The sequence below is a fragment of the Vigna umbellata genome, chromosome 5 (genome assembly GCF_029865625.1).
Source record: "Vigna umbellata cultivar VRB3 chromosome 5, Vumbellata_1.0, whole genome shotgun sequence".
Lineage (NCBI taxonomy): Eukaryota > Viridiplantae > Streptophyta > Magnoliopsida > Fabales > Fabaceae > Vigna > Vigna umbellata.
Window position 1 is genome coordinate 57,177,254 of NC_142169.1, and position 128,690 is coordinate 57,305,943.

Here is a 128,690-nt window from a genome sequence, read left to right on the forward strand (position 1 = left end):
CAAGTGCATGACCACCCGAGACTTCCATCAACATTATATCCGGATAATAGAGTCTAGAATGATAATTGCATTTTACATGAATTTATGGTGAATGTATTACGTATAGCAATAGTGTAATGTTTTTCTTTGAATGTTGCATGGTAGCTCACCCTTACTTGTTTGTTTGTGCCGGAAAAATCTTATTTTTGCGATGATCGTATAATGTTTTTGTTATACGGGAGCAGATGAGGGAACGACGTCTGAACCAATTCAAGTGAAGGAGGAAGCAGCAGAAAAATGAAGAATATTTTAAAAAAAAAAAAATAAAACATAAAGAAAATTAAGAGTGTTTTATTTATGTGTGAAATTATAATGTATTTCTAGTGTGAACTATGTTACTCCTAAATGGAGGATTGTAATATTGTACGATGTTTTCTTTATTAATGAAATAAATTTGGGTGTGAGATGTTTTATATTTTGGGTGTTACATTTTGTTTAAGTATAAAAAAAATTAGGATATATATATGTATTAACTTTCTTTTATAACTAATAAAAAATAAAAAAAAAATGTATCTCAAAAATTAAATGTTATAACAATTATTAAAATAAAAAATTATTAAAATTTATATGAAAATTATAAAAATTTATATAAAAGTATATATTTTTAGTAAGTGTATAGTGTTGTAAGTGTATATATGAAAATTACGATAATTATTATTTATTGTAGATAGTTTTCTTACAAAAATAAAAAATAATAAAATAAATTATATTTATGGAGATCAAATATCAAACTGTGTACACTGAATAATAATTAAAATGACACCTTTATTACTAATTATAAATATAATGAACTATTAGTAATTGTTACAAAATCTAAATTATACTCAATTGTTAGATAATCAATTAATATAATTGGTTCTTTCTGTTCAAGTAGAAGTAATACAAATTGAAAGATTGTATGGGTTTGGCAAATAAAATATAATAAACTCACCAATTAAATTTGTAGCTAGTCGTACTATTTTAAACTATCTTTCATTTTTTTTATAAATATAAAAATTTACTTTTTTTTATGATTATTTTACTTAGTTAGGAATTGTCAAATTGTTAGTTTCGACGACCAACAATTTTTTTCTTTGAAATCCAACATAATCATTTAACAATTCGTTGTAAAAGATAAAATAATTATAAAAAATGAAATTTTTATATTTATAACCAAAAATAAATAAAAATGGTGCCATATGAGGTAAAAACTTTAAATATTAAAATATTGTTATTCTAAAAAAATGGCGTTACAAATAATTAATTTTCAATTATACGACATTGGAAGAAGCAATTTAAAAAATAATTTATTTAGTTGATCAATTTGAAAATCCTTAAAGTAAAATAAATTGTTTTGATGATGAAATTTTAAAAAATAAAAAATTTAAGGAGTTAATTCAAATAGAATTTCACATTTACTAAAAAAAAAAGAAATCGAAATTTTACCCCTCTTTATACACGTTATTAAATATTAAATGAACATTTATATTTGACAAATTCTTTTGTTAATTTTAACTTAGAATACAAATGTTAAAAATATTTTTTTAAAATTCAATTATTTTATCTAAATAAAAAATTAAAATATAGGCCAGTACTCAAGTTGTTTTTTGTATAGACACGTTCTTAAATTTCTTAATCTTATCAACGATTTTTTTCTTATTAATATCTTTTTCTACAAACAATCTTATTCAAAATGAAATCAGATATTTAACTTATTAAAATAATAATCACACATAAAAAATTAATCTTCTAAATTAGTAAGTCTATCATAGTCCCTCGACACCATACTTAACACTATAACTATCTCTCTAATATGATATTTAGGCCAAACGGCTAACATCCAAAACCGATCGCTTTATCTACTATAACAGTGTTCATCAACAATAGTGCTCGTCATGTAACATCCCAATATCTCACACTGGATAATTCATAATTTATATATTGTAACATTACATTTACGGTAATATCCCGTAATCTCACACTTATAAATTCATAGTTAATATATGTCTACACATGTTTTAAACTCAGATTTCAACTATAAACTCATAAATATAATTCGAATTCTTCTAGCTTATTCTTCTGTCTCTCTCTTCATTGGCATTGGATCAGACGACATTCCTTCATCTGCTCCCGTATAACGAATTATACGATCATCGCACATACCCAAACACAAAACAAACACAAACAAGTAGGGTGAGCTAACATGCAACAAATCATTTATAAATCATGCATAATTACCTTGATATAAACATCATATAATAATTATGTTCGACACTCTCATACCACAATTCCTATTAGACACTCGTCTCACAATACCCAATAGACACCACAATACCCAATAGACACTCATCCGGATGATACGTTGATGAGCGGTCACGGGAGGTTATGCACTTGTAATGACTTCTACTTCTTTTTACAAATACACTTTCAAAATACTTCATACCATTCACAAGGTTAATCCCCTCACTATGTCCAAAACCGGCACATAGACCAGGACCTCCTGCTCCTCTCACCACATAATTCATCCCTCTCTACTTGAGACTAGATGATTATTAGAGTATCAGGATAACCTCCAACTACGGGACCCTCAACATCAACATATACACAAATACCATAATATTACTGAATCTCTCCACGAGACTCATGCCATACTCATATTCCTCAACTCACATTATACCCCTACAAAATCTCACCATAATACTCATAACATCTTCAGATGCATAAATTCAAATGCAATATAATAAAATACAATCATCGCATAAATCACACAAACTCAATATATTGCATAATAATTTAACAGTACTCAATCTGTTCAATAGGATTTAAGTTAAAAACTTGTCGAGTAGACTTCCAGGAAAGAGAGGTGCGTCACAATGGACAACTTAAGTACCAAGTCTTTCCTTAGCCAAAGTGTTCCTCAACTAGTTTTTAACAAATTTCTTATTTACAGATTCAAAACAACATCATATAATATTTATACCGAATTTCAACATAGATAAACATACAGTAAACATTAACAATATTCACACAGAATTTCAATATATGAATAGTAATAAAATAATACTAAATCATAATATAAAAGCATAGAACTATTAAATCATAAAAAAATAAACATAGAAAGGTTAGCTCCCCTACCTCTATTCCAGACTTAATCTCCTGCTCCGAATTTGTTTCCCTGAAACCCTTCAGAACCTCTACTCTTCTTGCAACTAAAAATTTCTCCCTAACTCTTTCTTCTCTATTTCTCAAGCTCTCACTTGATTCCTCTTTTCTTGGTGCAAAATACCCTTCCCTCCCATGGCTATTTATAGTAAAAAAAAATTTACTATTCATTAATATTTTAATATTATTTATTATTTTAATATTATTTAAAAATAATATTTCAATCATTTTCTCACCAAATCTGATCCTAATTTCTACCTACTACTTTCTTCCATGCTAAGGAATCTTAATGCTGAAAATTTATTTTTACTATTTACTTTTTACTATTTACTATTTACTTTTTACTATTCCATTTAAAAAATTTTACTAAATAAGTTACCAAAAATTTGAACCTCTCCTTCTAAAATTACTATAATTTTATATCCAAAATTTACAATTTTCTATCCATTAAAATTATTATTACTAATAAAATACTAAAATTTACTACTATAAATATATATATATATATATATATATATATATATATATTTTTTTTTATGGGTCTTACATTCTCTCCCAACACAAAAAAATTTTCGTCCTCGAAAATTCAAAAATTCGAAATAAAGTTATGATTATTTCACCTTATCTCCTAGTTTCCTTGTAAATTCATTTACTCTACTTATTTTGTGCATCAAATTTCTAGCATGTCAAATTTGAAATGTATTCACGAAAAAATTAAAATCATAAACCTTCAAAACACTTTTACTTGACACTTTTAGCCCCATGAAAACCACCATTAAACATACCTCACTAGTCTCAAAATAATTCATTAATGTTTTAAAAGAACTCATCACTCATAAACTATTAATCACAAGATTTCATAAAACTTTTCATTCCTACTATAACAAGAAAGTAATTCTCCTTATAGATCCCTATTTAAGACTTCCATGACCCCATTAAACTCTAAGAATCATTTTTTTTTTTTCCGTAACAACTTTCCATTATTTAATACAGTTTCTACTCCTAGAAATCGTACGCCTCCAAAAGCCACTTATGTTTACCAAAATTTTATACTAGATTGCTCCACCTTACCCTATACTTCTATTTTCCGTAAAATTTCTAATTACTCTGATGATTACACGGAGTCCAAAACACTATTACTAAACAATTCATCCTTATGTTTTCTTTTCTATACCCATTTAACAAGGACTTGTCCAAAAATAATACTTATATTGAGTATGCTTTATAACATCCATAGAAACTCTTCCACACTTAAGATTATGCATCATTTCCTTCACTCGTCCTTGATGAACTTATCTGATTCTCGATAATATTGCATTCACCCTTAACTACACTTAATGTTCAACAATCAACTCACAATTCTTGAAGACCATAAACTTCTAAAAACATATTGTAACATGACCAAACTATCCTTTCGATCATACCCTAGACTGCAATATCTATCCTTCACTTGCATTGGTCAGACATCCCTAAAATACTCATCCTCATCCTTTACATCACCATTGAGGTTTGAATACTACCACATAACTATACCTGATGAAATTTCTCCAATCACAACCTACAACTTCTTAATTATTCCAAATTCCCTAATCACATTGCAACCCTCCTTTTTATCTATTTCCAAACTCTTCTTCTTCCTTATCTTGTCATGTTCATAATAATATCAATTCAACCTACACTACCTCAACTAACTTTAATATTCCAAAATCAATAAAATTTACAACCATAAATCATGACATTTTAATCCTATCATAAAAATACCAAATATTTGCATAAGCCGAAAGCCAAAATTTTCGTACCTGGATTTTCTCCACTACTCCTCATACCAAATTCACATATTCTCAAATCTTATCTCTAATGCATTTACTGAAAAAATCTAACCATCTCCTTTTAATCATCCATTTAGCTTAGAATCCTTCCAATACTTCATTCTTCTCTAAAGACATCGTGTTCTCTTAACTTATAAATTTCTCCTCCTATTAAACTTTCTCTCAATCCTCTTTATGCCTTATACAACTTCTTATTTACTCTTCTTCGTCTAATATTTGATTTATTCTTAATCTACTTCAGTATTCCTATCCCTTTTTATTTTAAACTTTATCTTCAAATCTTCCACCATTTTCTTTCTTCAGATTCCAATCATCGCTGATACATCAATCCATGTTACCAATCTCACACAATGCCACTCTGTTTCTCATCAATACTTCCTTCTCTTCTGACTTCTAACGTTACTGATATACTAAACCAAACTGATTTCTCAAACCTTGCCACATTCCTGCTTATCCAAAGCTTATCTTAATCTAGCCTTTGAACTCAACTCCTTTTTGTGAAACGTAAGATATCTCATCTATTAATTTTGTTCTAGAAACTTCTAAAAAATTTACTTCTAAACACCAACATCTTCACTCATCCATTGAAACTTAAACTCTAGTATTATATCTCCCTATCAAGGCTTTAACTAATTCTAATATATTTCCTCAAACCCTCAGAATTAAGAAAGGAAAATCATCTATGGTAAAAGTCATGGTAATTAGACACAATACTCTACTATCTAGATTTAGAGGAAATGGTAAATTATACCATTTAGACTCAATTCTTCACAGAGAAGACACGGAAGACCCACAACACAGAGGTCATCCTAAGGACGAACTGCTCTGATACCATTAATGTAACATCCCAATATCTCACACTGGATAATTCATAATTTATATATTGTAACATTACATTTACGGTAATATCCCGTAATCTCACACTTATAAATTCATAGTTAATATATGTCTACACATGTTTTAAACTCAGATTTCAACTATAAACTCATAAATATAATTCGAATTCTTCTAGCTTATTCTTCTGTCTCTCTCTTCATTGGCATTGGATCAGACGACATTCCTTCATCTGCTCCCGTATAACGAATTATACGATCATCGCACATACCCAAACACAAAACAAACACAAACAAGTAGGGTGAGCTAACATGCAACAAATCATTTATAAATCATGCATAATTACCTTGATATAAACATCATATAATAATTATGTTCGACACTCTCATACCACAATTCCTATTAGACACTCGTCTCACAATACCCAATAGACACCACAATACCCAATAGACACTCATCCGGATGATACGTTGATGAGCGGTCACGGGAGGTTATGCACTTGTAATGACTTCTACTTCTTTTTACAAATACACTTTCAAAATACTTCATACCATTCACAAGGTTAATCCCCTCACTATGTCCAAAACCGGCACATAGACCAGGACCTCCTGCTCCTCTCACCACATAATTCATCCCTCTCTACTTGAGACTAGATGATTATTAGAGTATCAGGATAACCTCCAACTACGGGACCCTCAACATCAACATATACACAAATACCATAATATTACTGAATCTCTCCACGAGACTCATGCCATACTCATATTCCTCAACTCACATTATACCCCTACAAAATCTCACCATAATACTCATAACATGTTCAGATGCATAAATTCAAATGCAATATAATAAAATACAATCATCGCATAAATCACACAAACTCAATATATTGCATAATAATTTAACAGTACTCAATCTGTTCAATAGGATTTAAGTTAAAAACTTGTCGAGTAGACTTCCAGGAAAGAGAGGTGCGTCACAATGGACAACTTAAGTACCAAGTCTTTCCTTAGCCAAAGTGTTCCTCAACTAGTTTTTAACAAATTTCTTATTTACAGATTCAAAACAACATCATATAATATTTATACCGAATTTCAACATAGATAAACATACAGTAAACATTAACAATATTCACACAGAATTTCAATATATGAATAGTAATAAAATAATACTAAATCATAATATAAAAGCATAGAACTATTAAATCATAAAAAAATAAACATAGAAAGGTTAGCTCCCCTACCTCTATTCCAGACTTAATCTCCTGCTCCGAATTTGTTTCCCTGAAACCCTTCAGAACCTCTACTCTTCTTGCAACTAAAAATTTCTCCCTAACTCTTTCTTCTCTATTTCTCAAGCTCTCACTTGATTCCTCTTTTCTTGGTGCAAAATACCCTTCCCTCCCATGGCTATTTATAGTAAAAAAAATTTACTATTCATTAATATTTTAATATTATTTATTATTTTAATATTATTTAAAAATAATATTTCAATCATTTTCTCACCAAATCTGATCCTAATTTCTACCTACTACTTTCTTCCATGCTAAGGAATCTTAATGCTGAAAATTTATTTTTACTATTTACTTTTTACTATTTACTATTTACTTTTTACTATTCCATTTAAAAAATTTTACTAAATAAGTTACCAAAAATTTGAACCTCTCCTTCTAAAATTACTATAATTTTATATCCAAAATTTACAATTTTCTATCCATTAAAATTATTATTACTAATAAAATACTAAAATTTACTACTATAAATATATATATATATATATATATATATATATATATATATATATATATATATTTTTATGGGTCTTACACGTCATCTAGGTTAAATCGCGACAGCGTTCGTCAGTTTACCGAACGGTCGTAAACCGTTTGGTCTCCACTATAGTCAATAAGGACAATCGGTCTGGATCACAGTTGGGCAAACATTTATTATTAGGTCATGTGTCCAACGAATGATAAAATAGTCAAAGATATCTAATTAAAGAACAACCGGATTTTAAGGTAACCAACAGAATCTTAAAGTAAATCTATTTATATTTTATTGGGTCTGTATCATATTAGATCCATGAGACAACCTATAAATACAAGATCAAAATTTTCACCTTCCAAAACATTCCATTCAAAATCTACTTCCACTCATCTCATATTCTCAAATATTCATATAGTAATAACCAACTTAGACGTTGGAGTGCTTTTTGCAGATACTTCTCTTTTGACTCGGATTTAAAGAACTTAAAACAGAAGATTCAGAGAACAGAATAATTCAGAGAACAGAATAAGAAAAGTTACATCAGAGGTTAGTGTCTCAATTCCACGATAATATCAACTGAAACACTATCCAAATAAATTCAAAATTAATTTCATAGTTTCATTCCTAATTCCGTTATTGCTTCCTGCGCCTTCTGTATACGAAATATCTGAATTGCTTTTATGGATTTTTAATTTTGCCCTAATTTTTTCTCTTCTCGGCTCAGTCCCTTCTTCTTCACGCAACCTTTGTGGCTGACGTTGCTCCTCCGATTGAGGTTAGTTTTTTTTTTAAACTGATTTTTCCTGTGAAGCACATTTACTATTCGGGATTGATTTGATTATCTTATGCATTTGATTTGATTCTCTTATGCATTAATTAATTTTAAAATTTGGTGAAACTTATTTTGTTTTTATTTCTTCTTAATGGAACAACTTAAGATTATGCAAAAAGTGATTTTGATGTAAACTTTGTGATTTTCGTGAATCATCTTGTGTTCAGAATTTAGATTAGCCTTGCAACTACCGAAAGACTTGTTGCATAGAGCTTTCTTGGTTTCTTTTATTTGTCTTGGCAGTCAGTTTCATAAATCACCATGTGTCAACACTTAGCTTAGCCTTTTTGTGAATATTGAATAGAGGTTCGTTTTGGTTCATAGGTTTCTTTTTTATCTTTTTTTTGTTAAGATTTGGAATAAGTATAGATGCTTGTAAGGTCTCTAGTTGGATGTGCAGTGACTTGTTAATTTAATTTTTGGTTGATTTTCTTTGAAAAACCTTTTCTTCTACCAATTGCCCTAATTCCATGTAGTTTTAACCTGCACAGCTAGATATTTTGCAAGTCATCTTAGGCTCACATTGAGCATCTGTTTTGATATGTTTGAAATGTGAATTTGATTTAAAATTAATTTTGTTGGCGATTTTGTGAAGTTATATTAAAACCACTTTTAGGATTGAATCATGTGAATATTTCACTTGTATTTCTTTTAAAACAAATTTTGGAGAAGAAAATGTTATTTTTTTTTTTTGAGGAATGTTGGTAAGCTAATTTTGAGATTGTGCCATTTGGAAATTTGCATGTCTCACGGGAAAAAAAGAAACTGCCTAATCAATAAAAGCTGTCTTGCAATTTTACAGAGAAAAAGAGATGGATTCTTCCGGAACAATGGTCAGAGGCTGCATTCTTTTGCCAAAAAAGTATTTTACAATTTATTTCAAAATTATTATTTTTTTAATTATTTTAGAATCTCATTGGACTCAAAGTAAAATCTTAAATTTATTATAAATACAATTATTTATCTTTTTAGTTTTTCTATTTATAGATTTTAAAATGAACCTAATATCAGTGAAACTCTAATTACGATTGAATCATAATTCTCTCTAATTACGATTGAATCATAAATCTACCATGTTTACTAATAATTTTGGTTAAAAGTAATGTCTGAGAATGATTATTACCGAAGGTCGTCCTTTCGATCTCCCCACTAGTACAGGTAAACGATACGGCACCGGTTAATTTCACTGATAGACACCGGTTTTTGAACCGAGGCATATTCAGGCGAGGTAAAAAATGATAACCTTTTTACCTCGGTTCTAAACCGGGTTATTTTTTGGTCTCTACGGCCTCGGTTAGAACCTCAACCGAGGTAGTAGGATTTTTTTTTAATTCTTTTCAAACCCAGAACCCAGAATCCCAGGTTGAAAACGTTAAAAACGTTAAAAATGAAAGAAGTTAGATAAGAAAATTCATTCACTCTGTCACGCCAAACTTGATTCATTCGTTCATTCAAAAATCTAAAACAAAACAATCAAGAATTTCATAACAGAATCAAACAAGAAACAATATTACAACATAATGTGAAAATTGTCTCTACAGATGCAGTAGAATTCCATTCTCAGATGCAATATTACAGCAACAGAAAAAACTCAGAAAAACTCAGAAAAAACTCAGAGATGGATGAAACAGAAAGTCAGAGAAGCCAAATTTCTTCCTCTTCGCACATGGTGAAACAGAAAGCCAAGTTTCTCTGCAAACGCCTCTGCCCCGCCACCCCGACGAAGCCTTCACCGGCTTCTGTCCCGCATGCCTCTGCAAACGCCTCGTCCTCCTCGACCCCAACAACAACAGCCTCCATCCACTGCCGCCGTCGCCGCCCTTAAAGCCCTCTTCCGCCCTAGAAACCCTAGAAGAAAAAGGAAACTTATTTTGGACCCATTGATCGGTGTAAATCAAAGTTTAATCGGTGGAAAATGTTTCTAACGGTGAAAACAAGGTTTTAATCGGTGGAATCGAAGGGAAATGGTGAAAAGGAGAAGAAACCCTAATAGAGGGTTTAGATCTATGAATGTTTGAGGGCAGAAGGCTTACCGTGACGATGAACGGCGACTTGCGGCAAGGGATGAACGCGGCTTGCGGCAAGGGTTGAACGACGGCTTGCGGCGTGCCCTGAGGTTGGGGTTTGGTGGAGAAGAGAAACTGGAGGCTAGAGAGCGAGAGGCGAGAGGGGAAAGGGCGAGAGGGCGAGAGGGGAACGGGCGAGAGGGCGAGAGGGCGATGGGCGAGAGGCGAGAGGCGAGAGGGCGAGAGGGGAGAGGGCGAGTGGCGAGAGGGAAGAGGGAAGAGGGGAAGAGGGAAGAGGGAAGAGGGAAGAGGGCGAGAGGGCGAGAGGCAGAGGGCGCGCGAGAGTGCAGAGTGCCAAAGAGAAATTGGTTTTTTAACCTAGGGTATTGCCTCGGTTAAATTTAAACCGGTGCCTAATCTCAGAGTATTACCTCGGTCAAATTTTAACCGGTGCCTAAAGCCTTTCAGTCACAGGAAATTACCTCGGTTCGCCTTTTACTCGAGACAGTAAAGTTTATAGACATCGGTTAATATACAACCGAGGCATATAACTACACAATATTTACAAAAATACCACCGCGTTTTTATATGCTTCGGTTTTAGTAAAACCGGGGTATATATAACGTGTTAAAAAGGGCTTTTTTTACTAGTGCCCATATTTCATGACCATGTGATTAGTGCACTACTTATCTAAATTGCATGGCGCATGTAATACAAATCAACCTATTTACCTAGTCGTCCTTTCTTAATGGCCTATTTGATCGACGCATTGTACGGCGCCATACAGTACACATAATTCTAATCGATAAACGTGAGAATATGGATTTTATATATATATATATATATATATATATATATATATATATATAATATAATATAATATAATAATGTTATAATAATATCTGTTTGATTTATATTTAGGTTGATTTTAACCTAAAAGAAACTGAATGACATCTTTTGATTGAGAAAGAAAAAACACAATTTAACGACCTTTAATTTGTTTTACAGGATATGATTTTTGATTCAATTTTCAAATTGCGTTGATTCTGTTTTGAACACTGAATTACTCACTAGTTTTCATTGAAAGGAAAAATCTCCAATAAGTTATGACATTTCACATAAAAAAAACTCTTTTTAAAGGGATCCAATAATTTGGAAATTTTAAAGAACTAAATTAAACTTTTAAAATTTAGAAAATCAAAATTAATATAAATAAATTAAAAGACTAAAACTATAATTAAACCTTTTGATAATGTTATAATAAAGAATCGTATTACTAATGTATAAACTACTCTTATCATTGTTAGTGATATAAATGTGTTTTATTTATTTAAAAATGAATGAGAGAGAACATGAATGCGGTTGAAATTAAAATTGTTTGAATGAAGACATATTAGAGTAAAGTTATATTACTAAAATTTCTAATTATTACTATTTATTGATATTAATAATAAGACTAAATAGTTATTTTTGTTAAATGATTTTTCCAATTTTATTTTACTATTTATTTTTAAAAAACGAGACAATACCATGTCTTCAAATCTTCCAATAATAATTACAATAATTTGGTTTTGGCATTGTGTAACATCCCAAAAATACAGTAATAACCATATAATAGGATTAATTATATTTCACAGTAAACAGTGCAGTCTAACAATATGGTGCTGTAGGGCTTCTATTACTGATTCCAACAATCTGGTGTTGTCGGATGCGTCACGTTCTGTGGGTTGAGGTTGAGGAGGAGGTCTTGGTGCCATTAGTTCTCTTTGAGAAGTAGAGAAAACAATCGTTAGTTAAGTTCAACGAGTTTAAAATAACTCATCAAACGAATGTTAAGCACACAGCAAAAACATAGTGCACTCATAACATACAGTGTCCTTAAAAGAACAAAACTGCTCTGATACCACTCATGTAACATCCCAAAAATACAGTAATAACCATATAATAGAATTAATTACATTTCACAGTAAACAGTGCATCTTACACTAAAAACAACGTTCAAAAGTCGAACGGCGTTGAGTACAGAGTTAATTATAACTTAACAGAAATAAGAAGAGTCAGGATCGAACGGTTTTACAAAACCAATTACCAAACGATCAAAATGAAACAACTAACATCTAAAATTAAGCGAACGACCTAAGGCTCGGCCTTAACTTCAACGTCCACCAGATTCTCCTCTTCAATTACATCTTCCAACAAGGCGTCTCCTTCTGCTCACATCAACCCGAATGATCATTGCAATTGACAAGACGGACGTACAAGGACGAGACAACACAAGAAAAACACATGATAAGCTTATGTAATTTAATTCACACATCAACATATAAATTAAACATCTCAACCACATAAGCATAGTTCAACATATATATAACGATACGAAAATTATCACTAGACGGACCGTCCGGACTGTATGAATTTGTGTAGCTACGACGTTCGTACACCCGGGTGATGTAGTAACTAGGATACCCTCAACAGCTGCCACCCCAGGTTAGCCCTATCAGTCCAAAGTACCCCTAATGACTAGGACCTCTTGTCGTTCCCACACATGACCTACCCTCCTCTACATGAGGACGAGTTCTCACGGAACATCAGGATGAACTGTCAATGAAGCCTTGTCCACATTCATACTTTACGATATTAATATTCATCCAAGAGTCGTTCCTCCCCGGAACGCTCGTTCCAAGTCTACCACCGTTTATTCATTTCATATACTGTTCATCCTTTATAACCTTTCACTTTAATATCATTTTCGTCTTCAGTTCCAAGGACATAAAATACCGAACGTTCAACCCTCTTCATAACGAGGACGAACGTAAGGAACGAGTTCAAGGAATCTCCCGTTCCAGAATAGAATAAAGTCGACTACAATGACGCACCACAAATGACGAACGTCATTTACCACTTGAATCAGTTGAATGAACTGACTCTCGTGAATTCAGATCAAACTCCAAGAATAATTTAAGTACAGAGGTTCTAGGCCGGATCCAATGGATATAGACACCTCAAGACGATTAAAGAACCATACTTAGAATAACTCAATTACAGAAACCGAATGCCAGTCAATGACCGAACACGGTAAAAGGAATTTTTACTGAATTTGGACGAACGCTATTTCAACAATTTTGATAATTAAAGACGAGTACGAGCGTTCGGTATAAGACCGAGCGCCACTCATTACTAACGTTTTGGGTCAAGACCCACCACTGATTTAAACTCGTGATAGAAATAAATATCATACGAGATGATGAAGATAGGGTTTAAGAATGACTAAGTATCCAGATATATGTTTACAAGATTCTCAATTTCCTCACATAACACTCAGGTCATCTACGCTTGGTCGAACGCTCAAACGTAACACTATTACAAGAGGGCATTCGTCCCCAACTAGAATTCTTCCCAAATGAAAGAATTCAATTTCAAAGAAGTTTACTATCAACACCGAACGGTCAAGGACCGTTCAATGACGAACGTACATTATCATAGAGAGATTTATATTCAGAATTCATTTACATTTAACTCATTTCTCATCATATAGTTTAATATTTTCATACACTCATATCATTATCATATACCAAAAATCAAATATCACAAAATCATGCTTCATACAACTCACAGAACGTCCATACAACACAATACAAACAATACGAATTAAATTGAATAAGCTTCCCTTACCTCTAGTGTGAACGTACATCCTTCAGAATAAACTCACTTCGCGGAAATTAAAATTTCTTCTACTCTCAACGCTCAACCAAACTCTTTTAAACTAAACCAAACAGTAAGAACCCAATATAACTTAGACTACACCCTCGCATGAAACCAAAACGTGGTTTGCATGTAACAAAAGAACTAACGACTAAGGGGAGAAGACTTACCAGCTCAAACTGGAAACTCAATCGGTTCAAAATGAAGCTTGGGACGCCGGGAATGCTTCCACGGTGCCTGAACGGTGATCGGAGTAGAGAACGGTAAGTTACAGTAGAGAGAGAATGGAGGGTTTTCTAGAGAGAAGAAGGAGGAAAATGAAAGATCAGATTTTGGAAAGAGTGTGCATGCAGAGGAGAGTGGGTAGGGTTTTCAGAAAAATCATTTTTGTTTACCCCACGTCCAATGGACGTACACTCTCCTGTCGACACCTGCCATCCACTAACTGATTTTTGGATCCCTTTCGCTTGACACCTGACGTCCTTCATCTGAGTGTCAATTTCCCCTCTTGACACGTGAATTCCCACTAAGCGATACGTGCATGGATTTTACTGGTTTTTGACTTTTGATTTTACTGGTTCTGACATTTCCCCTAACTACAAAAATTTTTGTCCTCGAAAATTAAGACATACTAAAGAATAGATGAGAACACTTGTATCTGCTTGAAATATTCAACTTCCCACGTAATGTCGTGAGTCTTCTCGTCCCAGATTACACTCACCAATCTGATGACTTTCCTCCTGTAGCACTTGGTTTGGCTATCTCCAATACGTAGTGGTTGCATCTCTACCTATCGGTCTCCCCGAATACGAACGTCTTCTTGCTCTAGCACATGAGATGATTTTCCAATATACTTCCAGAGTTGAGATACGTGAAGACGGGTGAAGGTTGGAAAGTTGAGCAAGCAAGGCTATGTCGTACGCAATTGGCCCGATTCTCCTTAAGATTTGGTAAGACCAATGAATTCGGGAAACAGTTTCTTAGGACGAACGGCTCTGCCTACACGCACATCCTTGGCAAATCTTCAATGCTAACCGGTTCCAACCATACCGATCGGTTATATTTGAGTAAGGCTGAATGATTATGGGAAGGGAGTGAACTACAAAAAAACTCTGACGTAAAGAACTGATTGATAACATTTAAGTAAATAGATAATGGCTTAGAGAGGTTAACTGATCGGTAACATAAATACAGAATGGGAAAGTTACTAGTAGAAAGTCACAAGTCTTCCAAAGGAGAAAGATTGAATGGAAAAATTTATCACTGTTCGATTCGAGTGTGAAACAGAGAAACAGAAGATACAAAAAATTAGAGAAGAGAAAACACAGAAAGGAAAAATCTGAATATTACAGGGTTGAATTATTATTGAAAACCAAGGCAACTAATATATGTGTATAATTATATATATATATAAAATCAATCCAAGTAAAGGATGGAAATAACGAACGTCGAAGAAGAGAAAAATAGAACGTTCGTTTATAACCCACGCGCAGAAGGAAGAGAAAGTTTTGCCACGAATGGTTAGACGAAAACCGAACGACTAATCAGCAAGGAAACCAACTAAATAAATTAAAAGTTGGTCTAACTGACAGTTACCGTTTAAGAAGGAGAGCATATAAACTTTTCCAATTGATTGATGGAGAGTATCAAATATCTTAGGTTTAGGCAAAGACTGGATTTCTTGGTAATTGGAGAAAACGAGACTTCATTTTTGACCCATAATTGATTCAAAACCCGCGTAAGTTCTAGAGGCATAATTACGGATCGCCTGTCTACAATCCCTTCTACCCTTACGTTCAACAATCTAGTTTCAGAATTTGAAGCTGTCCGGATCAAATTGTATGTACGTCTAGACCTTCATGTCTTTGAATTGTCCTATCCGTCTGACCGTTCGTCTCTAACTAAAAATCTTTTCGTTGCTCACTTCCTATCGGTTCTACCGAACGGTTCACTCTCTACTCTCAACTGAGGCCCCTAATAACGTTCGTATCCTCACTTATAATACTAAGTTCCGGAAACTCTCAACTAAACCCGACTCTCAGTTTATCATTGCTTACACACGCCCTAGTATTTGTACCTTACTCATCCAGTAATTCACACTTTGAACAATTCTTCACACAACTCTCTTTATCTTTAACACTTCTACCAATGCTCTCACATGTTCCACTCTGATTCATCCTTCTTGTATACCAAGAAAACGAGCGTACTATATAACGAAACGTTCCACTCAATTAAACTGATTCTTGAGTTCCATCCACTCCGCAATTGCTACTTTGCAATAAGTTACTGATGTTAATCTAACACCTGGCATTAGCGCAAAAAAAGACTCAACTTTAGATAGCCTTGTCGCCTCTTCCGGAGAACTCTACCACTCAAACGTTTACTATTACCGTTCGGTTACTCCCTTACTACCGAACGGTCTAACTTAATAGATACCGAACGTCGACACTCCATTTTTATGGAGTATCTCCTAGGTTAGTCAATTCTAGAAAACAACACTCACTAAAATAATAATTAACATCTATCTCACAGGTTAGATATCAAAACTAACTCAATTGCTGATGTTTACACCACCAGATCAAACGACTTCCTTATCACAACAATTAAAACACGCACGGCAAGGCAGTTCATACAATAAGCAAGTGCGGTTGATGAGTGTACCTAAGCTTGCTATTCCAGCGCCCGTCATGGACTAAACCCGACCGATTGACTGTGCTCGGCCACCACCCCTTGGTTGATTTCTTCCAGCATTTGGAGGTCTCATCACTGCTCGACCTCCCATATTACACTCGCGCTCTAGATGTCCGTTCCTCCTACAACGAGTGCATAACTTTACTACCAACAACTGAGGACACAATGATCGGTAGTGTGGTCCTCCACACTTAAAACATTTTACGTTCCTTTGCTGCCCAGATCGACCAACAGTCATCAAAGATTGTGACTGAGACCCACTGGAAGTAGATGATAACAATGGATGAGCGTAAGGCGTCCTCCTTAGATTAATATTGTTCCTTGAAGATATGGGTCCTCTTATTACCGGCTGTTGTTGCTTCTTGTGCTGCTCCACTTCTGTCACGTTCTTCTCTAATACATTAGCCTTCTCCACCTCATCAGGGAGACACTTCTCATTGAACTTAGCTGGATGATGTTGGAGGAAACTCTCCAAACTCCACTTAGTCCGATTATTCCCAGAGGAAGTGGACGCTCCGGTAATATTCCTAGTGATTTCTATGATCTCCATCAGCTGTCTTTTGGTTGCTTCAGAATTGGCACGTGCGGCTTCCAAACTTTGTAAAGCGATCACAATCTACTGTACCAGGGCAGCGTTCTACTGCTGTAGGGCTTCTATTACTGATTCCAACAATCTGGTGTTGTCGGATGCGTCACGTTCGGTGGGTTGAGGTTGAGGAGGAGGTCTTGGTGCCATTAGTTCTCTTTGAGAAGTAGAGAAAACAATCGTTAGTTAAGTTCAACGAGTTTAAAATAACTCATCAAACGAACGTTAAGCACACAGCAAAAACATAGTGCACTCATAACCTACAGTGTCCTTAAAAGAACAAAACTGCTCTGATACCACTAATGTAACATCCCAAAAATACAGTAATAACCATATAATAGATTAATTACATTTCACAGTAAACAGTGCAGTCTTACACTAAAAACAACGTTCAAAAGTCGAACGACGTTAAGTACAGAGTTAATTACAACTTAACAGAAATAAGAAGAGTCAGGATCGAACGGTTTTACAAAACCAATTACCGAACGATCAAAACGAAACAACTAACATCTAATATTAAGCGAACGACCTAAGGCTCAACCTTAACTTCAACGTCCACCAGATTCTCCTCTTCAATTACATCTTCCAACAAGGCGTCTCCTTCTGCTCATATCCACCCGGATGATCATTGCAATTGACAAGACGGACGTACAAGGACGAGACAACACAAGAAAAACACATGATAAGCTTATGTAATTTAATTCACACATCAACATATAAATTAAACATCCCAACCACACAAGCATAGTTCAACATATATATAACGATACGAAAATTATCACTAGACGGACCGTCCGAACGGTATGAATCTGTGTAGTTACGACGTTCGTGCACCCAGGTGATGTAGTAACTAGGATACCCTCAACAGCTGCCACCCGAGGTTAGCCCTATCAGTCCAAAGTACCCCTAAGAACTTGGACCTCCTGTCGTTCCCACACATGATCTACCCTCCTCTACATGAGGACGAGTACTCACGGAACATCAGGATGAACTGTCAATGAAGCCTTGTCCACATTCATACTTTACGATATTAATATTCATCCAAGAGTCATTCCTCCCCGGAACGCTCGTTCTAAGTCTACCACCGTTTATTCATCTCATATATTGTTAATCCTTTATAACCTTTCACTTTAATATCATTTTCGTCTTCAGTTCCAAGGACATAAAATACCGAACGTTCAACCCTCTTCATAACGAGGACGAACGTAAGGAACGAGTTCAAGGAATCTCTCGTTCCAGAATAGAATAAAGTCGACTACAATGACGCGCCACAAATGACGAACGTCATTTACCACTTGAATCAGTTGAATGAACTGACTCTCGTGAATTCAGATCAAACTCCAAGAATAATTTAAGTACGGAGGTTCTAGGCCGGATCCAATGGATATAGACACCTCAAGACGATTAAAGAACCATACTTAGAATAACTCAATTACAGAAACCGAATGCCAGTCAATGACCGAACACGGTAAAAGGAATTTTTACTGAATTTGGACGAACGCTATTTCAACAATTTTGATAATTAAAGACGAGTACGAGCGTTCGGTATAAGACCGAGCGCCACTCATTACTAACGTTTTGGGTCAAGACCCACCACTGATTTAAACTCGTGATAGAAATAAATATCATACGAGATGATGAAGATAGGGTTTAAGAATGACTAAGTATCCAGATATATGTTTACAAGATTCTCAATTTCCTCACATAACACTCAGGGCATCTACGCTTGGCCGAACGCTCAAACGTAACACTATTACAAGAGGGTGTTCGTCCCCAACTAGAATTCTTCTCAAATGAAAGAATTCAATTTCAAAGAAGTTTACTATCAACACCGAACGGTCAAGGACTGTTCAATGACGAACGTACATTATCATAGAGAGATTTATATTCATAATTCATTTACATTTAACTCATTTCTCAGCATATAGTTTCATATTTTCTTATAATTATATCATTATCATATACCAAAAATCAAATATCACAAAATCATGCTTCATACAACTCACAGAACGTCCATACAGCACAATACAAACAATACGAATTAAATTGAATAAGCTTCCCTTACCTCTAGTTTGAACGTACGTCCTTCAGAATAAACTCACTTCGCGGAAATTAAGATTTCTTCTACTCTCAACGCTCAACCAAACTCTTCTAAACTAAACCAAACAGTAAGAACCCAAGATAACTTAGACTACACCCTCGCATGAAACCAAAACGTGGTTTGCATGTAACAAAAGAACTAACGACTAAGGGGAGAAGACTTACCAGCTCAAACTGGAAACTCAATCGGTTCAAGATGAAGCTTGGGATGCCGGGAATGCTTCCTCGGTGCCTGAACGGTGATCAGAGTAGAGAAGGGTAAGTTACAGTAGAGAGAGAAGGGAGGGTTTTCTAGAGAGAAGAAGGAGGAAAATGAAAGATCAGATTTTGGAAAGAGTGTGCATGCAGAGGAGAGTGGACAGGGTTTTCAGAAAAATTGTTTACCCCACGTCCAACGAACGTACACTCTCTTGTCGACACCTGCCATCCATTAACTGATTTTTGGATCCCTTCGCTTAACACCTGACATCTGTCATCTGAGTGTCAATTTCTCTTCTTGACACGTGAATTCCCGCTAACCAATACGTGCATGAATTTTACTAGTTTCTGACTTTTAATTTTACCGGTTGTGACACGTTGAGCGATGGTCACGTTAAGGAAGCCATTACCTTCTCTTCTCAAAATTCAGATCCTTATTTTTGAACCCTCAAACCCTTCCCTCAAATTCACCCTTTCGTTTCCCTCTTTCTTTAATAGCCCTTCTTTGTTTCTGGTCTCAATCTCAATTGATATGTGATTCAGAATCAGAAGAAAATCGAATGGTCCTTTTCTTCCTCTAATCGGTTAAAATGAAGGCAGGGAGTGCTGCCAAGTTGATCGTCGACGCTCTGCTTCAGCGCTTCCTCCCCCTCGCACGGCGTCGTATCGAAACCGCTCAAGCACAGGTATTTGCGTTAACACCTCTTTTCGCTCTGAAACCAAGTTTCCAATTTCGTGGTTTGAATTAACGGCTGTGATGTGGATTCACCGTAGGATGGGCAATACCTGCGACCATCTGACCCGGCCTACGAGCAGGTCCTCGATTCCCTCGCAATGGTCGCGCGCCACACTCCTGTTCCTCTGTTGGAAGCTTTGTTGAAGTGGAGGGAGAGGTTAGGATAATTAACTCTTCCTCTTTTTTTCTTTTTGTTTTTCACTTCATCTTAATTAATTAGCCCTTTTTTATTTTTGTTTTCAGTATGTTTTTTAACATAGCTTGTATAGTTTAGTTTAGGCTGAACTGCATTGTTGCTCACCCTTTGATAACTTAAGTTTAGAAAGTTTCACTTTTGGTTCTAAGGTGTCTGTGACCATATGGGTTTTACACCGACGTCTCCTAGACTATGTTTGGATAAACGATAGGTTCGTCTTAAACTACATTCATGTTAATAGACAAAGAGTATGCTTGAATGAATTTCCGAAGTCCTTGCAGGAGAATAAAATAAGAAAAGAAATTAACTCATGTGTCATTTGTAAACTAATTTCTGGAAGCTCAAGTTTTAACTCATGCTTAGACTAATTTTATGGAGAAACTTGTTTCGCTTTTTCTTTTCTTTCTCCTAGAAGTGTTTACGGAAAAAAATTGCCGAAAATATTTATGGAGAAACTTTTTCTCTTAGTTTGTGTATTGGAGTGTGTGTGTCTCCATTTGATAAGCTTCAGAATGCAATGCAAGAACTTTCAGACTTTACCATATGTCACCAAGTTAGGGTGTGTCATGAAACTCATTTGATTGATATCAATTTTTACACTTTCAAGGCATAAACGGATAAACAATGTATAGTTTAGTTTAAAATAAAGTTTTGGTTCTTCATCTTAAGTTTTTGGTTTCATTTTGATTTCAATTGGTTTAAAAAGTGTTTTTTGGTCTTTTGAAGTTTCTAGCTGAGACTGTACTGGTCATTCTGACAGTCTATTTTACACTGATGCTATCAATTTTACTTGACATGGCAAACGTGCCTGTGTGTAACATCTATCACATTCACTTTGGCAAGTGTCACCAAGTAAGTGTTTGTGTGTGTGGACTGATGGAGCGGATCTTGGTCTGACCTAGGCGCTTTAAAAGACCAAATTGATAATCTTTAAACTTAAGGGACCAGACTAAAACAAAAAAATTGTACAAGTGACCAAAAGTGTATTCTAGTCTTTGGTCTATGATGTGAAACTTTGCTTATACTTGTACGTTTTCAACCCTGTTATAGTTAAATGACTCACTGGAATAATTAGTTTTTTTTTCAACTTGTTGTAGTGAATCTCCCAAGGGTGCCAATGATGCATCGACATTCCAAAGAATGGTTTGTGTGCAAGAATTTTGATAGGCTAATTAATGCTTGTATAATTTAGAGTTTTGGCATATTTGCTTTGGTTTTGTTTTCAGAACAGTGGTCAGTGGGTTTGGAGGTTTATGATAGCATATTTTTTGTTGATTTCAGCTTGCAGTGGAGTGCATTTTTTGCTCAGCATGCATACGCTTTGTGGAGTGTTGTCCACAAGAAGGACTTACTGGTTTGTATTATGTATATGTGATTGTGTTTCTTTTGTTTTGAACATATGATGGACATTAATTATTCGTTTGTTGTTACAGAGAAACTGTGGTCTGGGCTCGAAAATTTTGTTTTTGACTGGTTAATTAATGCTGACAGGTATTTCTGTTGTCGATGATAATAGGAACACTGTAGTATGTTCATAGTTGGTGAAAATATATTTTTAATAAAGCAAATGATTGATGTCTGAATTATAAGATATAGGGTTCTCCTAAGAATTACTTTTCCACTTTTTTCAGTTCATAATGTGGATGTCAATTTTAGGTTCTTAATTGCTTAAGACTTTCAGTATTCAAGATTATTTCAATCTAAATCCTCAACAGGTTTAAACTTTTGCTGCATTGAAGCTCACATTTATGTAGAATGCTTCAGTAGTGTCAAAAGAAAGAAAAGTCAGATACATAAGCTTTTGTTTCTCTCCAATGATTGTTAACCATTGATTCTGGGAAGTTATCTGAGCATTTAGATAGCTGGAGTCATTCTAAAACACTGTAGCCTAAGATCAATGGCACATTCACTCAAGGATCAATCAAACTTATGTAAAAATGCATTTTTGATGTCAAGCTGAAACAAAGTTCAGTGGTGAATAGTTGCAATGGAAAAGAGAAGTTGAATAGATGTCTTAGAGAGAGAGAGTCAATTTAAGGTCACAGATTTGTGTGTTACCATTAGGTCCTCTTTTAAGAGTATACAACTATCAACACCCAACAATTGATTTGACAATTAGGAGAGGAACCAGCTCCCAAGTACCACTACTTTGAAGGACATACATCTCATCTCTAGGTGAGATAAAGCTTCACATGGAGACTTAGGAATAGGAATAGAAGATAACGAGGACAAACAAGTATATTATATGGGGGAAAGTCTATGATAACTAAAGTTTGATGAAAGATACCATTGGATTGCAGGAATAGCTGAGACAAATATTCACAAGCATTGTCACGACATAAAGCATGTATGGAACTAAATTGTGTTTTGATTTCATTTAAAAATGTCTGAAATACAGAAAACACTCCTGATTGATTCTTTATTAACCAAATCCAAGTATATCTAAAAATAATCATCAATAATGGTAACAAAATATTTAAAACCAATGGTAGTGCTACTCTTGCAAGCTTGTGTTTGTGAACCATTGACAACAATTATAAAAGACAAATTAGCTACTATTACTAGATATTTTGTCAATTGCACCCTAGTCAATAACCTAGGGATCAAGAGATGGAGATTGATACAGACAAGCAGATGAATTACAGTGTGTCACTGAAATTGTGTTACTAGAGGATTGACATGTCAGACACCATTGGATGAATTCTTCAAATGTTGCTAGATCAGCCGATCATGTAGGAGCAGCAAGTGATTCAATAGCAAGAATATAACTAGAAAAGATGGGACAATCTATTTTGGAGGTTGATGTAGTGTTGGTATTTTGGAGGTTGATGTAGTGTTGGAAGACATTTCTTTAATAATAAACAGAAATATTTATAATGATATCATTGATCCGCTATTCCTATACTTGTTTATCCATTCATGTAGTTGGAGGGTCAATGTGCAAGTCCCACGTTTTGCATTGCATCCTTACATCCAACTACAACCCTTAGCCGAGCACCCATGCGAACTCGCATGTAAAGGAAAGTGGAAGCTAGAGTTGAAAGGGCTTCATCTCCCCAAAGTTCTAGGTAAAACGATGGATACACTTTTCAAAGTTGTACCTTGACAAGTTGCACAATGCTTTTGGTAGTCATTATTGCAAGAACAAAAGGAGATTCTCTAGAACAACTTTGCACGAACCCACTATCAGAGGACAAGGGGTTTTGCTTGTTGGCCTGTCAAGTTCATTAGACCTCTATTGATGAATGATATGAATAATTCAAAGCAAAGGAAGTGGTCGCTCTCTGGTATAGGGGATGCTATAAGAAGACATGCCCCTTGGACTAGTACTTAGTATCTCACAAGCAAGTAGGTGACGACCCTAAATCACATTAATCCTTGTATCAGCCAAAAACCAATAGGTCTTCTTTCCTACAAGGGCAAGGTTTGCATTCGAATGCTTACAAAATGGAAAACTGTTCTGGTAGGGCATTGAACATTGCAATGTTGGTATCACCATGTGTTTGCAGATGGGGCAAAAATGGGTTTCGTTCGAGCGCCCGAAAATAATATTCCAAAGCTTTAGTATGTTCTCCGTTACTTGTGTGAATAAGGCCTATGTTATAAAATATATAACTTCGATCATAGGGATCAATTTCCAATCGCATAGCCTCATAATAATTCTGTAAAGCTTCTGCATAATTTCCTTCAGATTGAGCTGACATCCGTTACGGTCGTCATTTGGTTCAAAGAATCTCCGCTCCAGAACTGTACGTGAGATTTTCATCTCATACGGCTCCCCCCTTATGTGTGTAATGAGAAAAATCCATAAAATCAAAAAATATTCCAGTATTCTCATTCTCAACTGAACAGAGCTAGTGTTTTTACAAGAAATCTCTAGCCGAGAGAATCACACCACAAAAGCTAGCTATTGTAGTTGGAGAGCCAAAGACCTTATAAACCCTGGACTATAATCATATACTTCCTCTGTGGGACTCAAGTTCCATCCCTTGCAACTGAATCCTAACATAAAGCAAACATAGCTGAAATGTCCATGTGGTGTCTTATGTCTAATAATTTTAAAATCTCAGGCAACTCTTCTTTTCTATTTGATTTCTGGGATGCTTAACATTGGATGTGTTTTAATATGGTTAAGCTGAACTATAGATAGAAGTGTATATGAATTGACCGAGTTGAGCATTTGAAGCTTGAGTTTGGCTGGTGAAAAGAATTGGATATTCAAGCTTAGGTCGTCTATTTAAATGAGCTTAATTGAAAGCTTGAGTTGGACTTGCATAAAAAGTGAGCTATCCGTTTCAACTCATTTATAACTTAATTATTTTTTACTATTTTCTTTAACATTAAGCGATAAATAATAAATGAAAGGTAGTTTTATAAAAATTACTAGTAGAATAATATATGTAAAACTGTTTTCATAAAAATTATATTTTTTATATATTGTGTATATGCATAAAATATATATATATATATATATATATATATATATATATATATATATATATGTATGTATGTATGTATGTATGTATGTATGTATGTATGGACTCTTCAACTTGAGCTTTTAAAGCTTGAACTCCACTCATTTAAATATTCAAGCCAATTATCAAGTTTGGGTTTGTTTATAAACATAACTTGAATGAGTAATTGATGAGTTGAGTCCAAATATTTCATGAATATTTTGAAAGTGTTGTTAAATCAATTATTATTCAGACTAGAATGTGGTTTCTTAGTAGCAAAACATAAAGATTAATTATTAGGTTTCCATAAACTTTTTAATTCTCTTATTCTTCTGTTAACTTTGGTGTGAACTTAGTGAACTCTTGTTGCAGGGTTGTTAGCCAGGTTGAATATCCCTCACTGGTTGATCTGAGGGGGCTACTTCTGGACTTAGTTGCTCAACTCTTAGGTGCTCTGTCCCGTATCAGGTATATCTGATTTATCAGGGTTGTGTATAAATTATCCAGTTTGATTGAAAATTATTTGACAATTATATTGTTGACACATTTAGTAAATACTTCTTCATATCAGTCACATGTATTATTCTTTCCTTAGGAATTTAGGTATCGTCCTGTCTTGTGCCTTTTAAGGGTATGTATTGTTCCCAGTCCTGAAAAATGTAGACTGACGGGGCTATAGGAGAAATTCAATTGTTTTATTATTTAATTCTTGGTTGGTGCCTTATACCTTTATCGTTTTTCTCTGATTTCTTAGTTGGCGCCTTTAGTACTAGTTTTGAATAAAACAAGGCAATGTATAGATTCTATACAAAAAGAAAATCACTAGCACTTAAATTTTCTAGAGATGTGTATCTGCTTCTGGTGTGCTTGGTGCTGGCTTTCCTCGTTCAAATATATTTTCCTTGTGACTTTGTATTGACATAAATAATGTTCTATCTGTTCCTGCTTTCATTTGTTGAGTTAGTTGCAGTACCACAACAAAAAGTGTATGGAGATACTTTTAGAATCTATTTACCAATTTAGAAAAATGAATTTTACACTTCAGTTCTCCATTTCAGGTGAAATTCTGTCTCCCTAACTATTAAAGTTTTGTTAGTTTGAGATGATTAACTTTGGTAGTGTTTGTGTGTTAAATTTTAAAATTTGATGGGTGATTCTGGTTCAGTCAAGTGGGATAGGGATGATATTGTTGGGTGATTCTGCCTCATCCCTTTACACTATTGTTCAGTTAGCCATAATTGTGTTGCCTTTGTATCAACTTTTTTTTATTATTATTTCACGGTATTGCTTTTCTTGTTTTTATAGGTTTAGTTCTGTTACTGAGCGTTTTTTCATGGAACTCAACACCCGTCAAATTGATACAAGTGCTGCTAGAAGTGAGACACTAAGTATCATTAATGGGATGTGCTACCTGAAGCTTGGGGTATGTGTAAAACTTAAATATTTCATGTAAGGTATTATATGGTACTAGTATTATTTAAATATAAGCTTCATCTCAGGTTAAAACAGAAGGTGGATTAAATGCCTCAGCATCCTTTGTTGCAAAAGCAAATCCTTTAAACCGTGCTCCTCATAAACGGAAAAGTGAGCTTCATCATGCTCTATGCAATATGCTCTCAAACATCCTAGCACCTCTTGCAGACGGTGGGAAAAGTCAATGGCCACCTTCTGGTGTAGAGCCCGCACTTACATTATGGTACGAAGGTGTTGGACGTATAAGAGTTCAGCTAATGCATTGGATGGATAAACAAAGCAGACACATTGCGGTAAGCTGTTCTCTTACCAATTTCAGTATTTTTCCTTGTTTATTAATGTTAATTTTGCTAAGTTTTTATTTTGTGTTATCATCTAGGTTGGGTATCCATTGGTAACTCTTCTTTTATGCCTTGGTGATCCTCAAATATTTCACAACAACTTAAGTCCTCACATGGATCAACTCTACAAACTTCTTAAGGTATGTTTACATTCAATTGGCTCATTCTTGGATTCCATTGGAATTGTGAGTAGGCAAACAATATACTATACATGGTAAAATGCTCATGTTTCAGCTAAGTATTACTCATGATTGCTAAACTTTGTGCGATATAATCTTTTTCTTTTTTTAAATTGTTTTGTTTCTGTTCTTTTGTGGTGGAGACCCCACATTTACTAGAGATATGACCAAAGTATAGTATATAAGTAGGTAAAAACCACACTGTATAGACCAATTTTGTAAGGTTTAGTTAAACTTAAAGTCCACTTTCTAAGATGGTATTAAAGTCTATGCTAACAAGTTTTATTAGACCTATTGTATCACCTACTATCTTATCACTATTGAACTACCCACAAATATCTTGTTCCATGTTTGATATTCTAGTTCCCAACATGAGGGGTGTGTTGGAGAATTCACATCGATTAGGGATATGACTAAATTATAATATATAAGTGAATGTAAAACTTACTTTACAAGCTAGTTTTGTGAAAGCTAGTTTTGTGAAAGCTAGTTTTGTGAAAGCTAGTTTTGTGAAAGCTAGTTTTGTGAAAGGTTGAGTTATGTTTAATTTTCCCTTTCCAAGACTTTCCTTAGTGTGTGTGTTTGTGGGGATCCTTTTGTTAAATTTACTTTGCTGAGATTAAGGTTTTATTTTATTCAATGTGGTGTATCAGCATACAAAGTTTCCTTTGATGAATTAATTGCAGCGCATGGCTCATATATTCATATTTTAAGTGAGAGAAAACTCAAATATTTTGAATATTTGTATTATCAATCCATTTTATTATAGCCAAGTGTGAAAAATTTATAATCTAAATAGAAAAGTTTCTGTGAACCTTTTGTATATTATTTCACAGACAACTAGACCAATTTATAAGTTACAAGACTACCTAACTAATGAGTAGCTGACTAGTTAACACTGAGTTGACTGGTAGGACTTGAGCATTATTGGAAGCAAGTTTAAATCTAACTTGTCCTCACATAATCTGCTTGAAATGTTAGGTTTGTCCGCATTTATACACTATAAATTGTCTTATCTCTGGTCGACATGATATTTCCAACTCAGATGTCATATGAAGGAATTGATATCTTGTGTGTAGGATTAGATATTTGTGGGTGGTTCGATAAAAGGGATATGATAGGCTCACACAACCTTACTAGGATAAGTTTTGATACCAACTTGAGATGAATTCAAAAGAATAGAAAATGAATTAGAGAGGTTGATTCCCCTCTCTTAGGTCCTCATATTTATAATGACATTGGTAATTTAGATTCAATGGATGAGAGGAAAGAGAAAAGAATAAAAAAGGTAATATTTAGAGACTAGGTACAATACAAAGCACATAATAGCTTTTAAATAAAGTCTAGTTAAGATGACCTATTCTAACAAGCACCAACTAGGAGTCCAACCCAAAAGTCTAGTCCACCATGTGGGGGAACGACAAGTCTTAAATACTACACCAAATTCCTCATCTTACTCCATTTGAGACACCTTCATTGCCACTCCTTTTAAGGATTGGTGTCCAACAACTTCATTCTATGGACAAAGACCTGGTGGTAGCCCTTTCACTTTGATAGCTATGAGTATTCAGTTTACACCTAAATTCAGCCTATATGTAGCCTTTTATGTGGCTCAATTCTCAATGAAAGTACCACTTGAGATCTAAAAGAGGAGAAAATATTTCTCAAAGGACTTATTTCATTTCTACTCTTAAGCTTACATTTATAGAACTAGAGAGAGTGCTCTCTAGTTGTAACACACTTAACACAACTCACACACAACTCATACACACTCACACACAACTCATACACACTCACACACAGCTCATACACACTCACCCATAAACCAATAATTCTAACACTCCCCCTCAAGCTGGAGCATACAAATTGTATGTGCCAAGCTTGGAACAAATAAACTCAATCCGAGGTCCCCTTAATGACTTAGTCAACATATCTGCAAGTTGGTCATTTGATCCAACAAACTCAGTACATATTTCTTTTAACAATAACTTTTCCCGAACAAAATGACAATCAATTTCTATATGTTTGGTTCTCTCGTGAAACACTGGATTTGATGCAATGTGAAGAGCAGCTTGGTTATCACAATACATCTTCATACTCTGGATGTCACAGAAGTTAAGTTCTTGAAGGAACTGCTTCACCCATATAAGTTCACATGTTAATGAAGCCATTGCCCTATATTCAACTTCAGCTGTTGATCGAGCCACTACATTTTGTTTCTTACTTTTCCATGAGATAATGTTTCCTCCAAGGAAAACACAATATCCAGTAGTAGATCGTCTATCAATAGGAGAACCTGCCCAATCAGCATCACAATATCCTGATACTTGAAGGCTTCCTTTTTCTTCATATAACAGCCCTTGCCCAGGAGCCTTTTTACATACCTTAGAATGCGAATGATAGCATTCCAATGGTCAACACATGGAGCTTGCATGAACTGACTAACCACTCCAACTGCAAAAGATAGATCCGGCCTTGTAATAGTAAGATAGATTAGTTTTCCAGCTAGCCTCCTATATCTCTCTGGGTCGGAGAATAACTCAGCTTCTTCTGTTGTTAATTTTTGATTTGGATCCATAGGGCTATCAACCGGTCTACAATCAATCATGCCTGTTTCTTGCAAAATATCCAGAGCATACTTCCTTTGGGAGATTACAACTCCATCTTTTGACTGAGCTACTTCAATGCCTAGGAAGTATTTGAGGCTCCCAAGATCCTTGGTTTGGAAATGTCTACACAAATACTCCTTCAATTGAGATATTCCAGCAGTATCATTTCTTGTAAGAACTATATCATCAACATATACTATCAAGTAAACACATTTTCCTAGAGACGAATGATAATAAAAGACTGAATGATCTGCTTCACTGCGTTTTAGCCCAAATTTTTGAACAATAGAGCTAAACTTTCCAAACCAAGCATGTGGTGATTGCTTGAGCCCATATAGAGATCGGTTCAATTTACAAACCATACCAGACTCCCCCTGAGCAACAAACCCAGGAGGTTGCTCCATATAAACTTCTTCCTCAAGATCACCATGGAGAAAGGCATTTTTGATATCCAATTGATGAAGTGGCCAATGACGAATGACTGCCATTGCAAAGAACAATCGAATGGTAGTCATCTTTGCCACGGGAGAGAAGGTATCACAATAATCAAGACCATAAACCTGAGTGTACCCTTTTGCAACCACTTTAATTGCATATACCCATCGACAACCAACAGCCTTTTTGCCTGGGGGAAGTGGCACAAGCTCCCAAGTATGACTGTGGTCAAGAGCCTGCATTTCTTCATTCATGGCTTGTCGCCATCCAGGATGATCAAGTGCTTCTTTCACAGTTTTAGGAATAACCACAGCAGATACTGAGGATAAAAGTGAATAAAAGGAGGGAGATACTCTGTGATAACTAAGAAAATTATAAATGGGATGGGGGTTTCGAGTGGAACGATTACCTTTTCTGAGAGCAATGGGCCAACCAGAATCATCTTCATCAGGAGGCGTGACAGGAGATGGTGACGGAGAAGAATCTGAAGAAGGAGATCCACCATTTTCTGGAAGAGGAGTATCCATCGGGGTACTGTGTCGAAGGATATTAGTATGTGGAGAGGAAGGTTCGGGAGGACCTTGGGTATGACTTGGATTGACTGAGGTATTTGAGATATTAGACTCAACCACTGGAAGAGGAAGTACCTGTTGGAGGATATGAACATCTTGAACAGATGGAGAGAAGAAAGGTGTCTGTTCAAAGAAGGTAACATTAGCAGACATGTAGTATTTTTTGGTTTCAGGAGAGTAACATCGATACCCTTTTTGAAGGCGAGAATAGCCCAAAAATACACATTTGATCGCACGAGCAGAGAGCTTGTCGAGCCCCGGAGACATGTCGTGAACAAAACAAACACAACCAAAGACTCGAGGAGAAGTGTGAAAGAGAGGGTTATTGGGAAGGAGAATGGAGAAAGGAACTTTATTATTGAGAGAGGAGGAGGGCATTCTATTAATAAGAAAACATGCAGTTAAGATGGCATCCCCCAGTGATGAACAAGAATATGAGCACCAAGCAAAAGGGTACGAGCAGTTTCAACCAAGTGTCTATATTTTCTTTCTGCTATACCATTTTGCTGGGGTGTATGAGGACAAGTGGACTGATGCAAAATACCATGGGAGCTAAGAAGTGAAGAAAAAGTTGATGAGAAATACTCTTTAGCATTATCACTTCTTAAGACTTTAATTACTTGGCCAAATTGGTTCTTGATTTCATTCAAAAAGGATGTGAAAATGGGTAACAATTCAGAGCGATCTTTCATCAGATAAACCCAAGTACATCTAGAATACTCATCAATAAAGGTAACAAAATACCGAAAACCAAAAGAAGAGACGCGACTAGGTCCCCAAACATCAGAATGAATAATAGAAAAACTAGAAGTACACATTGATTGAGATCTTTTAGGGAAGACAGATCTAACATGTTTTCCTAGTTGACAGGACTCACATTCTAAAGTCTGAAGACCACTAAGTTCAGGACACATTTTTTTTAATTTTGACAAGTTAGGATGGCCAAACCGATCATGTAACACTTTAGGAGGAAGAGCGGCAACACAAGATACCCGTGGACGAAATCCAAAATGGTATAAACCTCCAGCTTCATAACCTTCTCCAATCTGTCTCCCCGAGCCACGCTCCTGTATAACAAAAGATTTTGAATCAAACGTTATTGAACAATTTAATATTTTGGTTAACTGACTTAAGGAAATTAAATTGAATGGACAGTTAGGAACAAAATGAACGGATTTCAGAGTTAGAGAGGGAGACAGGGAAACTTGACCGACTCCCTTTGAACAAATTTTAGAGCCATTTGCAAGGGTAATGAAATGGGGTTTTTCTTGGAGGGAAAGATTTGAGAACAATGAGGTATTACCAGAAATGTGATCAGAAGCACCCGAATCAATTACCCATGAATTTGGACCTGCCATGGATTGAGAAATGCAAGCTGTGGACGTACTTGAGGACTGAGATGATTGTGCCAAGCTGTTAGACTTTAAGCGTAGATACTCTTGATACTCTTTCTCAGTAAACTTGGAGTTGGAAGTGGAAGTTTCAGCCTGAGAGATATTAGCGGTTTTTGAAGGAAAGCCATGCAAGGAGTAGCAGTTTTCTTGGGTGTGACCCATCCTGTTACAGTAAGAGCATTGACGTCCCCGACCTCCACGTCCTCCACGTCCTCCTCCTCTAGTTCCACGTCCTCCTCTTCCTCGCGTGGCAACCATGACAGATGGTTCTATTGTTTCATGAGCTTCCTGAGACTGAGACACAGGAACACGAAGAAGACGTGTGGTCAAGGCTTCCAAGGAAGGGACTTCATGACTTGTCAGAAGTTGATCTCTGATGTGATTCAAATCTGGATGCAAAGTACGGAGGATCATTACCATATAATACTGGTCAAGCTTCTTTTTGATATCTTCTGAAGATTCCAAGAACATTCTCAATTCTTCCACAGCTGCTTAGGCTTCAGTCATGAAGGAGACCATATCATGGTCTGTCATTTTGAGACAGGCGAGCTTGTTTGCGGTATCATAGAGACGTTGAATATCATTAGCATAAATGTTTTGAGCTTTCTTCCAAAAGGTGTGACATGTTTTGAAGGCTCTAAGAGATATCAAAAGTCGGGGTTCCACAGATTGCCACAATAGGGCACACAATTGGAAATCAACTTGTTTCCATTGTTCAGCCATGTCAGATGGTACTTGACTCCCATCCTGCTCAAGGTGATCATAACGTCCTTGACCAAGGAACCACATTTCTACAGCAGCAGACCAAGACATATAATTCTTTCCATTTAGCTTTTCGGAAGTGATTGAGGGACTTCCAGAGAAAGAAAGAGCACTTCCAGATGCCATTCTTTGATAAAAACAGGAGAGGGAATCAGAAAAAAACCGTGAAGGACCAGAAAACCCTAGAGGGTTTCTTAAAGGGAAGCTTCTGGACCCACCAAAGTAGGATTTTGAGGGTCAGAACGGACAGAGGAGATGAGGGCGACAGCTATGGAGGTGGCGCGGAGACTTTCCGGTGAGCAGAGGGCGGCGCGTGGGCAGCACGTGCCTGTTCGCAGCGCGCAAAGAGGCGGCGCGTGACGGAGCGTGGACGAGAATCAGGCGAACCCACCGGTGGGGTTGGCTGTCGAGTGAAGAGGCGAACCAGATCCAGTGGTCGCCGGACGGAATGGTGACGGTGGCCGGTGGCGGACAGTGGTGGACGGCGGCGGACGGCGGTGGACGGCGGCAGACGGTAGTGGACAGATACCAGGATGGCTGACAACCAAGTTGAAGAACTTGAAACTGCAGTTGACAGCTGCAGATAGTGGCGAGACAGCCGCCGACAACTACGAACGACACCGGACAGGTGCGACCAGCAGTGACAGTGCTGGTGGACAACACACGGAAACCAGAGCAGGATGAACCCGCTCTGATACCAACTTGAGATCTAAAAGAGGAGAAAATATTTCTCAAAGGACTTATTTCATTTCTACTCTTAAGCTTACATTTATAGAACTAGAGAGAGTGCTCTCTAGTTGTAACACACTTAACACAACTCACACACAACTCATACACACTCACACACAGCTCATACACACTAACCCATAAACCAATAATTCTAACAGTACCAATTTTTAGGACTTATGAACATGATGCAAAAGACTTGTCCATTTGGTAGGAGAGCCTCAAGGCTTAAGTGCCACATCAAGTAGCTCATCCTACCGGTTAAGAAGTGCACTTTAAGCCTAACTCAACCCCTCAAAACCAGCTTGTAAGGTGAGGTTTGCACCTATTTATATATTATAAATTGGCCTTATCTCTAGTTGGTGTGGGACTTCCAACACCACCCCTCATGCTGAGGTATAGACATCATCTCGAGCGTGAGACTAGACATTAATGGGTGGTCTAATAATGGTCCGATATCGGGTGAAACAATATGTCGAACAAACAACATATATCGCTAGGATAGGATGTAACCATAGCTTTGATACCATGTTTGAAAGTGTGCATTTCCCTCTCTTAGGATTTCATATTTATAATAACTTTGGATGCATAAGATTCAATGTATGAAAGGGAAAAGAAGAGAATTCGAAAAGATACATCTAGGAACTAGGTCCAGCAAAAAACACAACGCCTTACAATAAATCCCATTAAGACTATTTATTCTAACAAAGATAACTAACTATGCTGATGTGGCCGAGAGCCAATCAACTTACATAGCAAAGGAGAACTCTAATACCCTATTACTTCCCTAGAAACTAAGGATTGTGAAGAACTCAAAACCTTGAGTTTGACTTTGAGATGAGTGAACTGAGTTATGGCGAGGAGCTTGGCTAGAATATTAGCAACCTGAGCTTGAGCAAGCACATAGGAGACAACTAGAGACTTGTCGAGAATTTTTTTCATCTTCTAAGAAAATGTCCAGCAGCTCCATGTTTTGTTATGTAGTGCAAAACTGGACTGTGACTTAAAGTAATGGTGCTTTGGTTGTTACAGTAGATGACTGGTGTTGGAATGCTAATTTGAAGCTCATGAGAAAAGAGTCTCTACCCTTGGAACATCAGAAGCAGTCATAGCTAAGCTCCTCTACTCAGTTTCAGCAGTTGGTGTTGCAACTAAGTTTGCTTTTTCTTTGACCATCAAGAAATCAAGTTAGGGCAGAAAAATTAGATATGCCCCTGAAGTGCTCTTTTGTCATCTACATCATATGTCCAATCAACAATTGAAAACACTTGTCAGCTTATTGTGCCACAAATTATAAGCACAAATATCTAGTCTCACATTTGAGATATTCATTTCCCAGCTTGACGAGGAGTGTTGGAGATTCCACTTCAACTAGAGATGAAAAAAAATGGTACAAATCTCACTATACAAGCAGATTCTTGTGAGGTTGAGATAAATTTAAAATCCATTTCTATGAATAAATAATTAATATATATATATATATATATGTATATATATATATATATGTATATATATATATATATATATATATATATATATATATAATATTGCATTTAGACTTCATAACAGAGGTCATCTTGGTATAGTGTTTTAGGGGTTGCCAGTTCCGTTTTGCTATATGTGATTGACTACTTAGCTGCCTGAATCTTGAAATCCTGAGTATAATGTTTGCTTGTATTGAGATAATTAAGTACGATAATTAGGTGACCATATTAATGGTACATGTTTGTATTTATCATATGCCAATAGTTGGTCCTTATTTATAGGAATTAGCTCGAGTTATGAGAAGATATTATTAGATGCCATATTTATCATACCTAAATCATTGATCCTTATTTATTATAAGAATCAGCTCTTTTGAGTTACAGGAAGATTTTTTTAGACAGTGTAGTAATTTGGATTAGGATATTGTAGGGATACGAAGAGTTGTTATTTTATTGTTGTGAGTATTATTTCTAGGATGATGGAGTTCTATATAAAGTAAGCTCTTGTACTCATTTTTTTTTATCAGCGTAAGCTCTTCTACTTGTTTAAAACTACGAAATAATAAATATTAAAATAGACAAGCCATGTGAGATACCAATGGATAACCTCTAAAATCAAGGCTTTTTATTACCAAAATGATATGATCCATATTAATACTTTTATTACTTTACACATGTATTGCAAAACATTCCTAATCTGTCTGACATAATCCTTGTTTTGCGATGCATTTAGTCCAAGGAATAGGCAAGTCAGAGAAGGGTGGGTAAAATGTCCTTTTTTTCCCTAGTGAAAACACAGATAGGTTTTTTGCTACTCTTTAACTCCTAATATCTATAAATGGCTAGCAAGAGCTCGTAGTTACTTCATTATTTATGCTGTTTAGGTTTTTTCAATTATTTTAACTATACAAAGAATCCATTCTATTGTTGGTCATGCAGGATAAGAATCATCGGTTCATGGCTTTAGATTGTCTTCATCGTGTTTTAAGATTTTACTTGAGTGTCCATGCGGCAAACTAGGCCCCAAATCGGATATGGGACAACTTAGACAGTGTAACTTCACAACTTTTAGCAGTTCTAAGAAAAGGATTGCTTACTCAGGATGTTCAACATGATAAACTGGTTGAATTCTGTGTAACTATAGCTGAACATAACCTTGATTTTACCATGAACCATATGATACTAGAATTACTCAAGCAAGACAGTCCCAGTGAAGCAAAGGTTATTGGTCTTCGTGCATTGCTTGCCATTGTCATGTCACCTTCAAGTAAGCATTTTGGTTTGGATATATTTAAAGGTATAATTAATTACATGCCTAGAATAATTGTACATTGTTATGTTTAATTGAAGTACATTTTCAGAGCTTTATTTTCTTCAGTAATGACAATTTTGTTGAATGAGCAGGTCCTGATATTGGCCACTATATTCCAAAAGTGAAAGCTGCAATTGAGTCTATATTAAGGTCATGCCATAAAACTTATAGTCAAGCACTTGTGACATCATCACGTACCACAATAGGTAATTACTTCTATTATATGCTAGCTGGATTGAAGGTGTTTAAGTATAAGAATTACAGTTTAAAAGCTGAATCAAACCTCTATAGTATTTGTTAGATGTTAAGATGTGTGTTTCTGTTATTTGGGCTTAGTCTATTATGTATTAAGGGCATTGGCCCATATCTTACAATATAAATAAATTACCCTATGTGTATGCAACACACACAAGGGATATTCTCTCCCAATCTTCTCTATTTCTCATATGGTATCTAGAGCACAGGAATAGTTCCAGTCAACTCCACGGTCTCCGGCACCCCTCACTGCCGCCGTCGCTGCTGCTGCCGCCGTCGCCGTCGCCGTCGCCGCCGCCGCCGCCGCCGCCGCCGCCGCCGTCGCCGGAGTTCCAGAATCCACCGGCGACCACACCATCGGAATCGTCTCGGCCGGGCGACCACCGTCGTACGAAGATCGCGGCGAACGGACCTCCCACGCGCCTCCACGCGCCGCCGCAAGAGTCGCCGCTGCCGCTGCGCGTGCCGGCGCGTCGCCGGAGCTTTCCGCCGCCGATCAGCACCGCCGTGATCGCCTCCTCGCCCTCTTTCTGGATCTGTGGTCGTTGCGTCAATCGGAGCACTTTGAATTTTTAGGGTTTCTCCTTCCCTATGGCGTCTTCCTCGTCTACAAACACCTCTATTGGTGGCTCATCTTCTGATCCTTCAATATATACCAATTATGTGAATGTACACTTGTCCATTGACAAGTTAGATGGCACAAATTATGCAACATGGGCGTCCGACATCAAACTTTGGTTGAAGAGTCAAGGGTACTTAGATCATCTTACTCAAAATGTGACTACTGCTCCCATAGATGACACTTCCCGCTGGATGAAAATTGATGCTCAGTTGTGCATTGTTATAAAGTCCACCATTCACTCCTCACTGAAACAAATGTTTCGATCCTATGAAACATGTTCAGAAGTATGGGCACAAGCGAAGTTGTTATACACCAATGACACTCAGCGTCTTTATGGTGTTTGTCAGGACCTATTAACTGTTATTGGTCCGCGCAATCCTGGTCCTATGGCAGAATATTTGGGTAAAATTCATGCCCTTCTTCATGACTTTAATGATATATTACCTCCTGCTTCCACTCCTGCTGAAGAATTGGAACAGCGATCAAAGTTCTTCATGTTGTTGGCATTATACGGACTCTCTGATGATGTTTCTCATGTCCGTGATCAGATTTTGGGTTCTCCTGTCATACCCAACTTTACTTCTACTTGTTCTGCTCTTTTGCGTATACCGAGCAAACCCGTCACTGAGACATCCCCTCATACTGATGATTCCTCTGTTATGGCTGCTCAACGTGATGATCGAAGTCGGTCTCGCAAGCCAAGTAAAGGACGTCCAAAATGTGACCATTGTGGCAAGTTAGGCCACAAAATTGATAGATGTTATGCTCTCCATGGACGTCCTCCTCGACCTGTAGCAATGGCAAATTCTGATCCACCTCCCCGATCACCGTCTGCAGACCATCCTACTTCATCTAATATCGTAGACAAACCTGCAATCTTTAACGAATTTCTCAAATGGTATGAGGATCATCAGCACTCTGGTTCCACTACATCTGCATCTGTTGCACGTACAGGTACACCTTTTGTTGGTCTAACTCACTCCCTTGGACCTTGGGTCCTTGACTCAGGCGCCACAGATCATATCACTGGTAACAAGTCCTTGTTTTCTTCCTTGTCATGTCCGAATAATTTACCCTCAGTAACAATGGCTGATGGGTCTAGAGTCTCATCTCATGGTATTGGTACTGTTAATATTTTTCCATCCATATCCATCGATCATGTACTTTATGTGCCTGGGTCTCCCTTCAACTTATTGTCCATTAGTCGTTTAACTCGTACTCTTAATTGTGTTATTTCGTTTACTAAAGATTCTGTTTGGTTGCAGGACCGGAGTTCGAAACACATGATTGGCACAGGATGTGAGTCTCATGGCCTTTATCATCTCCGCCCTTCTCCACATGTTGGCGTTGTCATGGAGTCACCATCCCTTCTTCATGCTCAGTTCGGTCATCCCAGTCTTGCCAAACTACAACAACTTGTCCCAAGGTTGTCCACATTATCAAGTTTGTCGTGTGAGTCTTGTCAGTTAGGGAAGCATACTCGTAGTTCCTTTCCTCGTAGTGTCTCACAACGGGCGTCGTCTCCTTTTTCATTGGTTCATTCTGACATTTGGGGACCTAGTCGTGTTAAGTCCATTTTAGGTTTTCAGTATTTTGTTACCTTTATTGATGACTATTCCAGATGTACTTGGTTATTTTTAATGAAGAATCGTTCTGAGTTGTTTTCTATTTTTCAATCTTTTTTCAATGAAATAAAAACACAGTTTGGGGTTTCTATTCGAAATTTACGTAGTGATAATGGCCGTGAATACCTTTCTCAACCGTTTAAACAGTTTATGGCTTCTCATGGCATTCTTCACCAAACCTCATGTGCTTATACCCCTCAACAAAATGGGGTGGCTGAGCGCAAGAATAGACACCTTATTGAAACAACTCGTACACTTCTTATTCATGGTCAAGTACCCTCCCGTTTTTGGGGTGATGCAGTTCTCACAGCATGTTATCTTATCAACCGCATGCCATCTTCCGTCCTAGATAACAAAATCCCTCATTCTATCTTATTTCCTCAAGACCCTCTGCATCCATTACCTCTTCGAGTTTTTGGGTCTACATGTTTTGTTCATGATTTTAGTCCTGGTCTTGATAAGTTATCTCCTCGGTCTCACAAATGTGTCTTCTTAGGATTTCCACGGTCACAAAAGGGCTATAAGTGTTTTTCCCCTTCCCTCAATCGTCATTTTATCTCTGCTGATGTCACTTTTGATGAGTCTTCTTTTTACTTTTCACATCTATCTTCTAGTTCTGTACCTCTCCCTGTTACTGTTGATATTCCTCTTATATGTGATCCTCCTGGTGATGCTCCACCCATTTTGTCTTCTCCTTCTTTAGACTCTCCTTCACCACAGGATCATCCTTCACCTCCACCCCTTCAGGTTTATAGTCGCCGTAATCGTCTCCCTCCTGACTCACTTCCGGTGCCGCCTCATGTGTCTCCTCCGGCTCCAGCAACTGAGTCTGACTTGCCTATTGCCCTCCGTAAAGGTATACGCTCTACCCGTAACCCTTCCCCCCATTATACTGTTCTTAATTACAACAGATTATCTCCATCTTTTTATACTTGTCTCTCATCCATTTCTTCTGTGTCAATTCCCAAATCTGTGAGTGATGCCTTAACTCATCCTGGTTGGCGTCAAGCTATGATGGATGAATTAAGTGCTTTACAGGAAAGTGGAACTTGGGAGCTGGTCCAATTACCATCTGGAAAGTCTGTTGTTGGTTGCAGGTGGGTGTATGCTATCAAGGTTGGTCCTGATGGCACGATTGATCGTCTGAAAGCTCGACTGGTTGCCAAAGGCTACACACAGATTTTTGGTTTGGATTATGGTGATACTTTTTCTCCAGTGGCAAAAATGACCTCTGTTCGCCTCTTCATTGCCATGGCCGCTCTTCGCCAATGGCCTCTTTACCAACTTGATGTCAAAAATGCTTTCCTCAATGGTGATTTGCATGAAGAAATTTATATGGAGCAACCGCCTGGCTTTGTTGCTCAGGGGGAGTCATCTGGATTGGTATGTCGTCTTCGCAAATCCTTATATGGCCTAAAACAGTCTCCTCGGGCCTGGTTTGGTAAATTCAGTTGTGTTGTTCAACAATTTGGTATGTCTCGCAGTGAAGCAGATCATTCGGTGTTCTATCGCCACTCGAGTGCTGGATGTATCTACTTAATAGTGTATGTCGATGATATTGTTCTCACAGGAAGCGACTATCTTGGCATCTCTCAGATGAAACAACACCTTTGTCATCATTTTCAAACCAAAGATCTTGGCAAACTCCGGTACTTTTTGGGTATTGAAGTAGCACAATCCAATGATGGTATTGTCATATCTCAGAGGAAGTATGCGTTAGACATCTTGGAGGAAACAGGGTTAATGAATTGTAAATCTGTTGAGACACCTATGGACCCTAACATCAAACTCCTACCAAATCAGGGGGAGCCTTTCTCAGATCCTGAACGGTACAGAAGACTAGTTGGTAAATTAAACTATCTTACTGTTACGCGTCCTGACATTTCTTTCGCAGTTAGTGTGGTGAGTCAATTTCTAAACTCCCCATGTGAAGACCATTGGGAGGCAGTTGTTCGCATACTGAAGTATATTAAAAGATCACCTGGAAAAGGTTTGCTATATGGCCCTAACAACGATACAAAAATTGTTTGTTATTCAGATGCTGATTGGGCTGGTTCCCCTTCTGATAGGAGGTCTACTTCTGGATATTGTGTCTCTATTGGTAGCAACCTGATATCTTGGAAAAGTAAGAAGCAAAGTGTTGTGGCAAGGTCTAGTGCAGAAGCAGAATATAGAGCTATGGCATCAGCTACTTGCGAGCTTGTGTGGCTTAAACAATTGCTTAGTGAATTGAAATTTGGAGATGTCACTCACATGATACTTATATGTGATAATCAAGCTGCTCTCCATATTAGCTCTAACCCTGTCTTCCATGAGAGAACCAAACACATTGAAGTTGATTGTCATTTCATTCGAGAAAAAATCATATCCGGAGATATCAAGACTGAGTTTGTTAACTCAAGCAACCAGTTGGCAGACATATTCACTAAGTCCTTACGAGGACCTAGAATTGATTATCTTTGTAACAAGCTTGGAACATATGATTTATATGCTCCAGCTTGAGGGGGAGTGTTAGATGTTAAGATGTGTGTTTCTGTTATTTGGGCTTAGTCTATTATGTATTAAGGGCATTGGCCCATATCTTACAATATAAATAAATTACCCTATGTGTATGCAACACACACAAGGGATATTCTCTCCCAATCTTCTCTATTTCTCATAGTATTGAAACTATAAAAACTATTTATTTGTATAGGATGGGAGTTTCTTTGTATTTGCAGTTTTTAATTTTTTGAAGTTGAAATGTGCATTTTGTTAATTAGTTTAGTATTGAATTTCTGCTTGCCATCATGATGACACCATAAGAATTCTTTTGTAGATGCTGTAACCAAGGAAAAGTCTCAAGGGTATCTATTCCGGTCTGTGCTGAAGTGCATCCCAGATCTAATAGAAGAAGTTGGGCGAACTGATAAAATTACTGAAATAATACCACAACATGGCATAAGTATTGACCCTGGTGTTCGAGAAGAAGCAGTGCAAGTGCTAAACCGAATTGTGAAGTACCTACCCCATCGTCGATTTGCTGTAATGAAGGGAATGGCCAATTTCATATTAAAACATCCTGATGAATTTCCTCTTCTCATTCAAACATCGTTAGGACGCCTATTGGAACTCATGCGCTTTTGGAGATCTTGTCTAATAGATGATAGGATACTACTTGATGCCGATGCAACATCTTTAGGGCATGAAACTGAGAGATTGAGAAAGTCTTCCATTCAACAATCAGGCGAAGCAATTGAGTTTCGTGCATCCGAAATTGATGCAGTTGGCCTCATATTCCTTAGTTCTGTTGATAGTCAAATTAGGCATACAGCATTAGAGTTATTGCGTTGTGTTCGTGCATTGAGGAATGATATTCGGGACCTGAGGATACATGAGCAATCAAATCTTATGTTAAAATATGAAGCTGGACCAATATTTATTATTGATGTTCTGGAAGAACATTGGGTACACTTTTGCCTATATTATTCAATTTTGTTTGAATGATATTTTTTCTTGTTATCTGCTACACTAATATTTTATGCATTTTTCGTTTTGTATTATCTTGTCATATTAAGCCTTGGTCCCCTTAAAGATGTAAATACCTTGGCATTGCAGGATGAGATTGTTCAGAAGGACTCCGGGAGACCATTCGATTTAAAACGAGAACCTGATGCCATTCCTTCGGAAGAGACACTTCAATCTATAATATTTGAGAGCCCTGACAAGAACAGGTGGGCTCGGTGTCTTAGTGAGCTAGTGAAATATGCTGCTGAACTTTGTCCAAGCTCTGTTCAGGAAGCAAAGTAAGTTTCTATATCTTTTACCTTTTTCTGTATTCACTGAAGTCCAAACATTGTGGAGCTAAATATATTTAGTAGAAAGATACAGAAATGATTGATTGTAAACCAATGGATTGTCTTATGAATCCAAATTAGAAATAATGCCAGACCAGTGAGAAGTTTTGGAGAAGAAAGTGTTAATTTTTTTTTGAGGAATGTTGGTTTTAAAACTAATTTTGAGATTGTGCCATTTGGAAATTTGCATGTCTCACGGGCAAAAAAGAATCTGCCTAATCAATAAAAGCTGTCTTGCAATTTTACAGAGAAAAAGAGATGGATTCTTCTCCTTCACAGGACATATACATTCCGGAACAATGGTCAGAGGCTGCATTCTTTTGCCAAAAAAGTATTTTATAATTTATTTCAAAATCATTCATTTTTTTTTAATTATTTTAGATTTGACAGTTCCATGCCTGAAAACACGAGAGGTATGGTGCTATCTCATCTCAATAATTTGGGAGCTGAAACTGTGTTTTTTTAATTTTTGTTATGTTACTTTGAATCTTTGAAACATTTGACAAGGCTGCTGATTTGTGACAGCATTTAACATCTATTCAGTATTGATGTTAATTGGAGTGTGTAAAGTTTTGGCATGTTGTATTTCCCGATCGTCAGTTATGTCAAGATGATTGCTACCGATTTGTATTTCATGCTTCTGGATTAAGTAGAACCGATCTTGACAACAGATCTCTCTGTCATACAAAAATAGAAAAAATATTATACATTGACATTTTTCATATGATTTTGTCTTGTACACGATTGTTCATTTTTCTTAGGAAGCTGTAAAAGTCTAGGGTCCCAGGCATTATTCTGTGTCTCTTTTTAGGGAATGGAGTGGTTGGGATTGGGGTCATTTCTGATTGCTGTGAAATTTTTTGTAAACAGAGTTGGATGACATATTTTGTGCCTTGGATCTGTGTTCAACCCTGTATTTGGGTATTCCATGATTAAACAGGTGATGGACTTGCCGGTATCTGTCATTTTTTTCTGCAACAGGTGTCTTTTCCTTGGTGACGTTTCTTGTAAAAGAGATCCATCAACATACTTAAATTATGTCTTTGCCATTTATGATTATTACCAAAAGGAGTATGGCATCTCTGTGAAAGGAGAAAATCCTTGTAATATCAAGTTGCCTCTTATTGTGAATACTTCTGGCTGGGTGAAAGGTAAGCTCACTTTTTTCAGCTGTTAGTCTGATTCTTGTTAATCCTGCATTTGTACTTGAAACTATTTCTTGCCTAGAATTGTAGTGATATGTACTCTATTATGGTACTTTGTTCCTTGGTTTCTCTGGCATTGCAGGGGTTGGTTATGATGTATTAGTGGACATGTTGAAATATATTTCTCCAACACATGTAGTTAAGATAAGCACATCCAGTGAAAATAAGAATCTACCTGCTGGAGAATTCTGGTTTGATGAAGACCATGATGGAACAATTAACCTAATGGAGATAAATTCAGCTCGTCAGGATTCATTAAATAGATCGTAAGTTCAAATCTGATTGAAAGTTGTTATCAATCGCAGCTGCTAGTTTGGCCTTTTAATTACCACTTTTATGCTTTAAGTAACATATAATATCCTTATTTGTTCCCCAGGGTACTTTTTCAGAAGGATGCTCGTCCCCTACGCGATTTACGAATAATGGCTTATTTCAGACTGTGCTTTTCTAGTGATTCAAATATTTCTACTATGAAGGAACTTGCACATGCCTTGGCCTCTCACTGTCCTTATGAAGTTCCCATTGCAAGCATAAAGATGAGGCATCTTCATTGTGAGGTTGGCTTAAATTTTGCTTGGTACCTGTTCTGATTATGAGTCATACCACACCTCAGTGTGGTCGCTACCTTGTTACTTTATGATTTTGAAGTTAAAGTTGCATATCTAAACCTTCACAGGCACCACAACCGTGGAGTCTTGTGAATGAGTTGCCCTTAATGAGTTTTGGTTTTTGATGCATTCAGTCCATTTTTATTTTATTTTTAATTTTAATGATCTACCAGTATCTTTGTAGGTCCCAAGCTCTGAAATATTCTTCAGTCTGAATGCTACTATTGTTGTCTTAGCTGTTGATTTTGAAGGACCTGAAAATTTACTGTTTTGGCCTTGGTAGGTCATTTGACTAACTTCCTGAATTTGATGTGTTTCATTATGTTCTGTTCTGAAACGGCGGATAATTTTTTACTGAAATACTTCTGCAGCATTGAAATTTTGGATTAAGAAGCTAATAAGGTTGCAATAGTAAAGCAAACTACCTGAAAATGCCCATTCAATGTTTTACAAGTCTTGAAAACATCAAATGCCTTGTAAACAAAATGGTAATGCTATTTGAAAGAAATGGTATTATTGAACTTAACCAATTTCAAATTTTGTAAGACAAAAGTATTGTGAACTAAATGTGCATTTGTGAGTTAGCTTGTCTTGTATATCTGTCTATTGGTTGTGAGAAGTTTACCACTGTCTCAGCTTTGCAATGACATATGAACTGTAGTATATCTGGAGAGATCTCTACCTATCTAGGATATCATGCTTCCAAAGATGTTGAAGAGAAAAAATAAAATAAGAATATGACGGTCACAAATCAAAAAGGCTATTGTTCTAGTTGAGTAGTTATGCATTTTGATAATTCTAAGCAATTCATTTTTTAACATATCTTGATTTCTTATGTTTCAGGGATCGTGAGGGGCATTGACACAGTAAAAGGTGTGCTCTATGTGTCACATAGTTCCTTGGAAAAGGTCAACCTCTTGCTACAGGGTTATATTCAAATTCCCTCTTGTTTGTTGCAGGCAAGATATTGTTTTACATGCTTTTTCTTTCTTCTTAACATAATATTATAGAAATGAAAGATAATATGTTGAAGTTCATTCAATCTGCTTTCTTTCTGTTGTCTCAGCCTTTTCTACTAGTTGCTAGAATGTGTTCAGTTATTTATATTAGTAGGTTTATTCTTTATTGCTGATGGCAGCTAATAGACGAGCAGATATTTAACACGATAATTATTATTATTGCTGACTGGAATTCATGATTAAGAAATGTATGTTTCTTCTTATACAAAAAATGACTTATTTTCAGGTTCAGGGATGCATCTCACCATACATGTCAGCAAATACTTCGGCTATAAACTAGTTATCATGTGTTAGCAAAGAGAATCATTTCAGTAGCACATTAGCAGGGGAATAGCCATTATAGTTTACTTGTATTATCATTTTTCCTTATTTGCTAAAATACAATTTTGTTTAGTTATTTATATTTATACACAGTAGATGTATATCTGTGATTGCTTGCAGTATGATTATTTCTCTTGGAGTTTGAGATTTTAATATCCTTTTTTTTCATGGTCGATTAATTGTGATGGTTAACTCTGGCAACTGTTCTCTGCGTGCAATTCTAAATTTGAGAAACTAAAATAACACTTTTAAAATTTCCTAGTTTTTAAACAGAAAATTTTGATAGATTAAAATCATACTTCTATAAACTTTTGAGAAAGTTTTTTCCTTTAGGGTCAGAATTAGACACAAAGATGATGATGACTAATAATATAGATTAACCAAAAATAAAATACCATTCTTTCCAAGGTTCTAATGTCTCACAGTCAACTCACGGTAGCCCCATATCAGTTAATATATTTTTAAATTAATTTTAAGAAATTTGCTAGATATTGTATAAGTCTGTTAGTGGACTACAAAATAAATAAACAAAATTATTGGGTCAAATTTATATCCATATTATCCAACAAAATATAAATTAAATTGAATTAAACTCCTAAACATCCTTTCCTCCTTGTTTTATAAAGTAAATTTTTTTACCATAATGAAGATGTAGCCGTATTGTCACAAAGTTATATTCATTTATGTTTACAGTAGAACTTGATGTTGGCATAGAGTGAGAACTTTCACTAGAATTGTGATTGAGTGTTGTTGTTATTAAGTGAAATCTAAAAGGAAGTGTTGATGCATCGAGAAGCATTCAACCTTTTAGGAGAAATGAGTTTCATCACGTGGTAACAAGAAATATGTTTTCTAAACCCTTAAACTTATCTTTCTATGTGATTGTAAAGGTTTATTAGTTGTGTGATAACGAAAAGTTAATCTCCATTTAGGATTAACAATTGGACATAAGATCCTTGTGATCTAAATCAAAATAAAATTATTTGTGCAATTTTCTCTCCTACTTACTCTTTATTATTGTTTTAATTATTCGCTAAGAAAATTAAAATTAAGAGAAAATTATTAAAGACATATATTTACAATAACAACTTAATTCACCCCTCAATTCACGCTAATAATTCCAATGCATCACTCTAACATATTTTATTTTAAATTAACGGTTTACATTAATTACATGCATTTGATTTTTTATTATCAAATTATTAATGATTTTATGCAAATTAAGTTCTTTTCTTTTCCATTAATGAATAATTAATAATTATTAAATAATCATGATGTCTCTTGATCAATTGTAAAAATCTAAAAAATGACATTTTAGGAGTTGTAGGGAATTAAAAATAGTAAAACTCGACTATTTTAATATTAAATGATTTTAATATAAATAGTTTTGTATAATCGAGTTTCACTATTTTAATCTCTAATACATATTTGGTAATTTAATTTAAATTTATACCATTATCATATATTTGGTAATTTAATTTAAATTTATACCATTATCATTACTTTCTAAATATTGAATATTTAATAATATCATCTATACATTTTCAATGATTGTTTTTTTTATAAAAATTAACTAAATAAAATTGAAATAGTAAAAATAATATCAAACTGTCAAGGTTTAATGGACTATAGATCTGGACAGAAATAAATAATCCATAAATTATTCAAATTCACAAATTAATCACTAATATTAAATATAATAATTATGAATTATTTGACTTTTAAAATTTAATTATGATTAAAATAAATAAATAATAATTTTTATTGCAATGTATAATTCAAAATATATTTTTGAATTTGCCAAATAATTTAAATATTTATTAATTATATCCATAAATGTGAAACAATCATATGGTGGAAGAAGAAAATTGTATTCTAAATTAGGTCAACACAAATGATTCATTCACAAGATAATTGTGTAAATGTATTAGTTTTAGTGCATCCAATCATTCTTAAACTAAATTTATACATATTTTTTGACCAAAAACTTTATTAAAGTCATGCAAAAATACCTTTTACAAAAAATATCAAGGTTATACTATAGTTAGTCTAAAATTTTGTCTGTCTCATGAAAATTATTTTACATATTTTTTGTTAAGAAGGATATTTTACATACTTTTTATAAAGTACAGTGATAAAATAAATAAACATTTATTTTAAAAGTAAATTAAAAACTAAAAATATATTTAACTACAATTTTAATATTATTAAATAATTCTGTTTGATATATATAAAGAGATGTACAGTTATTTTTTAAATAATATGTAAATATACTTTTCATATTTGATAAACTTATATGCAGTGTGTCTTACTCTTAAAGTTTTCATTTCAAACAAATATTAATTAGTATAGCCCAACAAAAGTAACAATTTTCAATTTTGGGGCAAAAAAGGAAAATAAAATTTATACAGAAAACGTCTAAACCAAAACCTACTTATATTTTTAGGAACTGATTAGAAAAATAATTAAACTTTAGAATTAATATAACTGTGATTACAAATAAATTATATCAGTCTTCAATTGAGAGGTACCACTAAAAAAACAAATAAACTAAAAAAAAAAACACTTTGGGAGTAAAATTATAAAAGGAAGAACTTAGTAGTTCAGGATGCTTTTGTGCCATAAGAAATACTTCATAGCGTAATTTCAATCTCAATAATCATTCCAACTTAAAATTAAATTAACATATTTTATCACTCAGTGTATCATTATCAAGGTTTAATATGATTTTAGTAACTTATAAAAATTAGGATTAGTTTCTTTTTGAAACTTTGGACCTATTTAGACTCTCATTTTTATAACGGGTAGATTTAGTTTTTTTCAATCAAATTTTATTAGGTTTATTTGATGTTTTAAACGCGTTTTTCAGTTAACATTGAAGTGAAAATATGTCAAACAATTTAAAAAAAAAAACTCAAATGTTATCATGAAACGCTAAATAAACTTAACCAAATTTAGTTAAAAGGACTAAATTCATGCATTTCTAAAGTTTGTGGACTAAATTAGGTCAAAGTTTTTAAGAAGGAACTATAAGGGACAAAAGCTAATTTAATCTTTATTATTATTACTATTATTAAATAAGACATGATGGAAGAGCCTGAGGAGTGCCAATTACAATAGAGAAGATGGGTATTTATAATAACCCATGCTCTTTAAAAGCTAACCTATGAAAGGTAAAAATACAAAAGAAGGACTACTCGGGCAGGATTACATCAAGACATTTTAAGTTTTCGTTATAATATCGACGAAAACACTAGATATCCAAATGAGTTGGACAAAGATTTGGTATTCCTTTGACAAAGGAGATATTCCACCTCTCCACTTAGAACATAAATCTTCGTTACAGACTCTAGAAAAAGTACTTATTCCACTTAAATCCATACCAACATAATCAAATACCTTGGACTTCAAAGTACCTGCAATTATGTCTAAAAATAATACGCTTTGATCGTACAAACGAGAACATTCTTGTAAGGTCAAAAGTGCGAATTTATCCAAACTTTTGTCCTTCGAGAGCTTTGAAATAATAGAAAGCACATTGGTTGCATTGTTCTTGGAAATTGTAATTAAAATGCCCAGAAGATCTTCAAGGTTGGTGGGTGGTGGATGTAACTTAGAAGAGGCTTCTTCAAGGCATGCAACACAGAAATCATACAGTATTTCTGGGTCTCTATTTGAAGCCTCCTTGCAATTTTTAGAGATAAGGTCAGAACCATTTGAGCTTTGAAACAAGAATAAAGACACAATGAAAATCAGCGATACATTCAAAGCAAATCTCATTGTTGCCTTCTTTTCTTTTTCTACAATTCACTGTTTGTCAGAAATGGGATAAAATTTGATCCATACATCACATAATATATATAATAGATATTGATAGAGAGAGAAATGATCTATTTATATTAATAGTTTACATTAATTCTACGTTTCTATTTTCTTTTAAATTAATGGTTTACATTAATTATATATTAAATGTATTTGATTTTTTATTATCAAATTTTTAATGTTTTTCCTGCAAATTAAGTTCTTTTCTTTATTTTCCATTAATAAATAATTAATAATGTTGAATAATCATGATGTATTTGGGTCAGTTGACATTTTAGAAGTGATAGTGATTTAAAAATAGTAAGACTGACTATTTTAATGTTAAACAATTTATCATAAACAGTTTTTTTATAAACGAATTTCATTATTTTAATATCTAATTGATATTTGGTAATTTTATTTAAAATTTATACAATTATCATTTTTTCCTAAATATTGAATATATGATGATATCATGTTTACCTTTTTTAATGATTTTTTTTATAAAAAGTAACTAAATGAAATTGAAATAGTAAAAATAATATCAAATTGTCAATGTTTAATGGACTATTGATATGGACAGAAATAAATAATCAATAAATTTTTTGAATTGACAAATTAATCACTAATATTATATATAATAACTATGAATTATTTGAATTTTAAAATTTAAATACGATTAAAATAAATAAATAATAATTTTTATTGCAATGAAAAATTCAAAAGTGAGAACTTTCATTAGAATTGTGATTGAGTGTTGTTGTTAAGTGAAATCTGTCATCCTAAAGATTAAAAGGAAGTGTTGATGCATCGAGAAGCATTCAGTAGAAGTGTTCATCCCTTGTGGCTTTTAGGGGAAATGAGTTTCATCACGTGGTAACAAGAAAGATGTTTTCTAAACCCTTAAACATATCTTTCTATGTGATTGTAAAAGTTTATTAGTTTTGTGATAAGGAAAAGTTAATCTCCATTTAGGATTAACAATTGGACATAAGATCCTTGTGATCTAAAACAAAATAAAATTATTTGTGCAATTTTTCTCCTACTTACTTTTTATTATTGTTTTAGTTATTCGCTAAAAAAATTAAAATTAAGAAAAAATTATTAAAGGCATATATTTACAATAACAACTTAATTCACCCCTCAATTCACGCTAATACTTCCAATGCATCACTCTAACATATTTTATTTTAAATTAACGGTTTACATTAATTACATGCATTTGATTTTTTATTATCAAATTATTAATGATTTTATGCAAATTAAGTTCTTTTCTTTTCCATTAATGAATAATTAATAATTATTAAATAATCATGATGTATCTTGATCAATTGTAAAAATTTAGAAAATGACATTTTAGGAGTTGTAGAGAATTAAAAATAGTAAAACTTGACTATTTTAATATTAAACGATTTTAATATAAATAGTTTTGTATAATCGAGTTTCACTATTTTAATGTCTAATACATATTTGGTAATTTAATTTAAATTTATACCATTATCATATATTTGGTAATTTAATTTAAATTTATACCATTATCATTTCTTTCTAAATATTGAATATTTAATAATATCATGTATACCTTTTCAATGATTGTTTTTTTTATAAAAATTAACTAAATAAAATTGAAATAGTAAAAATAATATCAAACTGTCAAGGTTTAATGGACTATAGATCTGGACAGAAATAAATAATCCATAAATTATTCAAATTCACAAATTAATCACTAATATTAAATATAATAATTATGAATTATTTGACTTTTAAAATTTAATTATGATTAAAATAAATAAATAATAATTTTTATTGCAATGTACAATTCAAAATATATTTTTGAATTTGCAAAATAATTTAAATATTTATTAATTATATCCATAAATGTGAAACAATCATATGGTGGAAGAAGAAAATTGTATTCTAAATTAGGTCAACACAAATGATTCATTCACAAGATAATTGTGTAAATGTATTAGTTTTAGTGCATCCAATCATTCTTAAACTAAATTTATACATATTTTTTATTACTTAGAAATATTTATATTTATATTTTAATTTCATCATTCAAATAAGATTTAATGTTTATATCTTTTTATTTTATTTTTTGGAGTATTTAAGGACATTTGACTTGTTTCCTAGATAGAAATCTAGTAAGAAATAATATTAGAAAAAGTATTGTGCTAGTTAAGTGAATAGAAGACATCAAGATTAGTCTTGTTAAAACTACGAAGCTGTTCTAACAGAGTTGATGATTTTTCTTTTTGTTTTGGGAGAGGAATCATTCCATAAAAATCCAAGGAATGATAATATAATAGTAATAATAATGTTAACAAAATGAAGATTAGTTCTAAGAATTTTAATTAAACGAAAATAAATAAATATGGTTGGTAATGCAATGAAAAAGAAGTATAAATTAAAAAATTATGTTAATTTAATGTTCTTTCAGGCGCAAGAGACATACAAATAAAATTCACAAAAAGAAAAATATCCACCGATGATGCCAGGCCATCTTCCACATTTGATTTGAATTTGAAGTATAAAATTGATAAATATCAATTTAAAAATTAAGAGCATTACATACAATTTACTTGTATTTTTATTTATTAAATATTACTTTGTATAATTATTGTTTTGCAACTAAATTAGGGTGCAATTTGATTTGCAAGTAAAGTAAGTTTTTTAGTAGACAATAAATTATTTTTAAAGTTATTCTCAAACTATTTGTTCAATCTTATCATGTATAAATATATGATTAAAATTTTTATATTATTCGAGTCATTATTGATTTAAATTTGAATCGCATTACAATTGATAAATATTAATTTCAAATATTGAATAACATAAATAAACTTATCTGCTGTTTTTAATTTATTACCTTGTGATTATAAGCTTCATAATTCAATCATGATATTTTATTACACACCATTCCATTATAATTTTGATATGATTAAAACATTATTTAATCATATGTTTTTTATTTATAAGAAAATTAAAGCTATTACTGATGTGAAATATAATTACAAATAACTTTGACAGAAAAAAATAAATATTATATTGATTAAACAATAATAAATAACTTTGACATGATTTATATATAAATTTCTGAGTTAGGTTAATAATAACAATAATAAATAAAATTGTTTAAACATGATTGATAGGGAATACTTGATAAAAAGTTGCCTGATTTGAATGGTAAAGGAGTAATGATGGTTGATTAGTGATGAATAATTGCTGTCTATCACTCACTGCTTAATTACTTACAGATGTCAATTATCTTTTTCCTTATTCTTAATCTTTCTACTAACATTGAATTGTGCTTTTAGTTATTTAAAAAAGAAAGAAAAATATTTTTTAAGTTATAATGTACTGCTTCTCACTATCTAAATTATTGTGTAGACATTTAGCTTATTAATACTTTTTTCCTCAAACGTGTGACAGTTTATCCATTTGTGAAGTATTTTTAAAAAATATTATGAATTTGATCCTCAATAAACTTTTACACACATTTTATATTTATTATTTTATTCTTTGATATTTTTCTTTCTTTATAAATACTTAAATTAACTTTATAATACGTGTCAAAATAAATTTTGTACTTAAAAAAAAACAAGTACGATAATTTTGGTTTACATATTACATACTTCACAATTAATTCAACTTTGTAAGATAAATTATGTGTTAAAATAGGGAGGTGATAATCCTTAAAAAAATTCATTAAACCATTAATATATTAATATTTCAATTATATTTTATTATACTATCAGAGTGAAATGTAAAATGATAATTTTACATATTGTTATTTTAGTGACTACTTTTATAAATAATTGTTTTTTATTAATATATCAATATAACCAATAACTTATAATTTTACTTTAATTATTTCAAAATTACTTTTATTTTATATATTTTTAATGTATTATATACGGTCGAGTATTTTTTGATAGGACGGTGATATATGAATAATTTACAACTTTTTGACAATAGTCATATATGTTGATTTGTTTGGATTTAGTTTTTTACAAAATTTGTTAAAAAAACATTTTCTTTCTTGAAAATGTGAGATCTGTTCTTAATCAAATATATATTGATTATTAAATCAATATGAATTTAATCCATCCATATTTAATTAGTATAATATTATACAAATTACTTAATCACAAGAATCTATAATTAAATGTAATAATTCATAAGCTAATAAGTATTTGAGTTTGTAAATTTATATCCATCCAAAATAAAAATTTATAAATAATAATATAAATAACACATCTTATTATAGATTAATTAATTAATTATTTCATTTATTATTTTTTATACATTATACTGACTTTGACTTCGAAATTAAGTATTTTGTGCACACAATACTTACTCAACAAAAAAAAAGAACCGTGAAATTCTAACAACGCAATTTTGACAAAAATTTGACAACATCATGTGTCAGCGTTTTATTGGATCATTTTAAATATTATTTTTTTAAAAAAATCTACTTTTGAAAAGGGATCAGACTTCTTTTTTGAATATCCCTGAAATCACCCTTCTTCATTCAACACTGTCCCCTTTCTCCAATTTAGGGTTTTCATTCTTCATTTGAACTTCTCACTCTCTATTTGGTGAAGTTTTCTCTGGACCAATTGAAGAATCTCTCTCGACCCGTTCAAGAATCTCTCCTTACCCGTTCAAGAATATCTCTCTCGATCCGTTCAACCGTTCAACAATCTTCGTCGACGTTCAACAAGTTTCGTCGTCAGTAGCCCTCATCGGTGGCCCCATTCGAAGGCTATATTTGTCTCTGGAGTTCGCGATTTGGGCGACTTACGTTCAACGATCTATGTGGTTGGTTTGTTTGGTGTCGATTGTCGAAGTTGTGAGTTTTTTTTGTGCAATAGGTTCGTTCGGTGACATTGTTGCTTCGAACAAGGTATGTAGTTTTTTCGTTTTCCATATTCGTATTTTGGGATTGGGTTATTGTTTTTGGCTTTTGTTGGTCATTTTGGTGGCTATTGGTTTTGGGTTTTGAGTTGTGTTGGTTAATGTTAACAAATATATATTATTTTTTTGTGCAGTTATTTGTTCGTCATTCATTGAAAATCAAGTTTGTTGCTGGTTTGATTGAAATTTTGAGTGAGGAGCACAAGTCCATTATTTCGAAGACGCAATTTGGATGGCACCGAAAGCATTACAAAATCACAGCTTGTAGAACTCCCTACACTGGATATTGTCCAAAACTTGATTGACTTATGTAATTTCTGAATAGTGTAGTATTTAGTACATGCCCAAGAATGGATAGTTGTATTTGGAACAATTAATTTGATTGTTAATAAAGAAAGTGCTTATTCTATTTGTGATTGTTATTTTCATTACATTTGTTGTTTGGTATTATTATTTGATATTCATCCTTTGTGATTGTTCTAAAAAATGTGTAGTTCTGTCACCCCTATGTGGATGAAAGACCAAGTAGAGGTGTTTTTAGGTTGAGAGGTTAGTTCATGCAGTGACCTTCTAATAGCACAAGCCGAACACTTATATGTACTTCACCTACCTTGGTTTAAACACCTATATGAACTATTTTGTCCACAATTGAGTGGGGTAAATTGTTTTGATGCACTTGACACCTATTTGAAAGTTCTTTGAGTCTAGATTCCAACAAAACAAGAATCAAGTCATTTAGAGTTCGATGGAGAAAGTTAAGAACAAAACAAGTAACAAAGGTCAGAAAAACAAAGTTGGGGAGTGTTGTTCATCTAGGTGGGGAGTACAGTTGAAGTTTCTGTACAAATGACCATTTTTCTTCTGGTAATCGATTACACAGGAAAAATGGTCATTTGTACAGAAACTTCAACTATACTCCCCAAGTAGATTAACACTACTCCCCATGCTCTTTTTTGTTGAATTTTTCATTTTTTGGGATGGATGAGTGAGTTCAATGTTATTAGGTGTGCTCCCTACACTAATAATAAGGTTAGGTCATTGATTTCTTAAAAAAAAGTCTATTTAGGTGGTTTTCTCTAACTGAGGTGAGGTGTATGATCATTGTTGTAACACCTCTTCTCGGAGTCTCACAGGAAAATTTTTCATTTTATTAATTAATAAATATGCCATCTAATGTTGTTACAATGCACAAATTTTAAAAAGCATTTTCAATAAATAATAGATCTGTCAACAAGAGGGGAAAATATACGTATAAGATAACATGTTGTCAACTTTGACCTTTGTTGACTATTTTAATCATAACTTTTTTCCATAGACCTCAAAATGACGTGATTCTTTTTTATTAGAAAGTAGGCTAAAAAATCTTTCCAATGAGTAATAATTTATAATTTTTGGACATCTGAGTAGATGTAATTAATTCCTTAAAGTTAACGTTTTATATATTTCTACCACCTTTGACCTTTGCTGGTTGTTTTGCTCATAACTTTCTCCACTGAACTCCAAATGAGTTGATTCTTGTTTTTTTGGAATGTAGACTCAAAGATATTTCAAATGATTACTAACTCATAATTTTTAGACCACTTTAGTAGATGCAATTAATTTCCCAAAAATAACGCTTTTTTAAGCTTCCTAAATGAGTTTACTTGCACGTTATTGTCTCATGTTTCTTATATTATTCTAATTTATTTTATTTCTTTATAAAATGTCCATAATTCAAGGTAAAATAGTAGTATAATTAAGGTGTGATGTGATTCTAATAGCACAAACCAAACACTTATATGGACTTCACCTACCTTGGTTTAAACACCTATATGAACTATTTTGTCCACAATTGAGTGGGGTAAATTGTTTTGATGCACTTGTCACCTATTTGAAAGCTCTTTGAGTCTAGATTTCAACAAAACAAGAATCAAGTCATTTGAAGTTTGGCGGAGAAAGTTAAGAACAAAACAAGTAGCACAGGTCAGAAAAACAGAGTTGGGGAGTGTTGTTCATCGAAGTGGGGAGTATAGTTGAAATTTATGTACAATTGACCATTTTTCTTCTGGTAATCGATTACGAGACTCCTGTAATCGATTACTAGGGCAGAAATTGGCCAAAAATTCTTATGAAGCTCATCTAACTTACATGAAAGCACCTAAATGACATTATTTCTCAACAATTCAATGACCTAACATGTTCCTGCACCATACACACTGGACACATGCACTTGTAATCGCTTACAGAGAAGCTATAAGCGATTACCAGGTTAAAATCGCAATTTTGTACTGAAAGTTGATCTGCGCTACCCAAATGTGGCAATTGCGCTCCCCATGATTGTTTTTTGTTTGTTGTGAGTGTTTTTTTAAGATATTGTTAATAGAGGACCCTTCTTGGTCATGGTTGATGGTTTCCAAAACTTGTAGTGTGAAATTTGGTAAGTCTTCTATGTAGGGAAGACCCATCCTAGGTGGTCTTAGCAACACAGGTCAAGTCCTGAACCATACACACTAGAGACATGCACTTGTAATCGCTTACAGAAAGACTGTAATCGATTACCATGTTAAATTTGCAGTTTTGTACTGAAAGTTGATATGTGCTACCCAAGTGTGGTAACCGCGCTCCCTATGATTGTTTTTTTGTTTGTTATGAGTGTGTTTTAAGATTTTATGAATGAAGGACCCTTGTTGGTCAGTGTTGATGGTTTCCACAACTTCTAATGTAAAGTTTGGTAATGAATCAATGGTGTTCAAAAAAGCCCAAACCTTGGTGATACCAACCTCAATAGTGTGTGCGAAAAAACTCAAATCTTGGGAGAAATATCGCCAACCACAATGGGAGACAAAAGCCAAAGACTTACACAACCACAAAAATGTCTCCAACAACAATGCACGCCAAAATCAACAAAATTCCAGAACGAGGGATATATACCGCCAACGAGCCCACTCTCACACCATCAAAAAATGGGGAAATGGGTAAAGAGAGAGAGGAAATTCGACAGTGATCAAATGATCTAAGAAACAAAGTAAGAAAAGTCTAACTGAAACTCAAAGGGGACAGATTTCAATGATGGACAGACAGTGAAGAAAAACAAGGAACAAAGAAGACCGAAACGATGGAGAGAGATGAATGCTTCAATGGTGGAGAGAGTTGGAAGCTTCAATAGTGGGGAGAGAATTAAGAAAACTAAGCTCCAAAAAAGAATGAATATGAAAAAATAAACTGTCAAAAGGAGTTTCTATCCAAATTCATTCCAAAATTATCCTTCTCAACAAATTCTACCTTTTTAAAAAACCTTTTAAAACCAACCAATGAAACAATGTCACGAGACATTGTAAAAAAATTGGCAAAAAATATAGTTGTTAAAGAAACATTTTAGAAAAAAAAGTATCCAAAAGATTAAAGATTGAAACGTAAAAGCGTTTGAAACGTCCAGTGGACTTCATAATATCATTGACCAAGTAACTATTTTTTTATATGTTAAAATTTTACTTTAGCTATTGATAATTAATTACCTTTATTTAACGATAATTATTTTTATCATCCTAAATATAAATGTGGGCACATGGAAAGCCTGAGTTTCCACTACTTTATTGTAATAATTAATAAAGAATTGAATTACATTTACTATTTAAGTTAATTAACTAATTGAAACAGTAATGACAGCGTTGGCCTGTATTATAAAAGTTCATTCCATACATGATAGCAACTTACACCACTCGTACACAATCACTGTGTTGTTGAGTTTCATTACCATCCATGGAGTTTCATCTTCAACCTCACGTCGTGGTGCTGCCATACCCATCACAGGGCCACATTAACCCCATGATCAACCTCTCCAACATCCTCGTTTCTCAAAACTCCGACATCCTCGTCACCTTTCTCGTTACTCACCACTGCTTTTCCCGGATCACCTCCAACGCTAAACCCCACAACATAACCTTCGCCGCCCTCCCTGATCTTCATCCCTCCGCCGACACCTTTGAAGCCACCATCCACGCCGTGATGACGCAGATGGAAGGGCCGCTCCAAAGCCTCCTCGACTGCCTCCACCCACCGCCCACGCTCCTCATCTGCGACGCGTTTCTCTCGTGGGCTGTTGCCCTGGCCTACCGCAGGAAAATTCCGGTGGCCGCGTTCTGGACGACGTCCACGGCGGAGCTGTGGTTGCAGTATTTTCATCTTTTCCAACGGAACCAACTCTGTCGTCAAAAGAAGTTAGGTGAAGTTTCGAACACTGTATATGTTCATGCTTGTTCTAGTTTTTTCCAAAGCTTTTCTCTTTTTTAGACACATTAATGGTATTTGTTTGTGAAAAAAAAGTGATATTTATAAATAATTTAATTTTTAAGTAATTTTTATAGTTGGTTATTTTTTTTTCTTGTATCTGTTTTCATTGTCTAAAAAAAACTACTTTTTTTCAAACATTTTAAAATATCGTAATAAATTATTCTTTTATCAAAAACAATTAATATACCATCCAATATTTATCTTCATTTTCACTTTATTTTAAATTATCCTTACTTTAAATATTCATGTTTTATAAATAAATCGAAAAGAAACCCAAGAAAAATTAAACATGCTATTTTCATAAGCATTTATAAAAGATAACTTTTTTATAAACTAAAATTAGTTTAGGTACAAATTGAAAAAAAAAATTGTATGTAATAGAACATATTCTATAAATAATATGTTAAAATGAGAAGGTAATATATATATATATATATATATATATATATATATATATATATATATATATATATATATATATATATATATAAGATTCTTGTGGATACATAATTTTTTAATTTTAAAATCGTAATTTAAAAATATATTATTATGTATCTCGCTATATATCTAACTAATATTGAATAGGCTAAACAAAATCGCATAAAATAAAAACAATAATAAAAAAAATGTTTGATAAACGTAAAATCAAAATTAATATAAATTTAAATATTAAAATATATAGCATGATAATAAGAACATAAAAAAATTGGTGCAGTAGTAATATGTTTTTGATATTTAATGATAATAAATATTATACTATCTGTATTTTATTTTTTTAAGATTTTACAATCAATTTATTATTCTGTTAAAGACTTTATAATACGTTTTTTTTTTATTAAAATGTAGTTAATGAGATCAATGATTTCTATTTAAATGTTTGTTTCTTAATTAATGTTTTTAAAATGCTATTGTATATAATAAGGTTTTATATTCCTAATTTTATGTGATTAAAATATAACTGTGTGACTCTATTCAGAAGAGTCAGCCCTTGGCCTGCATGTTCTCATCTTGTATTAGAAGCAAGTAAAGGAAACTTTTTGAAAAATGTTAAAATTAAAAAAAAAAATCTTGTATCAGAAGCAAGTAAGGGAATCTTGATCCAATTGTAATTTTTTACAAGAAAAATTGTACTATTTTGTTTCTTACTTTGGTCAATTCAAAATATTTTGATAAATATAAATAAACGAATTTAACATTTAAATATCCTGTGAGAAAACTATATTATCAATCAATTAAAACTCATATCAAGTATATTATTTTAAAAAATTATTATAAAAAAATAAAATACCTATACATATTAGTATGCTATTGGAAACGGGATTTTTGTTTTCATTAATTTGTGTATTTTGAAAGCACGTACATATTATTTTACATTGAAAAATATAAATATTAGGAATGTAAAATATTTATATACAGTTTAAAAATTATATTAAGTATAACTTTTAAAATAAATTACTAAAAAAACCAATAAATTCATTAGACATATTATTTTGTAATTGAAAAACACTGATTTTCTAATTAAGTTATAAAATATTCACACTAAATTATAAAACGTAAGATAAAATAAAAAAAATGTTAATTAATTTATAATTTTTTATTTTATTTTTTGTCTGTTTGTATGATATAATTTATATGAGTATTTTGTGAATCTGAATGAAATTTTGTAGATTATATTCCATCAACCTATTGGATAGATGGATCGGATTATCCTCTTCTGAATGGGAAGAACAGTAAAATTCTGCAATGGGCATTGAAAAGCTGTGAATGGCTTCCAAAAGCACAGTACCTTCTACTGCCTTCAATCTATGAGTTAGAATCCAAAGTGGTGGATGCCTTCAAAGCAAACCTCTCAATTCCAATTTACACCATTGGTCCAAATATACCATATTCAAGTGTTGCTGAGAATTCACTAAACCCTAATAACAACGGCTACATGGAATGGCTAGATAGGCAACCCCCAAATTCAGTTTTGTACATTTCACATGGAAGTTATCTTTCAATCTCAAGTGCTCAAATGGAGGAAATTGCCATTGCATTGCATGATGGGAATGTGAGGTTCATGTGGGTGACGAGAGAGGAGAGTCCAAAGTTGAGAGAGATTTGTAATGAGAAGAAGATGGGGTTGGTTGTGGCATGGTGTGATCAACTGAGGGTGTTGTCGCACCATGCTGTGGGTGGTTATTGGACTCATTGTGGCTGGAATTCAGTCATGGAAGGGATCTTTTGTGGGCTGCCATTTTTGACCTTTCCAATTGCCTTGGATCAGCCATTGATCAGTAGACTCATTGTTGAGTATTGGAAGGTTGGTTTGAGAGTGAAGAAAGATGAGAACACGGAGGATTTGGTGAGAAGAGATGTCATTGTCGTGTTGCTGAGGAAGTTCATGGATTTGCAGAGTGATGTTGGGAGTGAAATCAGGAGAAGAGCCAAGGAGCTTCAACGTATGGTTCAGCTTGCAATTTCTGAGAATGGCTCCTCTCATACTAATATCAGAACCTTTCTCGACAACATAGTTCAAACTGGAGCAGAAAGAGTTCAACTTCAAAACGCTTGATCGAATTCTCCAAGGTTGTTCTTTCCTTCATGTTTCCATGAACCATTGAATGTATGTCTTGATGCAAAGAAAATAAATTTGGATAATTATCTCCAAATAACTTTCTTTTTACTGAAATTTTTGAAGGGTTGTTTCTGATGTGAATGAAAGATATCTGATTACCAGATTTCCGTAACAAAGTGATGATGACATGTGTCTGTTGATGAGCAGACAGAAAGTACAATTATTTTCGAGCACTCAAATAATATGGTAATAATTTCATGTGGTAGAATGATGTATGGTTTAATTTCTCGTTATATTCTTATTTTCATCCAGAATTTTAAATAGGTTTTTATTATATTTTAATTAAATTTTTATTTTTGTAAAATTGAATCAAATAGACTTTTTTTGTCAAATTAAAATAACGTCCTTGAAACATTAAACCAATTATGTATTTATAGACTTTGAGTTTATGAATATAAGCTATTTGTTAATATTTGTATGAATGAATAATAATTGAAACACAGTTATAATAATATATTTTTTTTAATATTTGAGAGATTATTGTTACTTTAAAGAGTCTTTTATTCTTGGGTATATGATACGGAACCAAATTTTAGGCTGATGATATTAAACCTGATTTTAAGTCGAGTATGTACACCTATTTTTAATGAAAATTATATATTTATTGTCTTTTTTTCTTTCTTTCTAAGCAACGTACTTCTTGTGAGATTATTTTTTATTTAAGTTTCAATGATAAAATCATTGTATTTAATTACCATGTTTTATTAAATAAATTTGAAAGTAGTTATCAATCACGATAAAAATGTTTGTATTTAATAACTAAAATTTAATTAAAGGAGTTGGAATGTAATTATAGATATACTTTTTAATCACGGTGACTTTTAACTTTTTTTTTTAAGTTGCAGAATATGGTTAAAGGTGATGATAATATGTATAATATAAATAAGACATGCAAATTAGTAGATTTAGCTTGTTTCACACTGAATTTATAAACTTGAGGGTTGACTCATACAAACGTTCTTTTGTAATCTTTTCAATTTCAAATTAACGTATTTTATAAAAGCAAAGATTTCGTGCACGTATAAAAATGCTGTAAAAAAATTGTAAATATAGAAAGGTTTAATCATTTCACCTTTTTCCTTTTTTGTTGGAACAAGATAATGCTGTGGATTTTTCACTTAAGACAAGTGTCATTCTTTTTATATCAGTATAGTTTTTATATACGTCTTTTTTATTTAATTTAATTCTAACTTTTTTAACAAAAAATAGTATTGTTCCTATTTAAATTAAGATCAAATTTATTATTCATAAAATTATTAGATTTTTATTAAATAACGTTTTAATATATTTCATTTTTATATATTACTAATTGATGTTTTTGTTAATTTTTTTATAAGATTAAAACTAATTATGTATGAATACTATTGTATGTAGTATTTTTAAATTTGATATGCGAATATCAACAAGTTTTTTTTTTATTTCTAATTCTTTATAATTTGTATAGATATGTTTTGAAGTAAATTACACATTAATATTAAAAAAATTAAAATATAAAAGATAACTCAAATGAACAATTAAAATGTCTAGTGCATGCATGGCACAACTGAAAAAATCTAAGAAAAAAATGTATTTCCTACCAAATTATTAAAAATAGTATAGTGTAAAAAAATATATAGTTTCCTAACACTATTTGGTAATAGTGGCGGATTTGACGAACTTTTTCAATAAGAATGACTCTGCCATACGACATGCATTTCTTCAATGGGGACACTCTTAGTCTTTGGTAGAAGCTTGTAAATGAATGTGGTTATCACAATGACAAAAAATGCAAAAAAAATGAACAATCCAAACTTCATGTGACAAAGCATTGTGGTGAAAATTTGTGCAATGGCGAAGGTAAAAATCATGTTCACTGGAACACCCCTTACAGAGTGTCACTAAAAATAACAAAATCCAAAATTTTACGCCAATTTTTTTTTAATTAACATCGCAGAACTAAACCATCAAAAGTTTAAGCGTCTTACATCATCAGGTTAAAACCTTACAAATATCAAATTCATTATTCAAAGACATAAAATTACTAAAACATGATAAGTTCCCCATAGTATTTCCCGTAACTCTCGTCGTGCTACTTCATCTCTGCCTTATCTGCAACGCCATCTACTCCCGTACAAGTACGATCATCGTAGGTGGAAACCACAACCACAACCACAACATTTCAGGGTGAGTAACGAAGAACCTAACATAGCATATAATTTCAATATTAAAATATCATGACTTAGATTATCCTAATCACAATCTTACATTACAAAGCAATATTCAACTCATAACTCAGATCATCGCCACTCAGACTATCAAAGTCACAATATTAATAACTCAGATCATCACCACTCAGACTATCAAAATCACAATATTAGTACCTCAAATCATAACCACTCGGACTATCAAAGTCACAATATTAATCCCTTAGATCCTCACCACTCAGACTATCAAAGTCACAATATTACAATACATCACAGTATTAAACTCACGACTCAGTCATTTACTCAAGCTTCTGTTGTTTCCTTGAATTTTTTCGTACCAAACCTGTTTCGCAAAACAGGGCGATTCAAGCTGTCTTCCATCGCAACTTCAGACCTATCTCCTCGACTCCTCAAGGAATTACGAGTAAAAACTTTGGTTAGGCGCACCCACCGAGCACTATACTCACACGAGCCGAAGTCATTGGGTGAGACATCCAACCCCCTCTAGTCCCCACGCATGAGGAAAGGGTGACACTCGAATCTCAGTCTCCGTAGAGACTCAACACACTATCGTATCGCAATACGAACACCATCGATTCGACAAAAGTTCTAAGGAAATGACAGACCACTTGTTTGCACAATTTTACCATCACAATCATCACCCAACATCTCTTTCACTTCTCTCATTCTCAAAATTCATTCTTTCCTCTTCCAACAATGGAAGAGAATTCTCAATACCCTCTTACCCACACTCTTGGCCAAAGAGTGTAGATAAGTGCTCCCAACGAGTAAAATTGACTGCTGCCCACACTGACCTTTGCTTGTTATTTTACTCATAAATCTTTGTACATAACTCCAAATTAGTTGATTTCTTTTTTATTGGAAACTAGACTCAAATATCTTTCATTGGACATATAAATCTAAATTTTTGGACTACAAGGCTAGCTGCAGTAAAATTATTAAAAAGCAGAAAATTTAACCACGCTCTGGTCCTCTCAGTTTTGACCTTTTCTGATTGTTTTGCTCATTACGCTCTCTACCGAACTCCAATTGCGTTGATTCTTGATTGTTTTGAAACTAGACTCAAATATCTTTCTTTGGACATATAAATCTAAATTTTTGGACAACAGGGCTAGCTGCAGTAAAATTATTAAAAAGCGGAAAATTTAACCACTCTCTGGTCTTCTCAGTTTTGACCTTTTCTGATTGTTTTGCTCATTACTCTCTCTACCGAACTCCAATTGAGTTGGTTCTTGCTTTTTTGGAAACTAGACTCAAAGATATTTCTTTGGACATATAAATCTAAATTTTTGGACTACAGGGCTAGTTGCAGTAAAATTATAAAAAAACGGAAAATTTAACCACGCTCTGGTCTTCTCAGTTTTGACCTTTTCTGATTGTTTTGCTCATTACTCTCTCTACCGAACTCCAATTGAGTTGGTTCTTGCTTTTTTGGAAACTAGACTAAAAGATATTTCTTTGGACATATAAATCTAAATTTTTGGACTACAGGGCTAGCTGCAGTAAAATTATTAAAAAGCAGAAAATTTAACCACGCTCTGGTCTTCTCAGTTTTGACCTTTGATGACTATTTTACTCATTACTCTCTCTACCGAACTCCAATTGAGTTGATTCTTGCTTTTTTTGGAAACTAGACTCAAATATCTTTCATTGGACATATAAATCTAAATTTTTGGACTACAGGGATAGCTGCAGTAAAATTAGTAAAAAGCGGAAAACTTAACCATGCTCTGGTCTTCTCAGTTTTGACCTTTGCTGATTATTTTGCTCATTACTCTCTTTATCAAACTCCAATTGAGTTGATTTTTGCTTTGTTGGAAACTAGACTCAAATATCTTTCATTGGACATATAAATCTAAATTTTTGGACTACAGGGCTAGCTGCAGTAAAATTATTAAAAAGCGGAAAATTTAACTACGCTCTGGTCTTCTCAGTTTTGACCTTTGATGACTGTTTTACTTATTAATCTCTCTACCGAACTTCAATTGAGTTGATTCTTGATTTTTGGGGAACTAGACTCAATTATCTTTAATTTGACTACTCATACAACTATTTTGGACATTGGGAAGGGTCTCAAATAAATCTGGGAAAAATTACAACAGTTCATTTTTATTTTCTGCGTGTTATATCCAAAACTCATGTTATACTCAAAACTCATAAAACTTACAACCAAGAAGAAAAACACATGCTTCAACATGTTAAATTTAATCCCAACACACAAGGAAGAAAGCATGCAACAACTTTATATGGTTACCTTCTACCCATCATACACTATGTTATATCCCAAGTTAAACCCCTTACCTTCTACCCATCATACACTATGTTATATCCAAAGTTAAACCACTTACCTTCTACCCATCATATATTATGTTATATCCAAAGTTAAACCCCCTTACCGAAGTCGAAAATACATGTATGAGTACTCAAATCGAAGCTCTTTGAGTCTACTATCCAATAAAAGAAGAATTAACTAAATTGATATTTTCCACAAAAAGTTATAATTAAAATAGTGAACCATGTCAAGTTTGACAGCACTTTATTTTACATTATAACTTAAACTTTTTACAACTAGGTAAGTTCTTGAGGTTATAGGGTCTTACATTCACAGAGACATTGACACTTTGTGCAGTTGGACGTACTTCAAGTGAAAAAATCTCACTTGGAACCAACCATCCAAGAGGACCCCAAAACCATGCAACTCCTGCCACATATACACATATGTCACTCACAACCGCGATAGCATACCACTTTGACAACATTCCTGTATTTCCCTCAAGTCCAAATTTGTATCCAATTGCCACATTTATGAAAATCTACACCGAACCAAATCAAAACAACAAAATTAATCACATTATACTACTAAAATAACACTGAAAAATAATAAAAATATGGTTACCTGACAAATAAACATTTGTATCCCTCCTTCCAAGAAAAGAGTTCGTTTACCAAACTTGCCAACCGTGAATATAGAGACAAAAGTAGCAATTGTGTTGCAGCCTCCGATGATCATGGAAGACATAAGAGAGGCATTGGCTCCAAATCTGATGGTTTTTAACAAAATAGGAGCATAAAATACAATCACATTCATGCTAGTAAGTTGTTGGAAGAAAGGAATTGCTATGGCAAATGTGAGTTGAGGCCTATACTGCCTCTTTAATAAAGAAATCTAAGGGTGTTTCACTGCTTTAGAGGATTCACTAGTCACAACAAGATCCTTAAACTCTTGCTCTACAGCTGTAGTTCCTCCACTAGTGCAGTCAAGGAAAATGACACCAGTTATTTTCGCTTATAGACACCGGTTCTGCAATCGAGGCATATACAGGCGAGGTAAAAAGGGATAAGCTTTTTGCCTCGGTTCTGAACCGAGTCAAAAAGGTTTGGATTATGCCTCGATTCACAGACAACCGAGGTAGTAGAGTGTTTTTAATTTTTTTTTTAATCTTGGTTCTTCATTCTGTTCTATTTTTCTATGTTCTTTTACTTTCTCTTTTCCTTGCTTTTTTTTGCCTTAAACTTCTCTCTCTATTTTTTAATCTCAAGCTTATCCTGCAAATGTTTTTACACAAGTAGGGGCAAAGGAAAGTGTCATGTTCAATATTAACTCCATTGCATGCATTGCAATCATACATCTGTGCATCATTGCATCCACGAACATTCTGCACAAATTGTGGTTTACATCAATTATTTAACTCTCAAACAAGTTACAAAGAGAAGAGATCAATTGCGAAATGAACTTAGTTTATACCTGTAGCCCAACTCTACATGACAGACCGATCGGAGCCCATCACCATCCACCCAATGAGCGAACGGGCCGATCAGATAAGATTCTTTTCCTTTACGAAGGGAGCTTACGGACGGGCCAAGCTCTTTATGACTTCTTTTATGCCCGGTAGTCAGTCTATTTCCATCATCCGGTGGGAGCAAGACCTTTCGTCATCCAAACCACAAACACTATCCATTTCGCCATCCACCTGCAGAGAAACAGAACCAAAAACCCAAGGAAGAGAAACGTAGATCCACCAGCTACGCCCTCGCCGCACCGTTGTTGCACTCTCACCGCCATCGCACCATCGTTGCTGCTCTCTCGCTACACCGTTGCTACACTATCACCGCCATCGCAGCCGCACCATCCGAGAACTGGAGCTGAATGCGTGGTTGGAGAAGATGAGGCAACGGAAGAAGCACACAGATCTATAAACTCTAGGTTTCGATGTTGAAAAGGAAAAGGAACGAGCACACCCTAGATCTGAAGGATTGTTCGGTGAAGGTTAGAGATCGGGGTTGTATGGTGGTTTAATCGGTGAAGTGGTTCGATTAAACGGTGGAAAAGGCTGGAAACAAAGATTTAACCGGTGTAAATGGCTAGAACCCGATTTCAATCAGTGACAATGAAGGAAAGGTAAAATGGTGGATCTGACTTACGGTGAAGGTTATGTTATGGTGGATCTGTTAAGCTGAGGACAACGAAGTTATGGGTGGTGCGAATGAAGCACAAGAGAATGAGGGAGACTCGCGTGTAAAGGAGAGGAGAAGAGGCATTTGGGGAAAAGTTTCCTAACTTGAAGGTCCCACGGTCCAATTAGAAAGGCTTATATGCCTCGGTCCATCCTGACAACCGAGGCAGTATCTCTACCCTGTGAGGTTTATGTCTCGGTTCACCTTGCCAACTGAAGCAGTATTCTCTTTAGACATCGGTTTCTTAACAATTGAGGCATATAGTGTTTTAAAAATTACGACGTTCTGATACGTTTCGGTTCCAAAAAAACCGAAGCGTAATGTGCGAGTTAAAAATACGATTTTTTACTAGTGCTCGAATCTTAATAAGTTCTATCTTAGCTTTCTCATCAAGAACTCGTTCAATCAAAGAGCATGGTGAATCCAGAAGAAGACTTGCACTAATTATGATCATTATGGCACGAACTGCTGCAAGGTCTAAGCTATAATGCCACCCTTCTCCGTTCTCCATCCTAGCAAAAATATAGTTGATGACATTAGTCACAAATATGCCGATGATAATTGTCAATTGGAACATCATGTTAAGAGCTCCCTTGTATTTGTAGGGAGCAACCTCAGAAAAATATATTGGCACAGACGGTAAGAAAAAAAAAACACATGTAAAATTATGATACATAGCATAATTAATTTTTCTTTAAGAAAACTAAACAAGAACTTCGTAAGACAAATTATATTTTTTTAAAGTGATGACAATATTATTTTTTTTATACAAAATATGTAACCGGTAAAAAATCACTTTAACACTTAATTTATCTTTTAAGGTTATTGATTTTAAAAGTATTTCATCTTTATTCATATTAAATTTAAAAATACATCTACGAAATTAAAATTAAAAATGATAAGAAAATAAGATCATGATATATAATCTAAGTAATTTTTTAATAAAATAAAATAAAAACTTGATATAAGTATATTATTATTATTATTAATAATTATACAATAATATTTAATATAGTTACAATTAGAGCTGTTTTTCATAAAGGTATACAACGTAAGTAATAAAAAAATCACTTAAACACTAAGTTTATCAATTAAGTTTATTATTTTTAAAAATCTTTCATTTGAATATTTATTTTAGTTCTAAAACTACAACAAATAAGCGAATTGTGGTTAAAACAGATTCACAAAAAATAAATTTTACACCAATTTTTAATACTCATCATATGACATTGATTATAATTTATCAAAAACTAAATAAAAGTTGATGTAGGTATATTACCTGATTGGCACAACCAATTCCAAACCCAAAAAGTAAACGACCAAGGATGAGCGTCCAAAGATTTAGAGCAAAAGCATTCAATCCAGCACCTATAAGAAAGAATACACCCCCAAAAATCATCGTAAGGCGTCTCCCAAAGAGTTACAGTGACAATAGATGCAAAAACTGACACAACCAGAGCAGCCAAATACAAAGATGATGTGAACAATGTTAATGTTTGACTATCGAATTTGCAGTACTGGTTGTCTCTGATGGCTTTATGTTGTTTTCCTTTTCATACACTTTTGGGAATAACTTCTTCAGAAAAGGATCCATAGAAGTGACGCCACCTGCATATGTTCATGTGAGTAATGAACAAAATAACAATGCATGATAGATAGATAAATAGATATACTAGACCTATCTGGACCTTCGGTCTGGGTTGACTCGTCTTGACCTTCATCCTGGTTTTGTCCTTTGACCCAGGCCAACTCATCTCAATCTTTGGTCCAAAATGTTTGTCTTGATGTTTGGCTCAAGTAGATCGATCTCGACCTTCAACCTTGTCAAATCGATCTTCGTCCTGTGTGGACCTTTCTCAACTCTCAGTTTGATTCGTCTTGTCTCAATCTTTGGTTCGAGTCAACCCATCTTGATCCTTAATTAGTTCAACAGAGTCAATGTGAAATTTTCGTCTAAAATGATCCATTTCGACATTTCGCCTAAGCCAACCTGTATTAGTCTTTGACTTGAGAAAGTCTAACCTGATATATAACCAAAGTTGAAATTATTTTTTTAAGAATTAATTAAAATTTGTAATAAAACTAAACTCATCTTAATTCTTACCTTAACCTTAACTCAATTAAGAGGATTAAAATCGTGAGACTCTTTTTTTTAATCCTTCAATTGGAAACCTTTAAAAAGAAGTTTATATGACTCCAAAAAGAGACTTATTTGAGAGTGAACTAAGATTCAATTATAACTTGTGAGTTAAGTTGACAATTTTAGAAACCTAATTTAGAAAATACATTTTTAAAAATCTTTAATTGTTAAATTTCCGTTTAAAATTGTATTCAAAGGATATTTTTTATTCTATTCATCTCAATATTTTTTATTTCTTAAATTTATTCTAAATTATAGAATTTGGATGGGAACGTAATTAAATAAGACAACAAATACAATTTTTTTTTCATTCTAATTAATTTTAATTAATAATATAAAAGCAAATTTATAGGATGTATATTGTTATATGTATTGGATGATAATGAAACTAAGAAAAGATAATTAGAAATAAATGATATATTTTTTTTGTAGTAAACACTAAAAGGATAGTTAATGAGTTTGTTTTTTCTTTTTAAATGACTTTAAGAGAGATTTTAAAAGCACGAAGAGATAAATGTGTAGGAGACAAAAATATCCTTATATATCATAAATTCTAAAAATATCCTTATATATCATCAATTCTAAGTTTTAAGGTTAAGGGTATTTTAATAGAGTAAGGGTTTGGGTTTTTTTTTTAGTTTTGTGAATGAAAATTATTAAAATATCCTTAATCTTAAAATTTAGAATCCATGATATATAAGAGTATTTTTATTTACTAAAACCCGGTACACATTACTAAAATGTACCAACGGAAGAAACCCCTATAATTTATTTATAAAGTTATAATAGTTGTACTTTAACAACCTAGATATATTTTAACTTATAATCAATTTTAAACTGAATTAACTAAACATGTAAACTTTTTATATAATATGATATGAACTAGGTTCATGTTAGTATTTTAGTTAATTAATTATTTTTTTTTTTGTGTTCATGCGTGGCTATTGTGATGATGTGACGATGGAAATGGTAGTGAAGTAGTTGCGCAATTTGAACAGCAATACCAACGTTCCTCTTGTAATTTCCGCCTTCAAAAACTATCTATATTCGTATCATATGCAAGCTCTGATTCACCATTCTCATTCCCATTCCCTTTTCCTTCGCCACGCTTCTTCTACTTCGCTCTCTGCAATGTCTTCCTCTCTCTTTCTTCAATCAGCTTCCTTCCTCGCCCCTTCCTCCAATGGAAGAGCTACCCTCCCTCTCCCTCGATCTAGGGTTTCCATGAGCGTCTCCACCGGATCTCAGCCTTCCGTTCAACAAACTCTGTTCGCCGATTACAAACCCTCCACTTCATTCCTCTTCCCCGGTCAGGTACACTTTCTCAAAACTGCGTCGGTTCCAATTCCCAATTATGCTAAAAAAAGCATACACGACGGTTTGGATGTAATGTTTCTGTGATTTCAGGGTGCTCAAGCTCTTGGAATGGGGAAGGAAGCCCAGAATGTGCCTGCTGCTGCACTTTTGTTCAGCAAGGCAAATGACATATTGGGGTACTCACAAGTTTAACTCATAAATTATACTTATTTTTGTATTTTTTTTGTGTGATTCATTTGGCGTGCTTTCTGCTTTCAGGTTTGATCTTCTTGATATATGCATCAATGGGCCAAAAGAAAAGCTAGATTCAACTGTCATTAGCCAGGTGTGGACTTCAGTCTCTTTGTTAAACTGTTATGTGTACAGTACAAACTGGCTATCTAGGCTGATTTTGGATTTCAGAACGGAGAGAAATAGTGCAGAATGATATTAGTTTCCATTCTTTAGATTGCTCTGTATATAATGGAATCGATTTGATTGGAACCTTATGAAATGAAATCTGTTCCATATCATTCCTTCCAATCCCCCAATTTTGGAGACAGGATGGAATGATGACTAATTCATCATACATTGACTTCATTATTGTACCATTCACTTCACAAACAATTAAATTTTCCTATGTTCTAATATAGAGTATCCAGACAATGGTACAGTAATTGCGTTCCATTCCCCTGCCCCCTTCTCATGGTCAGTAACGGATATAAAAAAAGTTCAATAATGTTGTAGTGAATTTTCATTTAACTCAGAATAAGCTTTAATTTATATTGTGTACTAATTATTTATTGGTCAAGGTACTCTTCCTTCAAATACGAAAGAATCTTTGGACTGCTATTTGTTGAAAAATAAAAAAAAAGCGTGCATGCGTTTTATGTGCGTAAATGGCATATAAAAATAGTGTGCTGCCAATTTTCATCCTGTTTGTGAATTGTTCAATAATTAATCTAATAAGTATAGATATTTTAAAATCTGAAGATGATTCCAACATATTAGAACTTTGGTGAGTAAGCTTATATGCTAAATAACAGCTCTAGGTTTAAATGGTTGGAAGTTGAAGGGTAAATATTTCTGGTGGATCACTTCAGAATCTAAGTTCAAAATTTTCAGTAAATTTGTACCCGTAGCTATATGTTTCAGAGTGGCACTAAGTCATTCTTGAAGTTCTTGATCCTGGGAGTCAAATTTCGCCTGAACCACTTTTCCTGTTCTTCTGCATCCAGTTCCCTCCTTACCTTACTTTTAGATCTCCTTCTCTGTAATTAAGATTATTTTTGAAGTAAACAGCTGTATTGGCTAAAAGTTTCTTTTCTGGTTACCGTACCAAGCCCGCATCAATTCATAATTATGTTATTGATTAAATTTCTATTTTTAATTATGCCATAAATGCGATGTTTACCATCTGATTCTTTGTTTCAGCCTGCAATTTACGTCACAAGTCTTGCTGCTGTAGAGCTACTTCGTGCGCGTGAAGGAGGTCAGCAGATTATTGACTCTGTGGATGTTACATGTGGTTTAAGCTTGGGAGAATATACTGCTCTGGCATTTGCTGGGTCTTTCAGGTGAGTAACGGAAGTTAATTACTATTTATCAAGAAATCTTCACAAAATAAAAACATTATGACTGGTGATTGTGGCTTGTGTGCCTGTTCATTTTTGGGGCATGGAACTTATGTGCCTTGAAGAAAACTTTACTTTGAGTCTGGCAGTGGATGGTCTGTGTTAGTGACCCAACCATGGGTTTTCTGAATGTGAATAATTGACTCAAGGTTTTCTGTTTGCTTCGAATGTCATCAGTATCTTGCAATGAAATTGTTTGCAGCCTATGGGAAAAGTATATGAGGAAATGAATATTATGTAACCCCTGTAGTTTTGAACACGAGTCATGTGCCCAAAATGTTCTTTTAGTGGTTTTACTTGAGGTTCAACTTTCTAAAAATTGACATGCTATTGACCCCATTTATTTAATTTAATTTTTAAGCTTTGAAGATGGACTTAAATTGGTCAAACTGAGGGGTGAGGCCATGCAGGTAAGCAATATCTGGTAGCTGGTCTAGCGTCTTATTTCACTTCGAATTGTCTGCATTCTAATTGGAATATATATTGGGGAAAACTTTTTTTCTTTTTCCAGGATGCCGCGGATGCTGCTAAAGGTGCAATGGTTAGTGTGATAGGACTGGACTCCGAGAAGGTCCAACAATTGTGTGATGCAGCAAATCAGGAAGTTTCTGAAGTTGACAAGGTTCAGATTGCCAATTACCTGTGTCCAGTAAGGTTCTTGTGAGTCTACCTATTTACTGCTTGGGAAGAAGTCATTTTCTAGATTTCTTAACCATTAGTTGTTTTGGTAGGGAAACTATGCTGTCTCTGGAGGATTAAAAGGAATAGAAGTGGTGGAATCCAAGGCAAAGTCTTTCAAGGCTCGAATGATAGTATGTCATTGCTCCTAATCTTCTTCTTTCCAGTGCCATCTTTCCTCAAAGAAATAATGCCTTTGTGTCTCCGTGGCAGGTTCGCCTAGCTGTTGCTGGTGCTTTCCACACTAGTTATATGGATCCAGCTGTGTCAAGATTGGAAGCAGCATTGGCTGCAACAGAAATCAGAACCCCAAGAATACCAGTCATCTCCAATGTGAATGCGCAGCCGCATACAGATCCTGTCATAATAAAGAAGATATTGGCACGTCAGGTACCGGTCATACTTGTTTTTGTCCAAGATGACACCATGAATGGGAAATAATTGCATCTGTAATGCAATTGGCAGGTTACGTCACCGGTTCAGTGGGAAACAACAGTGAAGACCCTTCTAACCAAGGGTCTGAAGAAAAGCTATGAATTGGGACCCGGAAAGGTAGTGTGGTACTAGTATGGTAACAACATTGTGGAACTGCTTAGCTTTGGAAGTTCCATAGATCTGAATATTGTTAATTGTTGTTTTACTGAACTCATTTCAGGTTATTAGTGGAATTGTCAAAAGAATAGACAAAGGCGCGGATATTGAAAATATTGGTGCTTAAGAAGGCACTAGGAACTTGCTCCTTCTGCTTCCAATGAACAAAAGTAACTTAACATTTTTTACTATAGAAAATGTGCGTGGGCTGAATCAAGAGATTGATTACATGGATCATGAAACTCTGTTAGCAAGGAGCAGCTACGGTCACATTTGAAGTTTTGAAGTTAAATTATAATTCACGAATTGACATTATTAAGAACGAGTAAGATAAAGTCATTGTACTCGGCTTTAGAAACATTCATTTCTTGTTATATTATAAAACGTATGTCGTAGTTAATTAAGCTTTGTGCTTCTGCGTGCCAAATGTAGATTTCCGCCTTTATGTTGGTTTAATAGTCAATAGAAGAAACGATCCTTATGTTACATTGTTATTGCAGGTAGATTGTGTAAGGCTTATTGAGAACAGTATTACTAAACCAGTGCTTCATACATACACCATAAATTTCAAGATATTTCAAAAGTTGATAGAAAATACTACCGAACATAGAAATTGTTAAGATCAAAATTTTCAAACAGAATCCTTTATTTCGAAAGCAATTATGCTAAATCTTCATTCAAAAACACATTTAGGATCTGTGACAACAAGGACAACGAGTAACAAAAACAAAATTATGACAAATTCTAAACAATGGAATGGAAATGGCGCGAATCTGAGTATCTTATTTTACTCAAGTGTTCGGCGATCCTCTCAATCTGCGAAGCTGATCAATCCAGCGATCATCGGGATCTCGAGCCGCCCAATCCGGAACCACTCCGGCAAAGGACACTCCGCGCATCGCCTCCATCACTCTCGTCGCGTTTTCCTCCGTGAGCGGCGCGTTCCGGCGGTTTTCGTCCTCCACCACCGCCCTATCGACCTCCTCTGTGCTGCTTTCCTCCTCTTCGTTCTCTTCGTCGCTGCTGCTTTTCTCTACGACATCGTTCAGATCCAGAGATGAGATCCCATTCTCCGTCACGCCGTGCACGAAGAATCCGTTCGGCAGCTGCCTGAATTCCCCGCCGTCGGAGCTCTCGTCGTCGTCCAAGGCAGAGATCGGCTGGTAGTATTCCGGCGCGTCATCGGAATTGACGTCTGAGTCGCTTCCGTTTCCGTTTTCTACGTATTCATGAAAGCGATTGAATTATTTTCCTGAGAAAATACAAAGAAAATAATGAAAGGATTATTTACCTTCGATAAAATCCATGGCGCCACCGTTCATTTCTGCAACTTGAAATGAAGATGAAGAAAGAAGACCAAGCAGTGAGAACGTGAAGTAAGAAGTAATTAAATTTCGAAAATTTCAAAAATAATAAAAATATTTTGAAAAACAGAAAAATAAACAAAAAAAATTTGCACCAGCCGGGAATCGAACCCGGGTCTGTACCGTGGCAGGGTACTATTCTACCACTAGACCACTGGTGCTTGTTATACACTTTATTTTAATAAAAGTATATAATTATAAATATCTTCTTGGCAAAATCAAATTGACGATAAACTTCGATTTTCATGGCAGTGTGTGACGGAGAGAGAGTGCTGAGGTTGAAGCGGGAAACAATGGCAATTCCCATGTTGAGGGCTGTAATGATATCTCATTCTCAATCTCAACAACTCATTCATTCCCTATCTGCTATCAATGAAACTGCTAAGAGGAGGAAAAGAGTGGTGTTCTCTTCTTCTTTTTCAGAACTTAACCCTTTAATTCGGTGAGCTACTATTCATTTTCTGATTCTTGATGTGTTTTTGAACCTTTGTAAAATATGTTTTTTGGTTTGATTTCTGTTTCTGAGATTGTAGGTCAGAAGTATCATTTTGTGTCGGGACTTGCCTCATTCCACATCCAAAAAAGGTTGTAGCAAATAGCAATCCAACTGAACTGAAACCCTTGAACATCAAGCCATTTCCATGCTTTGTTATTTATGAATAATAATAAAACATCATTGTAGACGCACACAACACATGTACTGTTGGTTAACCAAGTACTGGTCTTTGTTGCTAAAGGTTAACACAGGTGGGGAAGATGCTTTCTTTGTTAGCAACTATAATGGGGGAGTCATTGCTGTTGCTGATGGGGTCTCTGGGTATGCTACTTTCTTTTCTGGTTCTTGCACAGTGGAAGACTCGAAAACCAAAAAGAAAGAACCCCAAGAATATAGAAGCTTTAATTTTGATAATCCTTTGTTTCGTTTAAATGGTGTTGTGTTTCTTCTTATTGAGATATTCTTTTTTGTGAAATGGAAAAACCTCTCTTAAATGGTACTTTTCTGTTATGTGTCGCAGTTGGGCTGAAGAGGACGTGGATCCTTCTTTGTTCCCTCGTGAATTGCTTGCTAATGCTTCCAATTTTATTGAAGACGAGGAGGTAGCATAGCACAAACACACTTTCTGCTGAGGAATTTGCTAAATTAGAATAATTTTGGTTATAAGTACATTCATTTGTGAATTTAATGCTTTTCTTATCATTTTCATTGGCATATCAATAACAATGCTTCTGTGCATGTAATGCTGTTTTCTAACAAGTCAACACATGTTAAAATATTTATGAATTTAGGTGAACTATGATCCTCAAATTCTTATAAGGAAAGCACATGCTGCTACTTCCTCCACAGGCTCAGCCACTGTGTAAGTTTATCCTATTTTATCTGGATTTCCAATTTGGAGAAAAGTAATAAAACATTGACTTTCACGTTGGATGTTTCTTTCTACCATTAATTTCCTCATCTGTACTTTTGTCTGAGAAGCATCGTTGCTATGCTGGAGAAGAATGGGACTCTGAGGATTGCTAATGTTGGGGATTGTGGATTAAAACTCATCCGTAATGGTAATATCCCGTGCTATATTTCATCCAATCATAATATTTTCTAAAAGATGCAATGCAATTTGCTTAGTGTATTTTAATTTCTGGACCTATCTTTCTCCAGAACACTTAATTCCTTCTCCAATGATTTTCCTTATGTGCTTTTCTTCAGGCCACGTAGTTTTTTCCATTTCTCCCCAAGAGCACTACTTTGACTGTCCATTCCAACTAAGCTCTGAGAGAGCTGGCCAAACATACCTTGATGCAGCGGTACCATTTAACAATTCTTGCTAGTACTATTGTTTAACCTTTTTTTCTTCTTCCACTCTATCTGTTTTGACTCTTCAAACTGTGCAAGATTTAATTTTTTGTTTCATATGTCAAATGAAGAACTAAATTGGTATTGTTATGATGGTGTTTTGAGCTCACATGTCAGTCAAACTGTTGGTTTTGGAGGGCAGAGACACCCCTTTATTAGTGTCCATGGGTGTAGTACCTTTATTGAGTCAGAATTTAGTACACCGTTTTCCAAAGGGGACAGTCTAATTTTCCATTTGAGATAGATGTGGTTCTTCTGTTATATTTTTCTTTTACTAACCTCTGCAGGAAAACAGGTATGCAATGTTGAGTTGATGGAAGGAGACACAATTGTCATGGGATCCGATGGCCTTTTTGACAATGTTTTTGACCACGAAATTGTTCAAACAATTGTTAAATACAAAGATGTTGCAGAAACTGGTATAAATACTTGATTAACCTGAGGAATTTTGATGATATTGTGAGTTTCACTGATTTGAAATTTATGTTGTTACTAGCAAAGTCATTAGCTAACTTGGCAAGCAGTCATGCATTGGATTCAAATTTTGATTCCCCCTATTCCTTGGAAGCCAGGTCTAGGGTAAGAAAAGATTATAATTGATTTCCTTTGCTTCTTAACAATACATATTTTTTTTATATAGAAAATTATATGTTCCTTATAGCTTTCCATCATTTGATTCATTTTGGAAAATGACTTCTTGTGAGGGAAACCTGTTTCTCATTCTTGGAAAGAGTTGCAACCACTAACCAGGAAGTAACTATCTATTTTTGTTGTGTTTTTTCTTTACAACTTTCCAGGGTTTTAAGCCCCCCTTATGGAAGAAGATTCTTGGAATGAAGCTTACTGGTATGTCATAAAATCTTCTAAAACATACCTCTTTTTTCCCTTACAGATAGCTCACAGACCCCTTTTTTTTTCTACCAGGTGGAAAGCTTGATGATATTACAGTAATAGTTGGTCAGGTTGTGAGTTCATGAGATTTGCTTGTTATGCATATGAAAGAAGACAATTTTTTTCATTGGATAATTTTTTTTCATAAACACTTGAAAGAAAGAAAGAAGAATTTCAGGTAAAATAAGTTTATTAATTTGAAATTTTAAGTGAAAGGCTGTTAGGCACATAAACAGAATATTAACATTCTCTGCCAACGAAAATTATTATACTGCTGTTAAAAGGCTGAGATCAAATGTATAAATTATTTAGTATTAAGATCAAAGCAATCTTTCTGTAAAGTAATACTTAAATGGAATTTTCTTGCTGGTCGAAGACTTTTTTTGGATTGAGTTAATAAACTAAACAACAACATCAAACAAAAGTCAGTAAAGTTGTTTCAATAAAGCAAATTGAATGTAAAGTAACAAGTCAAAAATAGATTATAAAATAATTTGGTTTATATGACTATGATCTTTTTGGTCAATTTTTGAAGTGGTCAAATATAGACGTAAATCTTCAAATCCATTTTACATGAGTTCAAGATTTGACTATGTCAAAAAAGGAAACGTGGGTAAATGTTTTGGATAATATTTGTTTAAAAGTAGTTTTTTCTGTTGGTGTTTGAAATTTTATTACAGGTTTGATTCTTTTCAAAAAAAATTTCTAAGAAAGAAAGTTAAGTTTACTGTTTGGTGTTTGGTGATGATAGTGAAGATGGTATATTTTTTCTGGATTTTCTGATAAAATATTGAATATATCTTTGCAGTACAACCAAAACCAATTGTTTTACTAATTAGGTTTGAACAGGGGATCAAAGTGAAATGATATGGTTCACACGAATTAGTTTAATTAAAAATGACACGATTCTATTTGGCTTACTCTCCTGTTATTGGATCAAGTTATTTAAAAATGTTTTAATTTTTTAACTTATTATTATATTTATTATAGTACAATAGAATAAATTGATTGGACTCATTATTTAATAACAGGAACAGAATTAAACATCTATTTTATTATATATTATTTATTATTATAAAGATAATAATTAAAAGTTAAAGTGTCAACTTGATAAATAAATAAATTAAATATTAAATTATTTAAACATTGTTGAATATCATTCTAATATTTAAAAAGATGAAATTATCAATCTGCATAATTAGAAGTAGTATATAATTAAAATAAAAATTTTGTAAAAAAATATAAAGAAATTAATAAAAAATTATTCTTGGTGACTGGAGTAATTCACTTTCAATCTAATTCGAATTTGTTTAATTTCTAAATTAAATTTAACTTATATTTAAAAGAATTTATATTTCTTTTAACCTAACCTCTTTAAGGAAAAAAATACATATTTATTTTTTTGTTAGAAAATTAAATATAAATTGAAATTCTCATATTAAATAAATTACATTAGTTAGATCAAGAGCAACAATACACGTCTTTGTTTGCCTCAACAACAAATTGTTTTAGTCCAAGAGGGTAAATTATGAACACATCTTTCATTTTTGTGTAATGTAGTTTGATACAGTATATTTTTTTAGTATTGTCTTTTTTTGTTCATTATTGGGTAATTTTAACTTATCATATAGGAAATTTCATGTGGTAATGTTGCTTATGATTTTGGAATCAAGAACAATACACTTTGATGCTTATAATCAGTATTAATCAAAATATGGAACCACTACAAAAGAATTTGATAGATTACACTTATAACATTTATAAACTTATTTTTAAAGTCTAATTCAAATATCAGAAAAGCTTATTGAAAAATCTGTTTTTATTATAAGATTTTTAAATAATTATAATTTTACCCTTTTATAAATTTATTCACTTGGTAGACATACCCAAGCTTCTGAATACTATTTAACACACATTAAATCTCTTTATAACTCTACCAACAAAATTTATAGTTATACATAATTTTTTCTGACATTTTTGCTTAAGCTTCCAAGGTGTGAGTTATAATATCCTTTAATTTATGTAATATTCTATTCTATTCTTTTAATTAAGTTTTCTTTTACCCCACGTGTTTTATTATATGATGATTTAAATTTTCTTAATCTTAATTTTCAATTTTTAAATATACAAAAAAAATATATTAAATTAAAATTCATATATTCATAAAATATTATAAAATACATTTTAACTTTATAAAATAAAATAACATTGTACCAATCAGCCGTAAACAGAACAATCGACATTCAGTACTTGCAGACCGAACGGCTAAGAAGAAAATCGAACATCTAGTTTGTTATGAAATAAAACCTAATCATAGACAACTTAGGACAAAGTGTAATTGCTACCAATTGGATCGTGATTGAACCGCCTTTAATCAAAGACTCACTCTGAAATTTATAAATACAAGTTTAAAGTAAAGAGATAAATGATTGCATTTAATATCCGAACTATCAAACTCGGATGGACGCTAAAATGTTTCGTAGTGTAGGGTCGAGGTCGATTCCCACAAGCAATATCACAAATCAAAGTATACAAACGTCGTCCTTTGCTCCAAATCTGTTATAACCATTTGTCCAAGACTCCTTAGAGGGTATTTGAACAATACTTTAGTATTGGAGCATCTTTTGTAACTGTCCTTCAAGTGGTCTTGGACGAATAACTATATTAAATCTGGAGCGAAGAACAACCTTTGAATACTTTGGACTTTGACATTGCTTATGGGAGTTGATTTTAACCCTACATTCTGAAACATTTAAACACTCACTCGAGTTCGATAGTTCATATATTATATTCGTATTAAATGTAATCACTTATCTCTTTACTTGAAACTTGTATTTATAGATTTTAAAGTGAGTCTTTGATCAATAACAACCTAATCACTATTCAATTAGTAATAATTACACTTTATCTTAAATTGTTTATGATTAGAGTTAATCTCATTAGGTTAAATATGTTTTTAGTCCCTAAACTATCAAGCGAATTTGTTTTTAGTCCCTCTTTCAAACTAAGCTACATTTTGATCATTCTCCTTAAAGAAACCATAATTTTTGTCCTCCAAACCCAACGGCGTTAAAAAAAGACCAAGGTGGCTAATAGTGGAGTTGCACGATTTTTTTTTCTGACATTGAGTTAGTCTTTCTCAGCTTTTCTCCCCCCCCCCCCCCACCCCCTCGTCTCCTTCCTTCCATCTTCCATTCCCTCCATCATCTTCACCAAATCCTCCATCATCTTCTCCAAATCCTTCAAACAAAGAAATCCATCACCACCACCGTAATTAGCATCTATGCCTCTCTCAACCCAACCTCCCCACTTAGCATCCCTATTCTATTTACACATGTTAGATTTTCATGTGTAAATAGAATAGGGATGCTGGGTGGGGAGGTTGGGTTAAGAGAGGCAGAGATGGTGATTGCGGTGGCAGTGATGGATTTCTTTGTTTAGAGGATTTGGAGAAGATGATTGAGGATTTGGTGAAGATGATAGAGGGAGTGGAAGATGGAAGGAAGGAGACGAAGGGGAGGGAGGGAGAAAAGCTGAGAAAGACTAACTCAATGTTAGAAAAAAAATCGTGAACTCCACCGTTAGTCACCTTGGTCTTTTTTTAACGCCGTTGAGTTTGAAGGACAAAAATTATGGTTTCTTTAAGGAGAAGGATCAAAATGTAACTTAGTTTGAAAGAGAGATTAAAAACAAATTCGCTTGATAGTTTAGGGACTAAAAACATATTTAATCCATCTCATTATAAACTGAACACTTAATTCTTCTGCTAACCCTTCAATATGTAAGTATTGAATATCCTAACCCTTCAATATGTAAGTATTGAATATCGAACATCTAGTATGTAATCTACCGGATAGTCATTTAATACAAACATCATACAAAATGATACAAATATTTCTTACCCTCCCTCGTATATATTTTGTGTGCTTATCAAACAAAAACTGTATGTGGAATTAGATTTGAGTAGAATTTAGTTTTATTCTTTTCAAACAAAATTTATAATTATTCATTTAATCGCAATACAAATAAATACTAGGAAGGGATAAGCCTGTCACATCTTTATATACCATACAAGTGGTTTCAAATTGTAGGGCACAAGCTGCGTCGTCACTTTATTTTTTCCTTTTACAATTTCCTTTTGAGAGACACTTTTGTTAAAAATACCATCAAACATAAACATAAAATATCTTCTTTCATTAAAATTTTAATTCCTCATTCTACAAGAAAATCTCTTTCACTAAACTCAATTATGTGATCTAAAACTCATATTCTGAACTAGATTGACGAAAATGTACGTGTTTTTTTTTTCTTCTATAAAAAGTAATTTAATTAGGTTATATTGTAATATTGGTCTCTCTTTAAGCTTTTATTATTTGTGATTTCGGTCTCCCGATTTTAAATTAAATTTTTTTAAATAATTCGTAATTTTGGCCTAATTATCAATTTTATATATGTTTCCCTCTTTGTTTAGAAAGAAAAAATATGTATTATTTTTATTTAATTCATTTTTTTTTTGGTGAGAATTTAACTAACCAAAAAAAACTACGATAGCGAAAAACTACATATCACACAGCGTAAAACTACGATAGAGTTTTACTTTTTTGTAAGAATAACATACAATTTGTTTTTCATACATAGGTATATAAGTGTGAGATATTTTTGGAGAATTAATGTGGTGGGCAATTGTGAGGTTCGGCCTCTTTATCTCCAATCAATTGCTTTGCACACCTACCAACATAGTGCTGTCAATAATGCATTTCATCTCACTTTCTATTTAAAACTATTTTAAATATTATTCATTAATATTAAACAATAAATAAAATGTTATCTATTTTTCATTAATGAAGAATAATACGTTGGATACAAAACATTATTTTCTCATTATCTTAATGATGAGTGCATATTTATGTCCATATTTATGCTTTAAAATTCAAATTTTTATGGAATAATTATGCTTAAATGGTTTATTTTAAGTGAATTTGTGATGATTGGAATTGTTGGGTTTGAGAAATAAAGAGACGTAAAAAGTGAGTTTTAGCGCATAAATTATTCTTGGATGTTCTAATGTTTACTTTTGCAGCTGAGAATATAAGTTTTATTGGTCCAAATGGCAATTCAAGGCCCAAAATCAGATTTTATTTGAAAAATTCAAAAGAGACTAAAGTGTAAATAGAGGAAATTTCAGGGTATTTGTGCAATTTTAAAAAGTCAGAAAATCTAAAAGATAAAATTCAGTTGTTGAATTTAATTTGGGAATATCAACAAAAAATATCTTCCAAATAATTTTATCATTATCTAAATCTTTTAGTTATTTGGAAGATATAGGATATTAGATAATTGAGTTAATATCCATCAAATATTCTTTAAAATTGATTTAATCTAATGAATATTTGAAAGATATAATATATCAACAGAAAATATCTTATCAACAAACTATTCAGAGCCCAATCAAGCATATATAAAGAGACCAAGGGAGACAGAAAAAGGGACTTCACTTCATTCATTCTCTCATACTTCTCTCACTTTTCTTTCATCTTGTATTCAACTCCATTCATGGAGAGCTAAGCATTTAGGGCTATTCTGCTGTAATTCCATGATGGATTCTGAGGTTACGTTCAGTTAATGCAATTGTTTACTTTGATTATTGATTTAAGTTGTTCTCTCTATGTCTTTCATCTATCTATCTTGTTAAAAGTAAAGATTTTTGTATCATAATGTGTTTGAATCTACATGCATATTGATTATATGAGTTCTAGGGTTTCTAGGTTTAATTGAGAATTTACTTTGATTAATTTAGGAACTTTCATATGATTAAATGGTTTTTACTATCAATTGAGAATGTACTTTGGTTGGTAGTAATAATTTCAACTATAATCAATTGAGAATTTACTTTGATTGATTAAATTTTAACTTGGTTAGGAGATTTAAGAATAGACATGATTAAATACAATAGAATTTGATTGAGAATGTACTTTGGTTGAATTTATTGTGAATAATCTAGAAAGGTTTTGCATTTGATTGAGAATTTACTTTGGTTAAATGCATGATCGCCCTCAAATTAATTAAGAATGTACTTTAATTAATTTGAAACCTAAACAATAATCAATTGAACAATTATCCATGAATAACCGATGATGAAACTATCTTGGAAAAGCAGTGGAATTAGCCTATTTCATCGTAACTGTTTTTAAGTTTCTTATTTGTTCTTTAAATCTTCTACAAACATCATTTTTATTCTTGAACATTGCATTGCATTCATAAGATTCAAATATTAAAAGGCAATTCCGTATTCGTTGGGAGACGACTCAGGGTTACTTTAACCCTATCTACTTACTTGAATACTACTTGGCAATACTGAAGTTGCCAAGAAAAGTAGTATTAATTTGATAGCTTCAACGACAGCGTATCACTTAATTATTGATATTTTACTTTATTAATTTTGTTTAGATGTTTCATATTTCCTTAAGTTTATCAATTTTTTTAAAATATATATATATATATATATATATATATATATATATATATATATATATATATATATATATAATAAGAGTATGAAATGAAATATTAAAGTCAGTTAATATGATTTATCATTACGGCATAAAAAGTTTATGACGTTTGTTATTTTCTACATTCAACATTCAATCCAGATCCAATATTTTATTGGGAGATGTCAATTTTGACGTCAGATCTCCTTTTTCGAACGTCAATTTTGTTGTTGGACTCCTCCTAAACCGACTTTCATTTTTTTAAAAAAAATTAATTTGTTTTTACTATATTACCATACCTGAAATACAACAAACGATTCCAACATATCACAAAATTTTATATTCTATGAATTTCAAGCAATGGAGATTGGGCACTCAATGTCGTCGTCGAGATACGTCAACTCATGCACAAAACTACATTATAAGCCAAAATTAATCGGTGCAAACGAAATTTAATTAGTGCAAATGAAATTTAATCTGTGCAAACTAAAGTTAATCAATGTAAAATAAATTAATTGGAAGAAAATCAATCAAACATACTTTGGAGCAACAATGGAGAACGCGAACAAAACGAAAACTCAAACAAAAATGGGAAAGAAAGTGAAACTCGCTGAGTTTTTGGGGTTTAAAAGGACATTTGACGTCGGCTCCCCTCCACTACCGACGTCTAATTGCTAAAAAAATCCATTTTGGCGTATTGTCGCAACTTATTGACGTTTTTGGAATGGGATTTGAAATCTAATGTGTATTAGACATCGGTCCCTTCTATGTTCGATGTTTAATGTCTAAAAAAGTGACATTTCAATGCTGATTTTGTAGTTTCTGGCCAAGGATTTGGTGTCTAGTTTGGGAGAACTGACGTTTATGCCGTAAAAAAATTAATATTAATGCTTAAAATATGATATTTTTGGACTTTTTGATGTCCGTGGAGGGGAAGCTGACGTCTATTTTGAGTTAGACGTCGGAAGCCGGTAACTGACGTCTAAAGATAATAAAACAGTGACTTTTCAGTTTTGTATGCAGATCATTTGACATTTGATCCGGAAGACTCCGTTAACCGACTTCTATAATGAGGTTTTATTTATAAAATTGTCACCAATCAGTTTTTACCTTAAATTTTATTTTGTTAAATGTTAAACACGTGAAGTTAAACATTATTTCAACACTAATGTATATAAGTAATTTTATCACGAATTTCATTAAAAGTAAATAGTTTAACTTTTTTTTAAGTAAAACATTTTATAATTTAATTTGACTTATCATTGATAAGTTATTCGACAGACTAACATATATAATTTAACTTATTTTTTTTAAGTAAAACATTTTATAATTTAATTTGACTTATCATTTATTTGACAAACTAACACATATAAAACATTTTATAATTTAATTTGACTTATCATTGATAAGTTATTCAACAGACTAACATATATAATTTATCCACTTTTAATCTGGTTTAAACTTATTTTATTTAAAGTTTAAACGAATAAATTCAATTTAAATCGTTTTTAAAAAATTGATTTTTTTTCAATCTAATTTGACTCAAATTTGATAATCAGATTAGTTTTCTCTTTAAAACTTATTTTGACATTTCTAAAATAATTTATTTATCAACCAGGCATAATTTAGTTTCTTTAATAAACTCATGTTAGTATTAGACCCCTCTCTTTACATTTTAGCAATTAAAGATGATATAATTTGTACCTAAATTTGTTTAATATATTTTCAGATGTTAGTTCCATCAAAGAAGCCATAGCTAAGGACCTAAATCATGCTAGCCAGAAAAAAATGATATGTTTTTTTTTAGTTTTATTATTATTAAAAGAGAAGAAGCTGAGGAAGAAAGATTCTGACATATAATTGAAGATTCAGGTAAAGAAAAAGGGAGATTGAGTGTGACTAAAGGAAAAGTAATAGTGCAATGAACTTACATTGCAAAAGAAACAATGTTTCGACAAACATTACTACAAAACATAAACTCTTTTCTTATGTTCTCCACATCAATTTTCTTTTTTCCATTTATGTTTCTGTCTTGTTCATTCAACAATATTAAAATGCAAAACAAAAAATAAAAGTAAAGAAAATAAGGTTTCTTTTAACAAACACATATAATAATTACATGTACACAACTATTAATATTTTTGTAACTTGTTATAGTTTAATGTAACTACATTTTTGTTAAATAAGAAAAAATTATTTCGATAAACTGGAGTTGTATTTAAAAATGATTAGTATATTTTAATAACTTCTTTTAATAAAATTCATATCTTAAGCTTAAGACCTTAATTACGATTATTGTGCTTGAATAATGAAGACGAAATATTGGTGATTTTGATTAAAAAAATTGCATCTCAATGCATAAGTTCATCTCAATAACAAAAAGAGATGAGATGAAAAATCTTAACGACAATATTCCAAAACTACCCCTTATCCATGAAGCTTTTTTTTTCGTGAAAAGAGGGTGAAAGAGATAATTGGCTAGCCTTTGTTTTGGACACGATGGTTGGTTGGAGATAAGAAGCTATCACAGTATGTTCTTATTGTAAAAGTATTTTATTTTATAGTGGAAATTTGTTAAAAAGTTAATTTATATTTGTAATTTTTAAATTTTGATGTGAAATTAGAACCTTTTTTTTAATTTTAATATATTTTTGATTTTTAAATTTAAAAAATTATTAAATACAATCAGTTTAATTTAATTTTAATTTAATGATTATATTATATAATATTTTACGTTAGTATTTCAGTTAAAATATATCAAATAATATACATATTTTAAATGTCAAAAATATAATTTTATATATAAAAAATTACTTAATTGAATTAAGAAAATTAAATTAATATATTTTTAAAATTTAAAAACTAAATTATATTAAAGTTTCAAAAATAAACTGTATTAAAATTTAAGATATGAATAAATTTTAATTTTATATCAAAATTTAAAAATTAAAAATATATTTTATGATGGATGAACACAACACTCAAGATCCAATAGATAATACTTCTATGTTTCTCGTATGTTTATGGCTCTCTAATATAACTTTATAAAAATTATTTTATTTTTTACTATTGATTCGTTTACTAATCCTGTTACGATAATAGTTAACAACATCTTGTCATTAATTATTTAAATACGGAAAGTATGAGTAAGTTGTCATTACATTAGTGGCCAAAGGAGTAATCTCACTATCTCTGTGGGGTTTACATTAAGACTCTAATGCTTCAAAAGTAATAATCATGACTTAATAATCTTGATTAATATGTTAGCACCATCATTTATATATACCTCACCTTCTAGGCTTGTTTAGATCCACCAAATTAAATTTCTTAATTTCGTTCATTTTAAATAAAAAAAAAACGTTGCATCTTTATATTATAAAACAATAATTTTATTATAAAATAAAATTTGTTAATAATCTTCCAATTTAGTAAATAAATAAAATTTAGAAATTTTTTTGATACTTTATTATAATAAAAAAATTATTGATAAAATTTATCAATAAAAAGTTATTAAAAACTTCATAAGTTGTTTTTATGACACTAAAATTTGTAATTTATGATTTATTTATAGAAAACCACGGTTGTGAAGGCCTGGAAAATAGAGTTTAAAAGAGCAAAAAGGTTATTAAGTTAATAGGACCAGACTTTAAAAAACCCATTTAAAACATCCAGGTCCATTAGCTTAAGCATTATGTCTTTCTCTAAAACTTAGTTTCAAATTTTCTCTACCTTCTGTCTACCACAACTCTATCTTTACTCTACCAAATCTCTTCTCTGAATCGTTTAATCTCCGATCAGGTGCCGCCAAAACGTCCGCAACGTAGTGGGCTTTGAAACTAACCGATTCATTTCGGGTTCTAAGCTGGTAAGTCCCTCCATGCAACCTCTTCTCCGTTCTTGAACTGGGATATGCATTTTGCTGGTTGCATGTGCCTTAAGCTTCCTCCTTTTCCATTTTTTTCCACTCCATTCTAGCTCTAAGAGCTGTTTCCATCACCATTTTGGTGGGTTGTAGGGTTTTATTGAGTTTTTGTGGTGAAGGAACTGTTAGGGTGTTCTTGCGAGCTATCTAGTCAAGTTACTCTAAGGCAATGAGAGCTAGAATACTTCTTTAAATTGCTTGCATGAAGTATATGTATATTGGATTTTGAATTGGTGCACTGTTTGGAGTTGTATTTTGCGTTTTGAGTATGTTGTATTGTATGTGTTATCCATGAAACTGTGTTGAGCTGTTTGGAATTGAGTTGGATGGGTTTGAATTGCCATAATTGACCAATTGAAAGTGATTTAAGTGTGAAATCTGGTATATTTTTGGTTGGATAGAAATTTGGAGTTGTGTGATTTTTAGTCACTTTGAGAAGAAGTGAGGTAGTGATTTTGGGCATTTGGGGTCTAAAGCGCAACTGGGCTGTTGGGTCACTAAATTGATCAAACTGAGTGCAAAGCCGTGGGATTGGGTTTTGGGTCCCTAGGTTGGGAAAATTGATGTTTTAGAGTTAAATTTGGGTTTTAATCACTTTAGAACGGTAATAGGAATGTTTAGAATCATTTAGATAAGTTTAATCAAGTATAAAACAAAGATTAAGGGTGTTAAAAGTTAGTAAAAAATGGTTAGAAATGGTCATGTTGGATTCTGCTCATAATTACGCAGAGTTCTGCAGAATTATGCAGAACGCTGCAGTTGACCGTTCCGTCTTGTGCTGCTCTCGGTCATAACTGGGTTGGTCTCTTTTGAGTCTTACCAGTTCATGAACGTTCGGTCTCTTAATAAGTGTTCGGCCAAGGCTCTAAGTGTTCGGCCAAGGCTCTAAGTGTTCGGTCAAGGCTTTAAGTGTTCGACCAAGGCTCTAAGTGTTCGACCAAGGCTCTAAGTGTTCGGCCAAGGCTCTAAGTGTTCAGCCAAAGCTCTAAGTGTTTGGCCAAGGCTCTAACTGTTCGACCAAAGCTCTAAGTGCTCGGCCAAAGCTCATAGCGTTTGGCCAAAGCTCATAGCGTTTAGCCAAAGCTCTAAGTGCTCGGCTAAAGCTCCTAGCGTTCGGTTTCTCTTAGTGGTCAGTCCTAAATAGTGTCCGGGCACTTCCTCAAGCTTATCTTTATGGACCATTCGGTCCTGTCCATTGGGAAGTGAGATATCGTTTGGTCTCCACCATTTATAGGGTGTTCGGTCTTGCTCATAATGTGTTGATGTTTTCTGTTTGGCCGCCATTTCTATTTATTCCAGTATGCTATTTTGATTAATTGTTCCAGTTTCTTTAAGGGCTTATGTGTGCATTATCATGTTGGTGTTAAAGTGGAAAGTATTAGTATTGGACGTAATTCCATGATCCTCAAGGGGGAATACATGGTAGTGCCCTTTTAGTGTGTTTAGAATGATTTGCATGGTAGCTCAGTCTTGGGGGTTTTCCTGATGCTCCAATGGTCTTTCATTCTTAAGTAGAGAGGATTGATCCATGTGGTAAGGAGTAACAGGGGGTCCTAGTCTTGGGTGCTTCCAGTATGGCCCAAGGTGAGTGATAACGGACTAACCTCGTGAGGTTGGTAGGGTGAAACCCATTGGGAATGACTTTGCAAAGCAGTAGAGGCCAGCACGAGTGCAAAGTCGCCATAGCTCGGCAATCATTCTAAGTTCGGACGAGTCAAGTTAAAGTGCAACAAGTCATGTTTGTATAGTCTGATATATCTGTCTTTATTTGCATATTATGTGACTATTACAACATGATTTTTATATCTAGCTCACCCTTGCTTGTGTGTTTGTGTTTTGCTTGGGTATGCTTTTCTTTTACAATGATCATTCACTTGGATGTGAGCAAAGGCGGATGAGGTGCCTTTGGAGCAGACTTTGGAGAACGACGGTGCTGCTGCTTAGTTTAGTTAGGACGCTTAAGTGTCCCTTTTATTCTGAAATACTCTAGTATGTTTAAGTTTTAAATTATGACTCAATTTGAGATGACTGTAAGCTTAACAACTTTATTTACAGTCTACTCTCATTGTTCTCTTTTATTATAATATGGACTTACTATATTATATGCTACTATATAATTTGAGATATTACAAACGTTGTCTCCTTATATATATATATATATATATATATATATATATATATATATATATATATATATATTTAAATATATTTTTCAGGAAACTTGTTTAAAAAAATTATTCTAACTAAGACTAATTATGAAAGTAATTAATTATATACAACTTTTCGATGTAATCCAATTTTTTGGATTATGATGCAATTTCTCTTCCATTCTTTATTTTCATTGAATATTTATGTGACTGAAATGTGCAAGAAAGTTATCATGGAGACAGAAACTTTATCATAAGAATATAAGTAAATCTAGAAGACAATTTCTTCCTTGAAAGACATATATTCTTCTTTAAACATCATTATGTTTTGAAGAACCCTATACACATGTAATCATTTATTCCCTTCTAGTTCTTTCTTAGAACCTAACCACATGTTATATATTCTTTCATGTTTAATCAGATAAAAAAACTAACAGAATATTCGTTACAACCTTAGATTTCTTTCCCAGTTTTACTATGATTTGTTAACTAATTTCTTTTTATGTTTATGACAACATAAGATGACAAAAAAAAAACATACATAAAGATAAAATCTAAGATGACTATTAAATAGATATGCAAATCTACAAATCATAGATGCGATTTTGAAGTTCACTTTTCTAAGGGGGTGGAAACTCGTATATTATACTTGCGATTACAAATGTCTGATAACAGTTTTTTTTCTTCAATTATACTAATAAAAGTAAATACAAAATATCGTTATTCTAAGAAAATTAATTACATAATCTAATTAGACTCATTTATCAAAATCAATTTAATAATAATTGTGGAATTCATAGTAATAAAATAATATTAAAATAATAAACTTTAAATTAAGATTAAAAGTTTAAAAAAGCTTCGTTGAAATTGGGTTCCGAATCACTTTAGAGTAACATCTTGAACAACATTTCATACGTTCAATCATTCATATTCAATTTCTTAAATCAAGTTCTAAATATATATGTTAAATTATTAATTCTTTAAACAACTTAACATATAGAAAAAAATGTTTTATTGTTAACATTGTTCCTTTTGGTTGCTCTTACTTATATCCACATTTAAATTTACTTTTCAGTAAACATTAACATTTAAAAATTCATTATATTTTTATAAAATGACAAGAAAAGCAAGAAGAGCATTTGAACACAAGATATTGATTAGAAAGATTACATCAAAACGAATTCAATACATCCAATTCTAATGAAATAAAGTTCTAGATACTCCTAGTAATCTAGAATGTACACATTTGAATCAATTCCTTGCAGAAAATCGTCTTGGTACCTTAAAGTAGTCTCCTAGAGTTCCTCAGATGTTTTCGTATTTTTTTTGTCAGAAGTTATTCCTTTTCTGTCTTTCTTGAACTAAAAGCCAATTCGAACTTAATTAATTCACTTAGTGTACAACTAAGCATTCATTGAGCAAAAACTCAACTACTTATCCTTTAATTGATGCAATTCGCTCAAGGAGTTGTCATGGTACGTTGAGCGAAAATTCTTCCTTGTAGTTGAGCGAATGATGACTAACTTAGCGAGAAATTGCGAATAGTACTCCAATGTATAAATTCCTGTACAAATGACTACACAATTTTCCTACTCACTATTACAACTTTTCTATGAGGAAAACACATTGTTTCATGAATAAACACAACTTTGAGATAATTAATAAGTATGAAAACAAGTATTTTTCACATTATCAACTCCCCTAAACTTGAATTATTTCATGTCCTCATGAAATCACAACACAAACAACACAATAGATATCTGACATTTTGATAAAACGATTTTGCACACCAGAAAGAGTTATATGCATTCCCAAATATTTCAAATAAGTATGGCATGACACATTTATCACTCAAAAGTTCACATGTTCATAGAATATGAACGACCAAATCAAAGATTCAACATTACTCACCAATTTAGTGTTTGTCCTCACATGTTTATCAATAAATTTGTCATAGAATTTCATCATCTTTTGTAGATCATCTAGTTCACACACTTCACACACCATTGGTTAAGTCAAAAGGTATTTTCAGGGTTAAACTTGGCTTGGCTAAAAGAATCATAGTTTTTCCTAAATCCAAAATCATCACTCAAGAAGAGAAAACAAATACATGCTTCAATTCTCAATTCAATCATCAAATTCCAATGTATATCACTCATTTCATACTATATTCTTTCACAATTCAACCTTCTCTTTTAATTTATGCACCATTTTGATCAACACAAAATATTTTTGTTTTTTTCTTTTGTTTTTATTTATTAAACATCTTTTCTTTCCCCAAACTTGAATTCCATCACACCCTCATTCAAAGCATCGTATATCTTTCCCCAAACAAAGTCTTGATGTCTTGAAGCAGTCTCTATCAAGTTCCATAAATTTTCTCTTCCTGTTCTAACCAAAACCCCCTCATTTTCTTTCTTGACTAAATAACCACTCCGTGGAATACATAATTCGTTGAGCGAACAAGTATTCATTCATTAAGCGAAAACTCAACTATTCCTCTATTAACTAATCTCACTCGTTGAGCAAACCACTATGCTCGTTGAGCGAGTCATCATTGGCTGAGCAAGAAAATGTTGACAAATCCTTCAATGATGTAACAATTTCCTATACAATGTGATAACACAACTTTCTTAACAAGTATTACATTTTTCTATGCGGAAACACAACTCATGAATAATTAAAATTTTAAGAGTATTAATAAGCATGAATAACAAGTATTTTTCACACTTATCAACCGACATAAGCAAGATGTCTTAAAGCTTATGTTGGGGACAGAAGAACTAAATATTACCCTTATTCATGAATGATGTAAGCCTCTGAACCATTCTTTATATTTAATTGATTTCTTTATTTACGTATATCAAATAAATGTTGTGTTCAAATATATGTTTGGTGTCAGTAATAATACAGGGTTGAATGATGTATATGGGTTCATAGACCCCAAACACACTCATAAAAACAATAAGTTTGATAACATTCAAGCATACGTCACCAAATGCTTTGAACAAAGGAAGAAAAAATATTATGTCCCTTACATTGTTGCGTGAATGTAGTTTGTTGACTTGTAATTATAATATGTCATCTTGAGATATAACAACTAGTTGAAAAACAGAAATAATTGCATTAAATTAAATACTTTGCAACTTTGTTTTTTTTATATATTAATTGAAATTGTACCCTAATTCTTGATAAGTTTATTAAACACTTAAATATAACTTGTGCAAAATATATAATATAAATGTATAATAATATTTAACATATTGTAAAGATAAAATATATTGTTGGATGTAATAAATATAATGTGTTGGTTTTGTTTGATTTTTGTGTGGGTTTAATACGTGAATAGAAAAAAAAATCATTTATAAGAGTGTCTGTATTAGACTTTTGTATGACTGGAATTGAAACATAAAGAAATATTAAGTTTTAATTCTAGTAATAATTGAAATTTAATATTCTTTCTGATTTAAAATATTATTTAATTTTAAGAATATTAGATTCGAATTTTATAATAATTGAAACCTAATAACTTTTATGATTTAAAAATATTATTTAATTTTAAAAGTATTAAGTCTCTATGTTAATAATAATCAAAGTCTAATATTTTTAAAATTAAATAATTTTTTTAATTTCTTTTTAAATCAACAAGAGATTAAGCTTTGGTTATTTTGAAAACCATAACCAACTCTTTTCTTTCCATTATTTATTTATGATTTGATATTTCAATTTTTCCATAACTAAAATATAACGTAAAACTTTATTTTTGTTCATAATCAAAACTAAAAATAACCTTTTTTTTTAACTTATCTAAATATCCTTTTTATTGTTAAACCGAACTATAATATCCAGTGAAATGTAGGAGGAATATAAAAATTGTTGCCCAACTATGGAAAGTACTTCCAAAACTTATTTATTTCCACCTCCTATTAGGGTTATGATGACGGTGTCTACTTCATCATCATCATATATAATATTATTATTTTTGTTTTTAAAATAATTAAAATAAACTTTTATGATGAAAAGCAATTTTGAAATAAGTTATATATAACCTTCTGTAAACGCCAATATCACATTGCTTCCACTCTTTTTCTTTTTCTAATATTAGAAGTCCCACATTGGATAATTTATTTCCGTAAAACCTCTTTCTTTTTTACATAAATCAGAAATCATTGACTGTCGAATAAGTATTATTATTATCATTACTAATAATAATAAAGAAATGTTTGAAGTATTACACAAATAAATGCAATTATTTAAATCTTGAAAGATAATTTTTCTTCTCAGATCCTGGGCAATTCAAATTCAATTTTAAATAGAAAAAAAAAATCATTTTGATCACATTTGAGTTGAGTTTGAATATAATCCTTATTGATAATTGTATTCCAATTAAAATTTAACTGTACAGTACTAATATATTTCATCAAATTATTAATACAAACATTTTATTAAAGATTACAGACAAAATTTTAATTTTATTAGTTGTTATAAAAATCTTCTATATTAATATATAAAAAGAATATCATGTAAACATTATTTATAAGCATACTAATATTTCTTTCAACAGTACAATAACATATTACAATAAATTCATAATAATTAAAAACATATATAAGTTTATTATGTGAATAATTTGAAGCATAAAAAAAAACTTTAAACCCTCATGAGAGAAATATTCTTAGCATTCAAATAGATTCAAATTTTGAAAGATTGATGCAAGTGTTCTACATCTCGTGAACTTCTCTGCCAATAATTTTGTTAGCATGCATGCCAAAAAAAAAACCCAATAATCAACCGAAACCAGAAAGCACGAGCAGCGAATAAGTGACATTAACCGAACTTTTATCATCAATGAGCAATGTCATCTTTCTGCAACTATATTTATATGATAGTTATGTCAAAGAGAATCTTCCACAACTTCAACTATTTTTCCTTCAAAGAAAAATAAAATATTACCGTTACATCTGTAAAAAAACTCATTTATTCTTATATCAAAATCCTCTTTATTTTTGTGGTTATAAATGAGGCCATTTATTTGTGTTTGTTTGGCCAATGGCATGAAGGATGTTGTTGATAAAGCTTGTGAAGTTGTATCTTGTAAAAAAAGTTATTTTTATTTTACTGATTATATTTTAAGATAAATATTTTATTGTTAAATAATGATTAATTAAACATTCCATTCACCTTTATGTTATAAAAAAATTATATATATATATATATATATATATATATATATATATATATATATATATATATATATATAAATAAATACACTCTCTTAATTTTTAATTTATGTTAAAACTTCATAGAGTTGTGCTTATAACTAGGAATATTAATCCTACAATAAAGAGTGAGTGACTATAACAAAAAAAATGAATAAGCATTCTAATTTAATTTTATAACTTCAAGTTTACAGAACTGATTTTAATTTAAATCACTTTTAAAATAAAGTGGTTTGTGTTTAAAAGATTTAAATGTTTTTTATAAGATTTAGTACAAAATATTAAATCAATGTGAAGTTATATAATTGTCCTATTTTATTATATTTTGATATGTTATTTTAAGCACACTAATTGTTGTCAGTTGAAGTTACTATAGAACTATTGTAATTATACAAGTCTTACAATTTATTTAATATATCTTCATTTACTTACATTTTAATAGTTTTTACTAAGTAACAAGAACATTTTAAATAAATATGTTAAACATTTATTATCATCATTCCTAAAATATATTTAAAAGATGAAAGGATTGTAATTTGTAGTAGGGAACGGAGGTGATACGGTGGACCACGGTTTCCCCTAATTTTTAAAATATATTTAAATCATTTTAAAAAGTACTTTCCCCCATAAATACATATAATAAAAAACTTTATTCGTGTAAGTTAATTTTTTCTTACACACTATTTTTGTGCAAGGAGGGTTTTTTACGAATTCAAATCTAATTTTGTCCAAGTTATGCAAACTCTTATCACTCACTAAGCAACATAACAGAGATTATTCAAAATTATAAAAATCAACATTAAAAATAAATGATGTTTTAATCAATAAATATATTAATTTTTCTTAATAAGAATTGACACGTATATAGCCTATCTCTTTATCTTATCCTTTTAAGGAGAAACAAAATAAAAACATCAATAAGTATAATGATGACGTAGCATTTTCAAAACATTCTCCTCAAGAAAAAAGAAGTCAAATGCGACATAAAAGACTTTCCAATATTCCTTTTATATCTTATTATTTTATATTCCAATCCTTATGAGTTATCTTTCTCTGTAGCTCATGTCTTTCTATGAGAAAAATACGTAGTCGGCAACGTACAAGGTTAAGAATACGTAGCAGAGATTAAAATATAGTTTATGCGATAACCTTTTTGGACAAAAGATATTAAAAAAAGAAAAGTTGTTTGGTCACTAAATCAGCCACAAGACCATGTGGAACCATTAACCATGGCATGCTGCATTCACCAGTCTAATTTTGCTGCTACTTTCTCATTTCTAGTGCAAAAGTAAGAACCCTTTTACCTTTTTCAAAAATCTTCACATTTCAATTGCCACGTTCCTTCTTTCTCTCCTATAAATTCCCCTCTCCACCCTTCATTCTACCTCCTCAAACATCAACACCTTCTTTTCTTCCATTTCACCCTCTCCAAGAATTTCTCACTCTTCCTTGCGTAGCCGAGAGAGTACTGAAGAATCTGTAAAGCTCAGGAGGGATAGCGCCATGATTTTTCACATCATCGTGTTCTTTGGCGCTGTCTATCCTGAGTTTCATGGCTTCTTCTTACTGTATATACATCTTCAAAGATGCATGTTCTTGCAAGAGAACACTCACTGAAAACTATTCTCTATATAGGCTTCTTTCTTCCTCACTCTCTTTCTGAATGTTACTTGATTTGTAGGTTCTGATCATGGCGGTTCTGAAGTCAAGATCTTCAAAGATATGATGACGATTGGGAGTGTACGATTTTTTCCTTAACCACCTCTTTTCTTTTTATGTATTTTGACTCAACTTTTATCTCCTGCAAAGGTTGTTTTTTTTTATATTATTCCTCCCATCTCAGGTTTTGTAACTTCATGCATGTTGTTTCTTTGTTTTTCCTACTTAATTTCCTTTGTTTTTGATCTATTTAGTTCAAAACAAATGGTTTGTACTTTTTAGTTGTTTGTGTTCGTCGTTTGATGTTTTGGCTTTGTTTTGTTTTCTTTCATTGCCTGAACTTTTTCAAAAGCTTGCCTCGTTTTCTCGTGCTGTGGAAGAACTCTTTTGCAGAAAAGAATTTGCTAATTATCTGCACTAAATTCTCTTACGTTGTTGTATGCATCTTAAAGACAGATTGAAGTTCTTCAAGCAGAATTTGCTGCATGGTTTTAAACTGCCATCAGGAGTTGAAGTTCAATTTTTTAGATTTTAACAACTTTTTTTTGCATAGCCGATCTGTTAATGCTCACAATTTCTTGTCAGATGTGCTTTTTTTAAGGAAAAAGAAGGGCTTCTGCTAAATGGACATCAAAATCTGCATATTGGCCTGGAGATCTATCAAGTGATGCAAATTCTTTTGAGAAATTGTATGCTACCCTTGAAAATTTAAGGGATTTTGGATTGTTATTGAGAAAATGTTTTCTTTTTCCTTTTCTTCTCTACCTCTCTCTCTCTATCTCTTTGCTGCTGTGCCAACTTATTTAATTATTCATCTGTAACAAAATCCTTCAATTTCTTTAAGGTTTAGTTAGAGCGTTTCAAACTTCTCTTGATACACCGTAGGAAAAACTCGCAGACAATACCATCACAGGATTCAAAACATTGGGATATTGCAGTAGTCAAAATTATAATTGCAGATAATATTTAAAAATGTTGAATATTATAACATAAACTGTTTTTATTTTTTCCTGATTCTATATTTATATCATAGTTTCACAGTACTCCTACTATGCAGTAATACAGTAATAATAATAATAATAATAATAATATATTAGCTTGGATGGCATTAATTGTATGAGGCCTGTTCAGTGATCTAGAATTTGTAGGCTTTTCTTCAGAAGGACCTATTCTGCTACAAAGTTCGTAACGCATATTTTGAAGGCAGTTACTCTCTGAAGCTTGACCTGTTGACTGATGAGTATTATACACAAGAAAGATACGAGCTGTTCTGAACAGCAGAGAAGAAGGGTCTGAATTATTGCTTTTCAATTATTTTATTTATATTTTTCCTGTGAAAAGGGTTATTGAAGAGTAATGAGTTAGTTCGATTTTTAATGGCGAGTTCTGAGGGTAGCAGTCTTTCTCTTTCTGGCCTAAAGCCAAACCCTAGTATGTGTTTCTTTTTTGTTTTTTTTTTTGTTTTTTTTTACCTTGGAACTAGAAAGCTATGTGTCTAGGGTTTCTATGAAATTCAACTGCAACTTCTGCACAAACTTTTGCATCAATTATAAATTACACTGTTGATGTTGACTTGTTTTGCAACTTGGTTCAGGCCTTCGGTCTCGTCACTCTCTTTTCTGCTACATAATTAACATTTTCATAATCTTCATCATTAAATTTCCACTAAAAGTAAACTTACAAGAACAACAACCACTTACCCTTCGATCTCCTACGTCCATCCATATAATTCCTGCCAACCAACTTTAACTTCAGATCATTTTTTTCATTAATGGCTTATTTAGTTTAAACATCCCAATCTCATACGTATTTCTCATTTAGTAAGAAAAAAGGAAAAGAAAACTTCTTTTTTTCTAAAAGCTAACCTATTATGGTTTTCAAAGTGATCAAAATACTTTATAAACAGTTGAATAGTGGAATTCAACCGTATTTATAAATACTAGAACATACAAATAATTTTAAATATATCAATGAAACATTTGATTATTTATTTAACGCAAATAAGATTTTTATTCATATACAAGTTATATATGATTTCATAAAAAAAAATTCTTGTGTAATATGATATGCAAAAAGAAAACAAATTAAAGAAAAAAAAAATACACGAACATCAATAGAATATTTTACTGTGCAAGTATCTAAAGTGTAAGAAGACTATATTTTATATTTTAAAATTTATTAAAAAAAATTGATATTTGAGTTTTTCTTCCATCTCTCTGTCTCTCTATATATATCATTAAATTTATTTTGAGGTGATAACTACATAATAAAATATGTGTAAATAGCTTGTTTACAAGGATAAAAAGTATTTTGGAAATTATAAACTGAATTTAACCAAAATTGAATCATCATTAACATGCTTAATTAAGAAAATTTTGTCTACAATATTAACCTTATATCTTACAGTTAATCATGAAGCAAAAAGATGAGCCATTCAATTCATTCTTTTTCATTCACTGTAAATATGTTCTAATGTTCTTTCTATTCTTAATCAATCTTTTCACTCCTAAATCATTCCTTTCTAATAATTCAGTTCATGCAACTTGAGTTCCCATACACGATGATGCTATGTTTGACCTTCTCATAGGCCAATCTTTCATATTATATATATATATATATATATATTTCCCTGTTTTAGTGCATGCAATGGAAATGATCTGGTTGGCCATTATATGCGATTGGATGCAATAAAATATTGAAGTGTTGTTTGGAATTTGAGAGGTTTTGATTCAACTTTAGGGAACAGGAAGTGCCTTGTTATATGGGGACAAAACAACAAACTTTAATATAATACATCTCCAAACTTTCATTGTTTCTATGGCGTGTGCTTTTTCAAATATTACATTTCTCTCTTCAAACTTATTTATATATAATGTATTTTCTCTTATTTTAAAACATATACCTTTTTCACGTAAAAGAAATGGGTTAGGGTTAAGTTTAGTTTGATATAATAAAATAGACTTTTCAGCCTTGCCGTTACCCTAATGCTTTGTTTGTAAGGACTTGGATTTGAGTCAGCAAAAAGGGGATGACAAGTGGCAAAGGATGAGAGGTTGAGTACTTTAAAATAAAATTACATTAGTTTGGAAACAGTGGGTTTTAACTCATTCCTCTTGTCTGAGAAACCATTCCCCTTCCAGCAAGCTCTCTCCTCCTCCTACATCTTCTCCCTTTCCATCCTTCACACTGAACCATTAAAATCTTGATTAGGTGCTGCCCCAACGATCACAAAGTAGCGGGTGTTGCTCTTAGTCGGTCAATTTTCCCAAATCTGAACCGGTAAGAAAACCCCCTTTCTCATGTGCCCTAGGGTTGTAAGCATGTGATTGAACTTGGTGCATGCAACCCATTTCGTTTTCTTCCATAATCTAGCTTCTATTTGGTGCTAAGATTCGTTTTCTATCATCAATTGATGATTTATAGGTGATTCTAACCTTTTGAAAGTGCAAGCAAGTGGTCTAGGGTTTCTACTTGAGCTTGGTTGTCTACACTAGAGGTAAGGGGAGCTAGTTCTCTTTTTGATTTTACTGTATGACGTGATTACATAATGATTTTCAAATTGGTATGTTGTTGGAAGCATAATTTTGAATTTTGCTAACTTGAAATGCATGTATGAAAGTGTGAGTGCTACGTGAATGTGGTGATTGATGGATGTGAACTGTTTGGGATGATTTTGAGTGATGAATTATGTATGTTGGAACTGTTTTGGTGTGTAAAATTTGTTATGGTGTTGATAGGAAGGAAAATCAAGTGTCTTAGGGTCACTTTTTGGTCATTTTAGAGGAAGTGAGGTAGGGATTTTGAGTAAATGAAGGCTGCAGTGTTCCTGGACTGTTTGGGCAGCCTAGACAAGTCCATTGTGACTTGTTAGAAGCATAACAGTAGTTGAAAACAGGTTCCAAGTAGTGGAATCGAATTTGGGTCCCTAAGTTGTTGAAATTAGTGTTTTGGATGCTGAAAGTGAACTTTAATCACTTAAAAATGGTGGTAGAAATGTTTAGAATCATTTGGATAAGTTTAATTAAGTCTAAAATGAGAATTAAGAGTCTAAGAAGTTGGGAAAAGTGGTTAGAAATGGTTAAGGGAGGTTCTGTTACCATTCTGCAGAGTTCTGAGAATTCTGCAGAATTAAATTCTGCAGAACGCGCAAACTGAGCGTTCGTCCATGGCGGAGCTGAACGCTCGGCCATGCATGTGCTGAGTGACGTTCGGTCAAATGTTGGTTGGATGAACGTTCGGTCTTAGGAGATGATAGTAATAGCGTTCGTCCATGGGAATGTGTTAGTGATTAGCGTTCGTCCTTGTCTGGGGACGTTCGGTCAAAGGTTGGAGTGATTAGCGTTCGTCCTTGTCTGGGGACGTTCGGTCAAAGGTTGGTGTGATTAGCGTTCGTCCTTGTCTGGGGACGTTCGGTCAAAGGTTGGTGTGATTAGCGTTCGTCCTTGTCTGGGGACGTTCGGTCAAATGTTGGGGGATTAGCGTTCGTCCTTGAGCCGGTGTTAGTAATCAGTTAGCGTTCGGTCATGATGAGGCTTGATATTGAAGCGTTCGTCCTAGTTATAACAGCGTTCGTCCAAATTGGGTTCGTCCAAGTGCTTTTGGCGTTCGTCCAAATAGGGATCGTCCAAGGTGTTAGGACGTTCGTCCAACAGGGTCCGTCCAAGGACTTTTGGGCGCTCGTCCAAGCAGTTCGTCCAAGCGGTTAGGACGTTCGTCCAAACAGGGTCCGTCCAAGGACTTTTGGGCGCTCGTCCAAGTAGTTCGTCCAATGGTGTTAGGACGTTCGTCCAAACAGTGTCCGCCCAAGGGCTTTTGGACGCTCGTCCAAACAGTGTTCGTCCAGTGATATTTTCTTTTGTGCTTTCTCTCATTCCAGTAAGCTTTGTTAATTAAATATTTCGGTTACAATTTATGAATGCATCTTCATGTGATCCAGATTGGTTGAAAGTGTATGATTATAAGTGGTTTATGATGTACATTGTTGATTCAAAAGGAATATTATGAGATTTAAAATGGTCGGATTAAATCGGAAATTTAGATCTCTCGGTGAGATCAGTTAGTGTATTGAATGAATGTAAGAGGCTTCCATATGGGGGGTTATCCCTAACACTCCAACGGTCTTTCATTCTCACTTAGAGAGGATCGACGCGTGTGGTGGGAGTAGTGGGAGGTCCTAGGGTAGACGCTATCACTGGAGGTCTATTCCGCGGTAACGGATTAGCCTTGTGTATGGTCGGGTGGAACCCCTCGGCAATGGCTTTGCAAAGCAGTAGAGGCCATCACAAGTGCACAACCCGCCCCAGCTCTACATACATTCTATGTCCGGACGTGTCTAGAGTCTTAACATGATAGGATACTCGTCTTGATGAGTGTTATTAAATAAATGCTTATGTTTATGATGACTTATGTGTATGGATATTCTGGTAAATGCTAGATTGGTTGAAAATGAATTGTATGATTGTTTGAGATCTAGCTCACCCTTGCATTTGTGTGTGTTGCATGTGTTTGATTTCCCTCTTGCGATGATCATCCAATCCTTTGGATGTGAGCAGTAGGTGATGATGTACCCTTGGAGCAAGCGTTGGAGAATGAGGAAGACCCAGCTCCTAGTGCTTAGGATTTCTTCTAGCTATGATGTTCAATAGCTTTTTATTTTGAAAAACTTCTAGCCTTCATTTTAGCATGATCTGTATTTTGGAGAATTATGAGCTTGTACTTATATTTTAAAGTTTTCCAGTCAGACTTGGATAACTGTACTCCTAATTCCATCTATTGCGTACTCCTAACTGTTTCTATTATTATAATTGATGCATTCTACGTATATACTTTGTTATATATTTTGGGATGTCACATTTATGGTATCAGAGCAGTTTTTATCCTTAAAGAACCTGTAGGGTGTGTGCATCCTTTGTTTGTGCTTATGTGCCTTAATTGTACGGAAGCATTCTAAATTCTTGAGTAAGACTAATTGTTTTACTCTCTGCTCTTAAACAGAATATGGCACCTAGGCTTCCTCCTCCTCCCCCACAGGCCGATCCGTCTGACTCTAATCAGATGCTGAATGAGGTGCTGCAAGCATTACAGCAACAGAATGCTAATTTGGTGCAACAGAATACCATTGCACTACAAAACCTGGAAGCTGCTAGGATGTCGGCTGAGAATGCTAGAGTGGCATCTGAGAACACTCAAAGACAGCTCATTGAAGTGTTGACTAGCGGCAGGGCCACTCCAGGTGCTTCTTCCTCTGCTACTCCTGCCCAGGAGTGGAGTCTGGAGAGTTTTCTCCAACATCATCCAGCCCGATTCACTGGGAAATGTAGCCCTGATGAAGCAGACCATTGGTTTAGGGACATGGAGAGAATCTATGAGGCTAAGGGGTGTCCTGATGAGAGGAAGCTGGCCTACACTCAATATCTGTTGACCGGGGAAGCTGGCCACTGGTGGAGCAGTACACGGTTGATCTTGGAGGGAGCTAGAACCCCTGTCACATGGGACTTATTTAAGAGGAAGTTCTATAGGGAATACTTCCCTGACACTCTTAGATATGCTAAGGAAGTGGAGTTTTTGGAGCTAGTGCAGGGGAATATGTCGGTATCTGAGTATACTGACCGCTTCAAACATCTTCTTAGATTTAACACCATGACAGTGGATGAAGAGTGGCAATGCCGCAAGTTTGAAAACGGGTTGCGTGGCGACATCAAGCTCTTGGTGAGAGGTCATCGTCTGAGGGAGTTTCCAGCTCTTGTGGAGATGGCTAGGGATATGGAGAAGACAAAGAAAGAAGCTGAGGGATACTCGAGCCGTCAGGCCCAGCCCCTGAGGGTTGGGGGACCAGCCATGTCTAGAGGCGGGTCCAGTTCCAGGAAGACACCATACTCCAGATCTTCTTCTTCTCGTAGTTCTGGAGGATCTTCTCAGCCTTCCGTTCAGCCGAGCCAGTCCTCATCTCAGAGTGGCGTGAGATGCTATGGATGTGGCGGTTCGCACTACTTGTCTTCATGTCCCCAGAGGACTAATTTTCGGAGGTGCAACCGATGCCACAAGGAGGGCCACTATGAGCGTGATTGCCCTATGGGAAGGAGAGCTACTTCCCAGCCACAGCATGCAGGGAGATCTCAGCACAGAGGTGGCATCAGACCTCAGGCCACTGGACGTGTTTATGCACTGACAGGGACAGAAGCAGCTAGCTCAGGTGATTTGATTTTCGGTACATGTGTATTGGGTGGTAGATCTTGCATGGTGTTGTTTGACTCTGGAGCGACACACTCATTTGTGTCTGAGACTTGTGCTAGAGAGTTGGGGTTACCAGTGAGAGAGCTACAGTATGACTTGACTGTATCTACTCCTACTTCTGGGATAGTGAAGACATCTACAGTTTGTGTTAGATGTTCAGTAGTGGTTGAGGGGCGTCAGTACAAGGTAAACTTGATATGTTTGCCTTTGCAGGGTTTGGATGTCATCCTAGGGATGGATTGGCTGTCTGTCAATCGTATTCTCATTGATTGTGGAGAGAAGAAGCTAGTATTTCCCAATGAGGAGGATTACACACCTCTGACTCTTGGTGTGTTGAGGCAAGACCTAATAGAAGGTGCATGTTGTTTCCTGATACTATCACACATGGAAGTAAAGCAAGGAGATGCTGACGTAGACCTCTCGGTAGTCAGTGAATTTCTTGATGTGTTTCCTGAGGAGATTCCTGGCTTACCTCCTCCAAGAGAGGTAGAGTTTTCTATAGACCTTGTATCTGGAGCAGGGCCTATCTCTATAGCCCCATATCGCATGGCGCCAGCCGAATTGGCCGAATTGAAAAAGCAGATTGAAGAGTTGTTGGAGAAACAGTTCATCCGGCCTAGTGTTTCTCCTTGGGGTGCGCCGGTATTACTGGTAAAGAAGAAGGATGGCAGTTCGAGATTGTGTGTGGATTACAGGCAACTTAACAAATTAACCATCAAGAATAAGTACCCTTTGCCTAGAATTGATGATCTGATGGACCAGCTACATGGGGCAGTTGTGTTTTCCAAGATTGATCTACGGTCCGGCTATCACCAAATATTAGTTAAGGCTGATGATGTTCAGAAGACAGCCTTTAGATCCAGATATGGCCATTACGAGTATGTGGTCATGCCCTTTGGTGTGACTAATGCCCCTGCCATATTCATGGATTACATGAATAGGATTTTTCGACCTTTCCTAGATAAATTCGTTGTCGTCTTCATAGATGACATTCTAATATATTCTAAGAGTGAAGAAGAACACGCCGATCATCTTAGAACAGTGCTGAGGATATTGAGAGAAAGAAAGTTGTATGCCAAGCTCTCAAAATGTGAGTTCTGGATGAGAGAAGTGCAGTTCCTTGGTCATATTATATCAGCTGATGGGATTTCTGTAGATCCGGCCAAGGTTCAAGCCGTGTTGCAATGGGAAAGACCAAAGTCAGTCACTGAGGTCAGAAGCTTTGTTGGGTTAGCAGGCTACTACCGTCGCTTCATTGAAGATTTCTCTAAGATTGTAGCCCCTTTGACACAGCTAACTAGGAAAGACACTCCATTTGCATGGACAGACCGTTGTGAGGCTAGCTTTCAGGAGTTGAAGCAGAGATTGACTAGCGCTCCAGTATTGGCCATTCCTGACACAGGTAAACCTTTTGAGGTTTTCTGTGATGCTTCCTATCAGGGATTAGGATGTGTCTTGATGCAAGAAAGAAGAGTTGTTGCATATGCCTCAAGACAACTAAAGATTCATGAGAGAAACTACCCTACACATGACCTGGAATTAGCTGCAGTGGTGTTTGCTCTCAAGATATGGAGACATTATTTGTATGGAGCTCAATTTCAGGTGTTCAGTGATCACAAGAGCCTGAAGTATCTCTTTGATCAGAAGGAGCTTAATATGAGACAGAGAAGGTGGATGGAATTCTTGAAGGATTACGATTTTGACCTTCTTTATCATCCCGGGAAGGCAAATGTAGTTGCTGATGCCTTAAGCAGAAAGTCAGTACATGTTTCTGCATTGATGGTTAAAGAGTTGGAGCTAGTTGAGAGCTTCAGTGATTTAAAGCTGGATGTAGAATTTGAACCTGATGGCATTAGATGTTGCAAATTGGTTATATCAAGTAGTATCTTTGAAAGAATTAAGGAGGGACAACTAGTAGACCCCGAGCTTCAGAAGTCAAGGGCTTTAATTGGTAAAGAACAAGGAAAAGATTTTAACACTGGGACAGACGGTCTTCTACGATTCAGAGGAAGAACATGTATACCAAATGATGGAGAGCTGAAAAGAGTGATTTTAGAAGAAGGACATCGCAGTCGTTTTAGCATGCATCCCGGCATGACTAAAATGTACCAGGACCTCAAGGAGTCATTTTGGTGGTCAGGAATGAAAAGTGATATAGCTAAATTTGTTTCCTCTTGCCTTACCTGTCAGAAGGCTAAGATAGAACACCAGAGGCCAGGTGGTATGTTACAACAACCTGAGGTTCCTGAGTGGAAATGGGACAGCATTGCCATGGATTTCGTAACCCATTTGCCACACACTGTCAGAAAGCATGATGCCATCTGGGTAATAGTTGATAGATTGACCAAGAGTGCCCACTTCTTAGCAATTAATTTGAAGATGTCTATGCAGAAGTTAGCTCAGTTGTACATCAAGGAAATAGTTAGATTGCATGGTGTGCCTTCCAGCATCATATCGGACAGAGACCCCCGCTTCACTTCGCGTTTCTGGCAGACTTTACAGAATGAGATGGGCAGTAAACTCCAGATGAGTTCTGCTTACCATCCTCAGACTGATGGTCAGTCAGAACGGACTATACAGTCATTGGAGGATTTGCTTAGGACGTGTGTACTTGATCATCTGGGAGTCTGGGATGAAGTGCTACCATTGGTGGAGTTCACATATAATAACAGCTTTCAAACCAGTATTGGAATGGCACCGTTCGAAGCTCTGTATGGGAGGCGCTGCAGGACACCTTTATGCTGGTTCCAGGATGGGGAGTTTGTGTTGGCTGGGCCAGAAATAGTGCAACAAACGACTGAGAAAGTGAGAGTAATTCAAGAGAGAATGAGAGCCTCACAGAGTAGGCAGAAATCATATGCTGACAGGAGACGCAGGCCTTTGGAGTTCGAGGCCGATGACCATGTGTTTATTCGTGTGACACCTACTACTGGAGTAGGGAGGGCTATCCGTGCTAAGAAGCTTTCTCCCAGATACCTTGGGCCATATCAGATTACTAGACGCATCGGACCAGTCGCATATGAGATAGCTATGCCGCCCCAGCTAGCTAATCTCCATCCAGTCTTTCATGTTTCTCAGCTTCGGAAGTATGTCCCCGACCCTTCTCATGTGTTGGAAGCTGACACTGTACGAGTCAAGGAAGATCTCTCTATAGAGATGCAACCGGTCAAAGTAGATGAGAGGCTATCCAAACGACCAGATGGGAAAGCTACCAGACTGATCAAAGTCATTTGGGACAGTAGAACCGGCGATTCTACCTGGGAGAAAGAGGAAGAGATGAAGAAGTCATATCCTCACTTGTTTTCTGGTAAGTCCTAATTTTCGAGGACGAAAATTCTTGTTGTTGGGGAGAATGTAAGGACTTGGATTTGAGTCAGCAAAAAGGGGATGACAAGTGGCAAAGGATGAGAGGTTGAGTACTTTAAAATAAAATTACATTAGTTTGGAAACAGTGGGTTTTAACTCATTCCTCTTGTCTGAGAAACCATTCCCCTTCCAGCAAGCTCTCTCCTCCTCCTACATCTTCTCCCTTTCCATCCTTCACACTGAACCATTAAAATCTTGATTAGGTGCTGCCCCAACGATCACAAAGTAGCGGGTGTTGCTCTTAGTCGGTCAATTTTCCCAAATCTGAACCGGTAAGAAAACCCCCTTTCTCATGTGCCCTAGGGTTGTAAGCATGTGATTGAACTTGGTGCATGCAACCCATTTCGTTTTCTTCCATAATCTAGCTTCTATTTGGTGCTAAGATTCGTTTTCTATCATCAATTGATGATTTATAGGTGATTCTAACCTTTTGAAAGTGCAAGCAAGTGGTCTAGGGTTTCTACTTGAGCTTGGTTGTCTACACTAGAGGTAAGGGGAGCTAGTTCTCTTTTTGATTTTACTGTATGACGTGATTACATAATGATTTTCAAATTGGTATGTTGTTGGAAGCATAATTTTGAATTTTGCTAACTTGAAATGCATGTATGAAAGTGTGAGTGCTACGTGAATGTGGTGATTGATGGATGTGAACTGTTTGGGATGATTTTGAGTGATGAATTATGTATGTTGGAACTGTTTTGGTGTGTAAAATTTGTTATGGTGTTGATAGGAAGGAAAATCAAGTGTCTTAGGGTCACTTTTTGGTCATTTTAGAGGAAGTGAGGTAGGGATTTTGAGTAAATGAAGGCTGCAGTGTTCCTGGACTGTTTGGGCAGCCTAGACAAGTCCATTGTGACTTGTTAGAAGCATAACAGTAGTTGAAAACAGGTTCCAAGTAGTGGAATCGAATTTGGGTCCCTAAGTTGTTGAAATTAGTGTTTTGGATGCTGAAAGTGAACTTTAATCACTTAAAAATGGTGGTAGAAATGTTTAGAATCATTTGGATAAGTTTAATTAAGTCTAAAATGAGAATTAAGAGTCTAAGAAGTTGGGAAAAGTGGTTAGAAATGGTTAAGGGAGGTTCTGTTACCATTCTGCAGAGTTCTGAGAATTCTGCAGAATTAAATTCTGCAGAACGCGCAAACTGAGCGTTCGTCCATGGCGGAGCTGAACGCTCGGCCATGCATGTGCTGAGTGACGTTCGGTCAAATGTTGGTTGGATGAACGTTCGGTCTTAGGAGATGATAGTAATAGCGTTCGTCCATGGGAATGTGTTAGTGATTAGCGTTCGTCCTTGTCTGGGGACGTTCGGTCAAAGGTTGGAGTGATTAGCGTTCGTCCTTGTCTGGGGACGTTCGGTCAAAGGTTGGTGTGATTAGCGTTCGTCCTTGTCTGGGGACGTTCGGTCAAAGGTTGGTGTGATTAGCGTTCGTCCTTGTCTGGGGACGTTCGGTCAAATGTTGGGGGATTAGCGTTCGTCCTTGAGCCGGTGTTAGTAATCAGTTAGCGTTCGGTCATGATGAGGCTTGATATTGAAGCGTTCGTCCTAGTTATAACAGCGTTCGTCCAAATTGGGTTCGTCCAAGTGCTTTTGGCGTTCGTCCAAATAGGGATCGTCCAAGGTGTTAGGACGTTCGTCCAACAGGGTCCGTCCAAGGACTTTTGGGCGCTCGTCCAAGCAGTTCGTCCAAGCGGTTAGGACGTTCGTCCAAACAGGGTCCGTCCAAGGACTTTTGGGCGCTCGTCCAAGTAGTTCGTCCAATGGTGTTAGGACGTTCGTCCAAACAGTGTCCGCCCAAGGGCTTTTGGACGCTCGTCCAAACAGTGTTCGTCCAGTGATATTTTCTTTTGTGCTTTCTCTCATTCCAGTAAGCTTTGTTAATTAAATATTTCGGTTACAATTTATGAATGCATCTTCATGTGATCCAGATTGGTTGAAAGTGTATGATTATAAGTGGTTTATGATGTACATTGTTGATTCAAAAGGAATATTATGAGATTTAAAATGGTCGGATTAAATCGGAAATTTAGATCTCTCGGTGAGATCAGTTAGTGTATTGAATGAATGTAAGAGGCTTCCATATGGGGGGTTATCCCTAACACTCCAACGGTCTTTCATTCTCACTTAGAGAGGATCGACGCGTGTGGTGGGAGTAGTGGGAGGTCCTAGGGTAGACGCTATCACTGGAGGTCTATTCCGCGGTAACGGATTAGCCTTGTGTATGGTCGGGTGGAACCCCTCGGCAATGGCTTTGCAAAGCAGTAGAGGCCATCACAAGTGCACAACCCGCCCCAGCTCTACATACATTCTATGTCCGGACGTGTCTAGAGTCTTAACATGATAGGATACTCGTCTTGATGAGTGTTATTAAATAAATGCTTATGTTTATGATGACTTATGTGTATGGATATTCTGGTAAATGCTAGATTGGTTGAAAATGAATTGTATGATTGTTTGAGATCTAGCTCACCCTTGCATTTGTGTGTGTTGCATGTGTTTGATTTCCCTCTTGCGATGATCATCCAATCCTTTGGATGTGAGCAGTAGGTGATGATGTACCCTTGGAGCAAGCGTTGGAGAATGAGGAAGACCCAGCTCCTAGTGCTTAGGATTTCTTCTAGCTATGATGTTCAATAGCTTTTTATTTTGAAAAACTTCTAGCCTTCATTTTAGCATGATCTGTATTTTGGAGAATTATGAGCTTGTACTTATATTTTAAAGTTTTCCAGTCAGACTTGGATAACTGTACTCCTAATTCCATCTATTGCGTACTCCTAACTGTTTCTATTATTATAATTGATGCATTCTACGTATATACTTTGTTATATATTTTGGGATGTCACATTGTTTCAATTAGAGAATGGAAAATGGAAAATAAAAAAAGTGAAAAATAAATTTGTTTAAATTAACCAATTGTGTGTGTGTGTGAATTTGAAAATAAATATTTTTTTCAATAATTATATGCATAATTGTTTAATTATTTTATCTAATTTTCAATTTAACTTTCATTGTTAAAAAAACATAATGTAAAAAGTGGAATAAAGATTACAAAATTCTACCATAAGAGATACTAAAATTAATAATAATATATTTAAAATTGGTTGAAAAAAAATCATTAAGTTACAGTTATTTTTTAAAAAAAAAATACTAAAATGTAACCGATATTTAAATAAAAAATAACGACTACATTCTAAGATGTTAGTAGTCTTTAAAAGTGTAACATCCCAAAATAATGATAATTACCATTAACCAGAACTGATCACATTTACAGAGATAAACAGTGCAGTCTTAAGAATATTACAGTAGCTCAGAATTTTAAAACTTAACATACAGCACGTACAGTAAAATCTGCAGTGTTCAGAATTCATAAAAAAAATAAACAGAAACCAGTTCTGATTATCCATTCTGTAGAATTTAAATACAGAATATCAAAATACAGTCCAGCACTTGACAGAATTCCCAATTTTCAGATAAATACAAAACAGATCTGCAGAACTATATATATACACAACTGCCAAAAATACTGCACAACACACTAGACTAAAACTGCTACGGAATCGCGCCTCTACTGTTCAGCTTTTACTTCAACTTCAACCAGGTTTGCATCTTCCAAATTTTCTTCTTCCAGTAATACTTCAAGAGATGCATCACCCTCTGCTCACATCCACAACGGATGATCATTGCATTTTGACAAGACGGATTATACATGGACAGTAAACAGCACCAGGAAAATTGCAAGGGTAAGCTTATATTGTTTAATTAATACAACATACATACAGTTCACAATTTAATTCACAGATACATCAAACAACTTAATCATAAAATTTAACATATAAATCTATATAAAACAGACTGTACTGAACTGTATGAACCATGTAGTTACAGGCGTCCTTGCACCCAAGTGGTGTGGTAGCCGGGATATACCTAATCAGCTTCCACATGCGGTTAATCCTTCGCCCCTGCTAAGTGAGGGATACGAATGACCTCCACTTGAGGTTAATCATTCGCCCCTGCTAAGTGAGGGATACGAGTGACCTCCTGCCATTCCCACGCATGACTACCCCCTTCTACGTGAAGATGAGCATCACGGAATATCAGGATGGACCAAGCCATCAGTAACTTGTCCATGTTCATACTTTACAAATTTAGCATTTAATACAACTGAGAAGCTCCTCCATGGAACGCTCATTCAAGTTCAAAATCATATAATCATATCATGTCGTGTTCAACCATCATATCCTTTCATAATTATAATATCTCCATTCTGTATTTCACTCTCTTAATATTAACGTCATGCATTCTTTAATCAAATAAAATGAACTTATCACAGAACCTTTGATTTCACGTTTCTGGACAAAAGAAACGAGTCATTTATTCACTTAATATGCTTCAACTCTTGATAATTTGAAAATACTGATCTTTAGAAGAGATGAATAATACATTGAAAGATTTTAAGTGTAAAGAATCTAGATAGAACCCAAGGAATAAAACCAGTGATAAGTGTTTAGATACACCAGCAATATAATTGATTTCAGAAGAACAGCACTGGTAGTCCAAGTACGAACGTAATTTAACAATTTGGACGAACGCCAGTTATGTTCGCTCAAAATTCAATAATAGGGACGAGCGTTCAGTTTAGAAACCGAACCCCGCTTTGGAACGAACGCTAAGTCAATGACCGAGCACAATCAGAACGAACGTTGGTATAAACCGAACGTTGGGTAGGACGAACGTTTAGGTATATGACCGAACACCAGTTATGAACGAACGTTCAATATAGAAACGAACGCTCTGTAGACGAACGTTCAACAGAAGGTCGAACTTCATTTAGGACGAACGTTATTAAGGACGGACGCTCTACTTAAGGCCGAACGTCACTCATTTATAAAGTTTTAAATATTTAAATATTACTGAGCTAGACGAACGCTCAGATCATCAACTAGGGACGCTCATTCTCGGGCAGAATTCTTTCCAAATGAAAGAATTCTAGTCTAAGTAAGCTTAACTGAAAACCGAACGGTTTAAGACCGTACAGGGACGAACGTCCTTTATCAGTACAGAGACCAGATTTCTCAACTCTTAACAGAATTTTCCAGATTTCGATTTTTATGAACTTGACAACTTTCCTTTCAGATTTAATACATCAAATCATACAGATTTCAACATTTGGATCATTCCAAATATACAATCACCATACTCCATTTATACAGAATCAAATCAATATACATTTAAATCAAAAATCAGCAACAACATATATAATACAATTAAGCAGTGTTCATTCATGACAGATTCAATCGATCTAATCATTCCAACTCTATAACATTCACACATCTTTCATGCGTATCCAAAACAACATGCAAATGAACCAGAATTTATATCTCATATCAGTAAACGTTCATAAGGCTCAAATATCAGATTTCATATACATGCAACTCAGATTATAAAATCAAGCAGTATGAATTAAACATATAAGCTTCCCTTACCCGGATTGAAGTTCCAACTTGTCCTAGATGAAAATGGCTTTATCCAACTATGCTTCTATTATATTCTTGATTCTTCCAAAACAAATCTAATCAAAAATTGCAGAACTCTGAGACTACATACTTGCATGCACTAAAACTCTATTCTTCCAGAAACCTAAGAACGAAATACAGTAAGAAGGCTTACCAGATTGGATTCAGTTTCTGTTTGGTCCAAAATGGAGATCACAGCAGTACTAACATTCCTATGGTGCTGCAATTGTGATCAGAGAGGAAACGTGAGTTTTCTGATAGAGAGAAGTTAAGGATTCTTAGAGAGAAATTTGGAGAAAATGAAGAGTTTGGTTTTCTGAGGAAGAAGATGAATGAGTGTGCAGGTGAAAGGGTTCTCAGAAAACTTTGGTTTTGTTAAAGTAACGTTTGCTTGAACAAACATGTCCAAGACTGACACCTGCATACTAAATTCTGATTTGTAAGTTTCTAACGTGACAAGTGGCAGGTGTGCATGTAAGGAGTGGTGCGTTTTTAATGTTGCAGAGAATGATGGTGGTTCAGTTTTCTGTGCATTGCAGAGGTGAAAATCAGAGTTGAAAGTGGGTTTTTAATTACCCGCAACAGTGACGTGGTGTGTGTGTTAGTGGTGTGATGTCAGGATTAAATTTGCTAATTATCCAGGGTCTCACATTCTCCCTAACTACAAAAATTTTCGTCCTCGAAAATTCAGAATTTACCTATGAATAAGTGTGGATATAAGTCCCTCATTGCACTCTCCACCTCCCACGTTGAATCTCCATTCTTGGCATCCCACACTACCTTCACCAATCGAACATCCTTCCTCTTGTGTAATTTAGTGCGAACATCATCAATGCGGATTGGTTGCAACTCCAGCGTTCGATCAGGTTGTAGTTGAATGTCTTCCAGTTCTAAAACATGAGAGGGATTGGCTATATACTTTCTGAGTTGAGACACATGGAAAACAGGATGAAGGTTTGATAGTTGAGGAGGCAAAGCAAGCTCATAAGCTACTGGTCCAATCTTCTTCAGAATTTGATACGGTCCTATGAACTTGGGAGACAGCTTCTTTGGACGAACGGTTTGGCCTACTTCAGTGATCAGGTTGAGTCTAAGAAAATACATGATCTCTTGAGCTCATCCAGTTAGCACATTCTCTCCTTCCTGGAACCAACAAAGTGGTGTGCGGCACTTACGCCCGTACAGAGTTTCGAAGGGAGTCATTCCAATGCTGGACTGGAAGTAATTTGGTATCCCTAAATAAGAACATCTTCTAGCTCTAGTACATCAGACGAGTCTCCAATATACTTCTAGCGTAGTGATGCGTGAAAACTAAACGATGATTAATTAATTGAGAAGGCAATGGTATCTTCATAAGCTATCGTTCCAATGCGTCTACAATCCAAGTACCTTCGGCAGCAGCTTCCTGGGACAAGCGACTTCGTCCCACACTCATGTCTTTAGCAATTCTTAAATGTTGACTGGTTTCAACTATAACGATCGGTTATGTTTGGGTAAGGACTAAATGTTTATGGGAAGGTAATAAATTACAAGGAATCTCTGAAATGAGAAACAAGTATAGAAAAAGAATTAATATTGAAGTATTTTACTATTGGATTAGAGTGTGAAAGGGATACACAGAAGCAACAGATGAGAGGAAACATAAAAGATTAATCTGAATATCCCAGGATAAATTGATTATCGAAAACTAAGACAGTATATATATATAAATAGCAAATTCAAGTAAAGGGCATAAGTGCCGAACGTTAAAGAACGAACGAAACCGAGCAGTCAAAGGACGTTCATAGCCAAACGCTAAAAATGTTTGGCCACAAAAGATCAAATGATTAATCACCAGAAACAAAATGAAAAATAATTTAAAAGTTTTATTCCAACTGACAGTTACTGTTTGAAGAATGGAGTATAGGTCGAGTGATTGAAAGAGAGTATCAAATGTATCAGAGTTAGGCAGAGAACTGATTTTCTTGATCATTTGGAGAACGAGACTTCATCTGACCCCTAATTGATTCAAAACAGACGTTCATACAAGTATGCGAACGTCAGAATCGATCTACTCGTCGAGCCATTCCTTCAGAATGATAACTGAGTAAGTCTTCAACCGGATGCTAAATTTACTCTTCAACGATTGCACGGAACCTAGAGATGAATTGAAAATGTCTATCAGAATTGCTACCAGTTTGGATTCTAAGAAATCAATCTTCCTACTTACATGTGGAGTTAAACCCATCATTATGGTTAGTTCTCAAACCGATGATCATAAAGCAAAATTTCTTGGTCAGTCTATCCTCAGTAATTCTAATAGTACCTCTACCTTATGACCGATCTATAAAGGTAATTGACTTAAGTTCTAAGTAACCCTATCCTGTTGTCGTGTGATCTCCAAAGTTCCACCTTTACATTTTGACATGTTACCTTACAACACGTAAACCTAGCTACTCCTGCTCATAAACCCATCTACTAAGTTGATCGTGATGACCTTGCAAAAAAATCCATCTCCCAATTCACTATAAAGGACAAAGATCTTTTAGCTGAATTTTCAACACACGGTCCATTCGTAATTCAAAGTCTGCTCGTTACTCTCTTTCGATTTGTTCTACCGAATGGTCTAATCTTAAAAGAAACGAATGCCAACACCCCGTTCTCGGGAAGTATTCTCCTAAGTTAGTCAACTCTAGAAAATTACATCCTCCCTAGTATCATAATAAGCGTCTATCTCACTGTCGGATATTAAAATTAATCCAATTGTTGGTGTATACACTATCAGACCAAACTGCTCCCTTATCACAATAACTAAACAACGTACATCAAGGCGTTTCATACCGCAAGAAAGTGCAGGTGATAAGCGTACCTGAGTTAGCTGCCTCTGCACCAGTAATAGCATACACACGTCCAGCTGCTTGGGCTCGTCCTCCTCTAGGCTGATTCCTGCCAGCGTTTGGTGGTCTCATCACTGCTCTTCCACCCATGTTACACTCATTATCTAAGTGTCCGTTTCGCCCACAAAGATTACAGTGCTTCACTCCCACCAGTTGAGGACAGGACGAACGGTAGTGTGGCCCTCCACACTGAAAACACGTAACGTTCCCAACCTGACCAGATTGTCCAGCAGGAACTAGAGCTCGAGAGCCGCTCGTATTAGATGATTGATTTGGACGAACGTAGGGGGTCCTCCTTGGAGTAACATTACCTCTGGAAACGATAGGTCCTCTATTTACTTGCTGTTGTTTCTTGTGCCTTTCTACTTCTGCCATGTTCTTCTCTAAAACCTTGGCCCTCTCAACCATGGCAGGGAACGTTCTTATACATAAGCTGGAGATCAAAACCTTCAAGTCACTCCGCAGTCCGTTTTCAAACTTACGGCACTGCCATTCTTCATTTGTGGCCATTGTGTTGAAACGAACCAAGTGTTTGAACTTGTTCGTATACTCAGAAATAGACATCCCTCCTTGGACCAATTGAAGAAACTCCACCTCTTTTGCAAACCGGACGCTATCAGGAAAATATTCTTCATAGAATTTACTCCTAAACACTTCCCAAGTAATAGGAGTTTGAGCGTCTGTCAAGAGAGCTTTCACGCTCGTCCACCAGTAGTTCGCTTCACCAGTCAACAAATACTCAGCGTACGCCAACCTGTTCACATCTGGGCAGCGTTTGGCGTTAAAAATTCTCTCCATATCTCCCAGCCATTGATCAGCCTCATCAGGGAGGCACTTCCCACTGAACTTAGCTGGGTGATGCTGCAGGAAGCTCTCCAAACTCCACTCGGCAGCAGGTTGAGCAGCGTTTGAAGAAGATGCTCCAGGCGCACCTCTAGTTGCAGCCAAGATTTCCATCAACTGCCTTTGCGTGTTTTCAGAATTGACACGCGAGGCCTCCAAACCTTGCATAGCAGCTTGGTTTTGCTGCATCAGGGTGGCGTTTTGCTCCAGCAACGTGGTGTTCTGTTGATGCAGTCGTTCAACTACGGTTTCCAACAACCTAGCGTTGCTGGACGTATCGGACTCATTCGGTTGGGGAGGAGGAGGAAGTCTAGGCGCCATTAGTTCTCTGGATTAGAGAAAAACGAGCGTTAGTAAAGTTCGAGAGTTAAAACAATAACTCATTAACACATAATAAGCACACAGCAAAAACGTAGTGCACTCATAACCTACAGTGTTCCTTAAAAGAACAAAACTGCTCTGATACCACTAATGTAACATCCCAAAATAATGATAATTACCATTAACCAGAACTGATCACATTTACAGAGATAAACAGTGCAGTCTTAAGAATATTACAGTAGCTCAGAATTTTAAAACTTAACATACAGCACGTACAGTAAAATCTGCAGTGTTCAGAATTCATAAAAAAAATAAACAGAAACCAGTTCTGATTATCCATTCTGTAGAATTTAAATACAGAATATCAAAATACAGTCCAGCACTTGACAGAATTCCCAATTTTCAGATAAATACAAAACAGATCTGCAGAACTATATATATACACAACTGCCAAAAATACTGCACAACACACTAGACTAAAACTGCTACGGAATCGCGCCTCTACTGTTCAGCTTTTACTTCAACTTCAACCAGGTTTGCATCTTCCAAATTTTCTTCTTCCAGTAATACTTCAAGAGATGCATCACCCTCTGCTCACATCCACAACGGATGATCATTGCATTTTGACAAGACGGATTATACATGGACAGTAAACAGCACCAGGAAAATTGCAAGGGTAAGCTTATATTGTTTAATTAATACAACATACATACAGTTCACAATTTAATTCACAGATACATCAAACAACTTAATCATAAAATTTAACATATAAATCTATATAAAACAGACTGTACTGAACTGTATGAACCATGTAGTTACAGGCGTCCTTGCACCCAAGTGGTGTGGTAGCCGGGATATACCTAATCAGCTTCCACATGCGGTTAATCCTTCGCCCCTGCTAAGTGAGGGATACGAATGACCTCCACTTGAGGTTAATCATTCGCCCCTGCTAAGTGAGGGATACGAGTGACCTCCTGCCATTCCCACGCATGACTACCCCCTTCTACGTGAAGATGAGCATCACGGAATATCAGGATGGACCAAGCCATCAGTAACTTGTCCATGTTCATACTTTACAAATTTAGCATTTAATACAACTGAGAAGCTCCTCCATGGAACGCTCATTCAAGTTCAAAATCATATAATCATATCATGTCGTGTTCAACCATCATATCCTTTCATAATTATAATATCTCCATTCTGTATTTCACTCTCTTAATATTAACGTCATGCATTCTTTAATCAAATAAAATGAACTTATCACAGAACCTTTGATTTCACGTTTCTGGACAAAAGAAACGAGTCATTTATTCACTTAATATGCTTCAACTCTTGATAATTTGAAAATACTGATCTTTAGAAGAGATGAATAATACATTGAAAGATTTTAAGTGTAAAGAATCTAGATAGAACCCAAGGAATAAAACCAGTGATAAGTGTTTAGATACACCAGCAATATAATTGATTTCAGAAGAACAGCACTGGTAGTCCAAGTACGAACGTAATTTAACAATTTGGACGAACGCCAGTTATGTTCGCTCAAAATTCAATAATAGGGACGAGCGTTCAGTTTAGAAACCGAACCCCGCTTTGGAACGAACGCTAAGTCAATGACCGAGCACAATCAGAACGAACGTTGGTATAAACCGAACGTTGGGTAGGACGAACGTTTAGGTATATGACCGAACACCAGTTATGAACGAACGTTCAATATAGAAACGAACGCTCTGTAGACGAACGTTCAACAGAAGGTCGAACTTCATTTAGGACGAACGTTATTAAGGACGGACGCTCTACTTAAGGCCGAACGTCACTCATTTATAAAGTTTTAAATATTTAAATATTACTGAGCTAGACGAACGCTCAGATCATCAACTAGGGACGCTCATTCTCGGGCAGAATTCTTTCCAAATGAAAGAATTCTAGTCTAAGTAAGCTTAACTGAAAACCGAACGGTTTAAGACCGTACAGGGACGAACGTCCTTTATCAGTACAGAGACCAGATTTCTCAACTCTTAACAGAATTTTCCAGATTTCGATTTTTATGAACTTGACAACTTTCCTTTCAGATTTAATACATCAAATCATACAGATTTCAACATTTGGATCATTCCAAATATACAATCACCATACTCCATTTATACAGAATCAAATCAATATACATTTAAATCAAAAATCAGCAACAACATATATAATACAATTAAGCAGTGTTCATTCATGACAGATTCAATCGATCTAATCATTCCAACTCTATAACATTCACACATCTTTCATGCGTATCCAAAACAACATGCAAATGAACCAGAATTTATATCTCATATCAGTAAACGTTCATAAGGCTCAAATATCAGATTTCATATACATGCAACTCAGATTATAAAATCAAGCAGTATGAATTAAACATATAAGCTTCCCTTACCCGGATTGAAGTTCCAACTTGTCCTAGATGAAAATGGCTTTATCCAACTATGCTTCTATTATATTCTTGATTCTTCCAAAACAAATCTAATCAAAAATTGCAGAACTCTGAGACTACATACTTGCATGCACTAAAACTCTATTCTTCCAGAAACCTAAGAACGAAATACAGTAAGAAGGCTTACCAGATTGGATTCAGTTTCTGTTTGGTCCAAAATGGAGATCACAGCAGTACTAACATTCCTATGGTGCTGCAATTGTGATCAGAGAGGAAACGTGAGTTTTCTGATAGAGAGAAGTTAAGGATTCTTAGAGAGAAATTTGGAGAAAATGAAGAGTTTGGTTTTCTGAGGAAGAAGATGAATGAGTGTGCAGGTGAAAGGGTTCTCAGAAAACTTTGGTTTTGTTAAAGTAACGTTTGCTTGAACAAACATGTCCAAGACTGACACCTGCATACTAAATTCTGATTTGTAAGTTTCTAACGTGACAAGTGGCAGGTGTGCATGTAAGGAGTGGTGCGTTTTTAATGTTGCAGAGAATGATGGTGGTTCAGTTTTCTGTGCATTGCAGAGGTGAAAATCAGAGTTGAAAGTGGGTTTTTAATTACCCGCAACAGTGACGTGGTGTGTGTGTTAGTGGTGTGATGTCAGGATTAAATTTGCTAATTATCCAGGGTCTCACAAAAAGTATGTTAAACAATTTGAGAAAATTCAGTTTATTTCAATTTACATTAAATATCTTCAAATCTTTAACTACTATTATGAGAAATTATTCAACATATTTTCGTACTTTTCAACCACTCCTATAATAATAACAAAAAGAAAAAGAATTAGAGCAATTATAATATAATTTAAAGAAACTCTTAAATATTTTTGACATTATATTTGTAACACCTCAATTTAGTAACATCATTTTACATAAACAAACATTAAGATGTATTTATTGTTTTCCTTGAAAAATTTCAAGTTAATATTTTAAAATATTAACTAGGAGCATCTATACAATATAAAAGTTATATACATGACTTATATATTTGTTATATAAATACTAAATAGATTTTGAAAATTATCATCTAGGCTCTATTCCACCCTTAATACATTAGGACATATATGTTATCATTAACATAACAAGGTTAATTCACTATAACTTGTGAAAATGATTCTCTTTCACCAAATCTTGTTATAGGAACCTTCTACCACTATTACAACTAGATATGTTTTTTATGTAAGTTGGATACTAGTTAAAACACGATAATTTAATCAAATCATAATTCAATATAACTTAAACTCAAACTCAAACTCAATGTAGCACTCCTCCTTGGAAGCCACTGCACCCTCATCATCTACACAATTCACACACATCATATAGTTCAAATCACAAAATAAAACAATTATTTATACATATAGATAATTATTTTCTTCATAATTCTTATATCAACCCATTCATCATCACATATATATGCAATCTAAGACATTTTAATATTACTCATTCAAACAATTCATACATCACATTTTACTTTTCAAAAGTTATTCAACACATACACATAAATACAAAATCTAAAAATGTTAATTCATAATTCAACTATTTGTATTCATCGTTAACCCATTTCCACCTAGTGAAGGTAGCACAGAGGTCCACTAGAACATATAACCAATTTCAATTTCTCGTTATAGCTCCGTTCATTAAAAAATTCCAAATTTTACATAACTAAACTAGTTTCTTTTACCTTAATTATGAGTTTTTATCACAAAGAGTTCTATTATCCCTTAAAACCTATACTCATATATGATTTAATATCTACATGTAGAAAATCCATATCAACAAGTCCTTCGATGACACATGTAAGCTCAACAACTTCCAACCCCACATGATTTCTGATGAAGGATGAGTTTTGATTTCTAAAGAAATTACAGAGAAAATGTTTAGAAATAATTATAGAAAGATAAATTCTTATAAAATGAAATGAAATTAATAGAGAATTATATTTATATGACTTTTTAAATAATATAAGAATATAGTGTTATTGTTTAAAAAATCACTTGTACACCTAGTTATTTTTCAGTTCCTCAGACTATTTATTGTTATGACTTGTATTTCTTTGTAATGAATTTCTTCTTAATCATGTTTAGGGACATAATGTGAAACAAAAAATTAAAACATTTTTAAAAGCACTAAACTGAGAGGAGTATTAATGAAGGTCATTTATAGCCATGCTTCATAAAGACATGGCTGAAAAATGTGATAATCGATTGAATTTAAAAATGAAAACTGCTAAAAATGCAGTAGTTTAATTGGTTAACCGAAATATATAAATTGTTACAGTTTGTAATGATAAGTAAAAATCTTAATAAATATCTATAAGTTATAATGTGAATAAATTTTGGAGGTTCTTTTCCAGGAATTTCCAACTGATTTGTGAAGATTGAAAGAAAAAATTGATGAAGTGATGCTGTGTTTTGGTAGTGTGCATCTAAGAAGATAGGTGAAGGTTTGGAAAAAACAGAGCATAGATGTGTCATTGAATTGAAGATGGTGATGTCTTTTTGTAAGAACAGCTATTAATTTGTGCATTGAAGTATGGGAGTGGGAAGGAGTGGCAGACCAGAATGATTGTGCTTGGTGAAAATTACTCATTTTCCACCATCAATGCCTCAAACTTTTAAACCTAATTAATAGAATACACCATCCATTTTATTTAATTCCATTAACTCAAATCTCACTTATATCTATAAACACACAAACTTTTAAGTTTAATTAGGGTTGGACATGTTCGTATAGAAAATTATTGGTGTGATTTATTTAGATTCAAAGAGCCATTGCATTTTAATTTACTTTTAATAGTATCACTTTAAGATTTATTAAAAGGTAAGTTTGACTATTGCTCTAACTTATTTTTTTACAAAACTGATTTTTAAATTCACTCTATATTATATTTATTTATATATTAAAAATTAAGTTGATAATAATATTTTTTTATAATTTTTTATTTTACTAAAGAAAAGAGTCATACTTTAATTAATATTTTATTTAATAATTAGTATTTTCGAGAGAAAACTATATTATTTTATTTTATAATTCAATGTTATAAATTTAAAATATTATAAACTTAAATCAGTTTATATACTTAATTGATCTTTTTAATCGTTTTGTTATCTAAGTTTTCCAAAAAGGAGCACACAAATTGATTTAACTTACAGAATCTTATAAAAAATTTATCCAAACAACCGTAAGATAATCATAAATTAATACTCGAAACTCTGTATATTTAATAAAATATTACAAATTAAATAATTAGTTGTCATAACATTTATTCAAAATATATGGAAAATAGCATATTAAATCAATTGACATTTCTTACTTTGAAAACAACAAATTAGAGAAACCAGTTACCCATAGTTAAAGTTCCTTTATAGAAGAAATAAGTTATTTTGAAAAACATCAATTTTTAAAAGTGTTTTCTTTATTTTTTTTTTAAAAATAGAATCTACAAAAAGAATTAATTTTTATTTTGAGAAGTTGTTTCAACATTAAAAGAAAAATTGTTTATAAAACTAAAATTTCTAAGTTAAAAAAAAGTCATTAAAATAGTTAGAAAGAAATTAAAATATAATTTAAAAGTACCTAAAGTATCACTATCTTTGGAGTATAATTCAACAATTATTTCAGAAATTTATCTGATAACAATAAAACTGAATTTACATATAATTAACTTGTAGTTTTTAAAATGGTTTTTAAATCAATTTATATAATGAATATATATATTTTTATCTATTTTTTGTGCGATGGAGCTAAATCCTATAGTATTTGTATTAACACTTAAAAACGTGCATAAAAATATTTCTCTCTCGGCATGAAACCTATTTAACATCTATGAAAACTTCAATACAAATTATTAATAATTCATTATTTGATAAAAGCACTTATTTGATATATATTATTGTTTGTTCTTGATAAAAATGGGATACTCATACGTCAAAATCATTTTCCATATCTTTATGATTACAAATGGAATATTCACAAAAACAGATATCGGAATAACATTTTTCATACGTGTGTTATAAATTTATTATGATTAGGAAAACGGGCTCCACTCGGTTGGGTTTCAATTAATTCTGTACCCTGACACTTGGCGGCTAAAGTTCAGCTGCACCATATTCAATTCCTCTAATGCTTTCCCGAAAATTCATTCTTCTTGGGCCTACTGTTGATTGCAATTAAGGGCCCTACAACTGTCCTGGAATTTATATTTTGGGCCCTCCTGTTTCTACCCTCTATTCTTCCTCCTACATTTTACCATTAAGTGATAGATTCCTCCACCGTCTCATCTTCTCCTTACACCTCTTCAATTTTTTTTAAATTTCAAATTTATCTTTTTTACCTTTTACTTTTACTAATTTTATTTTTTATTTTTTAAAATTCTAATCTCAATCCCCTCTAACTTTCATTTTCCCTTTCACTCTCAACAGCAAGCCCCACCCCTGTCCCTCGACTGTCACTTTCTCTCTTTGTCTTAATTTTCACTTCCGTTAACCGAACATTTTCCATTTCCTTTCAAATTCTGCGAGATTCACCGAACACCCAGTAATCATTGAAGAAAAGTTCAGCTCCCATGACCTAAACAATTTGGTTTACAACGGTAAGGGTTATTTCCTGGTGGTTCAGAGTTTCAAGTTTAAGCATAGATTTTCAAATTTGGTTATTAAAAGACAAGGAAGTGGGAAATAAATTTTTAGCATATTATATTATGAAATCATGATACTTCAAAACTCATCAGAAGTTATAAATGTTTTAAATTTAAACAATGCATAATTTGCTTTTTCTGTCAAATTTTGTGTTAATGAAAGTGGAAATTAAGAGAAAGAAAAAAAAGTAACAGTGGAAATGAGCGCTTGTTGCTGAGAGTGAAAGGAAAAGTGAAAATAAGATAAAATTGAGATTTTAAAAAATAAAAAGTAAAATTGGTAAAAGTAAAAAGTAAAAAGGATAAATTTAGAATTTTAAAAAGATTGGAGTGGTAAAGAGAGAAGATGGGGTGGTGGAGGGAGCATCACTCTTTACCATTACGATGTATTCTTTTAATGAAACGGAAAACATTATTGAAATCAAGTTATCTTGACTTTTCTTGTTTTATCCATATTTTTTATAATTTATAATAGCATAAAAAAAGAAAAATAATTCAAAATATGGGATAAGGCTAGTATTCATATAAAAGAAAATACAAACACTTTTAGAAAAACTCTAACTCTGTCCACCAAAAGTTCAATAAGCAAAATTAAATTTTGACTTGTTATGAGAAGCAACAACAATAGGATAGGCATAACAAAAACTATAACTTGTCAAATTTTGTATACCCAATTGTTCAAATTCCAAAGAATCAACATATGAGAGATAGATAGATCATGTGAGGTACAATATTTCGGTGAGTGTAACCTTGAATACTCTTGTAAGGAAGGACTTGGGTTTTATGAGTATAAAGGCTGTAATTTAATATAAGTGAAGAATGAATATTTTATTGTTTTATGTTATAAGGTTATATCCAAAATAAAGTTTCATATCTCTAAAACTCTGTTGTCTTTAATTTCTTCTTAAAATTGAAAGACAATTATCTTTTCTCTTTTAAAAATTCTTAAATAGAAGAAAACACTTACAAAAACGAATCCTATTTAAAATTTTAATTTGAGTAAACTTTCAGTTTCTCAAATATTAAATTATTTATTTTTGGTTTTGTTGCATGGAGAGGGTTATTGTTGTATGTGAGATTTGATTAAAAAGATGAATTTATGCTAAAAGTAATAGTTGTATTAAAAGATGATATTTGATTAATCGAGTTTCACTTTATGAGAATCACCATTTTTTTTTTAATTTTTAAACATTTTTTTCATTTCTCTCTAGATTTTTTATTTTATGATGCATAAGTTTGAAAGTCGAAATATGCCATTAGACTTTTGATGTCGATCAAGGTCTACAATACTAACATATCAAAATTTTGAACAAAGTAAGTTTATCTTTTACTTTTCTTTTGAGTATTGCTAGTATATTTGTTGCATATTAGGGTGTAAAGGTTTGCATGTAATGTTAAAACGCTTAAGATGAATTATAAGGATGTGTTATAATCGTTGATTAAAGTTTTATGTGTAACCTGAGATATAATAGAGTTTATATAGAACACCTTTTGAGTTGAGATATAATAGAGTTTATATAGAACACCTTTTGAGTTTAGAAGTATTTATCCAAGTATGGAAAGCTAGTAAATTATAATAGAATTAGTTGAATTTGATTAGTTGTGACAAAACATGGTTTGATTGATAGTAAAATTAATGATTATAATGGTATATTGAGATGATAGGAACTATTTGATGAAAATTTATCATCTATTCAAAACTGTTTTGTATGGTATAAAACTGGTATAATATCTTAAATTGAATATTTGCTCTGTGAAAGATACCCTTTATCGCTTCAGATGATAAATATGTGATTTTCATTTGGATAAGAAGATATTATATGTTGTTAGCCTTTTAAAGTATTGAGTTAAAGTGTTTATCTTAATATGTTGTGTTGAAGAATATATACATATTTTCAACTATGAAGGTTGTGACTTGAGTTATAAATTTTAATGTTATCAAATTGGTTCATTGAACTAAATTTTACCTATTTAATGTTTGAAAAGAATAAAAAGAACTCTAATAAATCAATGAACCCATGATAGGCATTATTAAACTTTGATATTTTGATATGATTAATAGTCTGTGACATTGATTAGCTATAGCAAGATGGTTTAATTTGTTCTCTCTAAAGTTTATTTCAAACTAAACCATGATGTTTTTGAATAAAGAAAAGGTATAATTGCTATAGATAAATTGGACAATTTGGCATATTTTGCAATACTTGGGCGCGGGTGTTGCTCCCTCCACCACCCCAAGTGCTTCTGCACCTCCCCACTATTTTCTTTTATTCCAAAAATACTCTACACCTCCCCACTATTTTCTTTTATTCCAAAAATACCCTACACCTCCCCATTATTCTCAACAATCTTTCTCTTTCTCTTTCTCTCTCTGCATTAATGGAGCATGCATATGACTTAGATTTAAACTTTTGATATATTGCAAAATATAAAATTTAGAGGAAACTTCAATATTAGTGCTTCTACCACTTCAATATTATAAACTTAAAAGTTATATGCAAATACAAAATAATAATCATAATAATATTAATAGTATATAATATATACTAACTTTATAATGACGAACTTTATAATAAAGTATTATTATTATATACTAACTTTATAATGACGAAAGAACTAAATAAATTCTAAATATTTAACAAATAACTTTTATTTTATTTTTTAAGTATTTAATAATATTTTTATATTATTTATCTAATAAATTAAATACTTTATTCAAGTTATTTGAGTCAAACATGTCGGTAAGTTAAAACATAATATAAATTATAGATATTAAATGTAAAAAAAACACACATATATATAAACATTTTCCTAGAAATTTAGAACAAAATTTTACCATTTATTAAGTAATTTGAAGAAAAAAAAGTATTGAACAGTAAAAATAAGATTGAATCAAACTTATTTAAGGAAAAGTATAAATAAAATTTTGCAATATATCACAAGTTTAAATCTGAGTCATGTGAATGCTCCATTAATGTGGAGAGAGAAAGCGAAAGATTATTGAATATAGTGGGGAGGTGTAGGATATTTTTGAAATAAAAGAAAATAGTGGGGAGCTGTAGAACATTTTTAGAATAAAAGAAAATAGTGGGGAGGTGCAGGAGCACTTGAGGTGGCAGAGGGAGCAACATCCTGAAAATTAACATTCTAAAATTCTAGCATCCTCTGCCACCTGTAACACCCGAATAATTTAAAGGGTATTACTGATAGTAGAGACTAAATTAATTTGATATCTCATATAAACAATCAAACTTTATTTCAATTACTCCAAAGTACAATACCAAACTTACAAACTTTAAACAATATAGTCTTCACCATTGAAATTTCAACTTATAAATTTTACACAACATAATCTTCCCAATACAAATTTATTCTTTTTACAAAAATCCCTGAAAGTTTT

The 128,690-nt window shown here is 33.7% G+C and overlaps 5 protein-coding genes, 1 long non-coding RNA gene, 1 other non-coding gene and 3 pseudogenes across 12 annotated transcripts; 6 read left to right on the forward strand and 4 right to left on the reverse strand.

Annotated features, from left to right (window-relative positions):
* The first annotated feature begins 19,981 nt into the window (after positions 1-19,981).
* On the forward strand, positions 19,982-42,688 carry LOC124821764 (uncharacterized; annotated as a pseudogene). The gene is made up of 13 exons (XR_015779893.1): positions 19,982-20,410; positions 20,499-20,617; positions 21,754-21,799; positions 21,938-22,010; positions 22,090-22,147; positions 25,483-25,578; positions 26,416-26,533; positions 26,610-26,876; positions 26,963-27,064; positions 36,025-36,382; positions 36,490-36,603; positions 41,718-42,346; positions 42,497-42,688. The product of XR_015779893.1 is annotated as an uncharacterized LOC124821764 (transcript).
* On the forward strand, positions 42,666-46,041 carry LOC148198699 (polynucleotide 5'-hydroxyl-kinase NOL9-like; annotated as a pseudogene). Its single transcript, XR_015779894.1, has 7 exons — positions 42,666-42,684; positions 43,676-43,886; positions 44,023-44,206; positions 44,317-44,497; positions 44,733-44,827; positions 45,392-45,507; positions 45,794-46,041. The product of XR_015779894.1 is annotated as a polynucleotide 5'-hydroxyl-kinase NOL9-like (transcript).
* Positions 46,042-58,296: 12,255 nt separating this feature from the next.
* Positions 58,297-61,709, forward strand: LOC124831002 (UDP-glycosyltransferase 87A1-like). Of its 2 annotated transcripts, XM_088091806.1 has the most exons (3): positions 58,297-58,813; positions 60,549-61,449; positions 61,562-61,708. In XM_088091806.1, exons 1-2 carry the CDS (start codon positions 58,351-58,353, stop codon positions 61,433-61,435), a joined length of 1,350 nt encoding a protein of 449 aa, XP_087947932.1. In that variant the 5' UTR covers positions 58,297-58,350; the 3' UTR covers positions 61,436-61,449; positions 61,562-61,708. The 2 variants fall into 2 exon arrangements, with proteins under 2 accessions (XP_087947932.1, XP_047160843.2); XM_047304887.2 differs by having other exon boundaries at positions 60,549-61,709.
* Positions 61,710-63,159: 1,450 nt separating this feature from the next.
* On the reverse strand, positions 63,160-70,066 carry LOC124831003 (sugar carrier protein C-like; annotated as a pseudogene).
* Positions 70,067-71,255: 1,189 nt separating this feature from the next.
* Positions 71,256-74,982, forward strand: EMB3147 (Acyl-carrier-protein S-malonyltransferase). The gene is made up of 10 exons (XM_047321834.2): positions 71,256-71,611; positions 71,705-71,790; positions 71,873-71,939; positions 73,028-73,170; positions 73,589-73,637; positions 73,739-73,876; positions 73,959-74,039; positions 74,119-74,295; positions 74,371-74,457; positions 74,561-74,982. The coding sequence occupies exons 1-10, from the start codon at positions 71,354-71,356 to the stop codon at positions 74,621-74,623; spliced, it is 1,149 nt and encodes a 382-aa protein (XP_047177790.1). The 5' UTR covers positions 71,256-71,353; the 3' UTR covers positions 74,624-74,982.
* Positions 74,983-75,124: 142 nt separating this feature from the next.
* Positions 75,125-75,947, reverse strand: LOC124844825 (uncharacterized). The gene is made up of 2 exons (XM_047321836.2): positions 75,788-75,947; positions 75,125-75,715 (listed from the first exon to the last, which is right to left on the reverse strand). Exons 1-2 carry the CDS (start codon positions 75,816-75,818, stop codon positions 75,288-75,290), a joined length of 459 nt encoding a protein of 152 aa, XP_047177792.1. The 5' UTR covers positions 75,819-75,947; the 3' UTR covers positions 75,125-75,287.
* A 3-nt stretch (positions 75,948-75,950) lies between these two features.
* TRNAG-GCC (transfer RNA glycine (anticodon GCC)) lies at positions 75,951-76,021 on the reverse strand. Its single transcript has one exon. It is a non-coding gene; the product is annotated as a tRNA-Gly (tRNA).
* Positions 76,022-76,083: 62 nt separating this feature from the next.
* On the forward strand, positions 76,084-78,978 carry PBCP (Protein phosphatase 2C family protein). Of its 3 annotated transcripts, none has more exons than XR_007029398.2 (11): positions 76,084-76,302; positions 76,394-76,445; positions 76,598-76,677; positions 76,877-76,958; positions 77,148-77,218; positions 77,338-77,417; positions 77,566-77,663; positions 78,008-78,131; positions 78,214-78,291; positions 78,510-78,558; positions 78,637-78,732. XR_007029398.2 is itself a non-coding variant. In XM_047321832.2 (11 exons), the coding sequence occupies exons 1-11, from the start codon at positions 76,106-76,108 to the stop codon at positions 78,687-78,689; spliced, it is 969 nt and encodes a 322-aa protein (XP_047177788.2). In that variant the 5' UTR covers positions 76,084-76,105; the 3' UTR covers positions 78,690-78,978. The 3 variants fall into 3 exon arrangements, 2 of the variants coding, with proteins under 2 accessions (XP_047177788.2, XP_087971305.1); XM_047321832.2 differs by having other exon boundaries at positions 78,209-78,291; positions 78,637-78,978; XM_088115179.1 differs by lacking the exons at positions 76,394-76,445; positions 76,598-76,677 and having other exon boundaries at positions 78,209-78,291; positions 78,637-78,978.
* An 18,769-nt stretch (positions 78,979-97,747) lies between these two features.
* LOC148198700 (uncharacterized) lies at positions 97,748-98,789 on the forward strand. The gene is made up of 2 exons (XR_015779949.1): positions 97,748-98,119; positions 98,624-98,789. It is a non-coding gene; the product is annotated as an uncharacterized LOC148198700 (long non-coding RNA).
* Positions 98,790-116,955: 18,166 nt separating this feature from the next.
* Positions 116,956-117,825, reverse strand: LOC148198701 (uncharacterized). The gene has a single exon (XM_088115893.1). The coding sequence runs from the start codon at positions 117,823-117,825 to the stop codon at positions 116,956-116,958; it is 870 nt and encodes a 289-aa protein (XP_087972019.1).
* Positions 117,826-128,690: the final 10,865 nt, after the last annotated feature.

Excerpts from the sequence above, each read along its gene's own strand:
- LOC148198701 (XM_088115893.1), bottom strand. The coding sequence starts at position 117,825 with ATGGAGAGAATTTTTAACGCCAAACGCTGCCCAGATGTGAACAGGTTG.
- LOC124831002 (XM_047304887.2), top strand. The coding sequence starts at position 58,351 with ATGGAGTTTCATCTTCAACCTCACGTCGTGGTGCTGCCATACCCATCA. Across the intron at positions 58,814-60,548 it reads CTGTCGTCAAAAGAAGTTAG|ATTATATTCCATCAACCTAT; the intron begins GTGAAGTTTCGA and ends GAAATTTTGTAG.
- LOC124844825 (XM_047321836.2), bottom strand. The coding sequence starts at position 75,818 with ATGAACGGTGGCGCCATGGATTTTATCGAAG. Across the intron at positions 75,716-75,787 it reads CGCCATGGATTTTATCGAAG|AAAACGGAAACGGAAGCGAC; the intron begins GTAAATAATCCT and ends ATGAATACGTAG.
- PBCP (XM_047321832.2), top strand. The coding sequence starts at position 76,106 with ATGGCAGTGTGTGACGGAGAGAGAGTGCTGAGGTTGAAGCGGGAAACA. Across the intron at positions 76,959-77,147 it reads ATTTTATTGAAGACGAGGAG|GTGAACTATGATCCTCAAAT; the intron begins GTAGCATAGCAC and ends TTATGAATTTAG. Across the intron at positions 78,559-78,636 it reads TCTTGGAATGAAGCTTACTG|GTGGAAAGCTTGATGATATT; the intron begins GTATGTCATAAA and ends TTTTTCTACCAG.
- EMB3147 (XM_047321834.2), top strand. The coding sequence starts at position 71,354 with ATGCAAGCTCTGATTCACCATTCTCATTCCCATTCCCTTTTCCTTCGC. Across the intron at positions 73,638-73,738 it reads TGAGGGGTGAGGCCATGCAG|GATGCCGCGGATGCTGCTAA; the intron begins GTAAGCAATATC and ends TTCTTTTTCCAG. Across the intron at positions 74,458-74,560 it reads ATGAATTGGGACCCGGAAAG|GTTATTAGTGGAATTGTCAA; the intron begins GTAGTGTGGTAC and ends AACTCATTTCAG.